General features: G+C 34.6%; 20 protein-coding genes, 3 long non-coding RNA genes and 1 pseudogene across 28 annotated transcripts; 12 read left to right on the top strand and 12 right to left on the bottom strand.

Annotated features, from left to right (window-relative positions):
* Positions 1-5,242: 5,242 nt before the first annotated feature.
* On the bottom strand, positions 5,243-8,264 carry LOC9322248 (homeobox-leucine zipper protein ATHB-21). Of its 2 annotated transcripts, none has more exons than XM_021030631.1 (3): positions 7,715-8,264; positions 7,142-7,476; positions 5,243-6,469 (listed from the first exon to the last, which is right to left on the bottom strand). In XM_021030631.1, the coding sequence occupies exons 1-3, from the start codon at positions 7,971-7,973 to the stop codon at positions 6,233-6,235; spliced, it is 831 nt and encodes a 276-aa protein (XP_020886290.1). In that variant the 5' UTR covers positions 7,974-8,264; the 3' UTR covers positions 5,243-6,232. The 2 variants fall into 2 exon arrangements, with proteins under 2 accessions (XP_020886290.1, XP_002886182.2); XM_002886136.2 differs by having other exon boundaries at positions 7,142-7,479.
* A 17,161-nt stretch (positions 8,265-25,425) lies between these two features.
* Positions 25,426-27,484, top strand: LOC9322249 (annotated as a pseudogene). Its single transcript, XR_002333473.1, has 2 exons — positions 25,426-25,680; positions 25,772-27,484. The product of XR_002333473.1 is annotated as a UDP-glycosyltransferase 72D1 (transcript).
* Positions 27,387-28,065, bottom strand: LOC9320208. Its single transcript, XR_002333474.1, has 2 exons — positions 27,944-28,065; positions 27,387-27,644 (listed from the first exon to the last, which is right to left on the bottom strand). It is a non-coding gene; the product is annotated as an uncharacterized LOC9320208 (long non-coding RNA).
* Positions 28,066-32,592: 4,527 nt separating this feature from the next.
* Positions 32,593-34,233, top strand: LOC9322250 (UDP-glycosyltransferase 72D1). The gene has a single exon (XM_021033072.1). The coding sequence runs from the start codon at positions 32,759-32,761 to the stop codon at positions 34,169-34,171; it is 1,413 nt and encodes a 470-aa protein (XP_020888731.1). The 5' UTR covers positions 32,593-32,758; the 3' UTR covers positions 34,172-34,233.
* Positions 34,234-38,066: 3,833 nt separating this feature from the next.
* On the top strand, positions 38,067-41,026 carry LOC9320209. Of its 3 annotated transcripts, XM_021030477.1 has the most exons (5): positions 38,068-38,192; positions 38,641-38,938; positions 39,393-39,715; positions 39,805-39,998; positions 40,316-41,026. In XM_021030477.1, exons 1-5 carry the CDS (start codon positions 38,182-38,184, stop codon positions 40,912-40,914), a joined length of 1,425 nt encoding a protein of 474 aa, XP_020886136.1. In that variant the 5' UTR covers positions 38,068-38,181; the 3' UTR covers positions 40,915-41,026. The 3 variants fall into 3 exon arrangements, with proteins under 3 accessions (XP_020886137.1, XP_020886136.1, XP_020886135.1); XM_021030478.1 differs by having other exon boundaries at positions 38,067-38,938; positions 39,393-39,684; positions 39,789-39,998; XM_021030476.1 differs by having other exon boundaries at positions 38,068-38,938.
* A 5,187-nt stretch (positions 41,027-46,213) lies between these two features.
* On the bottom strand, positions 46,214-47,677 carry LOC9320210. The gene is made up of 2 exons (XR_002333173.1): positions 47,521-47,677; positions 46,214-46,570 (listed from the first exon to the last, which is right to left on the bottom strand). It is a non-coding gene; the product is annotated as an uncharacterized LOC9320210 (long non-coding RNA).
* A 1,704-nt stretch (positions 47,678-49,381) lies between these two features.
* On the top strand, positions 49,382-53,198 carry LOC9322251. The gene is made up of 5 exons (XM_002884098.2): positions 49,382-49,812; positions 50,104-50,401; positions 51,403-51,734; positions 51,840-52,021; positions 52,352-53,198. Exons 1-5 carry the CDS (start codon positions 49,802-49,804, stop codon positions 52,948-52,950), a joined length of 1,422 nt encoding a protein of 473 aa, XP_002884144.2. The 5' UTR covers positions 49,382-49,801; the 3' UTR covers positions 52,951-53,198.
* Positions 53,199-53,274: 76 nt separating this feature from the next.
* Positions 53,275-55,244, bottom strand: LOC9320211 (probable NEDD8-conjugating enzyme Ubc12-like). Its single transcript, XM_002886139.2, has 6 exons — positions 55,130-55,244; positions 54,673-54,794; positions 54,026-54,134; positions 53,855-53,933; positions 53,655-53,771; positions 53,275-53,561 (listed from the first exon to the last, which is right to left on the bottom strand). Exons 2-6 carry the CDS (start codon positions 54,785-54,787, stop codon positions 53,424-53,426), a joined length of 558 nt encoding a protein of 185 aa, XP_002886185.1. The 5' UTR covers positions 54,788-54,794; positions 55,130-55,244; the 3' UTR covers positions 53,275-53,423.
* Positions 55,245-56,494: 1,250 nt separating this feature from the next.
* LOC9322252 (geranylgeranyl pyrophosphate synthase 7, chloroplastic) lies at positions 56,495-57,784 on the top strand. Its single transcript, XM_021033265.1, is given in 2 exon segments — positions 56,495-57,107; positions 57,109-57,784. Coding segments are annotated over 2 exon segments (891 nt in total). The 5' UTR covers positions 56,495-56,846; the 3' UTR covers positions 57,739-57,784.
* A 1,077-nt stretch (positions 57,785-58,861) lies between these two features.
* On the top strand, positions 58,862-61,108 carry LOC9320212 (UPF0496 protein At2g18630). Its single transcript, XM_002884100.2, has 3 exons — positions 58,862-59,240; positions 59,452-60,673; positions 60,856-61,108. Exons 2-3 carry the CDS (start codon positions 59,493-59,495, stop codon positions 60,869-60,871), a joined length of 1,197 nt encoding a protein of 398 aa, XP_002884146.1. The 5' UTR covers positions 58,862-59,240; positions 59,452-59,492; the 3' UTR covers positions 60,872-61,108.
* Positions 61,109-62,100: 992 nt separating this feature from the next.
* Positions 62,101-63,692, bottom strand: LOC9320214 (geranylgeranyl pyrophosphate synthase 4). The gene has a single exon (XM_002886140.2). The coding sequence runs from the start codon at positions 63,415-63,417 to the stop codon at positions 62,299-62,301; it is 1,119 nt and encodes a 372-aa protein (XP_002886186.1). The 5' UTR covers positions 63,418-63,692; the 3' UTR covers positions 62,101-62,298.
* A 38-nt stretch (positions 63,693-63,730) lies between these two features.
* LOC9322253 (geranylgeranyl pyrophosphate synthase 4) lies at positions 63,731-67,043 on the bottom strand. The gene has a single exon (XM_021030606.1). The coding sequence runs from the start codon at positions 66,348-66,350 to the stop codon at positions 65,484-65,486; it is 867 nt and encodes a 288-aa protein (XP_020886265.1). The 5' UTR covers positions 66,351-67,043; the 3' UTR covers positions 63,731-65,483.
* Positions 67,044-70,165: 3,122 nt separating this feature from the next.
* On the bottom strand, positions 70,166-73,000 carry LOC9320215 (putative RING-H2 finger protein ATL49). Its single transcript, XM_002886142.2, has one exon. The coding sequence runs from the start codon at positions 71,540-71,542 to the stop codon at positions 70,301-70,303; it is 1,242 nt and encodes a 413-aa protein (XP_002886188.1). The 5' UTR covers positions 71,543-73,000; the 3' UTR covers positions 70,166-70,300.
* An 11,592-nt stretch (positions 73,001-84,592) lies between these two features.
* Positions 84,593-87,358, bottom strand: LOC110230365. The gene is made up of 2 exons (XM_021033031.1): positions 85,528-87,358; positions 84,593-85,453 (listed from the first exon to the last, which is right to left on the bottom strand). Exons 1-2 carry the CDS (start codon positions 86,236-86,238, stop codon positions 84,701-84,703), a joined length of 1,464 nt encoding a protein of 487 aa, XP_020888690.1. The 5' UTR covers positions 86,239-87,358; the 3' UTR covers positions 84,593-84,700.
* A 1,014-nt stretch (positions 87,359-88,372) lies between these two features.
* Positions 88,373-88,996, bottom strand: LOC9322255 (EG45-like domain containing protein 2). Of its 2 annotated transcripts, XM_021033032.1 has the most exons (3): positions 88,842-88,994; positions 88,502-88,772; positions 88,373-88,419 (listed from the first exon to the last, which is right to left on the bottom strand). In XM_021033032.1, the coding sequence occupies exons 1-3, from the start codon at positions 88,954-88,956 to the stop codon at positions 88,413-88,415; spliced, it is 393 nt and encodes a 130-aa protein (XP_020888691.1). In that variant the 5' UTR covers positions 88,957-88,994; the 3' UTR covers positions 88,373-88,412. The 2 variants fall into 2 exon arrangements, with proteins under 2 accessions (XP_020888691.1, XP_002886189.1); XM_002886143.2 differs by lacking the exon at positions 88,373-88,419 and having other exon boundaries at positions 88,498-88,772; positions 88,842-88,996.
* Positions 88,997-92,065: 3,069 nt separating this feature from the next.
* On the top strand, positions 92,066-95,547 carry LOC110224132 (RING-H2 finger protein ATL56). The gene is made up of 2 exons (XM_021031797.1): positions 92,066-92,823; positions 95,172-95,547. Exons 1-2 carry the CDS (start codon positions 92,282-92,284, stop codon positions 95,173-95,175), a joined length of 546 nt encoding a protein of 181 aa, XP_020887456.1. The 5' UTR covers positions 92,066-92,281; the 3' UTR covers positions 95,176-95,547.
* On the top strand, positions 92,190-96,579 carry LOC9322256. The gene is made up of 2 exons (XM_002884105.2): positions 92,190-92,823; positions 95,172-96,579. The coding sequence occupies exon 2, from the start codon at positions 95,428-95,430 to the stop codon at positions 96,385-96,387; it is 960 nt and encodes a 319-aa protein (XP_002884151.2). The 5' UTR covers positions 92,190-92,823; positions 95,172-95,427; the 3' UTR covers positions 96,388-96,579.
* A 1,869-nt stretch (positions 96,580-98,448) lies between these two features.
* On the top strand, positions 98,449-99,790 carry LOC9320218. Its single transcript, XM_021033803.1, has one exon. It carries the CDS (start codon positions 98,648-98,650, stop codon positions 99,617-99,619), a length of 972 nt encoding a protein of 323 aa, XP_020889462.1. The 5' UTR covers positions 98,449-98,647; the 3' UTR covers positions 99,620-99,790.
* Positions 99,791-109,298: 9,508 nt separating this feature from the next.
* On the bottom strand, positions 109,299-111,204 carry LOC110230279. The gene is made up of 4 exons (XR_002333394.1): positions 110,804-111,204; positions 110,622-110,702; positions 109,599-110,516; positions 109,299-109,514 (listed from the first exon to the last, which is right to left on the bottom strand). It is a non-coding gene; the product is annotated as an uncharacterized LOC110230279 (long non-coding RNA).
* A 12,179-nt stretch (positions 111,205-123,383) lies between these two features.
* Positions 123,384-126,498, top strand: LOC9320219 (probable alpha,alpha-trehalose-phosphate synthase [UDP-forming] 11). The gene is made up of 3 exons (XM_002884107.2): positions 123,384-125,506; positions 125,593-125,866; positions 125,949-126,498. The coding sequence occupies exons 1-3, from the start codon at positions 123,525-123,527 to the stop codon at positions 126,306-126,308; spliced, it is 2,616 nt and encodes an 871-aa protein (XP_002884153.1). The 5' UTR covers positions 123,384-123,524; the 3' UTR covers positions 126,309-126,498.
* A 71-nt stretch (positions 126,499-126,569) lies between these two features.
* On the bottom strand, positions 126,570-128,962 carry LOC9320220 (preprotein translocase subunit SCY1, chloroplastic). Its single transcript, XM_002886144.2, has 6 exons — positions 128,729-128,962; positions 128,337-128,494; positions 127,570-128,255; positions 127,275-127,488; positions 127,029-127,192; positions 126,570-126,923 (listed from the first exon to the last, which is right to left on the bottom strand). The coding sequence occupies exons 1-6, from the start codon at positions 128,923-128,925 to the stop codon at positions 126,693-126,695; spliced, it is 1,650 nt and encodes a 549-aa protein (XP_002886190.1). The 5' UTR covers positions 128,926-128,962; the 3' UTR covers positions 126,570-126,692.
* Positions 128,963-129,101: 139 nt separating this feature from the next.
* LOC9322257 (eukaryotic translation initiation factor 2 subunit 3) lies at positions 129,102-131,518 on the bottom strand. The gene is made up of 7 exons (XM_002886145.2): positions 131,416-131,518; positions 131,071-131,203; positions 130,817-130,985; positions 130,633-130,735; positions 130,321-130,548; positions 130,014-130,232; positions 129,102-129,933 (listed from the first exon to the last, which is right to left on the bottom strand). The coding sequence occupies exons 2-7, from the start codon at positions 131,177-131,179 to the stop codon at positions 129,364-129,366; spliced, it is 1,398 nt and encodes a 465-aa protein (XP_002886191.1). The 5' UTR covers positions 131,180-131,203; positions 131,416-131,518; the 3' UTR covers positions 129,102-129,363.
* Positions 131,305-131,607, top strand: LOC110230164 (the record flags this gene model as incomplete). Its single annotated transcript, XM_021032174.1, has 1 exon — positions 131,305-131,607. A coding segment is annotated over exon 1 (303 nt), but the record flags the coding sequence as incomplete, so codon positions are not given.
* A 3,094-nt stretch (positions 131,608-134,701) lies between these two features.
* Positions 134,702-137,938, top strand: LOC9322258 (diacylglycerol kinase 3). The gene is made up of 12 exons (XM_002884108.2): positions 134,702-135,289; positions 135,680-135,802; positions 135,885-136,022; positions 136,115-136,200; positions 136,291-136,378; positions 136,485-136,560; positions 136,647-136,729; positions 136,849-136,919; positions 137,026-137,103; positions 137,192-137,279; positions 137,361-137,477; positions 137,556-137,938. The coding sequence occupies exons 1-12, from the start codon at positions 134,930-134,932 to the stop codon at positions 137,712-137,714; spliced, it is 1,467 nt and encodes a 488-aa protein (XP_002884154.1). The 5' UTR covers positions 134,702-134,929; the 3' UTR covers positions 137,715-137,938.
* The last annotated feature ends 3,422 nt before the right edge of the window (positions 137,939-141,360 follow it).

Raw genomic sequence — 141,360 nt, forward strand, 5'->3', positions numbered from 1 at the left:
AATTTTTTATAAATAAACTCATCGTATTAATTATTATTTACAAAATAGAATTTTGTGTTTTAAATTTCTAAAATTAGACGATTCATAGGAATTAGAGCAGTCAAAATAGGTCAAAAACCGCGGGTCGAGCCCAAATCATCTTACTATGGGGTAGATTTGGGAAAATATATTAAACACGCAAATAAGCGGGCCACATAGATTAATTCGCAGTGGGTCATAGGTTTAATCGGTTTTCATCCGCGGATTGGTGGATCAGCCCGCCTGTTAGTATTTATGGATAAAATTATAATTTATTCAACATGTGGTAATTTAAACAAACTATAATAGTATTTTTATTTATTTATTTATTTTAGTAGTATTTTAAATTTTGGTTACTTTAAAACTATTTAAACAAAATCCACGGACAATCCCGCAAATCCGCATACATTCGCAGGACGGGTTTGTATTTCATATATGCTACCCGCGGATCGTGCGGACCGACAACTACAAGTCAAAATATTTTTTGCCTATCGCAAACGGGTTTAACGGGACGAATCAACTCGCTTTGACAGCTCTAATGGGAATATTATTTAGTCATACAACAAAATGAAGTTGGACATAGGAATAATAGAATATGTATCTTATTTCTTAGGTGAGAGATTGAAAGATGAAATATAATGATTAAAAATTAGTTATTATTTTTCATGATTCACAAAATTTAATAAATACTTATCATCTTGTTGAATAATTCTAAAATTATATTCAATAAATCTTTATAAATTGAAAATTAAACTTCTTTGGTAAGCTATAGGTATGAAAATACCATAATTTCGATTTAATCTAATTAAATTAAAATTAGTTACATGGATTTTATATCTATTTAATGTACACGACCATAATAAAAATATCTATGTAATTTATAAAACAGATGGGGTATTACTTATGTGTGATAAATTTTCTAGAAATCTTTAGAAGCAAGTAAGATATCTTTCAATTAATGATAATTGGCTAAAATGAGCAAAATTAATGATAAAAACGTTGATTGTTATCGAATTAGTTCCAAAAACGTTGAATGAATATGCTTTTATGATTAGTTGCCATAAGTACAATAAGATTTTATTTGATTTCCATAAATATTTCATTTTTCATTCGATTTTTCATTATTAATTCGAATTTATATTCCAAAAAAAATTCAAAGATCCGATTTCAGAATTTCGGGTCAATTTTCTGATTTTAACCCGACCCATTTTCATTTGTACTTCTCTTTTAATAGTATAGAGATTTTTCCCGCCAAAAAAATTGTGGAATCACTTTTCCCGAAAAAAAAATTTTGGCGGGAAAATTGCGGGATCACATTTCCCGCCAAAAATTTGCGGGATCACTTTTCCCGCCGAAAAATATTTTGTATTTTGTGGACCTAATTTTGTTTCAAATAAGGGTAAAATGGTCATTAAAAATTAAAATAGGGCAAACTTAAAAATGGACTTTCAAAAGGGGCATTTTTGAAAAAGAGTATTGAAAAAGGGCATTTTTAACAATTTCTCTAGATTTTATAACACTAATAATTTAGCTAACGGGATAATATTGACGGGTTTATATGGGATGACGGGTTTGGATCGATATTAATAAAGAACGGTATATCACGGATGAATTCCTAAAATTAACAATCAAAATACAATTATATGACCTTAAACACAAAACAAAACATACAATATTAACAAAACAAATACAACTTAAAATTTAAAAATTTTAGTTATAAAAAAATCGACCCACGGTATACCGCGGAGTAAAATATTCAAAATTTTAAAATTGACCATACATCGTTATTTAAAAAAATATATGTTTTCGTATCTATATTTCAAAAATTAAAACCTAAACAATAGTAATCATACACTAAATAATACATAGATAGATATCTATATTTAAAAGTACAAACTAATATGATATATATTCAGTTAATTTTTTTAAAAATAACAATACATTTTAAAAAAAATATATAGCTCCGCGGTGTACCACGGGTTAAATTCTAGTTATATATGAAACTTTGACAAAAAAACAGAAGAAAGAGATTTTCGACATCTCAATTTCCTCTTCTTTTTTTTTTGATTTTCAGTCTCCTTTTACAAAAACCTATTACCTATATAAAACCATTTTGATACATCATATTTGTTAGATTCGGGGGCTTAAATTTTTTTTTTTTTAGGGAGCCTGAAACAAATGCTTTTTTAAAACACTTAGGCATGGCCCTGCACTTGACTGATCTCCATTTAAAAAGTCGCATCTCTATGTTTTTCTGCAGTCAAAAATTTCAATCGCAAGTTGCAGCGATTGATTGCGCGACTGAGAAACAAACAACTTTCAATCATAGTCGCAGTCGCATGCTGCAAAAGACTTGCAACTGCCAAACGAACAGCCCCATAATCGCAATAGTTTGTGCTTTGCATTTTTTTATAGATCCTAGTGGCACAATATCTCTTATGATATGTGGTGATTATGAGATTAATTTTAAAGTAATATAGGCCCAGCCCATTACCTTAAAACTGTGAACCATTTCACATATACTGTAAGAACATTCGAACCCTCATGTGAACAAATTGCACACTTGCTTAGTTGCAATTTGCATGAGGTTTGTTGATGGATTTAGAAAACTGCGTATAGTAAAACCTCTATAAATTAATAATGTTGGAACTAGCAAATTTTATTAATTTAGAGAGGTTATTAATTTATAGAGTATTAATTTATAGAGGTTTTACTGTATATTTCTTATCTATATATATATTTTTGGAGTACACTTAGCAAATAAATCCTAGAGTTGCTAAGTATTTACAAAGAATGCCATTATCATAAATGTTTATCAATTAATTAATATTACAAAATATTTTAGAAAACATCTTTTAGAAACTATGCCTTCCAAATATGGTAACAAATTGATTTTGTTTCTAAATTTTCCTAAAACATCTCTACCTAATTTAAACATTAATGTATGATTCTTCTTTCACTTTTATATGATCTTATAGTAATTTATTTTGAATTTATATAAAATACATACAATTAATAAAATAATAAATTTTTTCTGCATATAATGTGATTAAATTTTTTAAAAATGGACATATATTACTCAATCGATGAAGAAAAAATATGTGTACAATGTCCCACATTGCTTAAAAAATTGGGTAATGGTTTAGAGTCATACTATAAAAAGGACCAAAATAATTCTGAATACAAAACGGAGTATACCACGGGTGAAACCTAGAATTAAAAATAAAGATATAATTATATAATCTTAAATAGTAATCAAACCAAACAAATCTCTATATACATTTTGGAATATCTTTAGCAAATAAATCCTGGAGTTCCACCTTATTTACGAGTCCATGCCATTGGCATTTATTATTTAGTTTTAGAAAATTTAAATAAAATATATTAACCAAACAATATCTTGCCTAATTTGTTTCTAAAAATCTCTCCACAATCTTTCCATAATTTTTAAAAAAAGAATTCCGTGAATTTTACTCCACAAAATATGCATAAAACCGATTTATAGCAAATATTTATATTAACATTTTGCATAACAATAAAACTACTAATTTATAATAATCAAAATATTCACATAGAAAAATCATATAATTAATATGATAAATTTAAAATATATATTAGTAGTATAAATTTAAAATCATTCAAGGAACGGTATACGACATGTGAGATCCTAAAATTATTTGATTTTATAACAATAATAATTTATTTTCTTGGATTTTATAGCACTAATAACTTAGTTAACGGGATAATATAGACGGGTTTATATGGGATGATGAGTTTGGGTCGATATTAATAAAGAATGGTATATCACGGATGAAATCTTAAAATTAACAATCAAAATACAATTTTATAAAACCTTAAACACAAAATAAAACATACAATATTAATAAAACAAATACAACTTAAAATTTAAAAAAATTAGCTATAAAAAACCGACCCACGGTATACCGCGGAGTAAAATATTCAAAATTTTTAAATTGACCATACATCGTTACTTAAAAAATGTATGTTTTCGTATCTATACTTCAAAAATTGAAACCTAAACAATAGTAATGATACACTAAATAATACATAGATAGATATCTATATTTAAAAATACAAACTAATATGATATATCTTCAGTTATTTTAAAAAAAATAACATTATATTTTTTAAAAAAAATATAGCCCTGCGGTGTACCGCGGGTTAAATTCTAGTATATCATAAAAAGAATGAAAAAAAATTACATTTAATCCAATTTAGTGTAACACACTAAGTCACTAATTTTGAGAAAATAACATGTTCCTAACTAAAAGGACATGCTATTTTGTTCGTGCTACGAATTTAGAGAAATCGGTATGTTATATATATAGAAAAATATCATGCAATATTATTCAACATCTTGCTAAAAAATAAAATAGAATGATATACGAACTCCGAATGATTTTCCCAAAATGTGAAAACAAAATCCTGAAACTCTTTAATTACAGTTTCGCCTCTTTATCATTTACGTAATTAATAAATGGTCATGGCCATTTAAATAATTCACCATATTTTCTACAAAAAGTTTTCAAAATTCAACATATTACTGTGTTTATAGAATACTTTTATAGCAGCTGATCACTAGTTTAAAGGTATTTTTTTCAGTCTGTGTGTTGTTCACTATAACCTTCGGGAAACAAAACTTTAGTAGTGTTTCTGCAAATATCCACACAAATTTACCTTATTTATTGCAACAACTCATTTAAGCTCAATAAAACTGAAAGAGTTGTTCTATATATTTTTTTTAACTAGCCTTTTAGATGCATGGTGTTTTTAAACTAGCCTTTTAGATTGTTATACACAATTAGTTTTGTTTTAAATATTGCTGGAATTTAAAAAAAAACACACAAAAATCAGTGGTTTAACCATAAGAAACAGCAACTATGTAACCATGATTTGGTGATAGATAAGAGAGGCTCCACTAGCTTAATCCGAAAAAAAAACATGAATCTTTTCGAAATTAACCATAAGAAACAGCAACTATGTGAACACAAAAAACATCCTAACTATCGGAATCTTTTTCTCTTACAATCGGAATCTTTGTGATTTAAATAGTAAATCGATAATGGCAAGGCATGTATATCTAGATATTATCTTAAGTCAATATTGGACAATCCTATAGTCATATGCTCTCCAATTTTGTTGTCACATGAGATGAACCCACATTTATTTATTACCCGATTGAGCTACATTTTATCCAAATTTCTTTTTAAATTTTAGGCAAAATCTTATCCTTCAACATTTAAAGTTTTATCGTCGTTTTGTCTGTGTTTGTATACCATTAGCCGTTTATTTTCCACCATGCAATTAAATGTGCATGATAAAAAGTCCTTAAAGAAACCCCATGGTTTATATAGCTCATATCATATAACATGCTTTATTTTTATAAAAATGCATATGTCCATCGTCCATGTTGAAACACGTACTTAGCAATCTGACCAGAAGACATACTTTAGATTCTATCAGGCTATAGATTCCAATGGTCCGTATTCTAAACCGTACTACTCCTTATATACGTATCACAGTATCAATTACTATAACGTATGATACGTAAATTTGCCAATGAAGTTGTTCACTGCAAATAAAAACACATTCGTCCCCATAATTTAAAAATATGTGACAAAGAAACGCAATCCTTAATGCTTAGCTAAATTTCCATCAATAATCTATATTATTCACATGAGAAAAAAAAGGATTAATAAGAATATTTTTCATAGAAAATTTGTCAAAATTCATTCTCAAACTGGTTATACGGTTTGTTTATTGATTGTAGCATGTTTGCAACATATACAACTTTTAAATTCTATCTTGTTAGTTTAAATTTTTGGTTATACGGGTATTAAATTTCGTAGATATGTTTAACGGTGTGAATGTAGTTACAATTTAAGCTATGACATTCACATACATATATAGTTGAGTTTAAAAGCATATAATTAGATCAATAGAGAAAAAACACAATTTACTTATAATTGACAGATATATACATTCTCTTTTGTCCAAACTTGACCTCCATCGACCTAAATAATCGATGCTACGAGAAAGATATCCACAATATTACACTAGCGAATAGACCCATAATTTTATCTACATTCTGCTTCATTGTAGATACCGACCAATTATAAATTAAACTAATTATCACAATAACCCCTATATATTATACTATACTACGATTAATAATAAATTAGCTAGTAACTTCTTACATAAATTGGCTCATCCATTCTAATCCATCAATGTAATCTGGCGAGTAGAGCAAGTTCTCGTCACCCTCACCGTCAAATCCGATGTCGTAATCTCCAAAAAACGGTGTCGTATGATTGGCTTCAATGGTCACAAAGGATGAGATGGGACTGTTACTTAAAGTTCCTTCAACTCTTTGTGCAAGCCGTTGGATCTCTCTTTCAGCCTCGTAAAGTTGTTCCTTAAGGTGAAGAACCTGAAAATTAAAATTTGATTGATATTCACTTTTCCATTAATTAACAGCTAATCAGGTCTTTTATTAGAGTTTGATTTGATGAGTTTTATATTTTGTGGGGCTGGTGATAAGAGAGTCCCAATGAGTCAATGACTTAGACAAGCAAGTAACCACTAGAATACAAAGGGTGTTTGTACGGAAAGATAATTACATATAATGACACTTTTGTTTTTAGCTTTTCACTTTGCTGTATGATTTTTCTTTCATAGAACAAAGATAATTACATTACAATTAGTAATTTATATATCTTACTAATTTAGCTATTGAAGGTAAACAAACTTAGAATTCAATCAGCATTTTGATTTTCTTTCTCATTTGCTTATAATGTGTGTTGGTATCACTTGGTGTCCATTATCTTGTAAAAACAATATAATTTAGAAAATATATTTTTATAACTTTATCATATATACTGTATATAGAGAAAAAATTTCTCTGGTAAAACATTTTAATATTTGTGTTCACAATAAGAAAAAATCTTGAATTAAAAGAGAAAACCGGGTAAGTAATCGTTTATCTTTGATCAACTTAACCACTATTAAAATTCAAATCTATAACTTTATCATATTTATGAATGATTAACCAAATGTTTTACTTATATCTCTTTTAGAAAGAGAAGAGACTCTCAGAACATACCTCAGAATCAAGACGACACTTCTCAACGACGGTGGTTTCATATGCGTTTTTGATTTTAGTGTATTCATCCTCAACTCTCTTGTTCTTAAACCGTGCACGGCGGTTCTGGAACCAGACGGCGACTTGACGAGGGTCAAGCCCTAACTCCGAAGCAAGCCGATCTTTCCTCTCCGATTCAAGCTTTTGATCATCTTCAAAGCTAATCTCCAACATTCTTACTTGCTCATCACTCAATTTTCTCTTTCTAAACCACCCATTGCCTCCGGCTCCACCCTCCTCTGCCATCGCAACACTCTTGCTCTTCCTTTTCCTCCGCCGCGCTGGTTTTGCTTCTCCTGCTGGTCAAAGAGAACCACATCAAAACCAATGTTACAACAAACCAAAAAGTCTTTTGTGTTTAACTCTTTTAAATCCTCTCTAGTATCATGCACGTATGTGAAAAAGATTACATAAGACAAATATATTATCCGGAAAAAGAAAAAATAGACCCACTTGAAGATATTTCTATAACCAATTTTGAGTGTCTTTTTATATGAAAATAAAAAAATGATGGTAACTTTAGGATGAGCAAACCTTGTTGTGGTACTAATGGAGTATAGACATTAGGGTACAACTGAGAAATGAGTAGAAGATTATGATCATCTACATTCTGGTTATTCATGTTTCTTCTTCTCTCTCTTAGATTCAATAGATTGGTGTTGTTTTTTTGTCTCACTTTTTCTGCAATAAGAGAAGTTGTGTTGGGAGAAGCAGAGGACTTATCATTTATAAAGGAGGAGTAGGTGTCAAGGGATGGTTTGATTAGAGTTTGTTTTTTTTTTCTAATATACATATTTATTTTTTTCCGGATTGGGGCTTATGATTCTTTGAAATTACATTATTGCCACTTAGTATATCAATAGTTGTTGTAGTTCTCAAATTACATATACATCACTTTCGTTAATATTGTTTCATATTGCAAAGACATGACTTAGTTAACTTGAAAAATATCATTTTCTTTGTCGAATTCATGTGACAACAAGTAAAAAAAATAAAAAAAAAAAGAATAAACCACCTGCCTATATCAATTGGACAATAAAATCATTAGAAGTTTTTATAATTTCGTACCAATTAATAAGTGGATCCAGCCATATAATATAAATATTAATTAGATTTGAAAATTTATAATGTATATATATATATATATATATATATATCTACGTTGAAATTTTTTAAAAATATGCAGCTTAGTTCAGTACGTAACTTTTCAACTAATTAGTCTATCTTTTTTAGATCATATACATCGTTTGGCAATTTGGAACCAAAACTCTCTTAATTAATTACTAGAGCTCCTAAATAGTTTGTGTTCTGACATACAAACGCTTGATTACCTTAAGAATCATAAACAAGTCAATGAGTTCATGTTAATTCTTATAAAATATTTTCCATTTTTAATATATATTCTTCTTAAGGTATGGATATTTACACGTTCGTAGTCTTTAAACCCAAAGCAATAGTCTTTTTTTTTTTTTTTTCCCAAAGGTGTTTCTTTTATTGATATATACTTTCATACTACAGCATTCCAACAATGGAAAAACCATTTTGGAGAGTCATTAAGTAATACATAAGACCCAAAGCAATAGTCAATAGGTCCCTTTTGAAAAAACTAAAAGAGATACATGTATTTATCATTATATATATATATATATATATATGTGTGTGATGTGATAAAGCTTTTACGTGTGATGAGAGGATTAGAGGATGTCGTTATCACCATCATATGGATAAGTCTAAGCAACAAACTGAAAGAGAACACATAAGTGACTTGTCTTTCAAAAGGTAGTTAACTTTTACTCTCATCTCTCGTAGATTAATAATTTTTACTCACTCTTCAATTTCAAACGTTTTCTTTAATCGGTTTTCAAACTGAAAACATATACTATTTTACGTATCGTTAACGTTTAATTTGTGGTATAGCCAAAATCATATTTAGGTATTTCAGAGCTATAATCATAAATAAGAGGTAATCGTCTTTTTTAGCAATGACCAACATATATTTTGAACATACGTATGGGTATGTTTGTAGAATACATACATATAGTATAATAGCATCTCATCTAATGATATAAATAAATAACATCATTCTGTTTATAGAATCCATGTAAAACCTCTTTTTTGTATCCATGTAAAACCATGGTCATCATAGAAGGTTTGATGGTAATTTGACTCCGAGGAAAGTTACCTTCAAAGAAAAAAGTAACCTTCAAAATTTGGTTTTTAATGCGTACACCTTAACACACAAAAAAAAAAGAGTACGTAATCAATCGATATTTTTGACTTACTTTCATCGCTCCACGCCAATGAAAGAGCTTCTTCGCTTCGGGTGTTAAGATAAGGTAAGCACATGGGGTCTAATCACGTGTCAATATTCTACAAATTCGCAGGAAGGCCACCTCTCATATTCATACACGTCTTCTGATATTCAGTTTCCAGACTTTTTTACGACCAATCAGACAGTTCCTGTCCAATATATTTGGAAGTTTTAGGGAAATTTTTTTTTTGATAATTTATAAATTTTTTTATAGTAAAAATTATTATTTTAAAAGTTTTGGGCTTTTTTAAAATTTTTCTTATAAAGAATTAGTCCTTTTGAAATATAATTCTCATATTAATAATATTTTTAAAAAATATTTAAACCTTTTTTATATGTAAATTTTTCAAAAAAAAAAAAACCTCTGGCCGTCGCACCTCCGTCCTACTCCTTTGAACCGGGCCTGCAATCAGACTACAGTCAGCAATAGCCGCTAAAATTTTGATTTTTAATAAACTTTTTCCTACAATCTAATGGTAAAATGTGTTTTCTTCAAAATGTTTTTACTGGTTCTGCCACAGCCACGTACAATACACAAATTATTTTTTCACCAATTTTTTTTTTATTAAAAACTTTAAATTAAACTAAAAATTTTGAAGACGCGGTTCGGTGCGAACTTTTCGTACCAAATGATCCGCTTTACCATATGCAAATCGTTTGATATTTATTTAAGCATGATTCTTCTTAAAATTTAAGAGTTAATCTATATTCTGATTATTAAAACTGGCGCCGGAATGTAGAACATAAATTAAAGCTATAGCTGATTTTTGTGACAATTAGCTGTTTTAATATGTTAGAAGAAAAATGCTAAAAAGACATGAAGATTACATGACTTAAATATTTAAATGCAAGATGACGAGTTAGTTAGGGGGTGTTATTCAATGGTGGAGTTAAAGTCAATTCTTTAAGGTTTAGATTTGTTTTCTGATATTGGTTTTAAGAATCTGTTTGTGTGGATTTCAAAATCTCTGCAGTATATCTTGGATTTTGATTATAATAATTTACTCATGAAACTCCAAAGAGGTTTCATTTGAAATGACTTAATATACAAAGATTTTACAAGTCTTTTAGTTTTGAATAACACTGGATTTTACAAACCTTAAAGAATTGACTTTAACTCCACCATTGAATAACACCAAACTTTTAAAATCTAATGAAATATAAGATCTAATAACACCAGATTTTAACGTTAGATTTATAATCATTAGTTGAATAACACTGGATTAGTGTTGGATTTCAATTCTATTAAAATTGATCATTGAATAACACCACCTTAGTTAGTTATACATGAAACAAGAATGGCTAATTTTACCCATTACACCTAGAAAAATCAAATAATTTTGTTTATTAATTAGAGAAATAATCATCTTATCCCAAATAGGCAAATACTTATCCACAAATAACCGTTACTTTTAATTATTATTATTATTATTAAGATACATGTATATATAACTAGTATAACAAAAACATTGCGTCTGTGCTGAGAATCTTTACCAAATTAATTGAATTTGCTTTAACAAAAAAAAATAATTGAATTTGGTTGGCTTATGAATCGGGAAAATTTAAAAGAAATGGTTAACGTATGTCTTTAGAGATTCCCTAAATGAGAAAGGAGACGAACGATAAAAGCATATAAGTTTCAATTTTCAAGCTTTTCTCCTAATTGGGTTATTCCGATAAGAACACGTGTAAATGACCCAGTTGAGAGATATCCATAGCCCACATTTTTTCTGTCAGTAAGTGATGAAAGGGAGATAGACAAAAATTTATTTTGAAAAAGACAATAATAAGAAGATATTTGTTGTTTTAGGATACTTGAACCATACATAAATCTATATATATATATAATAGAAGAGTTTTTTTTTTATCTATCCTATCCACTTAAACATCTACTTAAGCAAGACTATTTGTTTTACATTAAAATAATTTTAAAACATTCATTTAATGTATATTTATGTTACTTATAATTAATAGAAATTTTAAATTTTAAATAAATAAAAAACGAATTATGTAAAATAATTGAAATGTTTATATAACTAAAATAACAATATAAATTTTTTATCAGTAATAATAACATAATTTAACTTTTAAATGATAAAAATTTAATGATAATACTTCAAATTTTTAAATGTGTTAATGAATTTTAGAATGGAGTAAATTTTAAATATATGGTAGAAGAAAACATATTTTTTATCATTAAATTTTTACTTAAAAACAATTTTTTTAACTAAACTCAACTTAAATTTATAATATAAAACGAAAATATTGTAAGACTCATACTTTATCTTGTGAAATTATTAAAAAAAAAAAAAATCTTAAGAATTTTAAAACCTTATCATCCATCTTTAAAAAATAAAATAATCAATGATAACATTATTCATGAGTTCTACAACAAAATATATAAAAATTATATGTGAACTGTTTAAAAAAAATGATATATAATTTGTGTAACATATTCTCAAGTGGAACTACAACTTTATAACATGATAAATTTTTTTTTTTGATTTTTCATTAATGGAATCAAATTCTTTTAACCCAAAAAATTGAGTATTGAAAGATAGTAATTAAGAAAAAAATAGTTATGATATGTCTTGAAATCAATTCACAGTCCAATCTATATATACACTTTCGAAGTACAAATATGAAATAAATCTTGGAGTTTACACTTATTTACAAGAGAATGCCATTGTAATAAATGTTTATCTATTAAATAATATTACAAAATATTTTCGAAAACTTTTTTAGAAACTGTGGCTTCCAAATAAGGTAACAAATTGATTTGTTTCTAAATTTTCCTAAAACATCTTTACCTAATTTAAACATTAATGTATGATTCATTTTTCACTTTTATATGAGCTTATAGTAATTTATTTTGAATTTATATAAATATATATAATTAATAAAATAATAATTTTTTTGATTCAATTTTCTTAAAACGGACATATATTACTCAATCGATGAAAAACAAATATGTGTACAATATCCCACATTGCTTAAAATTTGGGCAATGGTTTAGAGTCATACTATAAAAAGGCCCAAAATAATTCTGATACCACGGGTGAAACCTAGAAGTAAAAATAAAAATATAATTATATAATCTTAAATACTAAACAAACCAAACAATATTAACAAAACAAATATAATTTAAAATTTAAAAAAATTAGTTTAAAAAAATTGACCCGCAATATATCGCGGGGTAATTTTTTTTATACAAAATAATATTAAATTGTTATAATAGTCCATGATTATAAATATCTGCCAATATTAGCAATATATCATTTCTACACCTACAACTCTTCTAAGTACACATATTTCAACGATATTAATTATAAAATAAAATAATTAAATATTTTTTTTAATATAATATTAATTTATAAATCCAATAAATTATAAATTATTATATAAAATACATAAAATACAATTTTGCCCCACGGTGTACCGCAGGTTAAATTCTAGTATATATTATATGTGAGTTAATAGAAAGTGAAAAGAAAGTAGATGTCGAGAGGCAACAACTGCATCATAAAAATGACAAAAGAATTGGTAGGTAAAAGTGTGAAAATAAAATTTTAAAATTAGAAAGATGATATACATGACTAAGGTAAAATCTTTGAGATCTCATTCATTGTGTGAAACGAATGAGTTCTTAGAAAATACATGACATACATTATTAAACAAATTCTTAGATTCAAAGTTGGGCATATCGGTTTGGCCATATAATCATGGAAAGTAAAATAAGATGGCACATTGATGACTTAGTCGAGAATTCTCTTATGGTACGTTACACTAGCTTCGATGGGTAAAACAAGTTCGCTAAACCTGTTCTAGCAACATGGTATTAGAGATGTACCTTTACACTAAATAATGTTCATAAAACTCGGTATACTCGTATTTTTTATAAAGAATGATATTATGTTCGTATCAACATTTAATCATAAATAATATCTACAATTAGGTCAACAATCGATAATTAATTTCAAAACTTTTAAAGAAATTTATTCATGGGATATGAATAAGAAAGAAACTCTTTTAGATATAAAGAATCATTAGATTGTCGTCGATACCGTTTATTCTTCCCACGAATTTCTTAAGTGATCTTTGTTACCATGTGATATATATCAAGCTATTTATTTGTCAAAGAAACAATTATCGTCGACAATATATATGTTATATATCGCTTTGTGAAATAAGTTTAGTGTTTATATAGATTTATTATTAAAAATTTGAATTATTATATTTATACTCAAATATTGATATTTTAAATTCTTATGATTATATTTATGCTCAAAAATTTATATTAACAGTAGAGATTTTAAATTTAACTATGTAAACAAAATTCCTCAGAAATGACTTTTTTGAGTTTTAGTTAAAGCTGCTGACAAAAAAAAAACACGCAACGCGCGGATATAAAATCTAGTCTAGTGTAATAAATATATAATTTGAATACACTTTATTCAGTGAAAGTAAATGATATAAACCGACTAAAATTTTGAATAAATATCCGAAGTTTATTATTTCTTTTCTTCGACAGGATGCTGTTTATAAATAAATTTTGTAATGATTTTTCCCATGGAATGTGTAACTATATCGACGTTCATTTAAAAAAAAAACTATACTCCGTCCGTTATTTTATAAGTGATGTTTTAGGAGAATGCACATAGATTAAGAAATCATTTAATTTTTATTTATTTCTAAACTAAAAATATCATTTATTATCTAATCAACCAATAAAAAAAATCTACCGGATATAAATCGTCAAAACCAATAAAAAAGTAATTAATTTTGTGTTAAAAATTGAAAACATCATCTATTTAAAAACAAAATTAGAAACTTAAAATATTACTTATAAACGAACAGAGAAAGTATATATCTACGTTTAAGGTGATGGAGAAATGAAATCCCCTTTGATTAGGAAATTCAGTTTTTAGTACTTTGGTTTGTACTTTAATTTGTTAAAAGTCTACATCAGACTAATGCAACAAAATTATAATATAAAAGTTTACACGAGTTCAAATAATTAAAATACAGTGTTGACAAGTGTTCTTATATGAACGTAAATAAAAAAGAGCTAAATGCTAAACCAGAAAGTTTCTTAAAATAAATTAAAAGTAAATAAAGATGAAACCATGATTAGTTTCTTTTTCATTTTTTAAAAACACATTAAAAGCTTCTTCCTTTTTGCACGCTTTTTTGTTCTTTGGACACATTTGATTTCGCCTCTTCTATTTCGAGACATTTTCTTACTCGTTAAGCCATGATAAAACTATATATGTATATACATACATAGAACAATCGGCTACTGTTTACAACAAGTACACCAAAATTTAATTATCAAGCCATAAACATATCATAATAAGATATTAGTGTCACTATAAATTTACTACCGCTTCACTAGGGCTGGGAAAAATAACTGAACCGAAATTTCCGAATCGAACCGAACCGAGATTTTTGGTTTTTGGTTCGGCTTCGGTTAAGAGAAAATAACCGATCAGATGGAATTATAATATGCAATCGGTTATCAGTTCGATTTGGTTCGGTTCGTCCTAACCGAATGGTTACCCGAATTTAACCAAACTATCCATATTACCCTAAATTAACCGTACTACCCAATCCGATTTAACCAAATTAACGAACTATCCGTATTACCCGAAATTAACCGAACTAACCAATCCGATTAACCAAAATTAACCGGATTACCCTTATTTATCCAAATTAACCGAGATAATAGACCCGATTTATCTGAATTAACTAAACTTAACCAAATATCTAAATTATTCGGTTAATTTTGGTAACCAAAAAAAAAAATAGCCAAAAAACCCGATACCCAAACCGAAACCGTTTCTTAATTCGGTTATTTTTGGTACCATTACTCAAATTCCGAACTACCCAAATAATCGATTACCCGACCCAAATTAACCGAACTACCCGAAGTCGCAGGCCTACGCTTCACCATCATTTTTGGCTTGTAAATCAGTTCAGTTGGAATTATTTGAAAGGAAAAGAAAAAAAAAAACAATTCTTTGAATACAATTTAATTTATGTTTTAGTTCAATATGTAAACAATCTTTAGTTAAAATCTAACCATGTTTAATAAAACTTAAAACTAATAAGATTTTAATTTCTTTCTTGTAAATTTTTAGTTGATACATTTGTCTATTTTTTTGGTATCACAGTAAATAAGTGACTGGTTAGGATTGTTATTGTGGACTCTTGTGACTTGTGAGTGATTTAAATTTTGGGAAAATTGGAAATAAAGGATATCTACTTAAAAATTTGTCCATATACACCTTTTTTGTGAGATTGTCAGTTTGGACGATTTTACCCCTATACCCTAATTTAAATATTTTTTAAAAAATAATCATAAAAACAGGTAGATATACAAGAGTAGAGGTGATTTGAAGTCAACTTTTTGAGATTTGGTTAAAAAAAATTTGATATTTTGATAGATAAAGTTTCGTCTAATTTTGTTAGAACTCGTTTTCTAGAGTTCTGTGAAAGTTAGAGTGTGTATTCTACATTTTTGTACATGTTCTACATATTTTAGACTAGTTTTCTATTCTAAAAATTTTAGAAGTCAGAAAATCATATATCTAAAATATTTAGAACATGTATTATACGCTTTGCTCTATGTTCTAAATCTTTTTGAATAGCCGTTCTACTAATTACTACATCTTCTACCATTATCAGAAATTGTAATCTTCTTTTAGAATGTAAATTCTACGATACTATAGATTTTGTTTTCTGAAATTTTTAGAATTCTCTAAATATAGAAAGTAAATCTTCAGAAAAAGAAACTAAATATTTATTGTAGATTACGTTTTAAATGGATATTAATTGTTTAGATTACGATATACATAATTTAGAAATCGTTTTCTACGTTTTTAGAAAAACGTTAAAACCAAAAACGTTTCTAAACCCTAAGCTAAGCCACCACTTTCGATTTTTTGCTACTCCCTGCGTTTTCATTCGAATTCTCTCTTTTTTCTTCAACGTTTTGTGTCTTATCATCATCTAACTTTCAACTAAAAAAAAGGATAAACAAGTGTGTGCACATGGAAGGCACCACCACATTTTTTTTATATATTTTTGATAAGACAAATATTTCCAAAGCATCAATCAAATAAGAAGGCATCATCATAATCAAAAAAAAAAAAAAAAAAGTGAAAGGAGTTTTTCTATTTAGTAGAGACCACTTTAACAAGAAGAGGGACACTTGCTTAATCCTACTTACTAGTCTCCTTAGCTCTTTAGTAGCCCTTTGGTTTCACTGTGGCAACGTGTTGTTCACATAGAGTATGAGGAATACTATCATGTTCAAGTCAACCTATATGATTCAACACAAACCAATGTTCTTTAGAGATACTAGCAATCAAAACAATTGATTGTTTATTATGTCAAAACGAGAATGAGAAAGTTTACATTGTCGAAGAGATTAATCTTGCACCTGAGAGAGCTATTTGATTTGAACAACATAATCCCTTTTAGATTTCTATTTGATTTTTGTAAATAGATTATGAAGTTTTATTTTTTAAATTAATTTTGAGAGAATATGAGGGTAAAGTTGAGTTTTGATTTTTAAAAAACCTATTTGAACAATCTACAAGAAAATGAGATATATGGACAATTTTTTAAATAGATATCCTTTTTTCCCAATTTTCCCTTAAATTTTTGATGGAATTTGGAAATTAAAATATGATTTGGTAAATTATCGGTTTAAAAACAATAATCTATTTTGAATTTATACAAGTTAATTATTTTTTTCACGACTCATCCACTCATCCAAACATAATGTTAACATATGGAAGATATTCTTAAAAATACACTATGCTAATAAATTCATGTCAATATTTTTTTAAAATATCATTGGTTATAAATGGTATGATATCAATTAACCAGCCCTGTTAACAAAAAAAAATAAAAACATGATTTCAATTAACCTCGATAAAAGTTGCAAGTATAAAATCGATAAGTACCAAATGGTATTCAATGTATAATCACATCTTCTTTTTTTCGTTTGATTTTCTTTCGTCATTTTTGTTTTTTGTTTCTAAACATGAAATCATCCAAACATCGAAGCTTAAATATTTGGTTCTTTTTATAGAACAATTAAAGATTCCAAATTTACTTGATTAAAGACATTAATCACCACTAACAAATACAATCTTCTCGACTAAACATGTACGGTCAAACCTTACTCACGTGGCACTTAAGTCATATGCTTTCCAAAAATATACATTTACAAACATATTATTATATAGTCTCTCTCCTTTATCTTTGCCACTTTCGAGCTCCAACCTGTCTGAATTCCATATCACGATTATTCGCTTTAACCACATGGTTAGCAACTAAACAACTCTTGTCATTAACATGTTAATCTATATTATACATGATTTCTATAAATAGATTGAGAGCACGTGTCTCCATACATGTGTTTACAAGTAAAGTATCATGTTGTAGGTAATGATTCTAACAAGGACCAGCTAAAAGAAGGTGGATTTCTAGATAGGTCTTAAGTTATGGTCCTAGATCTGTTTAGCCAGTGAATTAATCTTAAATTTTTTAAAGTTTTAAATGTTAATACTGTTATTAAGATATTCTTTCTATTTTCGTTCATGCAGCTTTTAAGGCGATCTTGTATGACTTCGTGGTGGTCCAAGGTATACATGGCACAACATAAGCATTGTCTCAATAGATTAATAATCTCTAATAATTAGTTAGCTCATTAATTTGATTGGTTCACATATTTTATTGAATATAACCTTTTTAATTCCTTCAAGAAACAACCACTAAGATCTATATCAGCTATAAAATAAATACTCAAGAACCTATTAACTCGACTCGCCATTAATTACTAAATGCAGTAGTGTTAGGATCAATCACTCGAATTTGACTTCTGACAATATGAAATAGGAATATATATTTTTCATTTACAACGGCCGAAACTTTTTTTCTTGTACCAATTGATTTATCATTTTTCATGTATACCTACTTGTGTTGTGTATCGAGATTCGAGAGTCTACATGGCTATAGGACTGAGGACTTTAATAATGTTTTAGGCTTATTTGAATCCGCTATGTTTAAGAGTTCTAGGTCAAATAGTTAATCACGTTACGGAATAAGTCAATAAGAAGCAAATATCATACAACTAAATAAATGGGTAAAAAAACTTAATTTAACCGTAACATGAAAAAGAATAATGCAAAATAGATAAAAGAAAGAAAGATTGCAACATGGGAAATGTCATTTCTTGTGATTATTTACAACAACAAAAATTACGTTTACGGGCTCTTTTTTTTTTTTTTTGGTCGACCATTTACGTTACTGGCTATAGGCTCGATTAATTTTTATTTTTTTTGAAAAAAGGCTCAATTAATTTACTAAACTTAGGATGCTTATAATAAATGAATACATTAATGGGCCACAGTTATTATAGCCCGATAAATGGTTGAGTTGCATAGTCTTTAGTCTTCACATTAAACGAGTTTGACTTATTCAATTCAAAGTCAAAATATAGTAAACCGGTAATTGAACAAAAATTGACCTAACCGAACCTAATCAATGGTTGTTAACCGTTTTATAGAAAAGTCAATAGCTTGACCTGACCCATATTTTGATTTCAACTCGGTTAATCTTAACCGCGTTGAATTTTACAAATTGGTTTACTTCCTAAACAGATTTCCGAAAATTCAAACTGCAACTGAAACATTAGATCAAAATTTTTATAAATGCACCGAAATCTTTTTCAACGGCAAAGTTCACGATGTTGGTCGGCGGCGGTCCAATATTTTTGTTAACCCTCCGAACTTATCCTCAACAAAATTTAGGCATACAACATAATCTTTTTTTTTTTTTTCGAACAACATATTCTAACTATTTAAACATAGATTTAATGGTCAATTGACGAACGAATGTTACTTTTAGCTGTAAAGATTTTGGACGTTGGAATTTTGGATGTAAAAACTTTGATTTATAGATTTTGGCTGCAAAAACTTTTTCTTTCACATGCACGAAAATCAAGACATCTTTTCCGATCAAGTTTTCCGACGTTGCGTAGCTTTTGTTTGCTGGCGTCGGGATATATCTGTCTCCATTTCTCCTTTGCTTTAAATCCTCTCTCTTTGTTGCTCTTTTTTATGATTTTTTCTCATTTTTCTCTCCTTTTTTCAACTGTCTCGAACCTTCACGAAATCCTACCGATCTTGGCATTGGGGAATGTCTTTTTAAGTTATGTTTTAAACTTTGGGATCTTTGAATCCTTCTTCTCTTTGTACTTGGTTTTTATTTCAATGAATATTGAAACAAGTATTTGCACAAAAAAAAAAAATTGGCATAAAGATTTTGGTTGTTAAAATGTGATTAGTAACAAAAAGTTGTAGAAACCGTAATTATTATTTTTATAATTATTAGCTACTTTTTATAAATAGAAATATGTTAAAAATGAATTCATGTGGAAACATAGTGATAAAAACAAATTTTATTAATACAATGATAAAATACAAAAATTCATAAATAACTGGATTTTTGTACCAAATCATCAAATGGATCTCAAAAGAAAAGAAAAAAATATAGATAAAAATTATTTTATTAAAAAAATTATGTAATATAATATATGTAACTTGGTAGAGTATTCAATTATTATCGGGAAAAGAAAAAAGAACATTTTAAAGCTTATTTGTTCTAAATACTTGATTTGAGATTTTAGAAGAAAAAAAAGAAAAACAAAGAAGAAGAAAGTTTGATTTTAGAATGCTTTCAAAGTCTTCAAAGTCATGTGCCAATTATCCCTCTAATAGCCTAAAAGAAGTTGATTTAAGTTTTTCTCATCAATAATATGCAATGAACAGGTTTGAACTAGTGTAGTGACTAGTGACACAACAACACTATTAACAAAAATTACTAAGTTACAAATCTTGTCTATCTTGAGTTTAAAACTAGATTTGTTTTTTTTTTAAAGGTCAAATGAAGAAGTCATAAGAAAAAAGTCGAACTAGGGAAGTTAACCACAAGAATGTTGCATGATTATGGTCATGCCTACTTAACAATTTAATTTATGCTCGCACAAAAAAAAAAAAACTTTCGCAGTGGTTATTTAATCAAATTACTGCACATGTGCAACAAATCGCAATAGTAAAATAGAGGTCGAATCTTCATAGACTACTAATAAATCACATGAAGGATTTTATGGATTTGTTACTAGCTTAGCCCAATCTTTTTTTTTTGGGTTTTCCTAAGTTAAACAGAAATAGAAAGCAAACACCAAAGAGACTAACGATTTTAAAGCAAGAAACTGATATACAATTCAGAACTTCTTAGCAAAAAAAAACAAAAATAATTCAGAACATGGCGTTCATGGATTCATGATAGCAGAAAACAAAATCACTAAACATGGATATGATTCAGGACTGTCCAACTCAAAATTCAAATTAAAATTTTCAAAGTATCAACTTCTATGTGATACACCTTAAAACATTAATCTTCGTTGAATTTGAGAAATTAAGCAAGTATTATGTTGATTACATCAATTTATGTTGATAAATGAGTAATGACATGCACTTTCTTATCTAAATTATTTCAGCCAGTTTATCAAATACTTTGAGTGCATAAACTAACCTAAAATCATATTTTAGATGCCAATCAAGATTGAGATCAACAATAGATGACTAACCAATGAAATAGATCCCAAATCTAACAACATATTATCAAGAATTCATGAATTCCTCTTCAAAAGTTTAAATTTATTTGGTGACGTACCCAGCCATGGAAACAAAACTTAAGCAAATAAATGAAGAATAAAATAATAATTAAATAACCAAATCCTAAAAGCACAAGATTCAAAAATATTTTCTAAGACTGTATATTCGTTTCCCCAGCTTTACAATTTCCAAAAGCTTCAAAATAATGAAAAATAGGTCTATGTAAAGTAAGTTGAGCATGAGATTTTATAAAGGCTAGAAATCTAAACAAGTAGGTTCTAGAAAACGGGTCATCACAAAAAGGAAATACAGATCCGGTTAGGGACTGATCAGTCCTAGATGTGTTCCGATTGGTCCATATATCTTTCTTCTTTGCTCGTAGCTTTTGGACCGATCGATAAAATGGGTGGACGAAGCGATTTAGTATTCTTCGTCTTTTGCTTTTGAAAATTGACCGACCCTCCATCGGTGAGATAAAGGAGAGTGTCTAGCCAACATTTATTAATAAAAAAAATCATAAATGAAGAGAGAGATACAGTTTCTCTACCCAGAAACTATGAGACACAGTTTCTGCACACATGTCACAAATTTATTGGTTGAATTATTAAAAAATAATAAAAAAACAAATAATTTAATTAAATAGTTTTTTTTTTTTTTTTGAGAAACTTCTATCATGTCTACTGATGGAGATGCTCTAAGCGGCCCACACTTCCAGAAGCACCAAAAAAAAATATTTTCTTGCTTTAAACGTTCAAAACTTTGATCAAAAACTTATTTTTTCAAAATATACTTGAATCCTGAATAACTCAACAAGACACTAAAACATACCAAAAACACTTTTGACTCTTTAAACGAAGACATAAAAATAGAGATAGAAAACATTTTAGAAATCGATAAAAACAAGATACAAAATTTCCCGGCACAAATGAGAACAATATGGTTGTGAATGGAGACACAAAAAAGCGGTTTTCTATTTTTTTTTTGGTAAAACCATACCACTTTCACCAATCATAAATTTTTATCAAATTTGCGTTTTTCTGAAAAAAAAAAAAAAAACCAAATTGCGGAATTGTCCAGCAGATATTACCTTGGACCGCTTTCCAAAATAGGGAATATTACAGATATAGGGCTTTTTTGGCCCAAAACTTTTAAAAGAGGAACCATTTCCAGGTCTTATGAATTTAGGTATTTTTGGGATAGGAGAAAAGACTGTTTTACCCCTCTATATCTTCTCCTTCACTCTTCTTCCGACGACAACCATGGCTTTCTCTCCCAACCAAAAAAAACTTTGGATTCATCTCCCAACAACAACTCTCGCTTTCCAGGCCATAAACCTCACTTCTCACCATCTCCACCCCCAACACCATCTCCATCCGTTGTCAACAACATCTCTGATTCGAAACACAAAACCTCTCCGTCGCCCACACCATCTCAGATCCGATGATTTCAGTGGATTCAATTAATTTCGTTTTGAATAAAGGAAGCTAAACCCTATGGGGATACTATCTAGTAAACCCAAGGGCTCCAATCTAAAACATCTATGGAATCAAAACTTCCAATTCTATTTTTAAATCTAAACAAATAGGTATCGGATCTCATCATCTCATCATCGTGACCACCATCTTGTTCATCGTAACTCATCATTTTCAACAGATTCAACATCTTCACCACCATCTCCTTTACCGGATCTCATCACCACCACCATCGTCATTAAAGCGTTTTGTTGGTCGTCAACAGAGAAATTTTTTTCTTTTTTTTTCCAGCTGTTGTTGGTAAGGGTAATAACGTCATTTCACTAGGCTGAGAAATGCTTAAAAATGAAGGCTGGACAATCTGACCTAAAATGATAATTTTTGGTAGAATAAATGCCAATCCGGTAATTGATTCTTCCAAAATATACAGAAGACTTCACCCAGCGGTACATTCAAAAACGCAGTAGATAGTAGTATTATTTTTTGTTTTTTTTTTAAATTTTGATATTTTAATATTAAAACTATTATATGTATATCTGTTTACACAACCTTATGTGTAAACACCAAAGAAAAAAAAGGTAGTCTTCCACTATCTTTTCTCTTGGCTTCTTACCTCTCAGACTCTCACGTAACAATATTTTTTGTTTTCAATTTTTTTTTGGTTAAACACTTTCTGTAACAATTAATATAATATATTTATAAGTGATTTAATACAAATAATATACTTTTTAAATGATGTAATGGATTCCAAATTATTTCTTAAAGATACAAAAAATACCATTTCCTCCTTTTAATTTTATATATATAAATCTATGTTTTCTTAGTTTCTAATAATTCAAAACAGATTATCTGATTTAATATTTATAAATCTATGTTTTCTTAATTCAAAATTTATGTATTTTATTAATTTGAAACTAGATAATTATCGTTAATTATCATAGTGATCCTTAAAAAATTTATAAATAAAAATATTTCTTTATTACCAAAAAAAAAATACTAGTAATTTGTAATTATAAGTATATTTATTTTTTACATATTTATTTATAATCGGTAATGTGTACCGCTTGTTACTTTTTTACCATTCAAACATTTTATTGTGTACCACAAATACTTTTTTCACCAATCAAACTTTATTATGTACCGCTTATTTTGTATTAACCGCACTTGTCCCGCAAATACGTTTCTCACGCACATACCGCAGTTGAACCGCACCGCACTATAAAACCGCTTTTCCCGCACAACCAAATACGCTGTTACCATTCGGACCCTATATATGAAAGATGGGGAGCAGAAGTGGTATCACTTACGACTCATATATATATATCAAAGATTGGTAACAAGCTGTTAGCTGTTAGCTGGAGCGGTTAGCTGGAGCTGTTAGCTGTTAGGGAATAGTGCAAAGCTGTACAAAATAATAAAACACGAAAGCTGTACAAAAAAATAACGCAGAACAAATTTTAAAAATTTATTCTGATTGGAAACATCATAGCGGTACACATAATAAATAATATTAAGAATTTAGAAAGAAAGAAAAAATTATATAGAAATATACTTTAGTATATAATTACATATGAAAATTAAGATTATATAGAATGAACAATATTTTATTGTTAGAATAATAAGATGAATTTACTAGTCCTATAATAAATAAAATTTTCTTTATTTTGAGCAATATAACATTCCAAAATAATTGTTTGAGAAAAAAACCATTATTTCTAATGAGATTTTTTCATAGGCTGTATTATTTACTTTTTCAGAAATCTTTATCTGAACATTCGAGACTTTTTTTTTTGCATTATACATAGTTACAATTATATTTTATAAAGTTTAATTATGCGGTTAATAATACGGTTAACCGTGCGGCTAATCGTACTGTTAAATAACGGTTTTGATACGTTTCCGATATATTAACGGTTACGGTTAGTATATTTTTTTTAACCGTAAATAATTTAGTTTTACGGTGAATGGTTATGGTTTTTAACCGTTTTATACAGTTACGGTTGAAAAACGGTCCAGTTACGATCCAAAATACGGTTATGGTTATAACCGTAAAAAATAATTAGTTACAGTTAAAAAATATATTAACAGTAACCGTTAATTAACGGTAAACATATGAAAACCGTTATTTAACCATATGGTTAACCGCATAGTTAAAACTTTAAAAATATAATTGTAACTCCATATAATGCAAAAAAAATTATCGAATATTCAGATTAAGTTTTTCAAAAAAGTAAATGATACCGCATATGAAAAAATCTACGTTATAAAAAATGGTCTTTTTTTCAAACAAATATGTTATACTGTTATTTTGCTCGAAATGAAGAAAATTTGGTTTGTAACATATTTTTTGATTTTATGAAAAATATTATAATAAGTTAGGTAACTCGTAAGATTTCGCCTCCGATATTAACCGTATTGTAGTCATCAAATAACTATAACCATAATTATCCGTAACCGTTGTAACCGTAACTGTAACCGTATTTAACCGTAACCGTATTTAACCGTAACCGTTATAACCGTATTTAATCGTAACCGTATTTAACCGTAACCGTTTTAATTTATTTTGTTTTTGTCCAAAAAAACAATTTTTTTTTTTATAGTGTACCGCTTTTCATAAAGTTTTTGTGATTGGTAACTGTCAAAGCTGTACAAAGCTGTACAGCTTTAAAATTGGTTACCAATCATAGCCATATTCTTCTTTTCTTCTTTTTCTACAAAGTTAGGCGTTACAAAAGTAGGCATGGTAGTTTTGTTAGGTCTCGCCAACAAATAATTAATAACGTGTCACTTGTCAATGCCCCATACGAAATCCAATCCACGATTATTTTGTACCACTGAAAAGAACAACCTTTTATAAACTAATAATATATAAATTGGTCCTTTTTTTTTTTATAAAATATATCAACTATAACGCTTATTATTCATCTTTCTTATGGGCCAGTGTATGTATATGTAATCTCTGCTTTATCCCAAAGCATGCATTGCCATTGACAAGCAATAAAATATCTTGTGAGAGAAGAACGGGTAAGAGGTCGAATATCGTAAATAAAAAAAACCTTTTATAACAACATTCTTTCGATTCATAATCATCTTAACATAACCTCTAAATCATTAGATCATGGACCAGCCTCACGCTCTTGTAGTCGCTAGCCCTGGCTTGGGCCACCTTATCCCTGCCCTCGAACTCGGCAACCGTCTCTCCTCCGTCCTCAATATCAACGTCACCATTCTTGCAATCACCTCCGGCTCCTCTTCCCTGACAGAAACCGAGATGATACATGCAGCCGCGGCTAGAGGGACCTGTGAAATTATGGAATTACCTCGGTCGATATAGACGACCTCGTAGAGCCAGATGCGACAGTGGTCACTAAGATAGTGACGATGATGCGAGCCATGACGCCCGCGGTTCGAGATGCCGTGAAATCAATGAAGCAAAAACCGACGGTCATGATCGTTGACTTTTTTGGTACAGCGTTGTTGTCCATAACCGATGTAGGTGTGACGGCTAAGTATGTGAACATACCGTCGCACGCGTGGTTCTTGGCATTAATTGTCTACTTGCCGGTGTTGGATAAGGTAGTGGAAGGTGAGTATGTTGATATTAAGGAGCCTATGAAAATACCAGGTTGTAAACCGGTCGGACCAAAGGAGCTTTTGGACACAATGTTAGACCGGTCGGACCAACAGTACCGTGAGTGTGTACAGAGTGGGTTGGAGATACCTATGAGCGATGGCGTTTTGGTAAATACTTGGGAGGAGTTACAAGGGAAGACTCTAGCTGCGCTAAGAGAGGACATGGATTTGAACCGAGTTATGAAAGTACCGGTCTACCCTATTGGGCCTATTGTTAGGTCTAATGTGCTTATTGAAAAACGAAATAGTATTTTGGAGTGGCTAGACAAACAAGGGGAAAGATCAGTTGTGTATGTGTGTTTAGGGAGTGGTGGAACGTTGTCGTTGGAGCAAACGATGGAACTCGCTTGGGGTTTAGAGTTAAGTGGCCAAAGTTTCCTATGGGTTCTACGTAGGCCTGTTTCTTACCTTGGTGGGAGCTCAAAAGATGATGATCAAGTGAGTGCTTGTCTACCAGAAGGTTTCTTGGACCGTACACGTGGTGTAGGTCTTGTGGTCACGGAATGGGCACCACAAGTTGAGATCTTGAGCCATAGATCAATCGGTGGGTTTTTATCTCATTGTGGTTGGAGCTCAGTCTTGGAGAGTTTGACTAAAGGAGTTCCGATCGTTGCTTGGCCTCTTTATGCGGAGCAATGGATGAATGCCACGATGCTGACAGAGGAGATTGGTGTGGCCATTCGTACGTCAGAGTTACCGTCGAAGAAAGTGATCGGCCGGGAAGAAGTGGCATCTTTGGTGAAAAAGATTGTAGTGGAAGAGGATAAAGAAGGACGGAAGATAAAGGCTAAATCTGCGGAGGTGAGGGTTAGCTCCGAACGAGCTTGGACTCATGGTGGGTCGTCTCATAGTTCTCTCGTTGAATGGGCAAAACGGTGTCGTCTTGTGTCTTAATTTTAGAATCATATATCATATATGTGAAATGAGGTGAGCTACCTCGATCATGCAGCCACGTCAGCAATTGAGGAAAGGAGACTTGTCCATTGAAATTTAAAGCTAAGAGCATCTCCAATGGTGAGAGCCCTTCCAAGAGCTCTCTTCTATTGTTTAATATAATTTGTGGAAATTTGTAAGATGAGAGCTTGTGTTTTATTTTTAAAAAAATCCATTGTCCAATGGTAGTATCTCTCAAGTGGGGTTCTTACAATATGCTTGATCAAACAATATGATGAATCAAATCCAAAGCATGAAAACTCACTTCGACTTGGCTCTTCTTAGCTACACTACTCCAGCTTTTAGATTGAACACCAGTTCTCCTATCGAAATCAATACTCAATGCAACCTCAGGTTTATGATCAAGAGCAGTGAAACAAGCCATATAATCTCCAGCCTCCACCGCTGTAACTCGATGTCACCTGTGTAAATTCACGTTTAATCAACAAAAAACGAAAATTCAAAATTCAGAAATTCGGATTTGGAGAGTAATCTGATAGAGATCTTATGATATTGAGGTGAAGGATGAGCTTCGTTTGGGTTAAAGACTGTGTATTTTCCGATGGTGACTGATATCATATCTCTATACGAATACACTAAATTGCAGAGGTTCGGTCCTAAATCCAAAAGTGATGAGATGAATCATCTATATCCTCAAAACAGGTTCACTAAAGCTTGGTTCAAATGATACAAAGACAAGATGATAGAAGAAGAAACTCACTCTTGTGTAACCGATGCCTACAAGTTCAAGAACACCATGAACCAATGGAAGCCTATCGATTGAAAACATATGTTCCTCACCTTACTCCTCCATCAAGCAAAACTGGAATCCTACCTCTAACAACATGAACAACCTGCAGTTTCAAAAGAAGACCAGTTTGTTCATCAATCAAGGTTTCAATCAACTGAGAAAAAAAAAAAAAAACAGAGCAAAAGCAGTATGAGAAGATAGTAATTCCATGATCTAAATCTCTATCTTCAAAGCCATTGGAAGCTCACCAAAACTAAAATTCTTTCAAAACCTATAAAGTAGTAAAGTTTTACTCAAGTCCATAAAACCCATCAAGCAATACAAATGAAATTTGAAAAACACATAGGACCAAACACGTTTAGTCAGCATGAAGCAAATAACTCAATCTAACTCAGAACACAGACACAAACATTAACAACTAGGTTTATCAAAACCCTGAATTGTTCAGAAATCAAGAGATTTAGAAACAAGGAATCAAATCACAAACTTAACCTGCAAAAATCGAAATGAAAAGTCAGCTAATTGAAAGATTTGATGGAAAAAGGGCTGGAATTTTCACAAGCACTTGGCAGAGCTTCAGTGCACTAAAACCACCGCTCAAACCGAGATTCTAAGAGCAAGCGAAAGAGCTGCATCAATTCAATGGATCAAGAGCACGCTCATACACCATAATTTCTCCCTTAAATCAACCCTCAATCGCCGGAATCGTCAGACTAAATCTCGTCTTCTTGTTCGCCGATATCGCCAAAAAAGTGAAAGAGAGAGTCGAAAAAAATAATTAGAAGAAGACTTCGTGGTTCACGTGTTGTCTTTTTTTTTTTTTTCCTTTTGTTAAAAATCCTCCACCAGTCAAACAGTGACACGTGTGCGTCTCTCTTGGGTTTCCAAAACTCTCTTCAGAAAACCAACTCTCTCTTCAATTATGTTTTCTGATTTAATTTTAATCAGTTATAATCACTTTTGAGAAGAGAACTTTGGAAGAGAACTCCCATTGGAGATGCTCTAAAGACTTTTGTTATAAATTGGGTTTTCTCGATAACTCTTTATCTCCTATATCAATGACTTTTTTTTTTGGTCGTCTATATCAATGACTTTTAATTTACTCTTTACGTATTTTGTTTGCAACCCGTCGTACGTTGAATATGTTTAGACAATTAGCTTTCTATAAACAGGATTATTTTTCTGAATTTTCTGGGATATATAGTTTTGAAATTTCAAAACCATATAGATAAGTTCATGATTAGTGAACCATATAGTTTTTTTTTTGTTTTTTTTTTGGTCAAAAGTGAACCATTAAGTTATAATAGTAAATCAAATATATTTCAAGATATGCAAAACACCAAACAAAAATATTATTGCATCCCCCACTACATCTCCTTATTGGAAAGTCCACTCGCAGTGCCATTTATATGGGCCAGTGTATAACTTGTCCCAAATCATGCAGCACTATGATATGTGGCCCGCATACTCAAGTAGTGTGTAAATTCAAAATGTTAGAATGATGTTCGAAACAAATCGGACTAAAATCAATGGGTAATAATCTAATAAACACTAGTAGTGAATGTTTTCTCTGCGTCATATATTAAATTCCACGATTTATAGATTTCGATTCTCATGTTTTTTTCTTGTTGATCACTTTAATAACAACTTTTCATGGCAAGAAAATTAGGAAATCCACAAATTTGGATATTATTATATTTTTGTTGTTGTTGGAATGTGGACTTTATTATTCAACAGAAGAGATTATTTACAAAGACTGAAACCAATTTGAAGAGTAGAAATGTGGAGAAAACAAAGATTCAAACTTAATGAGAAGTGGCACCACCCACTTCGTGAATTTGGTCATTTTTGGATATTAATTTGGTTTTGGATATCTCCACATAAAAACATATATGAGAAATCCTTAAATATTTTTGCGTATATAACTAAAAAAAAAAATACTTCTTGTTTCGTGTGCCGCGGTGATCAACAGGAGAAGTGTGTCCGGTGTATGGAAAGACATGTGTACATGCACATGTCATCATCATTCATTGTCCTTGTGAACGAAAGTATATGCAATGGAGTTATCTGCGAACATCGCGCCGTGTAGATTCGTCTTTTGTTTTGTCTACAAATTTTGGCGTCAGTACAAAAGTATGCATGGTCTTTAATCTTAGGTCTCATTAGTCATTAACATAACGTTTGGTCAATACGGCATAATAATTATTAGAGTACATAGACCCGGTTTATTTATAGGATCTTGTTTGGTTTAGTTGGTTATTAGTTAATCTTTATTATCTTCACTTGTATAGTTGTATTTAAGCTTTCTCTTGTACACATTTATCGTTGAATGAAGTAAAATCATAATTGAAAAGTAAAGTTTGTTAGATCTGAAATGGTATCAGAGCAATTTTTTTCTTCTTCAAGCTTTGCTTCGTCAAACTTCATTCTGCTTCCGCAAGCTCAAATCATCTTTCATTCTTTGATCATACATCTAGAATCTATCATCAACTTCTTCTCCGATTCATTCTCGACATTTTCATCGGAAATTTTCTACTTTCTTCTTCGTTTTCTTGCTTTTCCGATCGCGTTACATTCCGATCGAGTTCTTTCTTCTTCTCCGGCTTGATTCGAGCTTCAATTTCATCGATCAAGCTTGGTTTTCATCAAATCATCTGTGTCGAGCACTGATCTCTTTGAATCGAACTCCAGTTTCTTTGAATCGAGCTTTGATCTCTTCGTTTGTTAGCTTGATTTCTCAGATTTGAGTTCTTATCCTTCGATTTTGCGATCAGATTTCCTCGATTGTTCTTATTCGTTTGTTTGAAGCGATTCATCATCTCGGATCGTCTTCTCTCTTTTGATTTTTCTCTTATGGTTTTTCCGTAAGATTTATACTCCAATTTGTCTGGATTTGTGCTCGATTTGCCACTTTCTAGTTTCTTCTCCGATTAAAATCGGATTTTATTCCTTCATTGATCGATAATTCCGTCAATTCCTCGGTTAAACAACCGATCTTTTGGATATATAGGTTGTTGATGCTGCATATCACGTTTGTTCCGCCGCTCGTTGATGCTCCAGATCTCAGTTGCGATTCTTTGTCTGCGATTTCAATTGATCTACGTGTTGCTTTGCTTTTTCACGATGTGTTGATATCGTTTGCTTCTGTTATGGATTCAATGTATGGTTCACGTGAGTTTCAAAGAGCAATGTTGTTGTTGAGAAGGTTATGGCAGCAATTCCATGGCTGCGTTTGATGATATTGTTGGTGTTCCTCTTTGGTTCACTTCCACGTCCACCAGAAACGTCATCTAAGTCAATATGTATGATTCCCCTGCCTTGATCTTTAGTTCATTAGGCTGTGAATTTTTTGGCAATGGAGTTAGGTATTGTTGTTTGGATAGTTATCAAGAATTTGTTTCATCCGAATCTGTTCTAAGACAGGGGAGACATAGACAAATAGGACCAACGTTTGTTTATTTTGATTCATGGCTATGGTGATTATGACCTTGAATGTTGTGGTTTCACCGTGTTTGTGAAGTTGGTGCCATCATGTTGCTGTTATTGAGCTTCCTTGTGAAAACAGATGATGGATGTTCTTTTCATGAGCTATCGACATGGACTTCAAGGGTTTGATGATATTTTGATTCACAAAGATGGAGTTAACATCAGAAAATGGTTGTCTCTTGTTGGATTGGTTTTACCCTGCCATGTTTAATTCTCACATTCCAGCACATTTACGACCAATGGGAAGAAGATTTCAATTGGTTGCTGTTTTGGATCATGTTCCGTTTTGGCTCCAAATGATGCTGTTTCTGGAACTTTGTTGGTTGATTCTCATCACTTCCAAGATGTTCAGAGACTCATTTGTTATTCAACCACAGGAGATCCCAGTCGTGGACTCTACCTCTCAGAAAATGAGTTTAGTTTGCAGTTTTTCTCTACTTCAGCTCTGCATCTTATAGGATGTGTTATGTTTGTGTTCTGTTGCTGCTTAGAGATGTGTTCCCGTTCCATGTTAATTGAGTTCCTTCAAGCTGTGTTCCGAGACAGGGGGAGCTCATCGTGATCATTGTGGACTGGTTATTCAAGAGACATCTAACCTTGTTGCTTCATGGTGATAGTAGCTTTATTGGACAGGAGCGTATCAAGACCAAGACCACCAAAAGCTCATTGTGTTTTCAGTTTCAGGTCTCTCAAGTTCACTTGAATGCTTCTCTCATTGAGAAAGTTATTGAGGACACACATTCATGGAGTTTTCAAGTCCAAGATACTTTCATCTTGAGGGGGAGTATTAGAGTACATAGACCCGGTTTAATGTCGGTTTATAGGATCTTGTTTGGTTTAGTTGGTTATTAGTTAATCTTTATTATCTTCACTTGTATAGTTGTATTTAAGCTTTCTATTGTACACACTTATCATTGAATGAAGTAAAATCATAATTGAAAAGTAAAGTTTGTTAGATCTGAAAATAATAAATATCACTTGTTAATGGCCTATACCGAAATCCAATCCACGATTATTTTGCTACACAGAAACCAACAACTAAAAAGAAATGTGTTTATCAAATCTAGCAATTTTTGTGATCATTGATCCTAAAACCAATAATAAATATATATATATATATATTATGGCCAGTGTATAACTGTATATATATTATCTCAATTCATGAAGTGTCATTGATAACTAATAGACATCTTCTGATACAAGTACAGGTAAGTGGTCGAACATCTCACGTAAACAAAAGCCTTTTGTTAGAACATTTCTTTGATTCATATATCATTTTTAACACCAAATAACAAGATCATGGACCAACCTCACGCGCTTCTAGTCGCTAGCCCTGGCTTGGGTCACCTCATCCCTATCCTCGAACTCGGAAACCGTCTCTCCTCCGTCCTAAACATCCACGTCACCATACTCGCCGTCACCTCCGGCTCCTCGTCACCGACAGAAACCGAAGCCATACGTGCAGCCGCTGCTAGAACTGCCTGTGAAATAACGGAACTTCCCTCGGTGGATATAGACAACCTCGTGGAGCCAGATGCAACGGTGGCCACTAAGATCGTGGTAAAGATGCGAGCCATGAAGTCCAAAGTTCGTGACGCCGTGGAATCAATGAAGCGAAAACCAACGGTCATGATCGTTGACTTTTTTGGTACGGGGTTGATGTGCGCAGCCGATGACGTAGGCTTGACGGCTAAGTACGTGTACATCCCCTCGCATGCGTGGTTCTTAGCAGTCATGGTGTACTTGCCGGTGTTAGATACGGTAGTGGAAGGTGAGTATGTTGATATTAAGGAGCCTTTAAAAATACCGGGTTGTAAACCGGTCGGACGAAAGGAGCTGATGGAAACGATGTTAGACCGGTCGGACCAGCAATATAAAGAGTGTGTACGAGTTGGCTTAGAGGTACCTATGAGCGATGGTGTTTTAGTAAATACTTGGGAGGAGTTACAAGGAAACACTCTCGCTGCGTTTAGAGAGGACGGAGAGTTAAACCGGGTCATGAAAGTACTGGTTTATCCTATTGGGCCTATTGTTAGGACTAGCGGGCATGTGGAAAAACTCAATAGTATATTCGAGTGGCTAGACAAACAAGGGGAACGGTCAGTGTTGTATGTGTGTTTAGGGAGCGGTGGAACGTTGACGTTTGAGCAAACAGTGGAACTCGCTTGGGGTTTAGAGTTAAGTGGTCAAAGGTTCGTTTGGGTTCTACGTAGGCCCGCTTCTTACCTCGGGGCGAGCTCAAGCGATGATGATCAGGTGATTACCAGCCTACCTGACGGTTTCTTGGATCGCACGTGTGGTGTGGGGCTTGTGGTTACGCAATGGGCACCGCAAGTTGAGATCTTGAGCCATAGATCGATCGGTGGGTTCTTGTCTCATTGCGGTTGGAGTTCGGTGTTGGAAAGTTTGACTAAAGGAGTTCCGATCGTGGCTTGGCCTCTTTATGCGGAGCAGTGGATGAATGCCACGTTACTGACTGAGGAGATCGGTGTGGCCGTTCGTACGTTGGAGTTACCATCAGAGAAAGTCATCGGACGGGAAGAAGTGGCATCTCTGGTGAGGAAGATTGTGGCGGAAGAGGATGAAGAAGGACAGGAAATTAGGGCTAAAGCTGAAGAGGTGAGGGTTAGCTCCGAAAGAGCTTGGAGTCAAGGTGGATCATCTTATAATTCTCTATTTGAATGGGCAAAACGATGTTATCTTGTATCGTGATTTGAAAAATAACATCATATCAACCTTTTTATATGAATCTAAAAGTGTGTTAAATTTTGCTATGCATACAAGATATGTACTTCAATCAGGTATCTTTATATATTAATAAAAATTAATAATAGAACGTTTGTTTTGTAAAAATTTGCATATCATGTCGTCTATAAATGATGGACGTACGCGTACCGCTTTATATGTATGATCCTTGTTTAGCATTCTGAATGAAATAATCAAATAAGTACGTATGGAATTTCGGTCCAAGAGCTGGCTTTAGGCACATGGGCCTGTCATTTTTCTAGCATTCTAAGTGTTATTTTTTTTTTTTTAGCATTCTGAGTTATTTATATGTATGTCGTTCTCTCAGTCACCAGAATAGAACAATCTTGAAAATAGAAGATTTTAGTACGAGACCTAGCTAACCGAGACAAGTGGTCAGCTTTAAAGTTTGAAACATATCAAACTTTAAAGCTGACCAAGCATCATCAAGCAGCCGAAAGGTCACCTCTAACTTATAGATATAAGACCATGTACATAGGTGATTTTATTTGAGTATTAGTAGCCCAAAAATCATTTTTTAATGGACCAAAGCATGTATTTGGGCCTGATCCGTATCAGTCCACTGATACATTTGATACTAAGTATCGGGTGACGTGGCAGCATACGGTTGGTCAGCAAAATCAGAACCTGGGATGGCCTTTTTTGCCCATTTACTTGTCTTTGTCACATTGTGGACTTTCTAGCTTTTAACGTCATAATATTTTTTCGAACATGGTAGTGTTTTAATTTTGAGAAATTGCACCTTATAACCTAAAAAAACAACAAAATTAAATATCTAACCTCTAACCCCCCTATTCACTCTTTTTCTCTTCCTATCTCTCTCTACCTTCTTTCTAAAAAACTAATTTTTCTTTTTTTTTTGGTTATTCACCTAAATCACCCTTTAATTTTTTATTGTTAGAAAAAAACAAATCTATTTGTGTATCAAACTATTACACATAGGATCCCTACCCAAAAAAAAAAACTGTTACACATAGGAAATAACATTATTATAACCTTTTGTTTTTGGCATCAATAATATCATTACAATTGTTCTGTTTGATATTATTATTAAGCAAATTAAAAAACTATATATCAAAAACAAACAACTTAATATTGTTAGGCCAAATACATCTTAGATGTGAGAAACCTTAAGAAATTATTTCATGACTTTTTTTTAATATATATTATAAGGAAAAAAAATCATTATTGCATCCAATGTTAAAAAGTCGATTCAATTTGGTCCAACTAATTAGATTGAAAGTAATGTGCAGTAAGAACTTAAATCCAAAAAAAAAAAAAATCGCTCATTTTTTCCCTCTCATAAATTTGACAAATGTGAACAATATGATGGCCAAAAGAGCTCAAATTCGTCAAGAACAAATGCATCGACAATTGAAAAAAGATTTGATTGAACATATTTGGCAAAAATGGGGCCAAGGTAATTGACTCGTGGGGACTAAGTTATCTTTATCATCATGTTTTTTTGAATTTAATGTTTTTTTTTTGCTTAAGTATATTCTACGTTTTTTTTTATGTAATATTACATTTTGTAATCCTATGTTTTTATATATTTATTTTCGATTTTGCAAATCATTTTTTTTATGATACTTAAACCGGTCTCACCAATGGAAACATATTTAGTACCAGTATCATAAAAAATCTCAAATAATAAACAAACATTAAAATTAATACTAAAAAATTGTTAATGATACTCTATGAGTATCAACTATGTGCATGCTCTAAAGCATTTTTAGTATACTCCAAAGTTGATATCCCCTCCGTTTGAAATTAGTTATCGTTTTAGAAGTTAAATTTTGTTTTAAATTAGTTATCGTTTTATGTTTTCAATGAAATTTTTGACAGATTTTCCAATTTTATATTTGTTGTTTAAACTAATTAATTGATGATATCAAATAAAACAACACATTAATTAAGGATAAAATAGAAAAATTAAATGTTTTATTAATTTGTGTGAAAAAATTTAAATGACAACTAATTTAAAATAGAAGAGTATAATTTAATAAATAATATGACTTATATAAAGGTTCGCCTACTATACTTTAATTTTATATATATATCTAATTGCTTAAAATGCAAAAAGTAATTTTATAAATCATTAAAAAATTACTATGATGTTATTGTTGGGTACAAACCAACGTCCTACATTAGATGTTTAGAAAAAAGTTTCTAATATATAAGTCAAGTCTAACTCCAACTAGTATGAGACATTTTGGGAAGGAGGCCAATAACAAATCCGTGCGGGCTTGAACATATAGGTCCAAAGTGAACAATGTCATACTAATGGAAGTTGGATTGAGCTTATAGCCCAATAAATCGTATCAGAGCCTAGGTCGGAAAAAAGTGAACCTAGGGGTGTGGGCTAAATTTTGGTGTGGGAGAAGCCTTTAAATGTGACACGATAAGAAGATGCCTCAAGAACTTCGCGAACAAAAATGTGCCGAGTTAGGGTGCCAACGTTTCGCTGAAGAGGAGGCCCAATGTTCGTGGTTATTGGTTTGAAGGGGAGATTGTTGGGTAAAAACCATCCTCCCACATCAGAAGTTTAGAAAAGAAGTTGCTAATATATAAGTAAAATCTATCTCCAATTAGTACGAGGCCTTTTGGGAAATACCCCAATAACAAATCTGTGCGGGCTTGAGCATAAAGGCTCAAAGCGGACAACATCATACTAATGGGAGTGAGATTAGGCTTAAAAAAACCAATAGTTATCACCTAATTATTGGTTATAAATGTGGTACTTTATGGAAAGCAGTAATAGAAAATAGATGGTTTTTGTAATTCAATATTTATATATGAGTTTATTTTATATTCATGGTGGGAGTCAAAATTTTGAAATTAATTTAAGCTATATTTACTTATTAATGAAATATTAATCTTTGGAAAAGTAATTTAAAATTGTTAATTTATTTATCAACTTAATTGCCTAATTAACAATGTATAATTAATTTGGAAAAATGGTAATACATAATTAATGATTCTGATATTGTAATAAATTTTGTAATAACTATATTGCTAGTTTATTTTACAATTTAAGAGTCTTGTTTTTTTTTTACCAAGATTAATAAGAAAGTAAACTTATACATATATTTGATGAATAAATCCTCCACTATATCTCCTCCTTTATTAAAATGTAAACACACATAGATTAAAGCTGTGATCGCTGCGATAACCGTGATTACGATCCTTGACGGTGAGAATAACGCCGTGTGGTTGTGATCGGAGGTTTGTCCTAGCCATTTTATGGTTGAGGAAGAGAATCGAGCTTCATTTAGGTTTTTCTGCGGTTTACAAAACCGGTTTAGATATTTTATTCGGTTAGATTCGGTTTACATATTTGATTTAGAATGTTTAATTTCTACTGGTTTGGTTATGAGTAATCCACTAATCCACAATAATTCAAACCATTTCAATCCAATTCATTAAACTCATTAATCCATTTAATCCATTAATCTATTAAGATTCAAATTTCTCATTCATTAGATCCATAGATTGGATTGGTTTGGATTGATCCATTTTTTTTAATCCATTTTAACACCTCTAGATACGACCAATCGTTTTTGTCAAAGATTAAACACTTAATATCACAATCAAAATAAAAGTGAATAAATATAGTGATAGAGAATAGATATAGTGATAAACAATACAAACAAAATTCTAGAAACATGAAAATTGCCTAGATACACAAACGTGGGCCACCACAAAAGATAAGATTTCAAATAAGACAACTAAGGGAAATTATAACGTTTCAGAAAATTTAATGTTATTACTTATTAGTTAGCTAATTGACATCTTATATACTAGTTAAAAAGACCAGTAATTGTCCATTAATAGTTGTGAAAGAGAGGGGTTATAAAATTTGGCATTGGTAGTTGTGAAGTATCCGAAATTGTCAAGCGTCGACCGCTCGGGAATTGTCACCAGTCGTCTTCTTCAATCTCCATACTTCAACCACCATGAACATCAAGTTAGTAACTTTCACTTTTTTTCTTAATGAAATCTTCTTCCTATTTGTATCCGTCCTCGTCTTCTGCGATTCATCCGAATCAAGTTTTACTCACTTTCGTAGTGTTAAGGCCAATATTTGTATGTTGACAAAAAAAAAAAAAAAAGGCCAATATTTGTATATTTTCCTTTCTGTTGATAATTTCAACTCTACATTTGCATTTAAATCGTATACAATCATTTCGGTTTAAACTCAAAATGTGAATATTTGTACAGAATCTAAAGACTATTGGCTATAAGGTCTTGCAGTACATCTTTAGTTTTTCTATTCTCACAGTTTGACATAAAATCAAATTAAGAATTAGTAAGCCACATGTTTCTCTGTTTTGAAGATGCATTTCTTATGATTTTCTTTAAAATTTGTACTAGTAATTTTGTGTGCATGTGTTTCACTGAATGTTCATATATAGAATGGGTAAGCTTTATGGAATCTCCATTTCTCTCATCCTCGTCAACTTAGCCACGATGATGCAACGAGCAGACGAAAAACTCATTCCTTCGGTTGCCAAAGAAGTGAAAGAAACATTCAATGCAACCCTCTCTGATATTGGATACCTCACATTTATAAGAAATATTGTTCAAGGACTTGCCTCTCCTTTAGCCGGTTTATTTGTCATCAGTTATGACCGCCCAACAGTTTTCGCAATCGGTAGTTTCTGTTGGGTCTTATCAACTTTTGCAGCTGGAGCTAGCCACTACTTCATTCAGGTTTTGAGATTATATATTGCTTTTAAGTTTTTTCTATTACAACTTGAGCTCTTTGGAACATACAAGATTATTTCTTCAACTAAAGTAAAATCAAAGGGTAGAATCGAACTTTTTTTTTTAATGAGAATTTCAAGTTTTAATTCAAAGCTTTTTTTTTAATTTTTATTACAACTTGTTCCTTACAAAATATAAACTATAAAATATGTCCTTATTTGTATTGCAACTATAAAAATTAGGATTAAAAGAATAATAAAAAGCTCTAATATAGTGACTTCTTACCATTTATTTTAAAAAATTAACATGATTGTTATGATTAAACCCCATCTCTTATCATATCACCACTTTTACTGCTATCGTTTACTCCTAATTTTCCCTTTTTTTTTTACCATCTTGTATAAGTCATCAAACCCCTATATATAATATATTGGGATTTGATCTTGTTTTCTTGGACCAGGTTACCCTTGGTGTGGCACTCAATGGGTTTGGACATGCGATTGTTTACCCAGTGCTTCAGTCGATAATTGCGGATAGCTTTAGTGATAGTTCGAGAGGTTTTGGTTTTGGTCTATGGGGTCTCATTGGTACGGTTGGAGGTATAGGGGGAACCGTCGTGCCAACAATCATGGCTGGTCATGATTTCTTGGGGACCCCAGGATGGCGATGCGCCTTTATATTGATGGCAACGATGAGTGCGATCATCGGGGTTCTTGTTTTTTTCTTTGTCACTGACCCGCGGACAAAGAAAAGTAGCAGCTTCATTTCTCATGCTCATGAACGGTAATATAAAGCTCTATATTCTTGATAGCATCAAAGTGACAAAAGTTTTTTATTGTCTTTGGTTTTGAATTAGTCATGCGGTTTTGTAGAGATGAACTAATGGTTCATAAAGCAAAGAACTATGATGCTTCAACAATTATGAGCTCGGTTTGGATGGAATCGTGGGTGGCCATAAAAGATGTAACCAAATTACGAACATTTCAGGTCATCGTAGTGCAAGGGATCGTGGGTTCGGTGCCATGGACTGCAATGATTTTCTTCACAATGTGGTTCGAACTTATTGGTATGCGCATTCATTCTCATATTTTTCCCTAAAGAGAACCGACCCAAAACCCAACCTAACATATTATTCTATCCAAAGATAACGTCTAACCAAACCAAATCTTTGTTACTACTAATTAAGGCATAGGAGAGATAATCTTTTATCAAATTTATCTAATAAAAAAACAATGTCATATTTGGAAAAGGAAATTTCAATAATTTTAGCTAAAAGAGATGAGAACACCAAAAACTATTATATGTAAAACCATGCTTTTAGTAATTTAAAACAACAAAAACATGCTCTTAGTTCTCAAAACGTAATAATATCTTATTTTTCAGGTTTTGATCACAATAAGACGGCAGCTCTAAACGGCGTATTCACCACTGGACATGCAATAGGATATTTAGTCGGAGGAATAGTCGCAGACAAAATGTCTCGTATATTCCCAAACTCAGGCAGAATAATGTGTGCACAATTCAGCGTTTTCATGGGCGCTATATTCTCCATTATTCTTTTAAGAATGATCCCACAGTCCATTGACAGTTACTACATCTTCTTGGTCACTCTTTTTCTAATGGGTCTAACCATAACTTGGTGTGGACCAGCCATTAACTTTCCTATCTTAGCTGAGATTGTTCCTCCTAAGCATCGAACCATGATCTATGCCTTTGATCGTGCACTCGAAGGATCTTTGTCGTCATTTGGTGCTCCTTTGGTTGGGATTTTGTCGGAGAAAATGTTCGGATTTGACTCAAATGGAACTGACTTTATTAAAGATTCTGGTCGTGCAGCCGAGGCGTTGTCCAAGGGGATCTTCTCAATGATGGCTGTCCCGTTTGGATTGTGTTGTCTTTGTTACACACCATTATATTTTCTTTTTCAGAAAGATCGAAAAATAGCTAGAACTCCGAGTTCAAGGGAAATAGAGATGATATGAGAATTATCTTGTTCACAATAATTAAAGCTGTCTCGGCCAGTAATTTTTTTTAACTATGTACCGGTGAAACAATCAGGTTTTCATGTTTATTTTATAAGAAAATATTACATTATCAAATGTTTATGTTGTTTACCTATCTATATTTTCATTTAAAAAATTTTACATAGCAATAAATCATCAACCAAAAGGATGTTTCAAATTTACCAAATAAAATCGTGCTCTTTAACTAAAAAATAAAATATAATTGTGATCACAAGGTAAAATAACCATTAACCAAGTTCGAGTTTGGTTGATCAGATTTTAAGTTTTACTATTTTCTAGAAACAAAATTCTATATTTCAAATTATTTACCATTCAAATCGCAATCAAAACACTGTCACATACTCACATACATGTGCAGTATGTATAATATTAGGTGTGCTCTCTTTAGAATCTCACTATATATAAAAAGATGCATGTAATGGGAGACAGATACCAAACTCTATGTAAGCAGAACTAATGTAATTAAAATAATTTAATGTAGGGGTGTAACACCCCGGTTTCACGAATATGGTAGTGAATGCGGACAGGTTTAAAAGAATTGATTTGGAGTAGTTTCTTTTCGGTCAACTGTCCTGAGAGAACTCTACAGTTAAGCGTGCTTGAGCTGGAGTAGTTTCAGGATGGGTGACCATCCGGGAAGTGATTGTCGGAACTGTGTGAGTGAGGACAAAACACAGGGAAAGATCATGTGGTGATTTGTAAGGTCGGTAAACAAGTCTTTAAAGCCTCCCGGAAGTAGCGAACCGACCGTCGGACATGGGTGGGCCCATGGGTCCGAGAGAAGATGTGGGGCCCATTAAGAGAGGTGTGGCGGTCGGGGCGTTACAAGTGGTATCAGAGCTGAACCCAGGCGAATGTGGAGTCAAGAGGGCTCACACCGCTGGGGGTGACGGTCTTGGTGCGCAACGAGGATGTTGTGATCTATTCGTGGGGGTGAATTGTAACACCCCGGTTTCAGGAATATGGTGGTGCATGCAGAGAGGTTTAAAAGAATTGATTTGACTACCTATGTCACCAAAATGCTTTTATCTTTTCGGTCAACTGTCCTGAGAGAATTCCACAGTTAAGCGTGCTTGAGCTGGAGTAGTTTCAGGATGGGTGACCTTCCGGGAAATAATTGTCGGAACTGTGTGAGTGAGGACGAAACACACTAAAATATCATGTGGTGATTTGTAGGGTCGGTAAACAAGTCTTTAAAGCCTCGTGGACGTTGCAAACCGACCGTCGGACACGGATGGGCCCATGGGTCCGAGAGAGTACGTGGAGCCCACTGGTAGGGACGGTCGGGGAGTTACACATTCTCTCTCTAATATTAGTTACAAAAACTAACTTAGCTTTACCATCACTAAGATCTAATTCTCTCGAATCATCATCGATCAAACAACCAACGTAGTATAAGTTCGATTGGTAACACTCTCTAATCAAGATTAGCTTAATCAAATAAGAAACTTTGTTAATGCTCAACATATGAAAAAAAAATTTGGCGGGAAAATTTTGTAGGAAATATTTTTTGGCGGAAATTTTTGTCATTTTGTTGTCTTAATTATTTTTCAAATAGGAGTAAAATGGTCACTAAAAATTGAAGGGAAAATTGGAAATAAAGGATATCTACTTAAAATTTGTCCATATACACCTTTTTTGTGAGATTGTCAATTTGGACGATTTTACCCCTACACCCTAATTTAATTGTTTTTTTTAAAAAATAATCATAAAAACAGGTAGATATACAAGAGTAGAGGTGATTTGAAGTATAATTTTTTAGATTTGGTTTAAAAAAAGTTGATTTTTTGATAGATAAAGTTTCATCTAATTTTGGTAGAACACGTTTTCTAGAGTTCTGCGAAACTCAGAATGTGTATTCTGCATTTTTGTACATGTTCTACATATTTTAGATTAGATTTATGTTCTGAGAATTTTAGAAATCCGAAAATCAATAATCTAAAATATTTAGAACATGCATTCTACATTTTTCTCTATGTTCTAAATGTTTTAGAATAGACGTTCTAATAATTTCTACATCTTCTGCCATCATTAGAAATTGTAATCTACGTTTAGAATGTAAATTCTACGGTATTGCAGATTTCGATTTCTGTAATTTTTAGAATGCTCTAAATATAGAAAGTAAATATTCAGAAAAGGAAATAAAATATTTTTTTAGATTACGATTTAAATGATTATTTATTGTTTAGATTACGATCTACAAGATGTAGAAGTTGTTGTCTACGGTTTTTAGACTAAGATTAAAACCTAAAACGTTTTTTAAACCCTAAAAAGCTACACGTCTTAATCCTACACGTCTTAGTCCACCACTTTCGTTTCTAAAAAGCTAAGAACACGTTTTCCTTCAAATTTTCCCTTTTTTGATCAACGATTTCTCGATGCACATCTATGTAAGGAGTGGTGTGTGGAGATTGTATAACAAGAAAGAGTGGAGATTTATCATTGATGAAAAAAATCGTGGGAGATTGTTGAGTTTGGAAACGACTACAACTTTTGAAGAGTTACAAGCGATTGTTGCAGAAGACTATGGAATAGAACAAAGTACAGTTGATGTGGAGTTAAGTTACTTACCCACGGATCTTAGCTTGGATTGTCCTCCTGTTGTAATGATGAATAACAGACAGGTTAGTAATTTCCTTTCTTACTGTAAAAGGAAAAATACGATCAAGTTATGTGTGACGTTTAATGGTGGAGATAAAGATACAAGGAATAAAGAAAAATTTGATCTGAATAAGGAACCCGACGCTGCAAGTAATGGAGATGATGATGTTAATGTCGACGATGGAGATGATGATGTTAATGTCGACGATGGAGATGATGATGTTAATGTCGACAATATTTTGTCATCATGGGGTGTGAAAGAAACTAGAAAGAATGCCGATAGTTTCAAAACTCCAAAAAATGCTATTGTTGGTCACGGACTCGGATCGTCGTCACAGTATTCTTGTGTGAGCCAGGGTCAGTATTTCAGAAGCAAAGAATTGTTACAGTCAACCATGGAATTGTATGCGATGAAGTATAACTGTGACTACAGGATTACAAAGTCTGATACAAAACTGTGGTGTATACGATGCTTAGATGTTGGCTGCAAGTGGCGACTTCGAGCTGAGCGTTTAGAGCGGTCTTCTTATTTAAAAATCAACAAGTATATGGGTAACCATACATGTGCTCCTACCAAGAAAAGTAAATTCGGTCGAACACCTTCAGCAAAAACGATTGGACATATCATTATGCATAATTATGAAGGTGTGTTGGAAGGACCTAAACCGAATGATATCATCAATCTTATTCGGTCACAGTATGGACGCGAGCTTAATTATTCGCAGGCGTGGGAGTCTCGTGAGTATGCAGTTAATGAAGTCAGAGGAATTCCTGAGAAAAGTTATGGTAAGATACCAAAATACTTGTACATGCTACAAGCAGCTAATCCCGGTACGTATACAAATTATGAAGTTGATTGTGATGGTAGATTCCAATATCTATTCATATCTTTTGGTCAGTCAATTAGAGAGTTTTACAAGTCAATTCGGAAAGTGATTGTTGTTGACGGTACGTTTTTGAAGAGTAAATACAAAGGAGTTCTTCTGGTTGCTACATCCGTAGATGGTAACTCTAATTTGTATCCAATCGCATTTGGCGTTGCTCGTTATGAGAATGATGCATCATGGGAGTGGTTTTTCTTGCAACTTAAGACACTCATAGCGGATGATCAAGGTTTAGCTTTTGTGTCAGATAGGCATTTGTCGATCAGTAAATCGCTTGAAAAAATCTATCAGTTAGCTTCCCATGGTATTTGCATCCACCACTTGATCGTTAATGTTATTACATATCACAGTGGAAGGGGTGTGGCTGGTATGGTTGCAAAAGCGTCTAAATCCTATAGAGTTACTCAGTTTGAGAAGTTGTTCGAGGATATTTGCAACATCAGTCCAGGGATTGGTGCATACTTAGACGATGCTAATGTTGAAAATGGGCTCGCTGCCACTTTCCGGGATTTAGATACGACATTAACACCAACAACCCTGCAGAATCAATCAATTCTTCTTTGAGATCACCTAGAGAGTATCCGATAATTCCTTTGTTAGACAGCATTAGGGAGATGTTGACACGTTGGTTTTATGAGCGAAGAGTATTAAGTCAAAGCAAAAATATCCGTTGACTATTGAGGTGGAGAAAAGATTTCTAGAAGAATAGAGAAAGGTAAAATTTTTAAACTTTATCCGATTACTAGTAACAGATTACAGGTTAAAGCAAACGGGATCGACTTCGTCGTTGACTTGGAAAGAAGAACATGTTCATGTGGGAAGTTTGAGATAGGGAAACTTCCTTGTAGACACGCTATAAAAGGAGCTTATGGGATAGGCAAGTGTATATACCCATATGCTGATGATGTGTATACCACTGCCACTTGGAGATCGTTATATGAGGAAACTATTAATCCAATTGGTGTTCCCGAAGAATAATGGCGTGTCCCAGAGGAGGTTGCAGCTGCAATTGTGTTACCACCTGAAACAAGAAGACAACTTGGTCGGCGAAGAAAACGAAGATATGAAACGGCTGAAGACAAGATAAAAGCGTCACAACAATCACAATTGTCAAAGAAACATAGGTGTAGTCGTTGTGGAAAAGAAGGCCATAATCGAACAACATGTGACATAGCTATATGATTAAGGTTTGTCTAACTACTGGTTGTAATCTTAAATAGAGACTTTAAAAATTGTCTTTTGCTAACGGTTTTGTTTTTAGTTTATAGGATTAGAAAGCAGCTTCAAATTATGAGCAGCGTCTTCAAGTCCTTTTTTGCGTTTGTGATCGACTTGACAAGATAGTCAAACGAATGTAAATCCCAAGGATACGCCCTTAACTTCTCAAGATCCATCACCAATTTGATGTAATGTACTGGAATAGCTTTCTTCTCATCTTTCGCAATTACCAAACCAGCAATCACATACAAATAGACAAATCTAATCCTATCTACTTTACCCCACTTGTGAACTGCTCCTAGATGCGTAGACATCATCGTCTTAATGCATATCTTCTCCTCTCTTTTCAGCAACTTGCTCCAAAACCCCTTATCATCTTTCCAAGTATCTAAATCATACTTGAAATCATCATTGTATTTCAGCCCAGTCACTGCGTAGAACTCTTGCAAAGAAAATCGGAGAGGCTTGTTTCCAAACACAAACCAGAGCTCATGCTGTTTTCTTGTTACCAACTGCCTACATATTGGGCTATGCACCAGACGACCCGAATAATGTAAACCATTTTCGTATATGGCGAAGACTTGTGCAAACAGAGGATCAGACTTCACTTTCTTATACTCTAGTGGCAAAGCATCTTTGATTTTCCTAAGTATCGATAATCTGCAGCTGTTGTTAATTTTCTCAACTTCAAGCTCTTTACCATGTCCGAAAAGGAGCTTGGGAAACTCCTTAGTAGTGGGTGCACATAAAAAACAAACATATGTAAATAAAACCATTCACAGTGATGACTAATTATAGTGCATAGTTGCAGTTAGCAAACAAAAATTAGTATGTTAAAGTACCTGATGTCTTACTCGTGCTTCCTAGATTGTTTTCCATTGATAACCTTTGATGTAATGTAGATCCAAAACCTGAAAATAGAGAACAAACTAGCTTTATCAAATATTTTAAGTTATTAAGAGACAAAACACTTGATATAAAAATAAGACCCTGTCTACCAAAAAAAGACCTTTAACAACGTGAAACTTTCCTCAATCTAAATTTTTACATATCCCATTATCACAGTTTGAGGCATGTATATCTCACTAAATGGAGACATCTACAAGATTATACACAAAGATGATTCAAAGAGCTAGAGGACTTAATAAATCAATTAGCAATTAAAATTTGGAGTTTTACAATACAAAAATTGAAATCTCTAAACGAGTAACACAAATTCAAAGAACATAACCAAAAATATAGAGCAACTAATACACTCCTACGTTTGAGGAGATTATTTTAAGATCAAAGAATGATTCAAGCTAAGCCTTATTCAAACTCAAGCAACGCATCTCCTAACCTTCTTATCTATTTGGTCATTGATGACTCCTATATATTCAAACAGACAAAGAAAACAAACTCTATATACATCATATTGAAACCTCTAATTGAGTTACACGAATTCAAAGATATCAACAAATCTACATTTAAATGTTGTTAGTGTACAGAGAAGAAACAGAATTGCAGAACAACATGTGAAGCCCGAAACAACAATTCTCTGAAATAATCTTCATAAACTCTTTTTAAATCAATGAATTCGAACACAAACACATATACATTAACATGAATCAAAGAGATAGAAGACTTAATCAATCTACATGCAATTGAAATTTGGAATTTTAAAACACACAAAATTGAAACTTCAAATCTGAACTACACGAATTCAAAGAAATTAACAAATCTACATACAAACTGAAATAAACTCTTGCAAATTACACTAAATCGAGAGAACAAGAAGATTCATTTCGAATTTAATAAGAAGAAGACATGATTTCAGTCAAACAAAGGGGAAACTAGAAGACAACAGAGGAGAGAGACGAACCAATAGGAAGCTTCAAGCTGAAATCAAGAGGAAGCAAGACGGCGCCAGACACAGAGACGGCTTTCGAATCGCCGGCGACGACGATTGAAAGAAGACAGAGGAATCGCCGGCGGCAACTAACGTGTTTTTTTTTTCCCGACAGATGGTTTGACGAAAAGAAGAAAAAAAAAAGTCTTTTATTAGGTCTTCGTGAAACACTCTCTTTCATTTGGAGTTTTTGTGATTTTATTATTTCTATTTTAATTTTGTAAAACCAATTAGGAAGTTTTATTTTTAAAATGAAATTTGTGAGAAAATGAGGGTAAAATTGGGTTTTGATTTTTAAAAAACTTATTTGACCAATCTACAAAAAAAGAGGATATATGGACAAATTTTTAAGTAGATATCCTTTGTTTCCAATTTTCTCAAAAATTGAAATACACATAAATAAAAATGGCTAGAAAAGGGAATATTTTTGAAAAAGGATATCGAAGAAAAAATATTTCTAACAATTTCTCTTTAATGTATCAGAAAAGATTGGTATAATGGATAAATATCACAATTGAGTAAGAGTATATTATTTGGTTTAATTTTACCTATGCCATAGTAGTAACTATATTACAAAAAAAATAAAACAGTCTTAAAATAATTCAATTTATCAAAAAAAAAAAATTATAGGGAGACTCACAAAAATGCCCTTTTTTCAATACCTCTTTTCAAAAATGCCCCCTTTGGATGTCCATTTTTAAAAATACCACTTTTATGTACAAAATGACTAAATTACCCTTCTTTTAATAAAAGATATCATAAATATATAAGGAAATATAACAAATTAGGTCCACAAAATACAAAATATTTTTTGGCGGGAAAAGTGATCCCCCAATTTTTCCCGCCAAAACACTTGTAAAAATTTGTAAAACCTTTAAAATACCTTGTAAAATTTTCCCGTAAAATTTTTTTCCGCCAAAAAATTTTCCCGCCAAAAAATTTTTTTTGCGGGAAAAGTGATTCCGCAAATTTTTTGGCGTTAAATTTTTGGCGGGAAAAATTTACAAGGTATTTTAAAGGGTTTTTACAGGGTATTTATAAGGTTTTACAATGTATTTTAAAAGGTTTTACAACGTATTTATAAAGTATTTATAAGATATTATAAGATTTTACAAGCTATTTTATAAGGTTTTACAAGTTATAAGGTTTTACAAGTTTTTTATAAGGTTTTACACAGGTATTATAACTTGTAAAACCTTATAAGTACCTGTAAAAAATTTTTGGCGGGAAAATTTTTTGGCGGGAAAAATTTTTACGGGAAAATTTTACAAGGTATTTTAAAGGTTTTTACAAGTGTTTTGGCGGGAAAATTGCGGGATCACTTTTCCCGCCAAAAAATATTTTGTATTTTGTGGACCTAATTTTGTTTCAAATAAGGGTAAAATGGTCATTAAAAATTAAAAGAGGGCAAACTTAAAAATGGACTCTCAAAAGGGGCATTTTTGAAAAGGTGTATTGAAAAAGGGGCATTTTTAACAATTTCTCAAAATTATAATGCATTTATATTTACAAAGCGCCGGAAAAAAAACAGTCTTAAAATCACTTTGTAAAAGGACTGTTCTATATGAGGTATAAAGTCAAAAGGTTAGATATATATACACTAATCTTTTCACACACTTTATAACAACACCATAAGTGATTTACCCTTTAATCAATTGAATAATTTCAAATTAATCATCAAAAGTTTATAATCTTCTTCTATATTTATACAGATTTACCACTATATTAATTGAAAATTACTAAAAATAAATTTAGATACACATTTTAACTAATTAAACATTTGAACTTTTTGGTAGTAAAAGTCTTACTAAATCACGGAATATTTTCACAATTTGTGATCTTCCAATGAAAATACAACATCAGTAATTTTACTGTTTTCGTACGTGTATTATGCGAATTATAATATAATATAGAAATAGTACAATTTAATAAAATCTAGAAACATGACTTTTTTAAGAAAACAAAAACAAAACCATTAATAAATTAAGATTTCAGGTGCCAGCTGTCTCAAAATTCAAATCTTACTAGATCTTCCTCTATTTTTTAAATATTTTTATCTAATTGTGATTATTATTCAGAACCTAAATATAAGTAGTAAACAAAATAAATAAATAATCCTATTTCTTTTTTCCAATGTATATTTTGTTAAATAGACTATAAATCATATAAACTCTCCCTTCTATGTTGTTTAATAGTTACTTTAAAAATATTGTTTTCTTCATTTCTCTTCACCAGTCGTCTTCATACTAACACCATGAAAATAAAGTAAGCAACTTTCACTTTTTCTTAGTGAAAAATCCTCTTAATTCTCGTCTTCGTCTTCGAATTTTTGCGATCAGTTTTTTTTTTTTTAACTCACTATGATAGTTTTAAGGCCACTATTTGTATCTCTACCTTTCTATTGATTTTTTTTTGTCAATTTAGACTCTGTATTTCAATTTTAATCCTCCCATGAAATAAATTCATTTAAAAACTAAATAGATAAACAATATATTTCTCATTTCTTCACATCTTTCTTACAAATTCTAACAATGTCGTTGTTTTGTGTCTTCATAGATCAGGGACCCTTTATGGAATATCTATTTCTCTCATTATCATCAACCTAGCAACGATGATGCAACGGGCAGATGAAAAACTCATTCCTTCAACTGCGAAAGAATTGAAAGAAGCGTTCCATGCAAAGCTCTCTGATATTGGACTCCTCTCGTTTATAAGAAACATTGTTCAAGGGCTTGCCTCGCCTTTAGCCGGTTTATTTGCCGTCAGTTATGATCGTCCCACAGTTTTCGCATTCGGAAGTTTCTTTTGGGTCTCATCAACTGTTGCAACTGGAGTCAGCCGCTACTTCATCCAGGTTTTATTCTATTTACGTGTAGTATGGAGATTGTATATTAACTTCAACTAATTACCCCAAAAAAATAACTTAAAGCTTTCTTCTATTATAATCTAAACTCTTGCACACCAAAGTTCATACTAATCTTCGAAACATTTGAAGTCGTGTCTAGATTCATAAAATCCCCCAAAAAAGAAAACAAATATATATGTATGGTAATTTTCTTTTACAAATATCACAAAAAATAACGAAAATATCAATTTGTCAAATAAAAATTAAATGAAAGTTCAGACAAAAGTATCTGTCTTTAACTATAATAAAATCACAGAAACGAGAATTGAATTATTGTTTTCTGAGACCTTTTATGTTCTATTAAAAGTGTCTTTTTTTTTTTTAATATAAATAACTAGTGTATAACTTAGTCATTATTTGTAACGAAACATTAATTGAAGAGAAACACTTTTAAAATATAAACCCTATAATAAATGACATTTCTGTGTTCACATATTTTTTTATCAGATATTAAATGGCTTTTCTGTTATAATAAAAAAAAAAAAAAAAGTGACTTTTATAACTATGATACAAATAATTTGGATTTTTTTTTAAAAAGGGTAATTTCTAGGTCATATCTAAAATATAAAATTTCATATTTTATAGTTAAAAAGAAAATACAAAGGTCCCTTTGACTGAATATATATATATATATATATATATATATATATATATAATTTTTATATATATTTTATTTTTCGTCTGGTTTAACATTTTATATTTTTATGAAAATCTGTCAAAGTAAATTCAAATTACTGTATATTGGTCCACTTTTATTGTTGGGCTCAAACCGATCGCACCATAAGTGCCGACCCTGGTTACTTGTACTCTCAAACACAACCCTGAAAACATGTAGAATGGCTAAATGGTTATATAATATATGTATGTGTGTTTGATTGGGATTTGATCCTGGAAACATGTATAATGTATATATATTTGATTGAGATTTGATCTTTCATTTTTTGGACTAGGTAACACTTGGTGTAGCATTCAATGGGGTTGGACATGCAATTGTTTATCCAGTGCTTCAGTCGATAATTGCAGATAGCTTCAAGGAGAGTTCGAGAGGTTTTGGTTTTGGTTTATGGAATCTCATTGGTACGGTTGGAGGTATAGGGGGAACCGTTGTGCCAACAGTCATGGCTGGTCATAATTTCTTTGGAATATCAGGATGGCGATGCGCCTTTATATTGAGTGCCACGCTGAGTGCGATGGTCGGGATTCTCGTTTTCTTCTTTGTCACTGACCCGAGGGAAAAGAAGACTAGCAGCGTCATTGTTCATCACGATGATCAACATGAGCGGTAATATAAATCTCTACATTCTTGATTATATATATAGCACCAACATGACAATAAAGCGTTTTTGCTTATTGTCTTTAGTTTTGAGATAGTTATGTGGTTTTGTAGAGATGAAAACAACGGTGCTACAACGATGGAGAGTCCGAGCTCTTCGGTTTGGAAGGAATCGTGGGTGGCCATAAAAGATGTAACCAAATTAAGAACATTTCAGATCATCGTATTGCAAGGAATCGTCGGTTCGGTGCCATGGAATGCAATGGTTTTCTGGACAATGTGGTTCGAACTCATTGGTATGCATCCTTTCTCTAATTTTCACTTGAGAGAACCCATCCAAAACCCAAACCATATATTATATCTTACATGAATGGTTCATAGATCCTTAACCCCTAAAAGTCAAACAAAACCAAATAATTGTATACTACTTAAGGGATACATTCTAATAACAAAATAATATAAATATATGAATACAACTTTAAGTTTATAACTACATTTCAAAATACATTTGGTATACAACCAAATGTTCATTCCTATTTTACACCATTTTATAAAAAACATATGCTCTTAAACTTCAACAAATAAGCCAAAAAAATCTCTAAATTCACAAAGTTTTTTTTTTCCAGGTTTTGATCATAATCAGGCCGCGCTCCTAAACGGAATATTTGCCACCGGACAAGCAATAGGATCTTTGGTCGGAGGAATAATTGCGGACAAAATGTCTCATATGTTTCCAAACTCAGGCAGATTGATTTGTGCACAATTCAGCGTTTTCATGGGCGCTATATTCTCCATTGTTCTTCTAAGAATGATCCCACAGTCCATAAACAGTTACTACATCTTCTTGGTAACTCTCTTTCTAATGGGACTAACCATAACTTGGTGTGGACCAGCCATTAACTCTCCAATCTTAGCTGAGATTGTTCCTGCTAAGCATAGAACCATGGTCTATGCATTTGATCGCGCACTCGAAGTTTCTTTTTCGTCATTTGGTGCGCCTTTGGTTGGGATCATGTCGGAAAAACTTTTCGGGTTTGACGCAAAAGGAATTGATCATGTTAAAGACTCTGGTCGTGAGGCCGAGGCATTGGGGAAAGGGATCATGTGGATGATGGCCCTCCCGTTTGGATTGTGTTGTCTTTGTTACACACCGTTACATTTCCTTTTCCGCAAAGATCGAAAAAACGATAGAACTACGAGTTCAACGGAAGTAGAGATGGTGTGAGAGCTAATGGTATACTCATCATATTTGTTATTGTTTTAGTAGTTTTGATGTTTGTTATATATTATTTGAGATAAAATTTTATCTATATGATCAAATCCTTTATCCTAATAAAAAGTAAAAACGCAGACTTATGACACAAGAAAATTATATACAAAAATACTAAAACATTTTCATGAATTTTTGTTTGTTTTTGAGAAATACACAAAATCACCAACGTGCTTCCACATGTGACATACGACTCGTTGTTAAGCTACCCAATTGTATAAATCTATGTTGATGATTGTTAGTAAGTATTATTATTTGGTTATATAATCTGGTAGTGAATTGACAAAGAATTGTGCGGTAGATGAGTTGAATGAATATTTATAACAATTCAGAAAATTCCTAAAATCTCTTGGTCCCAATGTACAAGAGTAAACAAGAGAAGTTTCTTTAGAAGGAGAAAATGGCTAAGAAACCGAACCAGAGTCAAACTACATGCAGCGAGGAAATGAGGTTTCGCCAACATGGCCACCCATCATTGCCCTTTTGACATTATTCTCGAACAGCTTCGGGTTATCCCTTAACACCGCTGCTGCGTCATGGTTCAGAGGATCCTCGTAATTGGGTTCCTATGTGAGAAACAAACAAACAAAAAACTTCAGACTAGAAGGCCCAAGAAAATAACATCAATGGAGTATCATCAGTCAGGGAGAATTTGTTACCGTGAAGAGATGGAAAAGACCGTAGATAACTGTGTTTATGTTGAGAACCGGTTTCCAGTCTTCACGCAAGATGTTCAGACAGACGTTTCCTTCTAGATCGATATTCGGATGATACACCTACAACATTGACATTCTTTAGCATTCTGTATAAACATATCAGAAAGATAAACGTTTCGGAAACTGGGGAAAGAAAGCCTAACCTTGGTCTTGCATTTCACTTTGGGAGCTTCGTGGGGATACACATTAGAGACTTGGAATGTGAACACAAATTTACCATTCCTGTTTTTGGTAAAACAAGAACGAATGAGTGTGTTTTGAGCAAATTCAGTGACCCATAGACAAAAGAAAAGATGGAAATTTAGTACACTTACATGTAATATCCTTCATCAGGTTTAATGGTTACTTCAAAGTTCATCAAGTCATTCTTTCCGTTCGGAAAGGATATCTTACAAGACTTTGGCAGGTTTAGCTCCGATATATCTATGCACAAATAAACAGAGATGATTATCAGTTACACCTACTAAAAGACAACATAAAACCCTAAAAATACTTATAGTGCCAACTCTCAAAGTCTAAAGAGATTTTACAGTTTCTTCAACATCAGAAACTGAATAAGATCAGCAACAAAAACAAAACTACGAGAAGAAAGATCGAAACACACCGGAGAGCAACATCAGAAACTGAATAAGATCAGCAACAAAAACAAAACTGCGAGAAGAAAGATCGAAACACACCGGAGAGATTATCAATTACACCAACTAGAAGACAACATAAAACCTCTAAAATGCTTATAATTCTAACACATAAAGAACCAAATTCAACAGAAATCTTTTACATACTGAACAATATCAAAAGCAAAGAGATGATTATCATTTACACCAACTAGAAGACAACATAAAACCCTAAAATGTCTAAGTTCTAACACTTAAAGAACCGAAAATCTACAGAGATTTTACTGTTTGTTCAACATCAGACACTGAATAAGATAACAAAACTGAGAGAAGAAGAGAAAGAGAACCTTTGTGAAGACGAAGTTCACCAGCAGATTGCTTCTTGACAGTAGAAGCTCCTCTTCTGTTAGTATTTTGAGACTCTTCTCTTTGCTTCTCTTTCACTTTGAATAACCCGATCATGATTCTTCTACCTCACACAAAACCAACAACGAACAATTATTCACACATTGAGATATCAATTTCACGGTTCAACAGAACAAATCCGAAGCAGAACAATTACTCTATTTCTCGGAAATTTCATGAATTACACAAGTTTTATTCATCAGAACAGATTCGAAGCAAGAACAATCACTCAAAAACCCTAACGAAATCGAAACTATTAATAAATCCCTAAAAACAATCACGAATCTTCCGATAACAAGAGACGATCGGAGATTCTACATAACCAGATCATCAAAATCGGAAGGAGCAAACGAAAACCCTAAGATACCAAAATCAAAAGAAGAGATCTCAAAAGCTTACGAGTTTCAAATTGTTGAATAAACGAAGATCGAAACAACAACGACGAGCGAATCTCTCTCTATGAATTCGACGAAGAGAGAACGTAGCTTTCTTTCTCTGTACGCTGATTCTGAAAACTCAGAAACCTTTCTGTTGGGAAACTATATAGGAATCATTCTATTGGGCCTAACGAAAACTACATGGGCCCTAATGACCTACGCCGCGTCCTCTATGTATTACATTTTCGTATTATATTAAATGAATAATTGATTATTAAATACACATATATTTAATTTTGTATGTATATATAATAAATATTATATAAATTTTTCATATTTAATATATGATAGATAAATATATACCATATACAGTATAAGAATATGTGAAAACGTGTCATCTATATGTGAAAATTATAATATCCTATGTAATAGTATACTCACATAAATACTTGAAGGTTTTTTTTCCTAACTCTTCTTATTATTATGACATTTGGCACTCTTTTTATTTTTTTTCTCTTCTAGTTTATTTTATACCATAAGCTTTTAAAATATATGTCAATCTTAATCTCAAAAAATCATATTATGGATAGTTTCACTAAAATCCTATTAAACTATGAATTACAAAGTAATATCATGCTCCACTACATTCTTATTCATTTACGCTTTTTTGGATAAATAGTAGTTTCTTTTATTATAATACATATTTTTACTCCAAATTGTTTTTTTCCATACACATATACTTCTAAATAAATTTTTATATTCATTCATAAAAAATAATATTTTCATCAAGATATTTTAGACTCTTTAGCAAAGGTTATAAACGAAGCCATCGAGCTTAATGAAGAGACCCGAGGTAGCATCAAACGATGTAGTTGAACTGCCCTGTAAATGTTACGCTAAGAAACTCGAACAGAGACTAGACATGAATCATATTGTGTTGTCTCTGTGCTTGCCTTACTCACTGAACGGAGGAAACCTAGTGACCTTGAAGAGGACAAAGATAGGGTCGACATACATGACTCATGTTGTCACATTGATTATATATAGATAAACCATTATTCAAAATTAAACCATGTTAATATATTGTTCTTAAAACCGGATCAAAAGGCAAACTCGAATGTTTTCCAAGCAATTTGGTCACCGAGTGGATATGACACGGTGATAAGCTAAATAAGTAAAATATAGTACACATAAAAGGCATACTGGTTTAGTCGAAATTCACAATCAATGCACTTTATGCAAACCCATTTGTAGTGTTATTAACTTATTATGACCAGAAATAATTTGATTCGTGATTGTATACTATACTACGAGGTAGTAAATCTTTGAAAATAGTATTATACAAATATTAATGAATTTTCAATATATGAGTGGTGTCGTCATTTCTTGTATAAGATAATAAAAATAATTACAAATGAAGCAAATTATTAAACATCATCATCGTCCTTAACCCACCATAATTACAAATGAAGCAAATTACAAATAATTACCTATCCGTTACTCCAGATTCAAAGTAAAAAAAAAAAAAAAAAACACTTGAGTTTCGAGAACCATGACTACTCTAACTAAATCTATCAACCTGTCCATCTGTCAAAACCCGGATCCGTACCCGGATTCATCAAAATCCAACCTTTCCTTCTCCGTCGGAAATCCAACCTTTCCTTCTCCGTCGGAAGCTCTCTACCGTTTCATCAGTCGTCACCGGAGAAGAAAGTATCATCCACGACAAATTCGATTTCATGTCTTACATGATCGGAAAAGCAAATTCCGTTAATAAAGCTCTTGACTCCGCCGTCTCCCTCCGAGAACCGATCAAGATCCATGAAGCGATGCGTTACTCGCTTCTCGCCGGTGGTAAACGAGTGAGACCCGTGCTCTGCATCGCCGCGTGCGAATTAGTCGGCGGCGAAGAATTCCTCGCGTTACCGGCGGCGTGCGCCGTGGAAATGATCCACACGATGTCGTTGATCCACGACGATCTTCCATGTATGGATAATGGATAACGACGATCTCCGCCGCGGAAAACCAACGAACCACAAAGTTTTCGGCGAAGACGTCGCGGTTTTAGCCGGAGACGCGCTTTTATCTTTTGCGTTTGAGCATTTAGCGACGGAGACGCCGGAAATTATTTCTCCGGCGAGAGTGGTTCGAGCAATTGGAGAATTAGCGAAAGCCATTGGATCAGAAGGGCTTGTGGCGGGTCAAGTCGTGGATCTAACCAGTGAAGGAATGGACCAAAACGACGTCGGATTAGAGCTTCTTGAGTTTATCCACCTTCATAAAACCGCCGTGTTGTTAGAGGCGGCGACGGTGTTAGGTGCCATCTTCGGCGGTGGAACTAATGAAGAGATTGAGAGGTTAAGGAAGTTTGCGAGATGCATTGGATTGTTGTTTCAGGTGGTGGACGATATTTTGGATGTGACGAAGTCGTCGGAGGAATTGGGGAAAACCGCCGGGAAAGATTTGATCGCCGATAAGCTGACGTATCCGAAACTAATGGGTCTTGAGAAATCTAAAGATTTTGCAGAGAAGTTGTTGAGTGATGCTCAAGAACAACTTCATGGATTTGATTCGAATAAAGTTAAACCTTTATTAGCTTTGGCTAATTACATTGGCAAAAGACAGAATTAATTCAATTTTTGACGTTTTAATTATTACTCCCTCCGTATTCATATAATTGTCGTTCTACACATTTTTTCTTGTTAATAATTAGATGTCGTTTTCACATCCCAATTCAACTTTTACCTAAAACTTCCTAAATTAACCTTAATTAATTGAGTCATAATTAAAAGGAGTAGTTGTTTAGGTGAGGTTAAATAAATCTTTTTCAACATTTTCTTAATTTACGTAATTATAGTTAAAACGACAACAAAACGAATATAGAGGGAGTAGATCATATTTTCCGACAATGGTTTAAGAAACTATAGATTCTGTAATAGAGCCTTTTGGCTTTTGCTGGTTATAAAGATTGAAGTTACTTGTTATATTTTGTGTTCTTTTTTTTTTGTGCAAAACATTTTGTGTTCTTGGATGATAGTTTGTGTTGTGACTTGTGAGATTTCTTCTACATTGGATATTTTTGGATCTTGATTGATTAATTAAGAATATCTCTTTTTTTGGTGGTCCAAACTCCAAAGTCACATAATGGTATCTGAATCGTTGTGTGTCGTATTGGTAGTTGTTGGTATTTAGTATTCAAATAGACTAATAGATTTTAGATAGTGATGTTTTTATATATGTTATTTTCTTATTTATAAGAGAGGAAAACGTGAGGAGGGAATATTTGACATGATACAAAATCATTGAGAGAATTGAATAATTTCCTCTAGTTCTAACAAATCATTGACCATTTTGAAAATTTCAATACAAGATTTCCTATAAATTATTTAAAAAGTTGGAATATTTCTTTCTGTTTTTCGAAAAAGGTACTTTTAAAACAAACTCTAATCAGTAAATTGTTTATCTTTATGTCATTAAAGCCAATATAATTCATATAATTGAACTCTAATCTGAGTTATGTGTTATTAAGGATATTTAGAAGTTTTTAATTTTTTTTTTCTAACTTCTTTCTTCTTACTAGTTAAGTTACTCTAATTCTAGATGAAACTCCAATGGGCCCGGTGGCTTCAATTTTTCAAGCCTCGACGACTGATTATTTTGTCTTTGTTCAGACAACAAAAAAAACATAATAATAATAAAGAAAGTGAAAAAGATAAAAACTTTTTATTTTCTCTTCTTCAGTTTTTCTTCTTTAATTCTTCTTCTTTCTTTTTGTGTTTCCCTTCCTCGTTCTTTCATGTCTTCCTTGTGCCATTGATGAGTCCGTCAACACCAAATCGAGAGTAGTGCAAGACTTTTTCTCACACTGTCTCTAAAAACCGCGTGAGAAATCGTCTTCCTCCTCAGATCTCTCCCTTTTCCCTTCAATTTTCCCGCATTTTCTCTCTCTCTTTCTCTTCCAAGCTTCTCCAAGCGTACAAGCTACTTCTTCTTCCATAAACCAAATTAAAACCCTAAACCAAAACTCTCTTCACCTCTATAAAAACTCCACCTTTTTTTAGCTCCTGTCTATTTCACAGACTTCAATCTTCCCCATTTTCATTACCAGCCAAAAACTCATCTTGAATTTCCAGGTAAATCTTGAATTCTCTGCAATTTTTTTAGTAACTTACTCTTGCGCTTTAAGTTTTCTCTTTTCAATGTCGGTTACAAAATTTAGATTGCTCCGTAAGATTCGGCATAAAGTTTGTTGCTTTAAGCTATAAATCAATTACCCATTTCGATTTTTTCTCATTACAAGCTCAAGTTAGGTTTGGTTTTCTAAATTGTTGTTCTTTTGATTAGGTTTACGAATTTAAGCAATTTCATAGAGATAGAAAAGAGAAATGATGGGAGGAAAATCTAGCAAGAACAAAAAAAATGTTGAATTTGGTTCACCGTCGACGCCTGTTCAAATCAAGATTAACTCAGAGTACTCAGAGCATTTGAGTTCTTACGAGAGAGCTTGTAGTGAAGATCCAAAGCTTGAATCTTTTGACGCTGCGCTTCATGAAAGAACTAACCGAGTCATCAACAAGCTTGCTTCAGGAGTAGAGATTAAGTCTTTGTCGTTTGATTCTCTTAGGGAAGTGACGCAATGTCTTTTAGATATGAATCAAGATGTGGTTAAAGTTATATTGCAGGATAAAGAAGATATATGGAACAATCAAGATTTGTTTTCTCTTGTGAATTTGTATTTTGAAAGTACTGCAAAGACTATGGATTTCTGTTCTGAGCTTGAGAATTGTCTTAACCGCGCGAGGAGGAGTCAAGTGATTATTCAGTTTGCTGTTAAGCAGTTTGAGGAAGAGGCGGAGATACCAGTGAATGGGGATAAGGAGAATAGAAAGTATGAGAAGACGCTTAAGGAGCTTAAGAGGTTTAAAGTAGCGGGTGAGCCGTTTACGAAAGAGTTCTTTGCTCTTTTCGATTTGGTTTACAAGCAACAGGTCATGATGCTTGAGGAGCTTCATAAGTTAAAGAAAAAACTCGATAAGAAGCTTAAGAATATCAAAACATGGCGAAGGGTATCGAATATGGTGTTTGTGACTGCGTTTGTCTCTGTGCTTATCTTCTCGGTGGTTGCAGCCGCTGTGGCTGCACCGCCTGTTGTGGCAGCTATAGCTGGTGCATTGGCTGTTCCAGTGGGTTCTGTTGGGAAATGGTGCAACACGCTGTGGACGAAATATGAGAAAGTGGTTAGAGGGCAGAAGGAGATTATTACATCGATTAGGATCGGGACTTATATTTCGGTTAAGGAGATGGATAATATAAGTATTCTTGTGCGTAAAGTGGAAGTTGAGATTGAATCTTTGCTGAAGAAAGCTGAGTTTGCTATTACGGAAGAGAAAGAAGTGAGGCTTGCGATTGATGAGATCAAGAAGAAGCTTGATGTGTTTACTGAAACCATTGAAGAACTTGGGGAACATGCGGGTAAGTATTGTAGCGATGTGACAAAGGCGAGAACTGTGATTCTGCAGAGGATAATCCGATACCCGGCTAGCTCACCGAAGGATGAAGCTCCTTGGTAAGAAACCCTTTTCTCCTAAAGCTAGCTTGATTACTGAGAAACTCAAATAGTAAACTTATACTTCATGTTTTTGCTTTAGAACTCTAGAGAACAAACTTGTGAACATTCTTATGATTCATCACTATGATTTATGAATGGTTTGGATTGAGTTTTTTTTTGTGTTTTCCATTGTTGATCAGGACGGAGATGGTGTAGTGAGAAGGCAGATTCGGATTCGTGTTTGGCTTTAAAAAATTGTTGGTTTGTTATCTTTAGCCCAAGTATTATGAACAGCTAAAGGATATATCTTACCTAATGTTATTAGTTGCCCTGAGGTAACATTTGCTTAATACATTCATTAAAGAGACATTTGTAAGGTTTTTATGTAATTTATTTGGGCTTTATTTAATCAGACTTGTATGTTTATAAATGAATGTCTTTGTGCTTAGTCAAGGCTTAGAGAATTACTAAGCTGAATACTTAAAGAACTAATGAATTTAAAAATAGGACGTGAAGAGTTAGTTGATGAGACGAGGGAGGGATGTTTTAACGTAAATCTTGGACATGAAACATGTTTTAAAAGTACAAATTGACTTGTGGCTCGATGTGACAGACTTGGTCTATGAAACGGTTGACTGATTAATCAATAGACCAGTCAGAAAGATGGAAGGGACCCTTCACACTCAGGTTTGAAATGGTCTACTAAAGGCAAAGTCGAAAACTTGGCCTGGGATTCTCACAGTGAACACTCCTTTGTGGTGCATTTCGCTTTCTTTGCTCTTCTAATATAGACATGTGAATGAATATATGAGATAACTGATGTGACTCGTTATCTTTTCTTCCATGTTAGGCGAGTCTTAAAGATGGAACTGTGAAGAGCTTTGATATACGTGCTGCTGATTTATCACCAAGTTTTACTTTCCATGCTAATGATGGTGAAGTCTCCTCCATTTCATACAACATACATGCCCCCAATGTAAGTACATACATGAAAAGCGAAACGAGTATATACGCATATTCATAGCATTTTAAGTCATTCTCGGAGATGTGCAGCTTTTGGCTATGGGATCTGCGGATGAAAGTGTGAAACTTTGGGATCTTTCAAACAATCAACCATCATGGATTGCTACGCACTTGCCAAATGCTGTAAGAGCAATGAATAAGTATTGTTTTCTCCCATCTGTTTCTCTTTGTTTACCATTCCAAACTTCGATATCCAACAGGGAATAGTTTTCTCGGTCTCATTCTCCGCGGACTGCCCTTTCTTACTCGATGTTGGTGGCTCAGAGGGGAAGCTAAAAGTGAGTAGAGATTTTGATGATACAATAAACAAGAAATTATTCTTTAGGAAACTTATGTAAGTATTTATGTGTAGGTGTGGGATACACTGTCGGACAACGGTGTGTCCCGAAGATATGGAAGCAACCGACCGTGACCCGAAATCATTCAAGAAAAATAAAGGACAAATCAAACCCGAAATCAGAATACAGTACATTACAACACAAACGTAATTATAAACTTCAAACTACAAGCACCCAATTAAGAAACTTATATATTTTGTTAGTCACATTACTATATATTTTGATTACATTATATAACATCTTCTTCACGTAAGTTGTTTAGCGATATAGCAAACAAAAATTTCAGTTGTTTCTGTTGGCAATGAAGTTAGTAAGAGCTATCAAAGGTTTCACTTTGTCAGAATCAAACCCTTGAATGTGTTCTTTAGCTTCTCTCTTCAACTTCTTCACGAACTCCTTAGATTTCTCAAGACCCATCACTTTCGGATACGTCAGCTTTCCGGCGACCTGATCTTTTCCGGCGGTTTTTCCCAATTCCTCCGAGGACTTGGTCTCATCCAAGATATCATCAACAACCTGAAACAACAAGCCAATACACCTCGCAAAGTATCTCACCTTCTCTATCTCTTCCTCTGATCCACCGCCAATAACCGCTCCGATAACCGCTGATGCTTCGAGCAACGCACCGGTTTTATGAACGTGAATATATTCAAGATCCTCCAATCCGACGTCGTTTGGATCCAGCCCTTCACTGCTTAAATCCATCGCTTGTCCCGCCACAAGTCCTTTCGTTCCAATAGACTTAGCCAATTCTTTAACGACTCGAACCATTTTCTTGGAAGACACGTCAGCTTCCGTCAAATGCTCGAAAGCTAGAGCTAAAAGTGCGCCGCCGGAGAGAATAGCTACACTTTCTCCGAATACTTTGTGTGTTGTTGGTTTGCCTCGCCGGAGATCGTCGTTATCCATACAAGGAAGATCGTCTTTGATGAGTGACATTGTGTGGATCATTTCAACCGCACAAGCCGCTTGAATCGCCAAACGCTCTTCCCCGCCGACTAGCTCACACGCAGCGAGGCAGAGTATTGGCCTGACACGTTTGCCTCCGGCGAGAATCGCGTAACGCATTGCCTTGTGGATGTTGAGAGGCTCAATGAGTGGAATGGCTTCGTCTAATGCTCTGTTTATTGTCTCTGCTTTGTTGATCATGTATGGTTTGAAATCGAAGTTGAAGCCGAAATCATCTTCTTCGTTTACTAATTTGATTGATGAATCAAGAAACTCACGGATGTCTTTTCTGGCGAAAATAGCAGCGGCGGCTGGTGATTTGATCGGGAGATGGAGAAGGCGGATAAGCCGCCGTGTATTAGCCGGACTCAGCCGTCCTTTCAGAGTTGCAAACACAAAATGTAGAGATAGAAAGACGATTAAAAGATAGAGAAAGATATTTTGAGCTTCCATTTTGATCAACAATAGATGATTGATTGATTGATCTTGGATTCTTCTGCTTTACAATAACTTTTTGTTCTCTGTTTTTTTTTCCGGAGTTTAAGGAAAAGGTCAACGGCAAGGCACGTTGTGGGATTATATCATTCTTCGTAAGATCGGTTAAAATTGAAATTAATTGAAGCATGGTTTGGATCCAAGCCGTTTTGCATGAGGCTGATGTTGGAGTAAGCTTGAAGGTTAAGTAACTTGAGCAATAAGTTACTTAATAAAAGGAAGATTAGCTTAAATATTCTAGGAGTTATCTAGAATATTCAAGAAGTTGTAAGTCCTAATTGAGTTAGGATTAGGTCTTGAGAGTTTTATATAAATAGAGGTACCAAGGTGTGGTAACCCCATGAGTTGTGAGAGATTTGAGATTGAGAGATATTGTGTGCTTTAGTTTTTGAGTTAGTTTTCTAAAGCTTAATAAGAGAGTAATTCTTAAACTTTGTCTTCTTAATCTTTCTCTTTCGATTCTAGAGCTGATGGTATCTTCATTGCAAATGAAGCGGATAAACAAGACAACCTCCCTAGTTTTCATCAATTTTTCACATTTTGGTTTTGTTTTCATGTGGTTTATTTTTATATAATCGTTTTCTCAAGTTTCAGTGGAGGATTTAAAGATTTATGATATTGGATATCAACGTGATCGACGCATGGTGTCGTAACGTTGAACCTGTTTTTTAAATATTAGAACATATTTAGGATGTTTTCTATTATGAAGCAAAGTCAACGAATGCAAGTCTCTTCGCGGACTCTTGTCATATTTATTCGGTTTATGTTAGTAGGATAGATTTCAATCTCCACTAAGAAAAACAATCTATTACCATACTTAACATTTTACCAACAAAAAAAAAAAACAATCTATCATCAGCTAACCATACATGCGTTGATTAATGCTTATTTCTAGATTCGAATATGTTTTAAACTACATGCGTTGATTAATCATATGGTTCTAGGTGTGAGATTATTAACCAAACCGTTTTTCCGAACCAATTCGAACCGAGATCTGGGGTTCGGTTAACCGGTTGATTAGTAGGAGTGAACTAATCGGCATCTTTTTAAAATAAGTTCGGTTGTTTCTGATTAACGAAACAATCAATCAAATACTAATTAATAATACTAATTAAACCGAATTAAACCAAATTTCTAGATTACATTAGGCATAAGACGAATACTAATCTCTTCTTCCATATGTAAGGCGAGTCTTAAAGATGGAACTGTGAAGGGCATTGATATACGTGCTGCTGATTTATCACCAAGTTTTACTCTCCATGCTAATAATGGTGAAGTCTCCTCCATCTCATACAACATATATGCCCCCAATGTAAGTACATACATGGAAAGCGAAACGAGTATATGTGCATATTCCTAGCATTTTAAGTCATTCTCCGAGATGTGCAGCTTTTGGCTACAGGATCTGCGGATGTATAAGTGTGAAACTTTGGGATCTTTCAAACAATCAACCTTCATGGATTGCTGCACACATGTGTACATTCCAAATGCTGTAAGAGCCATGAATAAAAAGTGTACGTATTTAATTTTGCTCCCACATGTTTCTCTTTGGTTTCTTTGTTCACCATTTTACAAACTTTGATATCAAACAGGGAATGGTTTTCTCGGTTTCATTCTCCGCGGACTGCCCTTTCTTACTCGCTAAAAGTGAGTAGAGATTCTAATGATACAAGAAATAACAAATTATGTTTTTAGGAAACTAACGTCTATATTTGTGTAGGTGTGGGATATATACATTATCGGACACTGGTGTGTCCCGAAGATATGGGAGCTACCAACCATGACCCATCCAGTATTTCTCTATTCGAAGAAGTAGAAGTAGATATATCATTCAATAAAATAAAAGGACAAATCAAACCTGAAATTATTTTGGCTACTAAGCACAATGGAAATCAGAACACAGTACAAAACAACACATAGCATTCAAACTACAAGCAAGAAAATTAAAAAAACATACATATTTTGTGTTGGTCACATTCATATTCCACTGTTACTATATATTTTGATTACATTATATAACATCTTCAGTTGTTTCTGTTGGCAATGAAGTTAGTAAGAGCAATCAAAGGTTTCACTTTGTCCTCATCAAACCCTTGAAGATGTTCTCTCGCATCTCTATTCAACTTTTTCACAAACTCCTTAGATTTCTCAAGACCAATCACTCTCGGATACGTTAGCTTTCCGGCGACCTTATCTTTTCCGGCGGTTTTTCCCAATTCCTCCGAGGACTTGGTCTCATCCAAGATATCATCAACCACCTGAAACAACAATCCAATACACCTCGCAAAGCTTCTCACCTTCTCTATCTCTTCCTCTGATCCACCGCCAATAACCGCTCCGATAACCGCTGATGCTTCAAGCAACGCACCTGTTTTATGAACGTGAATATATTCAAGATCCTCTAATCTGAAGTCGTTTGGATCCAGCCCTTCACTGCTTAAATCCATCGCTTGTCCCGCCACAAGTCCTTTTGTTCCAATAGACTTAGCCAATTCTTTAACGACTCGAACCATTTTCTTGGAAGACACGTCAGCTTCCGTCAAATGCTCGAAAGCTAGAGCTAAAAGTGCGCCGCCGGAGAGAATAGCTACACTTTCTCCGAATACTTTGTGTGTTGTTGGTTTACCTCGTCGGAGATCGTCGTTGTCCATACAAGGAAGATCGTCTTTGATTAGTGACATTGTATGAATCATTTCAACCGAACAAGCCGCTGGAATCGCTGAACGCTCTCCCCCGCCCACTAGCTCGCAAGCGGCGAGGCAGAGTATTGGCCTAACGCGTTTTCCGCCTGCGAAAATCGTGTAACGCATTGCCTTGTAGATGTTGAGAGGCTCAATGAGTGGAATGGCTTTGTCTAGTGCTCTGTTTATTGTCTCTGCTTTCCTGATCATGTACGGTTTGAAACCGAAATCGTCTTCTTTGTTTTCTATTTGGGTTGATGAATCAAGAAACTCACGGGCGTCTTTTCGGAGGAAAACAGAGGCGGCTGCCGGAAATTTGTTACGGCGGTGGAGGAGACGGATAAGCCGCCGCGTAATCGCGGGACTTAGTCGTTGTTTAAGAGTTGCAAACACGAAGTGTAGAGATAGAAAAACGATTACAAGATACAGAAAAATGGTTTGAGCTTACATTTTGATTAATGGATGATCTATGATTCTTGTTATTTATAAACTTGTTTTTACTTGGAGTCTTGAAAACGAAATCAACGGCTACGCACGTCGTGGGATCATTATCATATTGGTTCGGTCTGAGTTCGAAAAATCGGTTTGTAATTCGAAATTGATTGGAATATATATGGTTTATATCCAGACCGTTTAAATTGAGGTTTGGTTTGGAATGAAGTGAGCCAGACTATGTGAAAGTGTGAAACTTATCACAATATTCACAACCATACGTAAACCGATAAACGGGTTAATAGAAAAACAATTTGAACCGGGAATAGAAAGACCAAACCGGATGAAGAGGAGAAATATGACAACCTCCCTGGTTATCATCAACATTTCACATCTTCCCTAACCAAAAACAAGCATTTCACGTTTTGGTTTTACCGTTTTCTTAAGTTTTCAGTGAAGGATTCAAAATTTGTAAATTATAAATTATAACTTGTTGGATACTTGATCGAGATCAACGCGATCAATGCATGGTTGTTCGTAACGTTAATAATTCTTATTTTTAATTTATATATTATAATTTTTTTGGATTTTCTTTTTATTAAAAAGCTTAACAACGGCAAGTCCCTTCGTGGGACATGGTCATAGACGCATAGTGACATGTTTCGGTTGAGGTTAGTAGAATTGGTTTTAGTCTCGACTTTTTTTCGATTTGGATGTGATTATAAGCAAAACAAATCAATAACCAACAAATTTTGCAATTTACCGAAATTAAGGAGTGCAATTCAGAGATTAATATGTCAATATTGTGGGTAAAAAAAAGCCCTAGAAAATACATGTTTTTGCTTGATACACAAGCCATACTTAATGAGGAACATGGCCAGCCGGAACATAATGGAGACCTAAATCCAGCCGGAACAGCCGGAACAACATTGTTTTCCTTTCTACTTGATTCCATTATTCTTACATTAGTAAAAATTTAACATTAATGTTATTAATTATATGAATTAGGGTTATGTACTTCCTCCCCTTTTTTTAGTTGATGTATAAGGAGCAAATTTTTGTTCTAAATTAGATGATGTTTTCAGTTTTCAATGTAATATTAATTAGTTTTTTTATTGATTTTGACGATTTATATTTCTCAGATTATTTTCTATTGGTTAATTAGATAATAAATGATGTTTTAGTTTAGATTTAAACAAAAGAAAATGATTCCTTAATTAGTGTGCAAAAACCTTAAGCATCAAGTAAAAAAAAACAGAGGGAGTATATAAATTGATTTTGATATATTTATATGATATTTCCGTGCAACTACTAGTATATCGTTTAATGTATAGAGATTAATGATATATTAACAGCAATTAAATTTTATTATTTGAAAGAATTAAGTTAACTTTTATTTCAATTTTGATAGATTTTTTTTTGGTCAAAAACTATTGTATTAATTACTCAAATCATTACAAAACAATTTTCAATTTTGATAGAATATTTAGAAATATTTGTATATAATTCAATTGTTGAGAGAGAATCCTATAAACGAGTTCGTCTACTAGAAAACAAAAGGAAATGAGAAAGAGATACGTGGTAGTCTTGAAACACAATAACACCTTGAATGAGTCTCTGACACCTTGTAGTGTTTTTCGAGAAGTCTCTGACGCTTGAATGAGTATTCGAATCAAAAGACCTTGCCAAATTATATACTTAAGATTAACCTTTGTATGTTATGTAAATATGGTCTTGGTCAAAAAAAGCAAGATTATTTATTTATTTTTGGTCAAGAAAATAGAATTGTACCAAACGTTGAATTGATGGAGAAGTTTTCGGCCATGTGAATTCGTAAATTTGGGTGTACGTGAGTACAATGCACCAAGTGAATCTCTTTGAGATTATATCTTTTATAAAAGTTCTTGGTTGGTCGTCTTTCTTGTTTTAGTTTGGTTATTTTAAAGATTCCACATGATGAGCTGTGGCTAGCAATAACTTTTAGCGAAATTAATGTGATGGTTAACTTCTACTCCTATATTATTGAAGGAAAAAAAAAACGAAAATTATTGTCATTTTTAGGTATGGGCAAGTACATGATTTGCTTGACCATATTCAAATTGCGTGAGATAATTCAGTGTACACATTACTAAAGAAGTAGACCATATAAATAGATAAGAAGTGGATCGGATATATACTTACCTGTGACATAGTGGGCGGTGGAAAAAAAATGGACAGTGGACAAACACCTATGGCTATGCATGCCTCCCAAGCAGCAGACTCCCCAAAAGACACCCAACGGACTTAGCGGACACTCATGAATCTGTTACGAGAGATCCTTTAACAAAAAAAATGAATCTGTTACCAGAGCATAATGCAACCAGTGAAAATACAATAAAACACTTTTAGATTTCAAACAACATTACTTATAGGAGACAACTATAGTTTAAGATTAGAAAACTCATGTTACAAATATTATGTATCTATAAGTATCATTAAATTATTATCTTACTGTACATGGTGTCACATTATGCACCCAAGTCCCAACTGTTTCCCGTGATATATATTAATTTCACCGATTAATTTAATGCATGAGCTTTTTGCTTATTACTAACATTTCTCATTTCCTTGCGGCATATGATTTTTTTTTTTTTTTTTGATATCTTTGGATCGACAAAACTCGATCCATAGCCAACCCCTACTACGCGGGATAACACGACTTAGTGGAGTCGAACTTCGGTGGGAATGCGGAGTCAAATGAACTTAACCACACTAAAGGCACATCCCCCGGCATATGATTATCAAATGTTTATAAACATGCTTGCGACACATTAGCATACCTACAATAATCAATTAGAATGCAACTGTCTACCACCCCACACACTTCTTATTTATTCTCTAGAATCCAAAAAAAAAAAATTATATGTTTATTTCTTGCCTCTAATAAATAAACTTAATGTAGATTAATACTAAAAAAAAAATCTTTAGATGAAACAAGTAGTCTTGAAATTTGATACAAATCTAATAGCAAATTACTATAAGGTAGAATTTGGTTCAAGGAAGCGATTCCGAGTTGTGGCTGACGTTGCTAAGGCGGCTCCCAACTATAGACAGATTGATTCGGTGAGGAATGTCAATTCCTCCCATCTGTGTGCTTTGTTCTCCAGGCAGCGACATATATGCCCACCTCTTTTTCGAATGCGAGTTTCCCTTCGATGTGTGTCTCGCCTTTGGAACAATGGTCAATATTGATCCTCCCATCTCACCCTCCGAGGTCTCTCACAGTCCACAACTCCTCTAGCCATGGACGCTATAATCTTGAAACTGCTCTTCCAAGTGATAGTTTATGCGATTTGGTAGGAACGGAATTCTTGAATTGTTACCACAACATCTCTGCCTCTGGCCGTGATAAAAGCATCGGTGGAATGCATTATGCGAAATCACCTCATCAGCTCCTTCTTCACTCAATGTCTCTTCTTGGATCTCATTTGGTAAGTCCACTATGAAACATTGTCTATCTTGCTTGGGTTCCACTTCCATTTCTTTTGGGTAACATTAGTATAATTCTTATGGGTAAAATGTTTGCAGACCCACCAAATTTTCAATGTGCCTAATAAGAAGTAAGAACCCTACATATCTTAATTGATCTCCCACTATTCATCTACTTTCTCTCTAATGAAAACACACAAAATTTACAAACACAATTGTAGATAAAGAATAAAAATTTAATTAGCAAAAGAAATAAAAACCTAAACATTGGATGTAGAAGGCTGAACAACCTTGTTTTGTCTCCCTGCAAGCCAAAGCATGGTCCTCCTAGCAAAAGATGGCGTTTTCGTCTCCAAAGACTCCGAATTTTCGCTCTTTTGACTCTCTTCATTGATCTCGCGAGATATCCGATGGTTTGGAAATCGGAGTGAGGAGGAAGACACCGAAGAACAATCCTGATCTCTAGCACTAGAACCCTTTTGCTTCTCCTTTTTACCCCTTAGCCAAGTTTTCGACAAAGAAAAGCTCTCTCTTTCCACAACACTCTTCTCGATTCCCTTAACTGTTGGATCCAAACCGCATTCGGACACAACGGCCCTGTTGCCTGGTAGTTTCTTGGTCGAAATGTGAACCTTAAGTGTAGCTTCTTGGTCCATAATATACTCATATGATCCCATTGACAAACACCTCCTTCCATCTACATTAATGCTATTACCACTTATGCTATTTTTGTTGTCGTTGTCACTTCCTTCATTGACATGATCTATGTTCCTAAATTTCCCTAACTTAACTTCTAAAGGAAAAACCTTTCCATCTAAACCATCCAATTCACCATCCGGGTCACATGATTTACGACCCGACCTAATCCGGGTCGACTCAAAATCATTGTTCCCATCATCAATACACAGTTGGGAATTAGACTCAAGAACAGGAACCATATCTCTCGAGCTTTGTTCACTCTCAAGAACAAGTAGATACGAGGAGCTTAGATTGTGGTGAGACGAGAAACCAGAGAGGAGGTTAGATCTACACAAGGGACAAGTAGAGTGAGAGAGAAGCCACGTATCGATACACTCAACGTGAAAGGCATGGCTGCATTTAGGCAAGAGTCTAAGTTTGTCCTCTGTTTCGAACTCACAGAGACAAACAGGACAATCAAAAGGAGAGATTTTGAGACCAATGATAGATTTGTAATGAAATACAGGTAACGTGTCGATTAAGGATTGGTCGACGCCAGAATCATGGAGGTTAAAGAGTTGTTGAAGCTGGCCTTGAAGAGCTGTAACATTGTCGAAGTAATCTTCTCTGTTTTGTGTTGATGGTGTGAGGAGGAATTTGACAAGGATATGGAGAAGACCAGAGATGAAGAAGATGATCGAGAGGATTATGATTATTAGAAGAATATTTGGTGTGATTTTGTTGTTTAAATCGAAGCTTGTGTTTGATTTGAGAGGTATCAATGGTGGTGGTGGTGGTGAAGAAGAGATCAAATTCTTGTTCATGTTTTTTGAGAAAAAAAAAATCAAGATTATAAATGCATGCTCTGTTTTCTGAGAGTTTTGGTTTATCTTGAAATTGAAAGAAGAGAAATAAAGATTTGAGATTAAAGTTTTTTGAAATTTAAGAGACCAGAGTGATGATTAAGAGAATTACAGGTTGGACCATTGATGGTGACAGATGAGCAAATTTATTTCAGTTTTTCTTTCACCAAAGAGGATAGTCTTTGGAATGATTTTTTAAAATTCTGAAATTAATGGGATTTGGATCTTTGTATTTAATTACCTAAAAATGAGAAGTCAACGAAACATTTATTTAAATAAAAAAGAACGGATACAATCACTTTCTTTCATGAATAATAATATCTTATGATTTTGTAACCAAACCATGGCCTCCCATGTTAAAGCCAACCGGACAAACGATATAATTGTACAATCCATTTTAAAATCTGACAATTTAACTTGTAATATATAACATTCCGAGTTTGAATTCAAAATATCATTAAGATTGCAAACCACTAGACTAAACATGTTATTTTACTAAATATTTTTAACATAACAATAAACAAACTAGTGTTGTTGCCATGAGTGATGAATTTGTTTGGGGCATGAATTATTTTCTCTTGAATGGGTTGTTGTTTTTGCTAGAGTTGGTGTCCAAATCATTATGAGCCAAGAAGCTTTTGAGGCATCTTCGACTTTTGGATTTGTTTGGGAGGGGATAGTTAAAACTAGGGTCACACCATTCTTCGTTGTTGGAATGCGCGCTATGTATAGGGTAAACGAGATCGACTATGGATTATTGATATCATTTTTCGCACGTTGTATTGCCTTGTCAATACTCATCGTGAAGTTGACAGTGTTGACATTTCGTCGTTCTATGCATTTTGGTTTGAGATGTTCATGCAAGCTCAATAAACGATCAAAACATTTACTGATTTTACATGATGCTCAAATTCAAACATAAACCACACGACTACAGAAAGTTAAGGATTTGGACGACATAATGAATGATAGTTATGAGTTAGTCTTTTTAGGAAAATCTGCGATCCGGTCTAACGGGGTTTGGATTCTCTTATTAATCCGGTGAGTCCGTGGCTATGGCTTAAAAAAAAGAAACTTTGGCCTACGGCCTTAAAAAAAAAAGAATAGCAAAATGTAGTAAATTTGTTTAAGCTTAACCAGACTTGCATAAATGTTAACGAAACTTTCTAAAATTATTTAATAATGGAATTAAAAAATTATTGAACTAATATACACAGCCGCTTCTTTCACTTTAACTAAATCACTTTTTAGATTTGAAGTGAAATTAGTTGAATTGTAGTTTTGTAAACAAAAAGGTATACTATGCTTTGTTTCTTTGTTGATGAATGTATTGCTTTTGTGTATACTAGAGAGAACTCACGCGATGCGTGGGATACTGATTAAAAATATAATTTCAAAATAAATAATACAATAATAAGTTTTGATGTCCTTCCAAATAATTATACATGAATTTGTTTAACACTTTAGTTATTCCTTTTGTTATCAGTTTAAGAATTTTGTTATAAAGAAAGGTAAAGTACGTACGTATAGAGTGGCTAAAAATAGAAAGTATTGGCATATATATTATGAAATTTATTTTGAATGTAAAAATTAGTATGTAATACACATTTTTTGAAGGAAAAAGGTCAACAAAGAATAAAAAGTAGACGTTTTTTTGGAAAAGAAAAAAAACCCACTTTCCAACGAAAAATTCACTGATCAAAATCTCAAATATTAGATTTTATCTTTCAACTCTATCATCATCTTCTCCTTCTTCTTTTTTATAACAAAAGTGTAGATAAGGGTTTAACCATTAATTCTAATTTAAAAATGAGCTCGTCATGAAGTTTTTAACTTTTTTTTCACGACATGTGGTCCTTTTTCTTTGTCTTTAAATGCTCAAAAAAAATCCTATATTTTTTCATTGTTTTTTTTTTCATCATCCAAATTATAAGAAAAATTAAAATAGTTTAGAAATAGATAAGATGCTATATTATTTATTTTATATTATAAGACCTTATTTTTATATTTTAGTATTGAAAATGCACTTTTTGGTGTGCCATTTTTAAAAAATGTCCCTTCTTTTGTGTATTTTCAAAAATACGTCTCATTAAACCTGAAAAGGTTTATGAGGCAATTCTGTATGGTAAGTATTACTCAAGCCTCGATCTAAGTATTTGTATGCTTTTATAATGTTACATACGTACTTAGGTAAATCTTAGATTTTTAAGGAAATTTTAAAAAGATTTTACGTAGGTTGTATTTTTGAAAAAATGTATTGGAAAAAAGCATTTCTAACAATCCTTCAATTTACAATGTCATTTTAATAATTTTATTACATTTTGCTTTTCGAATAGTATTAATTTATGTAATGATTTATAGTTAAAATAAATATGAAATAATATTTTAAAATAAACTATTATAAGATAATTTGTTGTTAATTGTTTAATATCAATTTGTGGGAAATAAGGTAAAATGTAGAAAAAGAAAACAATAAAAGAATACTTGATTTAGTGTAATATGCGTTATAGAACATTGATGAATTTTGAGAATGAATTTTAAGAGTAAAATCTTTTTAAGAAAATAGAATAGGAAATAGAAATGGGAAATGATCTTATAAAAGTGTATACGTACATCTTTCATTGTTCCGTTTCAATTTGAATCTATATATACATTTTCGAAGTACACATATAAAATAAATCTTTGAGTTGGCACTTATTTACAAGAGAATGTCATTGTTATAAATGTTTATCTATTAATTAATACTAAAAATTATTTTTGAAACAATTTTTTAGAAATTGTGGCTTCTAAATATGATAACAAATTGATTTTGTTTCTAAATTTGATTAATTGCTAATTTCCTTAAACCTCTCTACCTAATTTAAACATTAATATATGATTATTCTTACACTTTTATATGATCATATATTTAATTTATTTTGAATTTATGTAAAATACATATAATTAATAAAATAATATATTTTTCTGCATATAATATGATTTAAAATTTTAAAAACGGACATATATTATTCAATTGATGAAGAAAAAATATATATACAATGTCCCACATTGCTTAAAATTTTGGGCAATGGTTCAGAGTCATACTATAAAAGGACCAAAATGATTCTGAATACAAATGAGAAGGAAGCTTGATTTATCTGGCGCCCAAAATTAAAATTGTTATCTGGTTTACTCCGGTTCCTTATTTTATTGAAACTTTTCAAAAGTTTCAAAATATTATAAATGTTTAATTTTTATTAAAAATTAAATATTATAGTCATTTAAACGTTTGTAAAATTAAACTTTATAAAAAAATTAAATATTTATATAACTAAAACTTTTATGAAGTTTTAAATATGAATATTTGAACTTTATAAGAATTTATAAGAAACTTTTAAAAAAGTTTAGAGTATTTATAATATTTAAGTTCTATAAAAAGAACAACACACTAAGTGTCTCGATTTTATGAAATTGATTAAATAAGAGATTTGTAACATGAAAACGCAATGTGAAGAAGAAACGTAACTTAAAGAAATATAATGCTACGGTTTTCATTTATTAGATAGAGTAACGTAAGGGAAAAATGGATACTTAACTATAATGTCTAGAAAGATATGCTTAGAGAAGAGAAGAAACGAATGTTCAGTTGTTTTTTTGAAATTTATTTTGAGTAAATTTGGATAAATGCCCTATTTTTGACCTTTTTTTTGAAAAATATACTATTTTTTTCTTTACTATATTTTACTATTAATTAAAAAGGAATTTATACGTAAAACAGAAAATCTATTAATTTAGTTTTGAAATTAATATTTGAAATAACTAACAATTTTAATAATTTTTATCTTAAATATTTCTTTTAAACAATCTAAAATAATTGTGAATTCACCTATCAAGTGAATCATGTTTCTTCATTTGATTTAAATTTAATAGGTCATCATTACTTTGTAAAATCTCTTGACTAAAATTACTTTTGATTGGATTTCTATTAGTTTTTGGTACTCCATCTCTAATCGATAACACATGTAAATAAAACAAAGAATATTATGTTATAGAGTTATAAGCCATACGTTGATTTAATCAATGATACATGTATATTACATCATTATACCAATGTTAAGTCGTAATCTACGTTAACCTTGAAATTGGAGAAGACTTTGGAGTTGAAAATTTTGATTATTACGTTGAGATTTTTTTTGTTTATACAATATTAAGGGATAGACTTTTTAATATTTTTAGATATTATCTTATTAAATTTAATATATAAAATAAATAAACTATCTTTATCTCAAAAAATAATTATAAGGATAACTAATATTATTTTGAATTTTTCTCTCAATTTTCGAATTTAGTTATAATTTTACTAAAAATACAGCTTTCAATTTAAATATAGACGAAATTATCATTTTATATATAAAAATTTCTAATTTTCATTAGAAATAGAAAAAGGGTATTTTTCAAACGAAAACTAAAAAATATGATAGTTTTCAAAATCACCCTTTTATTTTCTAAATATAATTACAAATTAATCATCACTAATTACCATTAATTGGAGAGGGACACATGTCAGATGCATAGGATGACAAATGGCATGATAATAGAGTTTTTTCAAAAAAAACTTGTCATATTATATAAGATATTATATAAGATATAAGATACTTAGACCAAAGAAACACTTAATATGAATGGTTTATTAGTATACAGTTATTTAAATGAAGTAAAATGTTTTTAATGTGATTGTTGTAATTAAGAGATTGAGCAATTTGGCTTGAAAATTTTATTAATAATTTTATATGAAAGAAGAAGAAAATTATGCTTATGTTTTGAGTTTATGTTAATTATTTATTTAAGATCATGATTTTTCTTTTTTTGACATCGGAATCATGATTTTTAATTTTTTGATTATATAAATTAATTTATTTTTTTAATCTCCGCCTCCAGCCTTCGTACTACTAGGAACGGCTTTGCGGTGAGATGGGATCTCTGATTAGATGGCTCATGTCGTTGACTGTCACACTAACCTTGGTTGATGATCACATGTTTTTTTAGTGTAGACACACCTATATTTGACGTCTTTTGGTATCTTATTAAGGGTTGACATTTTAGTATGTGTTTTTAGTGCGAGCAAAATAGTCAGTTTTCAAATTAAATGTACGAGATAAAAAAAAATGAGACACTAGAAAAGGTAACACATAACTATTGTTATTTAAAAGAAGAAATAACTGTATTTCATTTCATAATTTTAGGCAGTAAACAAACATCCTATATATGTCGAGAAAGGAGAAACACGACAAAGAGGGAAACATGAAGGCGACATGGAAGAAGGTTCTATGGATTTCTCTGTTTTATGTTTTAACTCGAGGCAAATATGGTCTCGTGCATTTACAATTTCTTATATGCTTAGTAGAACAATGTAGCTAAAAGGCTAAAAGATAAACCTTTTCCATTTAGTCTTCTTGTTATCATTTTTTGGTTTATGATTTTGTGTTTTAATTTCCTATGGTACATAAACAATTATATATAATTGAAAAACCAGGATATGTTGTTAGGTCAACTTACATAGCCTTTTGAAAGGCTCACGAATTGAAGAACAATTATTAGAAAATAGTTATTTGAAAAGTGAAATAGATTTTAGGAGATGGTAAGGTGAGAAAGCCCCCTCACTCTTAAAACTACAAAAAAAAAAGCCCGCTCAGTTTTGAGTTTTTTGACATACATATTTTCAAATTTCAACCTATAAATTTCACATAAAATTTTTATCTGGTCATATGGTTTAAACTTTTGGTTCAGCTATTCATAAGTTATAAGATTAATTATATATATCATAAACATTTAATATATTCTTTATGTTTTAAAATTATAAACAAATATTATAATGATATAGATAAATATATGTATTGGCTTTCTATATATTTTGGGGCAATGTTAGAGGACTTACCTAAACACCTATACTACAGTCAAACTTGCAAATAAAGGGATTGTTTATATAAGTCTAGTTTAGATCGTACCGATCCGGTTTGGTTTGGTTCGGTAAACGTTCGAGTTGTTTGGTTCAAAAGAAAGAAAACCGATAAGCTTACTTTCGTTGGATTTGGGCCGGTTCGATTGTAGACAAAACTGATTTGAGTTCCTCAATTCATTTTGGTTTGGTTTGATTGAACTACGGATATTGTTAATGTCGGACGCATCAAAGTTATTGCAACACTACAAAAAAATGTCACATCTATTTAATTATGTGTAGTCAAACAAGAGTTATTGAAATACAGCTATCTTCAATTCATGAAATAAGTTTAATTAAGATTCATTATATGAAACTCCGTTAAATAATTTAAAAGAGGGTTTGATATATTGAAAATCGTTATAAAAAAAAACATAATGGTTGGAAATTTTTTTTGTTAAATTTATAGGTTTCTAATATTAAATTTAAACCCTACAAACGAGATATCACATATATAACCGTGGATTAATTAATATAAGGGAAATTGTAAACTAAAATAGGAAATAGTAGAATGTTGATGGTGGGTTTTGGGCCCGAGCCCAAAACCCTTAACGGGCCAAAACTCAGCAAAAAAGGCCCATGTATCCCAGCAAAAGCCCAGTTCGATTTTCCACCAACCAAAGGGGTAAAAAGGACATTTCATACGCACAGTATACCCTACTTCTGCACCCTATAAATAGCAAAAAAGAATGTTTGTAAAGAGATCCCGAAAAAACCGCTTTTACAGAGAATTTCGTACAACCGTCAGAGTACTTTGCGGCTCGGCTCGTACACTCAGTTTTTAGCTCGTCCATTTTTGTAATCGTCGGCTCGTCATTAAATAAGAGATTCTTCTTTCACCCTTAAAACTACGAAAACGTACTTGTGTGATTTTGAGGATCAACAGTTGGCGCGCCAGGTAGGGGAGAAGCTCGAAGATTTCTCTCATAACTACGAACCGACGAAACAGCAAAGATGACAGACGCATTCCACAACGCACTCGGCGCAAGTGCCTCCAGCTCGGGAGGAGAAGCATGTACGCCTGCAGCCGCACCGCCTTCGCTACCTCCGACGCCAGAAGGACCTACCGCGGCAGCTATCGGACCGCACCCTGCACCCCGTCCTGATGCTCAGATAACTCCCTCGAACGGACGTAACACGACGAACCCACAGGCTAACACTAGAGCCGGGACGAGCCAAAGAAGTCAGGACCGCAGCGAATCGGACGACCTGCTCCAAAACATCCTCACGCACCTGAGCCAGCAAGAAGCCAGGACGAACGTGCGACTTGAATCTCTGGCAGCAGCTCAGGCATGCGCTCAGGACGAAATCAATCGCCTAAGCGCAAGTCAGATGCAAGGTGTGCGACCCGCTCAAGGAAACCAAGTGCCGACCCGGCAAATCCATCCTGTCACTTCGTCAAGCGAAACTACCCGAGACCTAGAGCTCGCCGAACTGCGACGTATTGTCCAGGAAATGAACGCAAAGGTTCATAAGGCCACAAGTGCCGCACCGGAACTCGACCGCGTCCTTGAAGAAACGCAGCAAACTCCTTTCACTCGAAGAATAACCAGCGTCTCACTCCGGGGGCGCCAAAAGATAAAGCTCGATCCCTATAACGGAAAGGGCGATCCAAAAGAATTCCTGACATCATTCGCCATCGCGATCAACCGAGCCGAACTAACCGACAAGAACTTCGAAGCAGGACAATGCCAGATTTTCACCGAGCATCTAGCCGGTGCCGCCCTCAACTGGTTCTCAAGACTTAAGCCGAACTCAATCAGCAGTTATCGTGAACTGTCCGTAACATTTCTCAAGCATTACTCGCCGCTCATACAGAATCAGACGACCAATGCCGACCTGTGGTCCCTTGCGCAAGGACCCACGGAGTCGCTCCGGTTGTTTATCAACCGTTTCAAGGACGTCATTACCCGGATCGTCGTCCCAGATGAAGCCGCAATCGTTGCTCTGCGCAACGCAGTGTGGTACGATTCTAGGTTTAGGGATGATATCACGCTCCATGTCCCGAACACGCTCGAGGACGCACTTCATAGAGCAACGAGGTACATCGAATTAGAAGAGGAACGGCTCATTCTGTCACGAAAGCACGGAGTAACAAAGGCATCAGCGCCGAAAGAAACTCCTGCGGTAAAACCTGCGGAGCCAAGACAGCACCTCGACCGCAATACGAGCCAAGGTAGAAAGCCGGCCACGTTCGTCATAAACAGTGAAGACACGGCGCCCAAACAATGGAACAAATGGGCAAGAGATACCGATGCCATTACTACCGGGCCGGTGTATTGCGAGTATCATAAAAGCAAGGCTCACGCGACGGAAGACTGTCGCTATCTGCAAGGACTCCTCATGGCTAAGTACAAGAGCGGCGGCATCACCATCGAATGTGACCGAGCCCAAGGGGGCAATAAAAACCAAAAACGAAACGAGGCCACTGCTCGGCAATTCCTCCAGGACCGAGCCGACGGAGCAGCTGGAGGCGACGATCAAGCAAACGATTCGGCCAAAAGACAACGCCATGGCAAAGCTGTCGCCGACGCCCCCGCTGTCGTTCGACAAATCCATATGATCATGGGCGGTCTTCAAAACTGCAACGATTCGGTCCGTTCAATCAAGCAGTGTCGAAAGAAAGCCGAAATGATGGAAACATGGCCAGTAGCGCCGAGCCAACCTTCCGTGGAGATCGAACCCATTTCTTTCACGAAAGACGACCTCGTCGGAGTTGATCTCCCCCACAACGATCCGTTGGTTGTCGAGCTAATCGTCAGCGACAGTCGAGTTACGCGCGTCATGATCGATACAGGCAGCTCGGTCGACCTAATTTTTAAAGACACCCTCACCGCGATGAACGTAGCTGACCGATGTATAAAGCCGCGTTCTCGACCATTGGCTGGGTTCGATGGCGATTTCATCATGTCTCTCGGCACCATCAAACTACCCACATTTGTTGGCGGAACGATCGCCTGGGTTAAGTTCGTTGTCATCGATAAACCGACGATATACAATGTAATCTTGGGGACGCCATGGCTTCATCAAATGCAGGCCGTCGCGTCCACCTATCATCAGTGCGTCAAGTTCCCTACTCACCAAGGAATCTTTACTCTCAAAGGAAATCAGCAAGTAGCGCGGACGTGTTTCCTGATCGAACACAAGAACCGCGCCGAAAAGAAATTATAGCAACCAAAGAAAGAGGAGCCCATGCCCCGCTCCGCAATAGCAAAGGCACCGGGCAAATCCTACGAGGAATCGGAACTAAGTCGGACGGAACTTGTGAATATCGACGCATCGGATCCACTACGATGCGTCGGCATCGGAGCTGAAATTAGTCCAGAAATCAAAGCGGCCCTTGTGGCCCTCCTCAGAGAGAATTCGTCAACCTTCGCTTGGAGCGTTGAGGACATGCCTGGAATCGACCCATCGATAACGTCCCACGAGCTAGGCGTGGATCCGACATTCAAACCTGTGAAGCAGAAAAGACGCAAATTGGGTCCGGAACGAGCCAAAGCAGTAAATGACGAGGTTGAAAAGCTACTAGGCGCCGGCTCCATCATCGAAGTCCGATATCCAGAGTGGTTGGCAAATCCCGTCGTAGTCAAAAAGAAAAACGGTAAGTGGCGAGTGTGCGTCGACTTCACTGATCTGAACAAGGCCTGTCCAAAAGATAGCTACCCCTTACCGCATATCGACCGGCTCGTCGAAGCCACAGCAGGGAACGAGCTCCTATCGTTCATGGACGCTTTCTCTGGATACAACCAAATTCTCATGCATAAGGACGATCAGGAAAAGACGTCCTTCATCACCGATCGCGGAACGTACTGCTACAAGGTGATGCCATTCGGCCTGAAAAACGCCGGAGCAACGTATCAGCGCCTCGTCAACAAAATGTTCGCCGAACAGCTCGGCCGAACTGTCGAGGTCTACATCGACGACATGCTCGTTAAGTCATTGAAAGCTGACGACCACGTTCAGAACCTCCGACAATGCTTCGACGTGCTAAACAAATACCAAATGAAGCTGAACCCGGCCAAGTGTACGTTCGCGGTAACTTCCGGTGAGTTCCTAGGCTACGTCGTCACCAAGAGAGGGATAGAAGCCAACCCAAAACAAATTCGCGCTATACTGGAGTTGCCCTCTCCCAGAAACGCCAAGGAAGTACAACGGTTGACCGGCCGGATCGCGGCCCTCAATCGATTCATCTCAAGATCGACGGATAAATGTTTGCCGTTCTACAACCTCCTAAAGCGGAGAGACAAGTTTACCTGGGACGACGCAAGCGAGAAAGCGTTCGCCGAACTCAAGACGTATCTGACAACGCCACCAGTACTCGCAAAACCTGAGAACGGCGAAACTTTATTCTTATACATAGCCGTATCCAGTTGGGCCGTCAGCGGGGTATTAGTACGAGATGACCGCGGCGAACAGAGACCAATCTTCTATATAAGTAAGTCGCTAATCGAGGCCGAGGTCCGATACCCTACAATGGAAAAGGCTGCGTTAGCAGTCGTTACGTCGGCAAGAAAGTTGCGTCCCTACTTCCAGTCTCATACCGTGGCCGTGCTTACGAACCAACCTATCAAAGCCGCATTACACAGTCCGAGCCTGTCTGGAAGGATGACCAAGTGGGCCGTCGAACTCAGTGAATACGATATCGACTTCCGGGCTCGACCAGCCATGAAGTCTCAAGTCCTCGCCGACTTCATCGTCGAATTACCAGTAATAGACACGGACGACACCGCACTAAGCACCGATCAGACGAATGGTACTTGGACCCTCTATTCAGACGGCTCGTCCTCTTCGCATGGATCGGGCGTCGGCATCAGGCTCGTGTCCCCAACCGGCGAAATGTTGGAGCAGTCCTTCCGGCTACGTTTCGCGGCGACAAACAACGTCGCCGAATACGAAGCACTTATCGCTGGACTCCGACTCGCAATTGGGATGAACGTCCGACGACTCCGCGCATTGATCGATTCACAGCTCGTAGCAAGTCAATATAGCGGCGACTACGAAGCAAGAAATGATAGAATGGACGCATACCTCAAGGTCGTCCAGCGTCTGTCCAAACAATTCACAGAGTTCGAGCTAACCAAAATACCGCGGGGAGATAACGCTTCCGCAGACGCCCTAGCAGCGCTAGCCTCAACGTCCGACCCAGACCTTCGTCGCGTCATACCAGTCGAAAGCATCGACCACCCCAGCATTGAGGGGGTCGAATCCATCAACCTTGTGTGCAGCCGCGCCGCACCAGATCCGATAAGCGACCCCGAAGATTGGCGCCTCGAAATACGCGACTTCCTGTCAGATGGGACGGTTCCGGTGGACAAATGGGAAGCACGGCGTCTACGCGCCAAATCGTCCAAATATGCTCTATACCGCGAATGCTTACTTCGGTACAACGCATCTGGGGCAGTGCTCAGCTGCCTCCATAAGGCGGACGCGGCAGAAGTCATGAAAGAAACGCACGAGGGAGCAGGTGGAAACCACTCAGGAGGACGATCTCTCGCACTCAAAATCAGAAAGCTCGGTTACTACTGGCCGACGATGATCTCGGATTGTAAAAACTACGTGCTCAAATGCGAGCAATGCCAACGACACGCCCCCGTCATCCACCAGCCGACCGAACTGATGAAAGCTGGCGCCGCGCCATATCCTTTCATGCGTTGGGCCATGGACATCGTTGGTCCACTTCCAGCTTCGCGGCAAAAACGCTTCATCCTCGTCATGACTGATTACTTCACCAAATGGGTCGAAGCCGAATCCTATGCAACGATCAAAGCCAAAGACGTACAAAACTTCGTTTGGAAATACATCATTTGTCGGCATGGCCTACCGTACGAAATAATCACGGACAACGGCTCGCAGTTTATTTCGCAACAGTTCGAAGATTTCTGCGCTAGCTGGAGAATTCGTCTGAACAAGTCAACACCGCGTTACCCCCAAGGCAACGGCCAGGCTGAGGCAACAAACAAAACAATCCTCGCCGGACTCAAGAAACGGCTAGAAGCCAAAAAAGGAGTCTGGGCAGACGAACTCGACGGCGTCCTATGGTCATATAGAACGACCCCGCGCAGCGCCACCGAACAAACCCCGTTTTCATTAGCCTACGGAATGGAAGCGATGGCCCCGGCCGAAGTAGGGTGTACGAGCCTCCGACGTTCCATGATGATACAGAATAATGACCTCAACGATGAAATGATGAGGCACAGTCTCGACGACCTGGAAGAAAACCGCAACACCGCGCTATGTCGAATCCAGAATTATCAACTCGCCGCAGCGAAATACTACAGCAAGAAAGTCCATAATCGGCATTTTAGCGAAGGAGACCTCGTCCTCAGAAAAGTGTTCGAAAACACGGCCGAACTCAACGCCGGGAAGCTAGGCGCGAATTGGGAAGGTCCCTATCAGATATCGAAGATCGTCCGACCCGGAGACTACGAACTCCTCACAATGTCCGGCGTCGAAGTCCCCCGCACATGGAATTCGATGCATCTGAAGCGATACTATTATTAAAAAAAAAAAAAAAAAAAAAAAAAAAAAAAAAAAGAAGGGAGCTCGGCCTTACCGACGCCTCACTATGTAATGTGAACTACGAGCGGCTTGATCCCTCCGATCAGAGGGTACGTAGGCAGCCTCGTTTACGAGGCACAGCTGCAAATATTAATAAAATCTATCTTTTTAAAAGACAAACGAAACGAAATACATTAGCACCCTGGCCCGGTGTCTAATCGAACGAAAGCCGAGTTCCATACTCGCACGATTAAAACGACTGATCACGTAAGCCGAGGCCGAACTCGCAATCACGCTCGTTTTAATCAGTCGAACAGGATAAGCCGACCCCGGAGGTCGCACCTAAAACTGTTCTGGGTCCAACCCAAACACGATTATCGACCAAGTTATTGAGGTCGTCCCCAATAACTTGCGCGGTACGACCTCGCAGGTCGTACCACCGAGTGTCTTGGGTCCAACCCAAACACGATTATCGACCAAGTTATTGAGGTCGTCCTCAATAACCTGCGCGGAACGATATCGACGGCATACGAAAAAGATAGCAAACGAAATAGATATTCAATAAAGGAAAAGCCAACAGAAGTGGCAAGAGTCTTACAAAAGCCGACTACGCGGCAAATAACTTAAAAAAATAATGACATAAAAACTCAAGACGCGGCCTCATCTTGAGGAGGATCTCCGATCTGGGCGTCGCCATCACCAACGACTTGGTCGACAGCCTCGACGTCGCCAGCAACTTCACCATCAACGACTTCGGTTTCTTCAGCAGCGAGAGAGCCCGTGAAGAGATTTCCGACGCCATTCCAGCCTTCCTCCAGCTCGGCAATGTCGAACGCATTGACCTCGTTCTTAAGCTCTTCCGCATCAGCTTCAAGCCTCTCAATTACGTCCTTAGAGTTCAAGACGACCTCCCCAGTTTCAGCCAGCGCCTTCAGCAGGTCAACGCTCCCAACCGCCTGATTATAATCGAGGAACTTGGGATATGCCGCGTCCCTGGTAGTAAAGTGTCTCTGAATCCCGTCAAGACGTTGCTGAAATTGGTCTGCAGCCTCCTTGAGAGCCTTACGAGCGTATTCGGTGCGCCGCTTCCGAAGCCTTGCCTCCTCGGCTTGTGACTGCTCGGCCAAGTTCTTAAAGTCAACACGGGACTTCGACAACTCCTCAAGACAACGCTCCCGTTCTGAAAGAGCGTTATCCCGTTCCTCCTTCAGTTTGGCGACCTCCTCACGAAGAAGCTGCACCTCGGAGTTGGCACTCTCCAAGCCCTTCGACGCCTGATCAGCCCTCCTCGTCTCGGCTGCCAAGGCCCTCTGGTGGTCCTTCGAGGCCGTGTTCTGCTCAGAAACAACGCGGAGACGACGCTCGTACATATACGCCATCCTGTCAATCGCGCCGATGGCCTACAAGAAAGAAGTAGAAACTGGGTTAGAGAACAAAACACTTAAAAATATTACAAAAGTTCTTAGGGCATTACCGCAACGGTCTTCTTCGCAGCGTCAGTGAACGCCGTTCTCTCCCACATATCTTGAAGCTCGAAGAAGGGAGATGGACCGACGTGAAGCTTGCGGAACAGCTCCGCACAAGATGTGGAATCAGTCGAGATATGGACGTCGCGCCCGTTATAATCATATCGCCACCTATAATCAGGGGCCCAGGCCGTCCTTTGTCTCTTGGTCGGGTCCGAACGCACCGGTTCGGACTCATCAGCAGCCCGCTTCTTGGTCGGCTCGACCTGAGAGTCGTCATACAAAATAACCTCCCTGCCGCCTAGGGGCACATCGTGAGAAGTCTCGGCAACAAGTAGCTTAGCTGACCGCGCTTCAGCCACCTCCTTCTCCCTCCTCTCCCTCTCTACGTCGGATCTTGCTTCCGAACGATCGGCACCGACAACATCGTGACTGCGTCGATCACGACGGTCACCCTCATCTCTCCTATCCCGACGACCTGAAGATCGTCGTTCACTCTCCTTAGCCTCGTGTTCGGCTAAGGAAAGACGTTTCCCTAAGGCCATGGCCTCGTCTTCTTCCCGGCTTATCCTCTTCGACGGCGTCACCGACGACTTCTTCTTGTATCTCGATGAGTAATCGCCCACCGCGTCAACATTCATTTTTCCCATAGTCTTTGAAGGAGCTGGTATGTAAAAGAAAGGGGAGAGAAGAATGTAAGAAAAATCGTACGCACTCATCGAACGAATAAAGAAAGAAGGGAAAGATCAAGGCCGACCTGGAATCTTGTTTGCCTTCCTTGCTTTCGAAGGACCTCCTCTTCGACTCGCTTTCTTGGACTTTGAGGAAGGGCGACGAACAGGGTCTTCTTCGTTGGGCCAGGTATACGGGCACAAAGCTAGAATCTTCTTGACGTCGTCGCGAAGTTTCTCAGGATACGGGTCCAAGATCTTGGGACAACGAACTACAAAAGAAACGAGAAAATTATGTCAGATAGACAATCAATTAACAAGGGATCGACCTCGGAGGGATAAGCAAACTACCGGGTGAAACAGTCCACCCATGGTAATTCGTGACGACCACGTCCCCCGCGGAATCGTTGTCGATCTTAACAAAGAAGTACCAACGAAGCCAATCGTTGGTCTTACTCTTCGCACCAACGACCAACTTTGGGGTCAGCGAAGACTGAGTATACACCAAGCCCGGCTTGGATTTCCCGAAATTCTTCTTCGTCGTCAGTTCCTCATACAGAGAACAACGAGGTTCGACGCCGCACTGCTTGGCCAAACGAATCAGGCCGTAAGCATTCCGGATAGCAGCCGGAGAAAGTTACGCAAACGCCATTTTTCGCCGCGAAGCGTACTGAAGCAAGAACGCCGGAATTGGAAAAGTCAGCCCGCAGTCAGTGATGAGCTTTTCGTATACGCAAAGATATCCTTCCGGAGCAGTCCAGGGACGATCCCACGGGTTCGGGATGAGCGTATTCAGGGAAGCTGGAGCATCGCAAAAATGGAGAGAAAGCTCAATCGTCTCGCTCGTCGACGACGTCGGTTGAAGGTAATCCGGAATTCCCGGTGCTGGTCCACCGAGCTGAACAAACCCAACCGGGGCGGGCGCCCGCCTCGTCAATGGAATGATGTCCAAACGATCGGCGACATCAGACGATGGGCCAACAGAACGAGCCGCTCTAATGATAGAAGATTTGCGTCTAATAAGCGGTACGTCATCCTCATCCATAGACGCCGCGTCACTGTCATCATCACGGAGGCGCATGGTTGCAACGGACTTAGGATTTGCACTCGGTCCGGCTGCTCCCACGCGACTTTCGAGCTCGCGACGTCGTAGTTCTGCAACAGCAGGAGAGTCTCTGGCAACGGACGAGGCCGACGATCCGGAAGATGTTCTAGATCTACGACCCCGGGAGTTGCTGACGGATTTGTTGAGGAAACGATCAACAGACCGGATATTCGACTCGTCGGAAGTACGAGATCGGCGATGGTCGGAGATGGAGTCGAAAGAACCGATACTTGAAGACATAATCGGAAAATAAGAAAAGACGCGCTGAGAAAAGGAGAGAGAACAGAGAGAATACCTTCGAAATCGATGCGGAGAAAGAATGAGAGAAATGAGGAGGAAGCGAAGTATTTATAGAGGGAGTCGGTCGAAGAAAAAAACCGCGTCATCATCACGCCTCGAAGAATGGCGTAATCATCACGACCTCGCCGCCTTCGACACGCAAACGACCCGTTTTCTAACGTCTCGGGAGCGGCAGTGGACGAATCAGAAGAGAACGTCCATCACACGCGCCTCGAAAACACGCGAAGGAAGTCGAAGCGAGAACGGCGAAATGATTGCAACCCTAGCCGCGTCATCACTACGCACTAGGGTTGGGGGGCTACTGTTGATGGTGGGTTTTGGGCCCGAGCCCAAAACCCTTAACGGGCCAAAACTCAGCAAAAAAGGCCCATGTATCCCAGCAAAAGCCCAGCAAAAGCCCAGTTCGATTTTCCACCAACCAAAGGGGTAAAAAGGACATTTCATACGCACAGTGTACCCTACTTCTGCACCCTATAAATAGCAAAAAAGAATGTTTGTAAAGAGATCCCGAAAAAACCGCTTTTACAGAGAATTTCGTACAACCGTCAGAGTACTTTGCGGCTCGGCTCGTACACTCAGTTTTTAGCTCGTCCATTTTTGTAATCGTCGGCTCGTCATTAAATAAGAGATTCTTCTTTCACCCTTAAAACTACGAAAACGTACTTGTGTGATTTTGAGGATCAACATAGAATTTTTATTTCAAACACAAAGGATCATCCACATTTATATATCAGTTCCATTCAATTTATTGGAATAGTACCACGAAATCATCTCTCGTTTTTTGTTTTTGCTTTATAGTGTGTATCAAGCATCAACTTCATATCCTGCAGAAAAGAAGAATTGTCAAATTTATTAGGAAAATGTTAAACTTTGGATACGATGAAAAGATGTTAGAATGAAACTTACGGTGTGTACACGACGCGGATGTTACCGGCATCAATATTAGCGATAACCCGGAAAGCGTCACGAGAGAGATTAAGGTCACCGTTGCAAGGCTCCCGGCAGAAATCAACTACCTTCACGTCTACGGTACGACCAGTGCATGCTCCAGGAAAGTTGTACGTAGCACCAATGCATCGAACCCTGTACCTCCGACCACAAGCTCGACCATTTTGCCACAAATTGTTCTTGACTCCGACCACCATCGTCTCACGTTGTGTTCCGTAACACGCAGACCCTAATTACATCATTAATTTATAATTAGTGATATATTTATAATTTATGAAACAAAAATATGTATACGTACTAGTGTAGGGAGGGTCGTAATAGACAGCTTTTCCTAGAGCAGCTTCAGCAATTGGAGCTAAGATTTGTGCAAACACTATCATCATTACCACAAATTTTACTACCACTTTTATCATTTTCTTTATGATGTTTTTAACTTGTTTGTGAGATAATGAAGCAAAGGGAAGCGAGTATTTATATATAATTGGACCCAAAGACTATAAGTAAAAAGGAAAAGTCTTTGGTCTACGTCAAGTCTTCCATTACTTATTGTATTGATTTCATACTGGACAATCTGTTTCTTTCCTTTTTTTCTTTTGGTAAAGGTGGACAATTTGTTTCTTACTCCACCTAAATTTTCTTGGTGAATTGAATGAATATGAATATATGATGATGATGTGTGAAGGAAAATTCCACGAGGGTTTGAAATTTAAAGTTCACTTTTTTGAAATTTTGTTTTTTTTTTTTTTTTTTTTGGCAGAAAGAAATGATGTGGCATGTATTTGACAAAGGTACGAAGGAAATTTCCAAGAAACTAGAGATGGATGGTTTAGAAAAATGGTTTAAAGCTATTTTTAGAAAAATGGTTTAAAGCAGAACCAAGCAAACCAATTCACATAATATGGTGAGCTCACTCATTCTACAAGTCCAAAACTATGAAACATTAATGCTCAAATTTCATAGAGGATGGATTAACTCCCTCGTTTGGCTTGGCTCACGCCCTTAACTTACCTCATTGCGCTGCTTTTCTTCATAGTATGTTTTCCTCCTGTCTTAAATTCAACAAAGTTAAAATATAAAAATGCATTTGATGTAAACAAACAAATTTTGGTGAACAAAATTTACATTTATACAAAACAAAAAACCATATAATCCGTCTAGATTTCTTGTATTTTATTTTAGACTCTTTTTATAACACCAAATGTGGGATTTCTAAGATTTTCTTTATTGAAATTTTTTTAACATGGTTCTCTCATCTTAAAGAGAAATAATATTAATAATAAAATATGTGAGTTCTTAAATAGTGAAGTCAAGAAACTCTCTCCAAACTTTGAAATATTTTGGAGAGAGTTTCTTCGCTGTTAAAAAAATTCATATATTGAAATAATAAAAATTTTGTTGTCCCATGTTAAGAGACTCATCTTAGAGAACACTTCCAGTAAAAATGTGTTGTTAGTTAGATGAGTTTAGTTTGTCATATAACACCAATAAAATTAGTCAAATGATGAAGTATGAAAAACAAATTTGTTTGCGTTCTTTACAAGAGAGACAAATCTCTCTTTGTCATCATTGTTTATGAATTCCAAAATTCTGGAGGATAATTGGGCTTAGTGGGCTGAAGGCCAAAATCTCTAACAAATACTATAAACTTTCTAGCTAAGAAAGAGATTTGATCAAATGTGGTTGAGTTGAGATAACGATTTGCCCTTATCGAGGAAGTTGCCTTTGTCGGCTTGTCACTATTATTCATCAATCAAAGATTGAGAATTACAAAATGAGATTTTAACTTTCAAGTATTGCCATTTGTGTGTTTCTTGTATAGAACACGAACAAAACGAGATGATAACCCAAAATATGTAAGTATGTAACCTATTAAATTTTTAGTTAGGGTTGTTGTTATATCATCGTCCAAGTTTAAAGTTACATATCGTATATTGTTAAAAAAAAAAAAAAAGAACAAACCAAAGAATGTATAAAATGTAAAAGGTATCAAAAAAGAAAATGTATTAAAACTCTTTTCAAAACGTCCGTAACAATTAAACGACAAATCTATGTTCAGAATGAGTATTTTTTTTTTTTTTTTTTTTTTGCTCAACATCAACTTTTCATTCACCACAAATTCAATTACATTTGTCTAAATCCACAAGAGATTTTACCCAATTTGGCACAATAGAATATAACTTAGGGTCATAATTCGAAAACGAAAGAGATTCCTTCGCTATTCTATCGGCTACTTCATTTCCTCCTCTTCTCGAATACACAAACTTGGTTTCTTCAAAATGGTGGAGGAGTTGCTTGATATCCTGCAAAATCGGGTCTATGAAAGGCCTATCCTCTTCACCAGTCATTGAAGAGATGAGCTCTTGTGAGTCTGATTCAAAGATCACTTTACGATAGTTAAGTTTGTGCATATTGACCACCGCCCATCTTAAAGCTTCTGCCTCGACTTCGAGAACTGTCTGTGTCCGCCGAAAAGCTCTAGCTCCCAGCCACAGCACCTCACCATTGACATTTCTTAGCACCCATCCTATACCACAACGATCCCCTGCTCTTGGCCAGGCTCCGTCTATATTGCATTTAACCCATCCCTGTGGTGGACTCTTCCACTTTACTTGTGGCTGCGGGTCCATTGCTGGAAGCTTTCTCGCCTCTCTATCCTCATTTCTTCTTTCCCATTCATCCGCATCCTCTCCAGCCTTGCTTACCAATGTTAAAGCATCTTGTTCTTTCCCTTTAAAGGTGAGATCATTTCTGTTCTTCCAAAGCCTCCATAAAAGCCAAGGAATCAATTTGGGTTCAAAGGCTAGGTTAGGATGGTACTGTTGCAGATTGAAGACCCTCCAAAGATTTGTGTATATTGAGTCGTCCCAACTTCCCCCAGGAGGGGCAGGAATGGGAGACATCGCCCAAACTAGTCTAGCGAGAGAACATTGAAACAGCAAGTGGTTAACTGTTTCCTCTTTGGTTGGGCATCTAGAGCACGCAGCCTCCCTTGTTAAATGGCGATAAGAAAGATTCCCAGCTACTGATAAACTGTTGCTAATACATTTCCACAGAAAGTGGTGTACCTTGGGAGGTGCTTCCAGCTTCCAAATCTTTTGGTAAAGAGGATCTAAGCTTGGTTGAACCACTTCTTGGGATGAAGATCTCTTGTTCAGGATCTGAGTCAATACCCAATATCCGGATTTGACGCTATACTGTTCAGAATGAGTATTTAGATTTAGTAGCGGTTTCATAGGTCTCCAAGTTCACGAATATTACTTTGAAACTAAATTAGAAGTTCGAATATTCCATCTTCTTCCATACTAAGGTCTTAAGAAAACAGTGGGATGTTATTTGCTTTTCCTTCATGATAATGTTTAAAATTATGTTTTGGATGAGATCATGAGAAGATATTTCTTATTATTTTATAGATTCTTTTAGACATATGGAGCCAAAAAAAAAAACCATAAATTAAAATCTTTTATCACATGATCCAAAGGCCAAAAAGTAAAAATAAAAAGTATCTCATCACATAACCAAACGTTACTGAATAAGATCAATTTATTTTTCTCTGACAATATTTTTGATTGCGTCATTTTCTACTTTGGAAATGTGTCTGATTTAGCATTTTAGTTCGCTAAAAACATCAAAATCTTACCTTCTTTAGCTTTCACATTAGATTCTGGTAAACATAAACACAGAAAGAGAAGCCAGACAACGAAATAACAAAAAAAGAAAGAGAAGATTTTATTTTGCCCGATGCCTCCGACCAATAATTACCGAATCTCCGGCGAGCCACCGTCTACTTCGCCGTCTCCTCCACCGCCAAAGCCGAAAACAAGGATTCTCTCTGTATTCCTCGTCGGTTTAATCATGTTTTCAATCTTCTTTCTCTTCCTTGTTCTTATCGGCATCGCCTCTGTTCTTATCCTCCCTCTCCTCCTCTCTTCTCTCCATCGTCACCACCGACGTCGCCGTCGTAATCGTCGACAAGAATCCTCTGATGGGTTATCTTCAAGATTCGTGAAAAAGCTTCCCCAATTCAAATTCTCCGAACCCACCACATACACACGGTACGAGAGCGATTGCGTGGTTTGTTTTGATGGATTCAGACAAGGACAATGGTGTCGGAATCTTCCTGGCTGTGGACACGTGTTTCATCGGAAGTGTGTTGACACTTGGTTGCTCAAATCCTCGACTTGCCCGATTTGCAGAGCTAGGGTTAGATTGAGGGAAGAAGATGCACATGAAGGAGAATTATGGAGATGTTTTGGTCATAGAAGACGTAGTTTGCTAGATTTGTAAGTGCTCTGTTTATTGTTTTGGTTTTGTTTTAGTCATCATTATTGAATTAGAAGTTATAATCATTTAACAATGTTTGAAGGATTCAACATTAAGTTATAGTTTATGACTCATTCTTGATGATTTGTTTGTTTGAGGAGACTAATTACTTCATTGGTTTATAGTGATTAAAATCATTAAGACCATCTTTAACGGTGGTGCCTTAGCATAAATCTTAGGAAATAAAGAATTAAAATTAAATGAAAAATGGTTTTAATCTTAAGAACGTTGCTTAGTTAAGCAACATTTATTTATCTAAGCGGCGGACAGGTGTCACTCAGAGACAAGAGAAAGAAAAAATTGCTCCGATTTCATTCTGTCGTTTACGCGTTTCTCTCTCTCTCTCCACGACGAACATCACAGGCAAGGAGGAGGAGACTAGGAAGATCGATTTTATCAATCTCGATTGAAAAAAATGGTACGTTTTATTATTTCTCAGTTCATCGTTTTATTCAGTTAATTGTTCTATTTGTCAATCGCTTGATTTAACTTCTATTTCTTGAGGTGGAAAATTGGGGATAAACCATGTTTGTTTATTGTAATGGATCTCCAAAGCCCTAAAAGTATTTTTGATTGATTGTGATTGTGATTGCGATTAGTATGAATCTCTTTGGAGATTTATGGTTTTCGATGCTAGGATTTGGTTCTTGGGTTTGATTTTTTTGGAATAATTTGATCTTTCGTGATTATCTCACTCGATTATCATATTGTTTGTTGGTAATTTGAGAATTTTTGTTAATAACTTGATTCGTTTTGACAATTTGATAATTGCCAGGTTTTAGCTTGTTATCGAAATTGTCTCTATGATTTGGCTAATCTAATTAATTGCTTGCGTTCTGTTTTTTTTTTTACCTTTTTGATTATTGAGGATCATATCTGGTTTTGTGTTTTCATTTACTGAAAGTTCGTGATATGAATTCTATTGTTATGATTGTTATTACAATATAGTTTCGGAGAATTTCCGGTTGTTGGAGGAGCTTGAACGTGGGGAGAAAGGTATTGGGGATAGAACTGTGAGCTATGGAATGGATAATGGAGATGATATCTATATGCGTTCTTGGACTGGCACCACCATTGGTCCTCACAACGTAGTTATATCTTTTTCTTTATCTACTTTTGTCCTCATATCTGCAACTTAACTATGTTAGCAATTGTTTTAAGAAGCATTGATTAAAGTTCTAAGTTATCTTCATTACTAGTTCGATTTTCCCTTCCTTCATTGCTAGACTACAAAAAGTCAAAACCACATTGTGTTTTAGGCATCAATCTTATCGATACATGATCTCTTACGCTGCATTTTTTTCTTTTGCTTTTGTTTAGTCTTCCTGTTGTTTCCAGTTTCATCTTTGTTTACGGTTTGGTTTGGACAAGTTTGGTTGGACCAGTTTCATTTGTTTCATCTTTGCTTTTCAAGTTTGGTTGGGTCATCTTACATGTGGATCATCTTTGTTCTCTAATTAGCAACATGTCTCTGTGAATGATTGCACACCACAAAACATTATTTTTATATCATGTAGTTGTGTTCTTTTCCTAGTTTGTGTTCTTGTACCTAACTCTTTATTTTTTTCCATATATACAACACTTTTGTTTTACAAAAAACACAAACACTTCTCTCCATCTCATCAAACCACTCTTTCATTGCTATATATGTGTTGTAACCAAATTTTTACTAACACTTTTAAGAACCAAAAAATTTAACCAAAACACTTCAAATTTAACCAAAACACTTACAATTTTTAAGAACCAAAACATTTAAACTTCAAAAATTAAGTTTTCGTTTGCAACAGTTATTAAGTTTTTTAAAATTAAAATTGTTAAATTAATTTCTTTTTAAAATTAATATTTTTTTTCTAAGAACCACATGTTAAGAGCCTACCATTAAAGACACATAAATCTTAACCCAAAAATGAAAACTCTTAACTATCTTTTTTACAAAATTAATACTTAAATACTCCTAAGAACCAACATTAAGAGACCCTTGATAATCATGCTCTAAGCTCTCTAATAAGATATAAAGAGATAGATATGTAGTCGTTTTCAGTTTTTAAACGGTGATACAGTGTTTCTTGACCGATTCAACACGAATTGATGAAGCTATTGTTGATCACGTTTGTTACGTTTAATGAGGAAGGCAACTTGCGTTGTTGAACATGTTACCGAACTCTTGTTTTCTCTCTTTAACATCTCTAGTTATGTCGCGGTCTGGAAGTCATTGTTTAGACTTTTCATCGATGTGTTATGCTTCGGTTTCTTGTTCTTGAATTTGTCTAAGTCTTGGTTTTTTTTCGTTTGATTTTGGATTGAATAGGTAATATTGTGTGGTTCTGTAGACGTGGACGCAGTCAAATGGATGATAAAAATCTCCATAACCAAAGCTACTCAGAGGTACAATACAAGCCAAAGACTCTTTCCACCGTAGAAAAGTAGCGGGTCAACCAATCAATCTTATGGTAGTATATATGAGCACTAAGCAGATGGGTTTGATCTTATAAACCCCTCACTACCATTACCAAAAAACCAGTAGCCAAGAGGTTTTTTTTTTTTCATTTTTCTTTTCAAAACCCATGGATCGGTTTTCGTTCTTGAATGTTGTAATGGAGGTTGCGGGTATTCTAAATGAATCCCGCAAACTCTTTATCAAGAACAAAAAGTTGATGTTCTCAGTCTTGGCATTCCCTCTCTTACTCAATTGTTTAGTTTACTTGTTCAACGCCATTGCCATCAAACCCGAGATAACAAACTTGATCCTTGAATCAAGTTTGTTACCTATGACAGATCCAAACACCCCGGAATATGCTGCCCATCTTATGAGAGTCTTTGCAGATTTTCGTCAGTTTGTTAGTTCTTTATACATCTTCTTCGCCGTCTCCTCCATCATCAACCTCTTATCCACTCTTGTCATCGTTCACGCATCGGCTCTTACTCATAAAGATGATAGCTTCGAGATCAAAGATTTTCCGATTCTGACCCTTAAATATTGGAAGGGACTTCTTGTGACTAATTTCTACATTGCTCTCTTCAGTCTTGGCTATTGGTTCCTATTCGTTATAATCCTTTTTTCTATCGTTTTCTTCTCTACAAAACTCGATTCCTTGGTAGCCAAATCTCACGCTTTATGGATTCTATTCGCAGTCTTTGAGTCTTACTTAGCTATAGTTTGGAACTTATCTATGGTCATATCGATACTCGAGGATACTTATGGGATCCAAGCTTTGGGGAAAGCTGCAAAGATTGTTAAAGGGATGAAGCCAAAACTATTCCTCTTGAATCTTTTCTTTGGTTTATTGTCATTTGGATTAGTTCAAATCTTGCGACTGATAGATTGGAGTAGTTCATTCTCGGTTACCTTAACCACCAGTTTGGTCCTTGTGAGTTCGGTCTTTGTGGTGAGGATGTTTCAGCTTGTGACTTACACCGTTGCCTATTTCCAATGTAAGAGCCTGCAAGGCAAAGACGTTGACTCGCTGAGGGATGTGGAATATACGAAATTGTCCTCCACTACTCTCATGGGAGGATTGCCTTGATTATATCTATAGAAGTGGTATATAGTTTGTTTGTCTTAAGAATGTTGAAGTTCACCATGGATTCGGTAAATGAGTTCTAATAATCAAAGTTTGTTTTCTTACAAAGTAATAATCAAAGGTTTGGTTGTATATGTATGTATATAGCAAGGTATTTTTGCTTTTCTATACAATGCCGCATATGATTTGATTATCCATTTCGATCAAAGTGAGAAAACCACTATACTACAACAATTATTATCTTTTTGATATAAAGTTTTATAGAAAGCAACCAAAATAATAATTAGAAAAAGGTATTCACCTGTTTTTTATGTGTCGCTATTCCAGAGAAGTCTGGTCTGCGCTAGTCTCCAAGCTTCTCTCCACGCGATACACAACTAGATGGCACCATATTATCAACCTCTTAAAGGAGAACTCCTTAGGACATGATCAACTGTTTCTTCTAAGGTATTGTTTTCAGCTCTCAATACATGCTCTGTGGGGAGAAAGAAACAAAAGATGACATGGCGAGACTCCAATTCCAGCAAGCCAACTAGTCAAAAGACTGGATAAGCAAGTTCGGAATAGAATTTCGTCGATTCGCGAGCAAGGGGATGGCAAATACAGAGGTTGTATGGTGACTTGGTTCAAATCAAGATAACCACAAGGCTTTATCAATTGTTTCTCAGATTTTTTGGTTAAAACGAATATATAAACTCTCGCTGTCTTAAAAAAAATACTATGTAACAATGTTTTCCTTAAAAATTTACTATGTTCTTTGAAATATCATGTCTTTTAGTTAAATATAACACGTGAAATTTAAATGTTACATGCTATTTTGAAAAATTTCACGAAACTGTTTCGCATATCGTTGATCTCGCAACAAGCAAATGATAATTTTGGTATTTCACTTCTTATGACAACGTGGGTCCATGACTATTTTGCAACAAAAAACTTTCTCTCTGCTATTTTCTTAATTTCAGTGTTTTATTTGGCTATTATTAATATTACCCATAAAATAAAGACTAAAAATGTCCGGGTGTGAAAACCTGATGTAACTATCATGAAATATTCAAATACACACCAAAAATCCAAAAGCAAACTTCAATGTGGATTTTGGTTTGGGCTGAGATATTCAAACTTCAATCTAAAATTTATTGGCAACTATACTATTTTAAAACCAAAATAAACCTACATTGTTATACGAGATATAATAATGGGGAAACTTATACTCTCTTTTTTAATGGGGAAACTTATACATTAAGCGATATAAAATGTTATATACTGTACATAAGTAATGAAAAAAGTATAAGTAAATGACCATGAGTTGGTAATTTATTTACAAAAACGATGGATGATACGTAAATTTTTTAACCGTAAATTTATTTAACAATTTATATCAAACAATTTATTTAACCGTAAAAACAAAAAGATTAGATTTAAATAAAAGAGATGTTATTGAGGAAGGAAGATCCACAAGAAGGGGAATTATGAAGATGTTTTGGTCATAGAAGGAATAGCTTGCTAGATTTTTAAGTGCTCTGGTTCTTGTTTTTGATTTGTTTCAATCATATTTTGATTAGAAGTTATAATCATTTTAGCAATTTTCACCATCCTCTAAGAGTGTTTGAAGCTCTGATATTCTTCTATGTTTTGTAAATACAATGATGGTTTGACATCTCATATAGTTGAATTTAATGACCATATAGTTTATGACTCATTCTTGATGACTTGTTCGTTTGAGGAAACCAAATGCTTCATTGGTGTATAGAATCTCTTAACTCTCCAATAACATATATATGTAAATAGATGTAGATTATGTTTCATTTTTACACGGTTCTCGACCGTTTCAACACGAATAGATGAAGTGAATGTTGTTGATCACGTAGATTTGATGACGAAGCCAACTTGCAATGATGTCGCGGTCAGGAAGTCATCATTTAATTTAGACGACGTTTCATCGATGCATTATGCTTCGGTTTCTTTGTTCTTGAATTTGTCTAAGTCTTGGTTTCTTCGTTTGATTTTGGATTTAATATGAAATAATAATACGTTGTGGGTTATGTGGACTTGGACTCAGTCAAATGGATGATAAGAATCTCCATAAACGAAGCTACCCCGAGATACAAGCCAAAGACTCTTTACGTAGAAAAGCGCGTGGTTCATAATCTAATGGTTAGTAGTATATAAGCACTAGGCAGATGGGTTTGATCTTATAAACCCTCACTACCATTACCAAAAACCAATAAGCCAAGAGCTTTTGTCATTTTTCTTTTTGAAAGCCATGGCTCGATTTTCGTTCTTGAATGTTTTAAAGGATGTTGTGGCTATTCTAAATGAATCCCGCAAACTATTTCTCAAGAACAAAAAGTTGATGTTCTCAGTCTTGGTATTCCCTCTCTTACTCAATTGTTTAGTTTACTTCTTTAACCTCTTTGTCATTGTACCGGAGATCACAAACTTGATCCTTGAATCAAGTTTGTTGCCTACGACAGATCCAACCTCCCCGGAATACGCAGCCCGTCTTATGAGAGTCTTTGCAGATTTTCGTCAATTTGTGGGTCATTCATACATTTTCACGGCCGTCTCCTCCATCATCAACCTCTTTTCTGTTCTAGTCATCGTCCATGCATCGGCTCTTACTTTTAAAGATGAAAAATTCAAGATCAAAGATTTTCCTGCTCTGAGCCTCAAATCTTGGAAGGGACCTCTTGTGACGTATTTCTACATTGCTCTTTTCAGTCTTGGCTTTGGGTTCCTCTTCTTTATAATCCTCTGTCCTCTCCTTTTGTTCTCTACACAATTTGGTTCCGTGGCAAATATCGGTTTCTTGGCAGTCGAGGCTGGTGCTTTATTGATTATATTCGCTGTGTCTCAGTCCTATTTCGCTATCTATTGGAACTTATCTATGGTCATATCGATACTAGAGGAAACTTATGGGTTCCAAGCTTTGGGGAAAGCTGCAAAGATTGTTAAAGGGATGAAGACAAAACTGTTTCTCTTGAATCTTTTCTTTGGTTTATTGGCATTCGGATTAGCTCAAATCTTGCAGCTGATCAATTTGGGAAGATCGTTCTCGGTTACCTTAACTACCGGTTTGGTCCTTGTGTGTTTGGTCTTTGCGGTGAGGATGTTTCAGCTTGTGACTTACACCGTTGCTTATTTCCAATGTAAGAGCCTCCAAGGCAAAGACGTTGAGTCGCTCAGGGATGTGGAATATATGGCATTGTCTTCCACTACTACTCTCATGGGATGATTGCCTTGATATTTCAAGAGAAAATATTTAATCGGTGGATTGTTGTTTGTATATGTTGAAGTTCACCATGGATTTTGGTAAAGGGTTTTGAATAATCAAAAGTTTGGTTAAATATATGTTTTGTTTTTTCAAGGTTTGGTTGAATATATATTTTGTTTTAAGGTTTGGCTATATATATAGACAAGATATTTTTGCCTTTTTTTTTGTATTGTAAAATGGCGCATAAGACTTGAGTATCCATTTCGATCAAAATGAGAAAACCACTACACTACACATAAGTTATTTTTATTTAAATTAAAGTGCTATAGAATGCAAAATAATATGATTTTCAGACCACGGCTCATGCCATTGGCGTGAGAGAAACTGTAAAAGGCATTGTTGGTGTGGGTCTCGAACTAAAGAGGAGACGGATCGCTGCGGAAGAAAGCATGAACGCGAGGCTTCTTCGTGGACTGAACTAAACAAGAAAAGCCACCAGTGGGCTTGGATGATCATCTTCATAGTATCAGCCCATCCCAGCCCAAGGGGGATTGAAAGAAAAAATAAAAACCGACAAATTAATGTGTAATTGCCCTTGTTTGAAAAATCGCTAGACCCTAGTCGGACGCTCGGTACGAGCCTAGCTAGCGCTTAGCGATTAATCGGAAAATCGGATTAAAATCGGAAAATAGTTTTAGGATTATTTTAATAATTTTAAAACATATTAATCTAATATTATTTTCAAAATTGCAGTAAATATATAAAAATATATTTTTAAAACAAATTTTTATGATTTTTATTAAAATTTGAACATAAAATTATAAATGCGTAGACCAGACATCTCCCCACCTATATGGAAGATGTATTCAATATTAAAAAAAAAAAAAAAAAAAAGTCATTACAATTTCAATTACCAGATTGTATGAACCCATGTCGACTCATGCATGATTCGACTGACTGGTTATGTTGCAAACAAGTTACAGCTATCACGTGACTTTGCAATATATAGCCAAGTACTAATTTTTTTATTTTTTTTTTGGTTTAAAATTCCGTCGAAAAATTATGTACTGGTGATATATTGGAAAACAATATTTGTATCATACAATCTTAACTAAATACTAGATTTGTTTTTTCGGGTTTAAAAATCCATAACGACTCTATCAAATTGCGTACTAGTAAATACTAAATAGTAATAGAATATCAATTACTCAAGTCTTGTCATAAGATTTTCTAAATGAATCTATATAGTTGCTGATATGAGAAAGTAAATACGCGCGTTGTAGATTAATTATATTGTGTGCATCAATCATCTGTATATATCTCTACTTTTCCAAAAGTATTTAGAAAATTAATTATATAAGTTTTATACATCAAATATCAAACCGTGAGTCCTTTCTTTAATTTTTGGCACCAAACCGTGAGTCTCTTAAGAAAATATGATTACTCAATCGTAAAATCTTGGAGGCAAAACCTTTTGAATAAATTATCTAAACAATGTAAAAACATTTCACATGGGATTGTCCATAGATAATACGGCAAATTTAAGATGCCACTTTGAATTTCAGCCGACATGAAATGATGAAATAGTCACACATTGATTTTAGTATATAATCAATTACAATTAAGTAAACCCTAGAAAACCGACATCTTTGGTCAAGCCAACAAAAAACACAGAAAAGCTAAACTGTTGTTGTTTTTATCTTTGGTTTCAAAAAATAACGTGTATGAACCCAATCAAATCCAGCCCACTAAATATATAAATATCTTTTGCAGTTCGTTTTCACATTGATTTTCCTAGCTAAGAACTTTGTAGGACCATCATACAAAAGTTATTGATGCAAACTGCTCAACCCTGTCAACAATGAAAAACAAGTAAATTCACATTATCTTCTCAATTATCTTGTAGAGAATTCATATTAAATAGCCATGGATTCAAAAAGAATTAAGAAAATAGCCATGAGCTACAGTACTTTATCTGTTGGATATCGAAAAGCACGTGAAATTACACACATGCCCTTTATAACATGTTTTTTTCTCGAATTACATGTGATAGAATAATATATCTCTTTTTATCATATTATTTTCCTATTTTACACGTTATTTATAAAGAGCACATGATATTTTTTTAAAAAACACTCTATTCAGTTTAATATCTTTCTCTATCATGTTATTTTATAGTAATACACGTTTTTTATTATGATCACATGTGATTTTCTTTAAAAAAAGATTCCTATTTTCTAGTAATTCACGGTTTTTATTAAGATCACATGTTATTTCTTTGAAAAAAACACTCTATTCAGTTTAATATCTTTCGCTATCATGTTATTTTGTAGTAATACACGTTTTTTTTATTATGATCACATGTAATTTCTTTAAAAGACGATTCTTATTTTCTAGTAATTCACGGTTTTTATTAAGATAATGTTATTTCTTTATAAAAAGATTCTATTCAAGTTTAATTTTTCCGTAACAATGTTTTTTAAAAAATGGGATTTATATCTTGTGACAAATATTTTCTTTTGGGTATTTCTTTTGTATTTGGAAACATTATGAGTGCTATAAATTTTGTGCTGAATGTTTGGAATGATTATCAAAAGAGAAATAACATGAGAAATTAAGAGATATAACCGAGGGTAAGATATATATAAATGTTCTTTTTTGTCAACAAATATAAATGTTTGGGTGACGAAAAAAGAGATATAAATGTTTTGGTTCAATGAATATATTCAATGTTTAGAATCACGTGAAATTTTCTCTTCGACAGAATGTTCTTCACAAAATCAAAATAAAATTCTTTTGGTCGAGTAAAAAATAAAATAAATCTTGACGTAACAAAATTTTATCTTATTATAAAGACAAACTTTTGGTTTTGGAGTAACATATAAGAATGAGTCATTCTTCCAATTTTGTGGTTGAGAATGAGTCGTTCCTTCGTTCATTGGTTTTCTTTTTATTCCTTTTTTGTATGTTTTTGTTAAATAATTCATATGTTTCGTGACAATATATATATATATATGTATGTATGCGTATACTATATCTATGATTGTTTGTTTCTCGTTAAAGGATCTTTAATAAAATCTAAATTATACCATGTTTTTTTTTGTGGAACGATGCTGCTTTTGTGTCCATATGTAGCTGGCACTTTGTGAACATTTCTTGATCATTTTTGTCCCTTCCCTATAAAGTTAGAGTTATCTTGTTGGTTTTTTTTTTCGAATGAATAATACAAAATATCAGAAGGACATACTTCGCCAAGGTATAATAATATTCTCGAGCACATAAGCATTAATCAATAGAGAAGGAAAAAAAAAGGTGATAAAAGCATTATAGTATTTCAGACGCAAATCCATTCTAGATATTCTTCTAGAAACACATACGTCTCTTTATATTTTTAAATTGGTGTATCTAAGATCTTATCCTCTATATATCTCATTGCATTGTAAAGTTACTTAAGTATATAGCTAATGTAATTGAAATTGTAATTTCATGATATGAACAAATATTATAATCGACGATTTAATTAATGCATGCTATAAAACTAGTTGGATCGCCTATCTGGTCAGATCACGTGAATGTGTTTTCATAGTCTTAACTGAACATATTTATCTTCATATCTATATTATATAGTTTAAAGTTTGAATGTTACGATAAGGATACATTCCTTATTAGATATATGTTAATATTCTTGTGTATATTAGTTTAGATCTCTATACCTAACATCTTGTACTATATATATTTAGATCATTGATCAATAATAAATCAAGGAATTCTATTGACTTTGGCATGGTATCAGAGCCAAAACCCTAAAAAAAAAACCCGTAAAAATCTTCTTCTTCTTCTTCGTTCCTTCACTTGTTTTCGACATCTCTGAAAGTCACCATCATGACTAAACCAGTTGATACCTCTTCTTCTTCTACCTCTGAAAAAGATGCAATCTCTGCATCACCCTACTACCTTCACTCTATGCTAGTTGGTTGGTTGTACGCGAGCCTTGATCCACATATGCAGAAATCAATCTCTGTTGTTGATAATGCACGCGTCATGTGGGAAAGTCTTCGCACTAGATACTCTGTTGGAAACGCCTCTCGGGTTCATCAGCTCAAATCGGACATTGTTGCTTGTCCCCAAGATGGGCAAACAGCTGCTGACTATTTTGGTAAACTCAAAGTCATGTGGGATGACTTAGATGATTATGAGCCTCTCTTAACATGTTGCTGTGACAAATCCTCCTGTCCTCACATGCGTCGTCAGATTAAACGACGTGATCATGAACGTATTCACCAGTTTCTTATGGGACTTGACGCAGAAAACTTTGGCACCACTAGAACCAATATTTTGGGACGTTTAAGTCGTGATGATTCTATCAACCTTGACAGCATCTACTCTGACATTATAGCAGAAGAAAGACACCTAACAGTTGCAAGAAGCAAAGAAGAACGTGTTGATGCTGTCGGGTTCGCTGTTCAAACCGGAGTTAATGCAATTGCTTCTGTGACTCGGGTTAACAATCTTGGTCCATGTACTCACTGCGGGAGATCTAACCATAATGCTGATACATGTTTAAAATTACATGGTGTTCCGGAATGGTACACAGAGAAATACGGTGACTCTCCATCAGGTCGTGGTCGTGGTCGTGGTCGCAACGGTGCTCCTCGTGGTTGAGGCAGAGGACGCAGATTTTCTTACAGAGCCAACAATGCTCAAACTTCTACTTCCGCATCCACTGTTTCTAACTTTCCTGACATTCCTGGTGTAAGCAAAGAGGCATGGACAGCCATCAAATCTCTTTTGAAAACTGATTCTGCTTCATCTGAGAAACTTTTTGGTAAGACAAATTGTGTTGATTTTTTAATTGATTCAGGCGCTTCACATCACATGACTGGTTTTCTGGATTTACTTACTGAGATTTATGAGATTCCTCATAGCATTGTTGTTCTTCCTAATGCTAAACACACGATTGCTACTAAAAAAGGCACGCTAGTTCTCGGTCCAAAGATGAAACTTACACAAGTGTTATTTGTGCCCGATCTCTCGTGCACACTCATCTCCGTTGCTCGCCTTCTACATGAGCTGCATTGTTTTGCAATATTCACTGATCAAGTTTACGTGATACAGGACCGTACTTCCAAGATGCTGATTGGAATTGGTGAAGAGAAAAATGGAGTTTATCACTTACAAGGAGCTGGAGCTGTTGTAGCGAGTGCTAACACGGTTAAGAAGAAAACCGACAAGGTCTTATGGCATATGCGGCTAGGACATCCATCTACTAAAGTGTTATCTTCTGTTTTAACTTCTTTAGAGGATTTTGATAGTTGTAGTTCCGATTTAAAGACGATTTGTGACGTTTGCGTTCGAGCCAAACAAACTCGAGCTGTTTTTTCTTAAAGTTCAAATAAAGCAGAGGAATGTTTTTCTTTGATTCACTGCGATGTCTGGGGACCTTACAATCTTGCTTCCTCTTACGGAGCTCACTATTTTCTAACTATTGTAGATGATCACTCTCGCGCCGTTTGGACTCATCTTATGCTAGCTAAAAGTGAGGTCGCCTCTTTACTTCAAAAGTTCATTGCTATGGCATCTCGCCAATTCAACAAACAAGTTAAAATAGTAAGAAGCGACAATGGTACTGAATTCATGTGTTTAAAGTCATACTTTGCTGAAAGAGGAATTGTTCATCAAACGTCATGCGTCTATACACCTCAGCAAAACGGGCGTGTCGAGCGTAAGCATCGCCACATCTTGAACGTTGCAAGATCACTCTTATTTCAAGCTGAACTGCCCACAAGTTTCTGGGGCGAGAGTGTTCTTACGGCTGCCTATCTAATCAATCGAACTCCAACTCCAATTCTTGATGGAAAAACTCCATATGAAGTTCTCTACTCCAAACCACCAACTTATGCTGAACTACGGGTATTTGGAAGTCTCTGTTTTGCAAAGAAACATTCGGCTCGTTCAGACAAATTCCAAGAGCGAGGACGAAAAGGTATTTTTGTTGGATATCCTCATAGACAAAAAGGTTGGAGAATTTATGATCTTGAATTGAATGAATTTTTTGTCTCTCGTGATGTTATCTTCCAAGAAGATTGCTTTCCCTTTGCTGCGAACAAGAATGTCGTTACAAAATCTTCATCTCCTAATAGCATTCCATCTCCATTTTTGGCTTATGATGATGACACGGAACAGAGTAATGTTGTTCCTTCTGCAACTCCTCTTCCGCCTCCTATTCCAGTCAATGATTCACCTCCAAGCTCTCCTATTAATACGGTCACTCCAGTTGTTGCGCCTCCTGTTCCTCTTCGTCGTGGGCTGCGTAATAGACAAGAGTCTGTTCGTCTTAAAGACTATAAAACTTATGCGGTGCAATGTGATCCTATCTCTGTTTCACTAATACCCGATCCTCTCTCCGACAATATTGGTACGTGTGTATATCCTATGGCTAACTTTGTGTCTTGTGAACGGTTCTCTGAGAGTCATAAACACTTCTTAGCTGAAATAAGCATGTTTGATCCACTGCTCACATATAATCAAGCTGTTCAAGAAAAAGAATGGCGCAATGCTGTCTCCTTTGAAGTTGATGCTCTTGAAGATCAAGGTACTTGGGATATTACAAAGCTTCCTCGTGGAGTTAAAGCTATTGGTTCTAAGTGGGTATTTCGCATTAAATACAACTCTGACGGCACTATAGAACGCTACAAAGCCCGACTTGTAGCTTTGGGAAATCATCAAAAAGAAGGTGTTGATTTTACTGAAACCTTTGCTCCGGTTGTTAAGATGCAAACTGTGAGACTTCTCTTGGACATAGCGGCAGCAAAAAACTGGGAACTTCATCAAATGGATGTTCATAACGCCTTTCTTCACGGCGATTTGAAAGAAGACATCTATATGAAACCACCTCCGGGATTCAAGACAACAGATCCTTCTCTCGTTTGCAAATTAAAAAAATTTATCTACGGTTTGAAGCAAGCGCCTCACTGTTGGTTCGAAAAGCTATCCACATCTCTCATCAAGTTTGGCTTCGTTGAGTCCAAAAAGGATTGCTCTCTCTTTACGTCAATCTGAGGATCAAAAGTTCTACATGTCATCGTATATGTCGACGATCTTGTCATTTGCGGCAATGATGCTTCTGTTATAGCCAAATTCAAAGTCTATCTCAGCCAATATTTCAAAATGAAAGATCTTGGTCATTTGAAATACTTCTTAGGTATTGAAGTAGCAAGAAGTCCAGAAGGTATATTTTTATCTCAAAGGAAATATTGTCTTGATGTTATAGAAGAATGTGGACTTTCTGGTTCACGGCCTACGGAGACACCATTGGAACAAAATCATAAACTAGCTTCCTCCACAAGTTCGCTATTCCCAGAACCAGACAAGTATCGTAGACTTGTGGGAAGACTCGTCTATCTCACCCATACTAAGCCGGAGATATCCTATGCTGTTAATATGCTGGCACAATTTATGCAGAAACCACTATCCGACCATTGGGATGCAGCTCTCAGACTTGTTCGATACTTAAAAGGCTGTCCCGGACAAGGTATTCTCCTCTCCTCCGCCTCTAACTTACAACTTACGGGCTATAGTGATTTTGATCATGCAGGCTGTCCGCTTACACGCCGATCTTTGACGGGTTATTTGGTGAAACTTGGTAACCCTCCGGTCTCTTGGAAAACTAAGAAACAAGACAAAGTCTCCCGCTCTTCAGCTGAAGCAGAATATCGTGCCATGGCCATGACATGTCAAGAACTTATGTGGGTTAAAGAAGTTCTCCTCTCGCTTGGTGTTTTGCATGATCAGCCTATGCATCTTGTTTGTGACAGTCAATCTGCTCTTCATATTGCTTCGAATCCTGTGTTCCACGAAAGAACGAAACATATAGAAACCGATTGTCACTTTATACGAGACGAGTATACTGCTGGCAACTTAGCATTCTCTCACGTCTCTACCACTGTTCAGCCAGCTGACATTTTCACGAAAGCTCTCGGAAGCCAACAGTTTCGATTTCTACGGGACAAGTTGGGCGTTTGCAATCTTCACGCTCCAACTTGAGGGGGAGTAATACGATAATGATACATTCCTTATTAGATATATGTTAATATTCTTGTGTATATTAGTTTAGATCCCTATACCTAACATCTTGTACTATATATACTTAGATCATTGATCAATAATAATCAAAGAATTCTATTGACTTTGGCATTGAATTCCAAGTCTTATACTCTAAATAAATGGGATAATGCTATCATATTTCTCATATATATCTTTGAAAATGTATGGTATCTCATGAAACCTTGTCTCTACTTTAGGCTTGGGATCACACAGTCGTATTTAGTTGTAAAAGAGGCATGATTCGTCTTTTGATTTGATTTGGTGGTCTGTCAAAGTTAGAAAATTTTGAGTTGGTGGATCCTTCTTTCGATTTGTTAACTATATATAATGGTAACCAAATAAAATCTTTGTCAAAATCTCATGTCATTCTTTATTTAAAATATTTTAATGCAACATTGACCACTTTCTTTTATAATCAAAAGATCTAAACTGTTTATACTTCAATTTTCGTTTAGGTACCAACCGTTTGTAATAGACTAATTATAGACACAAAAACATAAAATAATTAAACAATGTATCTTCAATCCAACATATGTAGTTCTAATGGTGTACTGATGAACCTTCTAAAGAGAGTGCACTTCAAGATAACGAATTCGAGTTGATGTTAGAAAAATATTAATGTACCTGCTCTAGATCTTGGTCCAAAAATACTATTCCTTCTGTCGTTAATTATTATCTTTTATTAGTTATCTGGGAAAAAAAAAAATCCATCTTCATGGGATAACTAAATAAACAAAGACTCAGTTTTGTTACCATATATATGAGCTAAACGGTGGACTAATATATACAAACATCGTTAAACTTACGTTCAAGACTTCAAGTATATCATTGAATATTTGAATATAGTTGTTGGGTTATCTTGAAGACATGCAGGTAAATTTGTTTCGATTCTTTAACAAAAAAAAAAATTTGTTTCGATTCTCATACAATATTATTAAATGGGAACGTACGTACAACTAATCCCATTATACAAAAGATTAATCGTATAAACAACGGGAAAAGATACAAAACTAAAATCTCCTCAAGTCAACACTTAAAATCTCTGCTTGTTTGTTTCACTTTGTGTTTCTTAACATTGTGGTTCGGAATCGGTGTTTCTTCTTCGGGCCTCTGCTTGTTGTTTCACTTTGTGTTCTTGTCGTGTTTTTCTCTTGTATTCGTAGATCTTTCAGTCATAGTTTTTGGTCTTTCTGATTTCTTTGTTTTCTCTATATTGGCTGCGCACACTACAAGAAATTTGGTCATTGGTAGTACACTGAAAACGCTACTATATCGATTTGGTAGCGTTTTCATGAACGCTATGACAGGAGGAGCTATAATAGCCTCACCCCATATGATAGCATTTTTCGGAATGCTACGGAAAATGAACGTATCATAGCGATAGTTTTATGCTATAGGATAGTTTTTTCTAGCACTTGTTTCGTGCTATTATGTACTCTTTCATGGCTTTGTATTAGTGCCATGAAATATTTCATTATGACACAATTAAAATGTTGTTGAATATTGTTTCGTTACAGTTATGGCTGCCAAAATTGTGCACCTATTCGATCACGATAATCAATTCTGGGATTTATAAAATCTATTGTGAAATAAAAAATCATAAAGACCAATGCTTTTCCATTTAAGATCCAAAGCATACAAAGTGTACATATTTAAATCATGAACAATAAGAGAGAACATGTAAACATACATCACTAAGTCATAAACAAAACAGAAAGTCATGTCTTAGACTGATCAAGTTCTCAAACATAGCCGGCTAAACTTAAAAACAGTAAACATGCTTCAGTCTCAAAATAAGCAATTGAGTTCACTCCTGAAAAACAAAAATATCTTAGATTAGTATGACATATTTTCCCATTTATATGTAAACCCTTAAGTATATATTGTTTTCACATACCTTTTCAGATGAACCCATGACTTTTCACATTAACAAGATTAAACAGTCTGATTAACTCTCTCTGATCTCTATTTCTCATTCGTTTTCTCTTAAACAGTCCAAGAACTTTGTCACATCATAAACCTATATAAAACCATCAACATGAAACACACGAAAAAATGTAAACTTTGTGACTATCTTCCCTAATTCCACACAATCAGAGACATAAATCAAGTGGGTTTTCAAATTTTCACTCATCAAACATACAAGAACCTCATTAGCTCACTAGCTTTAACCACATATACAAGATCAAACAGAGACATAAAATGGCTTCTTAAGCAGCGCCAACTATCACATTCAATTACAAAAACTAAGTTTTTAGCAACTCTCTGTGATTTAGACATAGCAAACAAACACAAATCTCATGTATCAGAGACACAAATCAAGTGGGTTTTCAAATTTTCACTCATCAAAACATACATGAACCTCACCACTAGTAGCTTTAACCACAGACACAATATCAAAAAGAGAAACGGGAGTGGCTTCTTAAACAGTAACACCTATCACATTCAAATAAGAATCTAGCAAAGAGTAAATTTTTTTAGCAATTCATTAAGATTTATAAATATAGCAAACTAACATATATCTCGCAAATTAGATAAGATCTATCCACAAAATTGTTACCACATAACTCTAAGATTTATAAATCTAAGTTAACACAACTTCACAATTTCGGATCTCACGAAGATTAAATGCAAAATCGGATCATAAAATCTAAGAGAAAACGAATGAGAAATAGAGATCGGAGAGAGTTAATCTTGTATTAAACCAATCAAGAATTTCAAAGTCAAAAACAATGGAACTTGCAAACAAGACAAACTCCTTTAAGCTTTGGTTTTGTGGGTTTTAGTCGTCTTCACCCCAGCAAAAAGATCCAACCTGAAACAAGACAAACTGCTTTAAGCTTCTCAATGTATGTCTCAATTTCTATTGTAGAAAACAAAAAAACAAAACCAGATTTCAAACGAATATAAGAGCCATAACCTGAAGATTGTAAAGGAGATTGATTCTCTTGCTTTTATTCATGTTAGGTCCTCAAAGATTTCTCTAGGGCTTCGATTCTTGCTACAATGAGAGTTCGAATTAAGAAAATGAGAATGACGATTAGATCTAGAGTTTATTACTCTAGATCTAGAGTTTATTACTCTAGATCTAGAGTTGATTACTTGTCGTGGGTTTCTTATTCGATATTGGAGGTGGAATAGAGCTACGGAGACGACACCAACTCAGCGACGGAGACGACACCAGCTAAAGGGTTGATTTCCTTTTCGAAACCAGAGGGAAATCGAGGCATCGAAGGTTGAGAAATGACTGGAAATCGAGGGAATCGAGGCGATGGAGGTTGAGGAATGACTGGAATTGGGTTTTCTAGTGACCAGAAACCGGATTCGTGGTGTCGGCAAAGGTTCAGATTTTTTAGAGAAAAATGACCTAAGTGTTTGCTTTTGTTAGTGTTTGGCTAAAAGTGTGAGAGTCGTGGAAAAAACAAAGTTTTGGCTAAGTGTTTTGCCTCTAAAATAATTTTTCCTGCTATAGAAGTGATTTTTGGGTTCCCGCTTAATGAAATATTTTCCCAGCACTAACTTAATGCTACAATATAGTTGTCATCCGATTTTGTCACTTTTAATAGCAATTAGTGAATTAGTGCTACAATGATATGCTACCAATGACCAAATTTCTTATAGTGACAACTTGAAAATGGTATAAATACTTAACATTGTTACAAAAAAAAAAAATCTCTTTTAAAAAGGTTAAAATCTTAATAATTTGTAAATGGGGTTGGCGAAAGTATATCATTAATTGGCTGACCAAAACCGATGGACTCACCTGTTAGTGGATAAATGAAACTTAATAAATGAAATCGATAACTTCGACCCTATCCATTGGTGGAATCACTTGCCACGTTTTTTAATAATTTTAATCTTTAAAATCCTCTTTTTATTTACGTGTTTGATCTTCTTCCTCCCATTATTAATATCTTGCATTCTTGCTGAAAAAAAAATTATAAACATAGAGGAAAACGAATTCCATTCATAAACGCTATTAAAATCTTAAATATGTTTGAGACGAGAAGAAAGTCGAAAACATGTTATGTACTAGGAGTATAGTAATAACACTAATTACTGTGATCTTTTGTTTTTTGCCACTTACTTTTTTTGGTTAGTTATTTTCAATATCTTTGTAACGTTTCTATATTTTAAGAACGTAATAAAATTTAAGTATGCATATATTGTAAATTTTGCCTAAGTTCAAATGGGACTCGAACTATAGGGATCTAAGCTTTGCCTAAGTGATCACTTATCGATATTGCTTACATGATTTATCGAAACGATTGTAATACTAGCTAGTTAGTTTCATATTTTTCATCTAATACAAGTAAGAATTATTAACCAATTCATTGCTGATAATTTATCCTAATTGAGCTGATAATATTTGCTAGGTTTTTACTTTTTAATTTTTACTGTATTGGTTAGTAGGGGTTTTTTTTTTATAGTATATAATTACGATATCTTTTTATTGCATCATTTGTATACGATAATGAGAATGCCACGCAAGCATTTTACGGGACCTATTTTCTTCGCATGCAAAGTTTCGAAGACTAAAAAATCCGGCGGCTACGTTCTCATTTTACACGATAATGAGATTGCTTAGTTACTTACTTAATATTTGACCCAAAAAAAAAAAAGTTACTTACTTAATATTGTTTCGACGAATTTAACAAAAACAGAAAATTGCCATATTTAAATGAAAAATGAGAGTCAAAAAATGGAAAAAGGAGTATTCAAAATAGAAAAGTAAAAAAGAGAATATTAAAAAAAAAAACTATCTCAAGAGGCTATAGATAAAGTGGGACCCAAGAAAATCTTTTCGACAACGTGGCTGATCAGATCGGGCCCCACATGGTTTTGTGGAATTTGGATAAGTCTCTCTTTTTTTTTCTTTCCCACGGTCTCTTATCTTGTCATGGAAATTTGAAACAAATCCTCCAAAAATATACTAAAATAAATTAAGAAAAACAACACCATTAACCACTCATTTCATATTCAAATTTTACAAGATTGTGTTGTCTTTTCAAAAAAGGTTTTCGATATTATGATAAATTGTTGAAGCTACCATGAAAAATACTGATCACTCAAATTAGTAATTTTATTGTCTATTTATTCCGTTTCTTCTATTTGTTGTTAATATCTCTCTATTTTTGGTCGACTTCTATTACTTGTTAACACTTTTTTACTTTGCATTAAATTGAAGAAATATATCAAATTAATACTTTCTTATCTAAGAATATTATTTATTTTGTAACTTTTATTTTAAATTCAACATTCAATATTGCGTAATTTCATTATAAACATATATTTTCTATTTTTATATCATAATTTAAAATTTATCAGTCTTACAAATTCTCTTACTTTACTTATTTTTAACACAATTATTCAGCTATGAATTTTTTCTCATGTAAGTATGTTACATAAAAATTGGAAATAGTTACTACAACCCATATGTAAAATTTAAATGAGAGATACTCTCATCTTAAGCAGTAATTGTTAAAACTCAAATATCAATGGTTTATATCGTTAATAAAATAACCAAAACTAGAAAAAATTCAATTTGTTTTTTGAAACTAAATATTTTTAATAAGCAAATTTTAAAATCTTTGAACAACAGTTTTTGTTTTCTATAATATATTTTTATAACTTCAATCAATTAAATTATGATGATCTAAAAAGTAACCGTTTTTATTATTTATAACTCACACATGCATATTTTCCAGTTTAAACATGAACGACATGATGGTAACGTTAGTTACATAGTAGTATCCGTCAATATTCAAAAAAATTGACCGTTTTTATCATTTATAATTATAACTCATATATGCATATTGTCTAGTTTAAACGTGAATTATAATATGATTATGGCATTAGTTACATAGTAGTGTTCGTCAAATATTAACATATTAATATATACTTAGTATTAAGTCTCCTTTAGCTTGATACTATAAATACTCTGTTGTATCATTACTTTTTCCTTAATGAGAAATTTCACAATTAGTTCTGAATGTTAACATGGTATCAGAGCAAAAATAATTTTCTCATTCCTATTTTCCCGGAAAAGTGATTAACGGAAAACAGATTTTCGATCTTCTTCTTCTTCTTCCATAGAAAATTTCTATATCAATCTTCAATTCATCATCATCTCCATCATCCTCCATCTTTTTCTACATCGATTCATCGATTCATCGCCTCAACGAGCTCATCGAACATCGACTCGTTATTCATCAATTTTCTTCATATTTCTTGCTTACATCGCAATCACTTTTCTTGGAATTCATTCTTCCGCTAATCGAATCAGCTTCGTTTTTCTCTCGATCGATCTAATCTTGAACAAATCTTGATCTGTTTTTCAAAGTTTTTGTGATGACTTCTGGTGAATCTTCCCGTCAGACAATGGATCACTACAATAATCCATACTATCTTCATAACTCCGATCATGCTGGTTTAGCATTGGTGTCAGATCGTCTTGAAACAGGCGCAGATTTCCATTCTTGGCGAAGATCAGTACGCATGGCGCTTAATGTGCGCAACAAACTTGGATTCATAGACGGTACAATTCTTAAACCATCTGAGAATGATAGAGATTTTGGATCATGGTCTCGTTGCAATGACATGGTAGCGACTTGGCTTATGAATTCTGTTTCGAAAAAGATTGGTCAAAGCTTGTTATTCATATCTACGGCTGAAGGAATTTGGAAAAGTTTGATGTCACGATTCAAACAAGATGATGCTCCTAGAGTATATGAGATTGAGCAACGTTTGAGTGTTATTCAACAGGGATCTTTAGATGTCAGTGCTTATTATACTGAATTGGTTACCTTATGGGAAGAGTATAGAAATTATGTGGAGCTTCCTTTATGCACTTGTGGAAAGTGTGAATGCAGTGCTGCTACTCTTTGGGATAAATTGCAACAGAGAAGCAGAGTAACAAAGTTCTTAATGGGTCTAAATGAGTCCTATGAAGCTACTCGCAGGCATATCCTCATGTTGAAGCCTATTCCATCTATTGAAGAAGTATTCAATATGGTCACTCAGGATGAACGTCAGAAGAATATCAAACCTATGTCTAAGAATGACAATGTGGTGTTTAATACTCAGGATAACTCTCAGTCTGCAGTTGGTAGTACAATGAATAAGCATCCTTATTCTGGTTATTATGATGGAAGTGTACAAACTGGTCAACATGTATATCAAGGTCCTCTAGATAACAATATCTATGCTGCAATGCAGTCTCAGTACAGACCTAGAGCACCAAGACCAGTGTGCACTCATTGTGGCCAAACTGGTCATGTTATTCAAAAATGCTTTAAACTCCATGGTTATCCTCCAGGATATATACCAGGATTTAAAAGCTCTGGAGGTTATCAGACTCATAATGGAGGATATCAAGTTCAGTCTGCATCAAGACCTCCTAATCCATCATTCAACAACAATTTTCAACCTAGGGCGCAGTACTCTAGTCCCAGACCATCGACACATGCAATTGCTAATGTCATGACTGGTGCATCTGGTTCAAATTCTCCGGCTATATCAACAACCAATTTGGATGTGAGTCAGATGAATAAAGAACAGGTGCAATCCCTAATACAACAACTGAATACTCATGTTCAAGTTTCAGAGAATCAAGCACCTTTCCCATTAGTTGCTTCTGTTACACAGAATGGTATTATGGATCCGCAATCTTCTTCTGGTACTGTCTCTTTTCCATCTACCTCTCTTCGTTTTGAAAATAACAAACTCACATTTCAACATCAATGTCTATCTTCTCTCTATAATCATCTTCCTCAGGGTAGTTGGATAATTGACAGTGGAGCTACAAGTCACGTTTGCTCTGACTTGGCTTTATTCAATGAAACTGTGACTGTTACTGGTGTTACAGTTTCTTTACCTAATGCAACTAGAGTGGATATAGCACACACTGGCACAATACATTTATCTACATCTCTAGTTTTGCATGATGTTTTACATGTACCTTCTTTCAAATTTAATCTCATATCAGTTAGCAGCTTATTAAAACATAGTCAAGCATCAGCTCATTTTTTCCCTGATTTTTGTTATATTCAGGAGTCTATTCAGGGCTTGATGATTGGTAGAGGCTTTCTGCTTCATAATCTTTACATACTGCAGCTTGATGCATCTTCATCTCACACTCTCTCATCTCCTGCTCATCAACATTTCTCTGGATCCTTGGCGGTAGATGGACATCTCTGGCATCAACGCCTTGGACACCCATCTTCTGACAAGTTAAAATTGTTGTCTGGTACTCTTTCTATGTCTAAAAGTAGTTCTTTAATTGAGTCTCATTGTTCAGTCTGTCCTTTAGCTAAACAAAAAAGGTTAAGTTTTGAGTCACACAATCACATGTCTTCATCCCCGTTTGATCTTATCCATTTAGATGTTTGGGGTCCTTTTAAAGTTGAATCTGTAGAAGGCTATAGGTACTTTCTCACTATAGTTGATGATCATACCCGTGTAACTTGGATCTATATGCTAAGGAATAAAAGTGATGTTTCTAAATAATTTCCTCTTTTCCTTAAATATGTTAAAACCCAATATAATGCTGTTGTTAAAACAATAAGGACTGACAATGCACCAGAGTTAGCTTTTACTGATATAGTTGAACAAACTGGCATGATTCATCAATATTCTTGTCCTTATACACCACAACAGAATTCTGTTGTGGAACGCAAACATCAGCATTTGCTTAATGTGGCTAGATCATTATTCTTTCAATCAAATATACCTTTAGCTTACTGGAGTGATTGCATATTTACCTCTGTTTTCCTTATCAATCGTATGCCATCTACTTTGTTAAAGAATAAGACACCTTATGAGATGTTAACAAAGAAATTGCCTCAATACTCTTTTCTTAGATCATTCGGGTGTCTTTGCTATGTTTCAACTTTGCAAAAAGATCGCAATAAGTTCAGTCCTAGAGCTGATAGGTGTGTTTTCTTAGGATATTCTTCAGGATACAAAGGATATAAAGTGTTGCATCTGGATACAAATCTTGTTTCTGTTTCTAGAAATGTAGTTTTTCATGAAAAAGATTTTCCATTCAAAACAGACATTCATTCTATTCCTAAATCTGATATTTTTAGCAAATGTGTTCTTCCTCTGTCTACTCCTGCTGTTATAGATTCTGCATCATCATCAGAAAATCATGTCATTGATTCGCATATATCACATTCATTGCATCCTACACATCACTCTAGTGGTAACAATCTTTCACAAGAAACTGTAATACAGGAAACCACTACAGTTTCATTGCCTATAGCCCGGCCAAAGCGATCTTCTAAGGCTCCCAGTTACTTATCCGACTACCACTGTGCTCTCATTCAAACATCAACATCACCACCAAAGGTTTCTACCACTCCTTATCCTATTTCAAACTTTCTCTCATATTCACAATTCTCTCCTTCCTATCAATCTTTTATTCTCTCAATATCACAAGAGACAGAACCAAAGAATTTTAAGGAAGCTATAGCCTCTGTAAAATGGACTGCAGCTATGGATGTGGAACTTGGTTCTATGGAGCTTAATAAAACATGGAGTGTGGTCTCTTTGCCTCCTGGTAAGAACATAGTAGGCTGCAAATGGGTATATACAATAAAGTATAATGCAGATGGCACTATAGAGAGATATAAAGCCAGATTGGTTGCTAAGGGTTTCACACAACAAGAAGGAGTCGACTACTTTGACACTTTTTCCCCTGTAGCAAAACTGGCAAGTGTCAAACTGCTACTTGGTTTAGCTGCTAAGAAAGGCTGGAGCACTTCACAAATGGATGTTACTAGTGCATTTCTACACAGTGAATTGGAAGAAGAAATCTATATGAGCCTACCGGAAGGTTATACACCACAAAATGGTGCTTCTCTTCCACCTAACCCAGTTTGCAGGTTGCATAAATCGATATATGGACTTAAGCAGGCTTCACGCCAATGGTACAAATGTTTATCAAAAGTTCTTACTGATGCTGGCTTTCTGCAATCCTACGCTGACAACACTCTGTTTGTCCAAGTCACTGGTACGTCCATTGTTGCTATACTTGTTTATGTGGATGATATCCTCATAGTCAGTAATGATGATGAAGCAGTTAGGTCTATTAAGACTATACTTGGGAATCAGTTTAAGACTAAAGATTTAGGAGAGGCGAAATTCTTCTTAGGTCTTGAAATAGCTAGAAATTCAGAAGGAATTTCAATAAGCCAGAGAAAGTATTGCTTGGATATGTTAGCAGATTCTGGCTTGTTGGGGTGTAAACCAAAGTCAGTGCCTATGGATCCTAAAGTCCCTTTGACAAAAGATACAGGCACACTTTTGGAAAATGCAAGACCCTACAGAGAGATTATTGGAAGACTTCTATACTTGTGTATTACAAGACCTGATATCACTTTTGCAGTGAATCGTCTTAGTCAGTTCTTGTCCTGCCCCACTGATGTACATTTTCAAGCAGCTCAACAAATTCTCAAGTATCTGAAGAATAATCCAGGACAAGGTTTATTTTATCCTGCTTCCACAGAGGTATGCTTGAATGGTTTTGCTGATGCTGATTGGGGTACTTGTCTAGATTCAAGACGTTCTACTTCAGGGATGTGTGTTTTTCTTGGTAACTCTTTGATTACATGGAAGTCAAGAAAACAAGATATTGTCAGCAGCAGTAGCACAGAAGCAGAGTATAGGAGTATGGCCATGACTACGAAGGAACTTCTTTGGCTCAATCAAATGCTCAGAGATCTTCACATCAAGATTGACTCATCAGCAAAACTCTTTTGTGACAACAAATCTGCAACACACATAGCCAACAATCCGGTTTTCCATGAGAGAACGAAGCATGTGGAAATCGATTGTCATATCACCCGAGACCAAGTGAAGAATGGCTTCTTGAAGGTTTTACATGTTGATACAGGGAACCAACTGGCGGATATATTGACGAAGCCACTTCATCCTGGTCCTTTCTACTCACTCCTCAGTCGACTATCAGTGTCAAGCCTCTTCAATCCTTCGGATGATTCGGCTTGAGGGGGGTGTATTAACATATTAATATATACTTAGTATTAAGTCTCCTTTAGCTTGATACTATAAATACTCTGTTGTATCATTACTTTTTCCTTAATGAGAAATTTCACAATTAGTTCTGAATGTTAACATCAAATACAAAAAAAAAAGTTAAAAAGCTTTTTGTTATTTATAACTCACAAACGCATATTGTGCAGTCTAAACATCAATTATAAAATGGCAGTGACATTAGTTACATAATAGTACTTTTCGTCAAATACAAAATTTTTTTTGACCGATTTATCATTTATAATTTTCACACTCATATTATTCAAGTAAAACGTGAATTAAACATGGTAGTGATATTAGTTACTTAGAAATCTTCATTAAAAAAAAAAACTGACGCGCGTATGATCCAATTTAATGTGAACTATAACATGATGTTTACATTAGTTTTTTTTTTTTTTTTGATGGTTACATTAGTTACATAGTAGTCTTCGTCAAATTTGGAATTTAGCTGTTGATATTGTGTAAATATAACTTTTTGTTGTAAGTGACAACTGTTTATTACCAATATCCTGAGAAAAACATGAAGGTAAGTGTTTTTAATTTGTAGTATAACTAAAATTATTTTAACAGATAAGATATAAATAAAATATTTCTATCTACAGCAAACTATTTTGATATCCCTTATATATTAATTGAGAAGCATTATTAATAAAAAACCTTCTCCTTCCGTGTGATTTACAAGATTGCCACGCTGACGTGTCGTGTTTACAGAGATTTATGGTTTATACAACTAATTACCCAAATATTACTAGATTAATTACAAATGTGTCATGATATTCTAATTATTTCGTTAATTAACATTAAACATCAGTAATACAAACATCATATCTCTATCTATACATAAAGGATTCGTGTATATATATATATATATATTAAATTGATCTAAGGTCTATATTTTTAAATCCAGACTAACATATATATATATATAGATATATTTAACAACTCAAACATGTAAGCGTATAATTCATGTAAATTAATATATTAGAATATATTTTTTTAACTTTTGTAAGTACAAACTAGATTTGAACCCGCGGTACACCGCGGGGCTATAACTGTTTTTTAAAAAATCTAAATATAATTAGTTTTGTTTATTAATAGAGAATATAATATAATATTTCGACCTATTTTATAAATGTACCATCCATATATCTATATTAATAATTTTGAGTATATTAATTGTGTTTTAGGTTTAAATGGTATATATATATATACACTTAAACGATATTTGACTTTCTTCTTCTTCTTGCCTCAGTTTAGGAGAAAGATTTTTCTTGCGGTACACCGCGGAACTATTATTTTTTTTAAAAAAATTTCTCCTTAAACTTCCAAATCTAGATTTTACCCCGCGGGTCAATTTTTTTATAACTAAAAAATTATTTTGCAAAATTTTAAGTTGTATTTGTTTTGTTAATATTGTTTATTTTGTTTAGTGTTTCTGATTTTATAATTAAATTTTGATTTTTAATTCTAGGATTTCATCCATAGTATATTGTTTAATATTAATATTGATCTAAACCCGTTGCACCATATAACCCCGTCCCGTAAAATTAAACATCATTTGTTATTTTTTTTGAATAATATTTTTATCCACTACGGGTTGCAGGTTCATGCGGATAAGCCCGTAGAGAGTTGCGGGTTTGCGGATCGACCCGCCAAAAGAGAAGCAATCTTTTGAAACCCTTTGTTTTGTTTAGAGGTTTTAAGAAAAAATCCCTAAAAAATAATTTTCATTATATGAAAAAAAAAGTAGAAGAAATTGTAGTATCAACATTTCCGATTTTTACATCACTCGTTACACTTAATTTTTTTTTTTGCAGATAAAAATCAGAAGTTAACTAAGTCGAGATTTTTAAAAAGATTGTGTAGAGATTTTTGGTAAATTGTTGAGAACATATTTGATTTCAGAATCTTTACTTAAATAGATAAGGAAAGATTTTGTAGAGACTTTTGCTAAATATATGAGAAATGAATTTCAATTAAAAATCTTTACTTAAATAAAACAAATCAAATCTTTGTCCAAAAAATAAAAATAAAACAAATCTAAATAATTAATGCTAGTGGCATGTCATTGTAAATACTTCTCAACTTCAGGATTTATTTGCTAATTGTGATCCAAAAATGTATATATAGATTTTCCTAGGTTCATAAATCCAAACTACATTTATAAAATTAATTCTCAAAACTAAATCTATCATAAAATCAACAATAAAATATTTTTCAAATTTTGAAGGCAATCCAAATTTCAAAAATTAAACGGAACCCTACAAAAATATTTCTCTATAAATATATTCCCTGATATCATCTTCATCCTCTCAAATTTACCAAACATACATCTTCTTAGTTTTCGAGCAATCTAAATTTTTTAAATCTTCATCAACTCTTTTACAAAAATGTATATGTGTTTGTTATTTAAGTTACGTTAGAAAAGAAATTGTCGTCTTTAATTATTTTATGGGTAAAACGAATTCCGATACAAAAAATCGATGATTGGAATATAAAACGTTTTTTTTTTTACATGTTTTATAATACACTAACCGATTTTTGATTCCGGATAATAATACAATAATTTTTGTAACTAAAACTACAATGCACTTATTTAATTGTCATTTCATCCCGCGCATAGTGCGGATAATTTATCTAGTATAAAGATATAAGGCTTGCTTAATAACATTGCAAAATAATAAAATGGAAATCAAAATAATCTTTTAATAAATTCTAAATAAGTACTCCCTCCGTTTCGTTTTAGTTGTCGTTTAAGGTTTTTGCACACAAATTAAGAAAAACATTAAATTTTCTGTTTTACCCTTTATTAATATATTTTATAAAAAATTTCATTGGTCAAAATATTAAAACAGTAGATATAAAACTGGAATTTTCACCAAACATTTGCATTAAAAACCTAAAACGACAACTATTATGAAACAAAATTTAAATCCTAAAACGACAACTAAATTGAAATGGAGGGAGTATATATCACGAGTTTAGTTTAGATGTTAGTTAAAAGTTAGGAGAAATGTTGAAATTTAGATGAAGCACTATACAATTTGAAGAAAAAAGGTATGACCAGCAAATGTGTTTGTGTGGGTGTAAGTATTTTTTAGTATTATAATTTAAAGCAAAAGAGAAAAGAGAAAGAGAAAGAAAAAGAGAGATAGAGAGAAAAAATGTTACACCCGAGTGTAAACTTACACCTGGGTATAAAAAGAGAGACAATTTTTTCGTTTTTTTAATATCTACACCCCAAGACTCACACCCACCTGCTTGCCCCACTGTCCATGCTCTAATTTGATGTGAAGCATTAAAAATGTTCCCTTTGAGATAACGCCACGTGTCATAATCTATGGTCGGCCGTCGATGTTATACCGTTGAAATGAGGAAGAAACGGAAAAAAAGTTTGAAACGTTCCTGCGAGGGAATGGATGACGTGTCAGAAGATGATTGGAGAACATAGCTGCCGTTGATGGCGAAAGTAATGCCAAGTCATCAGTCGCACATGCCTCGTGACTTTTCCTATCTTTCTCTCCCCACCCTAACACGCCACGTTTCTTCTACATGTTTGCCACGTGGCTTTTCACTATCCACCCACCAATATTCCTAAATTTTGGATTTTATTTACTATGGGATATGAAATTATGAATTGTGAAGTTATGTGATTATGGTTGGGCAGATGCTACATAATTTGTTAATCTTAATTATTTTTTAATTTAGTTTTTCGAAATTATTTTTACACTTTATTAGCAGTACAAATGTACTTTACAAAAAAATTTGTCTATAATAGCCTCAGATTTTGTGTGTTTCAAGCATATCATACGATTCTTTTTTTTAAAGTATATATCTTCTTTTTACAATAAAATATCGTTGCAAAATTTTATTTTATTTATAAAATGCTATTTTGCTATTGATATTTGAGTACCATGAATGTGACCATTGTGATAGTTTTAAAATATGCTGAAAGAATACTTTTGGTAATGTAATTTTAACTATAGTAAGACAGCTTGAAAAATTAAATTTTATAGATTTCCCTTAATCCTCTTCATTTTTTAATATTTACTACTTACAATTATTAATTAATAAAAATATAGATTTTTCCCTTCAATTTTAAGGTTTTTGATGGACATGAGCAGCTTTCAATCAAATCTAGTGAGTATTAAAAATAATATCTATTTCAAAATAAAAAGACCTGTGCCGCAAATTATCCACGTCAGCAATAAGGTTTTTGAAAATAACTTATATATGGAAATGAATAGCTGTAAATATTTATTTCCCATTTAGGTTAAAAAAAAAGTGAAAATATAATTGGAGAAGAGAGAAAAAACAGCTCACAGCAACTAATCAGTAATTAGGGTTATAGCTTTTAAAGATTTGTTTCCTTTTCTATTTTATATTCAAAGACAAAGTCGGTTCGAGTAAACCACACGCGCTCATCTAACGGTTCATATTAACCAATCATATCCATCTCGAGAAAATCAAGACCGTCCAAATATTTCCACACATACTGATTTTTAATTTTTTAATTTTTATATTTTCCTCTTTCGTTTCGTTCTTATCCTCACCGAAAAAATTTCCGTTTTTTCTTCCTTCTTAAATTCCACAATATGGACGCTCTCTTCTTCTTCTTCTTCTTCTTCTTCTTCTTCTTCGTAACTACGCGTTTTCTTCTCTCCATGTTATGAAATCTGAAAAACCCAGAAACAAATTTGTGTTCTTCTTTGGTTTCTTGATTTACCCAATTTAAAGTTTGAATTTTTATATTTTTTTTCTCTTCGTTATGTCGCCGGAATCTTGGAAAGACCAGCTTAGTCTGGTTTCGGCTGATGATTATCGGATCATGGGTCGAAATCGGATCCCCAATGCCGTCACGAAGCTTTCTGGTCTCGAAACCGACGACGGAGACGGAAGCAACGATCCTAACGGCGGCGCGTGGGTTACAAAACCTAAACGAATCGTGGTTTCGAATCAGCTTCCTCTTCGTGCTCATAGAGACATTTCGTCGAACAAGTGGTGCTTTGAATTCGACAATGACAGTCTTTACTTACAACTCAAAGATGGGTTTCCTCCGGAGACGGAAGTCGTCTACGTCGGATCTTTAAACGCCGACGTTTTACCCTCAGAGCAAGAAGATGTCTCTCAGTTCTTGCTTGAGAAGTTTCAATGTGTTCCTACTTTCTTACCTAGTGACTTGCTCAGCAAGTATTATCATGGTTTCTGTAAACACTATCTCTGGCCGATTTTTCACTATCTTCTTCCTATGACGCAAGCTCAAGGCTCTCTCTTTGATCGATCGAATTGGAGAGCGTACACGACGGTTAACAAGATCTTCGCTGATAAGATCTTCGAAGTGCTAAACCCAGATGATGATTACGTCTGGATTCATGATTATCATCTCATGATTTTGCCCACTTTTTTGAGGAACAGGTTTCATCGGATAAAGCTTGGTATTTTCCTTCATAGTCCCTTTCCTTCATCGGAGATTTACCGTACTCTTCCTGTGAGAGACGAGATTCTCAAAGGGTTTCTGAATTGTGATTTGGTTGGATTCCACACATTCGATTACGCTAGGCATTTCTTGTCTTGTTGTAGTAGGATGCTTGGTCTTGATTATGAATCGAAAAGAGGCTACATTGGTCTTGAATACTTTGGAAGAACTGTGAGCATCAAGATTTTGCCGGTTGGGATCCATATGGGGCAGATTGAATCGATAAAGGCTTCGGAAGAAACCGCAGAGAAAGTGAAGGGATTGAGAGAAAGGTTCAAGGGGAACATTGTGATGTTGGGTGTGGATGATTTGGATATGTTCAAAGGTATTAGCTTGAAGTTTTGGGCGATGGGTCAGCTTCTTGAACAGAACGAAGAGCTTCGTGGGAAAGTGGTTCTCGTGCAGATTACTAATCCTGCTCGGAGTTCAGGTAAGGATGTTCAAGATGTAGAGAAACAGATAAATTTGATTGCTGATGAGATCAATTCTAAATTTGGGAGACCTGGTGGTTATAAGCCTATTGTGTTTGTCAATGGACCTGTTAGTACTTTGGATAAAGTTGCTTATTATGCGATCTCGGAGTGTGTTGTGGTGAATGCTGTGAGAGATGGGATGAATTTGGTGCCTTACAAGTACACAGTGACTAGGCAAGGGAGCCCTGCTTTGGATGAGGCTTTAGGTTTTGGGGAGGATGATGTTAGGAAGAGTGTGATTATTGTTTCTGAGTTCATCGGTTGTTCTCCGTCTCTGAGTGGCGCGATCCGTGTTAATCCGTGGAACATCGATGCAGTCACTGACGCGATGAGCTCTGCAATGACGATGTCTGACAAAGAGAAAAATCTGCGCCACCAGAAGCATCACAAGTACATAAGCTCTCACAATGTGGCCTATTGGGCACGGAGTTATGACCAAGATCTTCAAAGGGCGTGCAAAGATCATTTCAACAAGAGATTCTGGGGAGTTGGATTCGGTCTTTTTTTCAAGGTTGTTGCGTTAGATCCGAATTTCAGAAGGCTCTGTGCTGAAACCATAGTCCCTGCGTATAGGAGAACAAGCAGTAGGTTGATCCTATTGGACTATGATGGGACAATGATGGATCAGGATACTCTGGATAAAAGGCCTAGTGATGATCTCATCTCGCTTCTCAACCGCTTGTGTGACGACCCCAACAATCTAGTCTTTATTGTTAGTGGTCGAGGTAAGGACCCTCTCAGCAAATGGTTTGACTCTTGTCCAAATCTCGGTATCTCAGCTGAACATGGTTATTTCACTAGGTACTGCTAAAACCCTTCGCTTTCATCATCTTCTCTCTCATTTGTGTAAAGCTAATACTGTTCTCCTTTTGATTCTGTAATCACAGATGGAACTCTAATTCCCCATGGGAGACAAGTGAATTGCCTGCGGATTTAAGCTGGAAGAAGATAGCTAAACCAGTGATGAATCACTATATGGAAGCGACTGATGGATCATTCATCGAGGAGAAAGAGAGTGCTATGGTGTGGCACTACCAAGAAGCTGACCATTCATTCGGTTCTTGGCAAGCTAAGGAGCTTCTTGATCATCTAGAGAGCGTGCTCACCAATGAGCCCGTTGTTGTCAAGAGAGGCCAGCACATAGTAGAAGTTAAACCTCAGGTATATATTACAAGCTACTATAAGATTTACTTGCTCGAAATTGCCATTATTATCATCATTGTAATGTGAATTTGGTTTTCAGGGAGTAAGCAAAGGAAAGGTGGTGGAGTATTTGATAGCAACGATGAGGAACACCAAAGGGAAGAGACCGGACTTTTTGTTGTGCATTGGTGATGACCGGTCTGATGAGGACATGTTTGATAGCATAGTGAAGCACCAAGATGTCTCCTCTATTGGTCTCGCAGAGGTGTTTGCGTGCACAGTGGGTCAGAAACCGAGCAAGGCCAAGTACTATCTCGATGATACCCCAAGTGTTATCAAGATGCTTGAATGGTTGGCCTCAGCTTCAGATGGATCAAAGCATGAACAACAGCAGAAACAGAGCAAGTTCACTTTTCAACAGCCTATGGGACAATGTCGAAACGAAAGCATAGATCTTTAAAAGGGTTTGCTCTAGATTTTATGTTGTTGTGATATTAAAAGATTGTAGGATTTGAAGGTTTAGGTTACATGAAAGGGTTCTAGGGTTTGCGATATGCCTTTTGTACAGAGTATCTTGAACTGGTCAATTCGGTTACTTTGTCCCCGTGTGAGATGCTTATACATAGAAAAGGAAATAGATATTATATGAATTCATTTCAATTTTGTTTTCTTATCGAAGAGAGCAGTGCTCTTAAGGTTTCACTTTCCTTTGGCAAGCTCATGACAAAAGTGCATTATATACTAATCAAAGTTAAAATATTTGTTACATAGTTTGAATCTATGACAAGAGAACACAGTAACTTGATTCGATGGTATCATATGTAAAACAGAAGGTGGTACCAGTTCATGGATCATACTTGTCAAGCTCGTAAAATTCAATGTTCTTGTACTTTTGCGAGATTATCTCTGCTTGAACCTTTCTTGCAGTATCTGTCGCACACCCGACAAGGATCAGAACAGAAGTGCCTGCAAATCCTCTGAATGCTGTCAAGTGAGTGATCTGTTCGACTACAGCGGGACCAGCAGCTAGAACAGCCAGAAATGCAGAACCAAGAACCGATATCCGACCAAGGACCTGATATTGCAATCAGAGCAAGGGAATTTCAGGCAATGGATTAATAATAATAAACCTAAATATGGGTAGTTTGAAGAAGTTGAGGAAAGAGAGAGAGGATCTTACGGTTTTGATGAAGAGAGCAGTGCTTTTACCAGGTCGGACTAGAGGGATCGATGCACCTTGGCGTTTTAATTGTTCACTCACATCGTCCGGGTCAAGTTGCAAGAAAGTGTAGTAGTAGTTGAAGAAAGCTATGAGAAGTATATTGGTTGGAAGATAGAAAGAACCTGCAATAGTTTGTGTGTTAAGTCTTTAGATCTCTATATCATTGGCAAAAACAGTTTCAAAGGACGTATTAGGAGATCTTACCTCCAGGGTTTAAAGCAAAAGCAACATTTTTCAGAGCAGATATGCCGGTAAATCGTGCTAGAGTAGCGGGAAGAGCAAGAGAAGATGTGGAGAATATGATAGGCATTACTCCAGCACTATTGACCTTGAATGGAAGATAAGCAGATTTCTGAAGCCCGCCGGCTTTGCTGGTGTATCTCGAGGCATAATTGAGCGGAATTTTCCTCTCTGCTTCCTGAAAAACTTTGCATGTTAGACTATACAAGCATACAAAACTTCTTAGATCCATTAAAAGGAACAAAATTTGGTATAGTACCTGAACATACACAATCCCAAGTACCAAGAGGAGAAATGAGACAACGATGGTGGCAAGACCAGTATAGTTTCCTTCCTGTAAGGCCTCTGCTGCTGTTCTACCGAATGATGCAGGCAAGTAAGAGATGATACTTGTGAAGATTAAAAGGGAAGTGCCATTTCCAAGTTTAAGATCAGAGATTCTCTCTCCAATATATGTAGTGAGAACAGAACCAAGCGACAATAACGTAACAGAAGAAATAGCCCATTCCGTGCTAAAGTCATTAACGTAAGGACGAAGGTAAAACACTTGTCCGATTGCTTGTACTATTGCAAAACCGACTGAAGCATATCTAGTGTACTGAAGAATCTTTTTTCTACCGGCTTCACCTTCTTTTTTCTGAAGATCTTGCAACTTTGGATAGACTTGAGCAAGAAGCTGAAACACAATCTGTGCGTTGATGAAAGGAACAATCCCGAGAGAACATATACCAAGTCTACCAATACCTCCACCAGAAAATGTATCTAAAGTGCTCAAAATGCTATTCTGATCCAAATTTCCAACAAAAGCTTCTCGATTAACCCCACCGAGTGGTATATATATTCCAAGCCGAGAGAGCGCTAAAAATCCAAGAAGCTTCAGAAACTTCCCCGGTAATGGCCCTTTGAAGAAATCTCCAAAATCAATGGAACTGTCCTCAATAGCAGCTGATGATTCAAAGAGTAAACTAAGCATCATCAATCATGCTAAAACACACAATAAGCAAATGTATATAAGCAAAAACGAACCTGCCACGCCCCGACCAGAAGACGGCTTATCTCGTTTGCTACCGGATGAGCTTTCATATGATGGAGACAAAAGACTAACAAAGCTTTCCCAAATGCTACTTAAACCAGAAGTTTCATCTGGATTGATCCCCAACGGATCAAAAACCGAAGCTTCAGAGCTGAAACATCAACTCCAATCAACAAACAATGCAGCAGTAAGCGACAAAACATCCGCATTTGTTGATAAATTTCTATGAACAAGTGATGAAAAACCCCTCAAATCTCCACAATTCTAGAGAAATTCACATGAAAAGTTTCGAACTTTAAGTCGCATTATCTAAAACAAGACCAGAATCTTCGATTTCAAATAGAATCCATCAGAGATAAAGATTGAAATCTGAAAGAAGAAGTACCTTCTAGAGTTGATAACAAGACCAAGATTCCATGATTTGGCTTTACAAGTGTTCCTGGTCTTTGTCGAAACAGAGAAGCTTGCTCTATAAAGAGAAGAGCTTCGGAATCTCGAAGATGATTTGTAGTTGAGACGAGACAGAGACGCGAAGTTTGAAGAAGAAGAAGAGAAAGAGGAAACTTCGCTTACCGTTATCATCCTTATCCTTCTTCTTCTCCTTCTCCACAACAACGACGATTTCTTCTTTTCTTTTTCATTTTCTTTTTTTCTTATTATGGAATCCAGATAATGGGCCAGGCCTTATAGGCCCAATGCATCTTTTGCACATAATCTTTCTGGTTTAGCACATAAACTAGTCACAAATTATTACCAAGTTTTCTCTCAAACCAAGATTCCATATATATAAACTAGGATGACTAGTTTAATTAAGCTTTAAAATCCATACCATAGACTATAAACTTTTTCTAACAAATCAATATAACAAAACAAGATGATGCAATTGATCAAACTCTAGTTAGACTTCACACAAAAAGCATTGGAACCTAGAAATTTAGTCATCTCCTTTGGTGACAGATTAAGAATACTATGAAGATATAATGAGACAAGAAGTTTGGTTTGTGAACGCAGCAAATATAATCATGGCAAAGAAGGAGGATCAGGTATGGGAATGGTGGTTCCAGCCTCAATCTGACCGCGACCGATCAAACGCCAATGCCTATCAACACGGCGACTTATAGCCACTTTCTCTCCTATGTTGGTGCATACAGGGAGCGTCAGTTTCACTTTCATCATATCTTTCTTTACTCCAATAACCGTAGCTCCCGTCGACATTGATCCGATATTCAACATCAGTACCTCTCCCTTGATTAGCTTTGACACTCTCATTTGCCTCTCTGTTTCCTTTGTCTTTACTCCAATGAGACGTGTCAGAAGCTGGAAACTTACTTCAAGCTCAACATAGACATCAGGGAGAGTACCTATTTCACCAAGGACTTGACCAACTAACCTATCACCACGCGTAAGCGTAGGATCCATGCTTGTCCCAATCCCAATTAAACCTCCCGGGACAGCAAACTGAAGCTCGTTCTGTTCCGCGTACAATGAAGTTATACGTGTGTAAATGGGAGTGCATTTAGTGTCTCCATGCTCATCTTTGCCAGTAATTCCAGGTCTAATCTCTATTATATGCCCCACTTTCAAAACACCCTACAAACAAAGCAAAGAGACATATTAATTACATTGTCTCAACCGCGATTTTATCCTAGTTTTCGGTGTATTGAGCATACCTGGAGGATACTTCCACCTGCGACTCCACCTTTCATATCATTATAGTCAGAACCAGGTTTATTGACATCAAAAGAACGAATCACAATCATCCTTGGAGGTGACACAAAATCCCTCTCAGGGATTGGAATCTTCTTGACAATGTACTCACACAAAACATCGATGTTGTATTTCAGTTGCGCTGAGACAGGAACTATAGGAGCACCTTCCGCATTTGTGTTCTGCAACAAGTTTAAAACTTAACCAACTGATCAAGAAGTGAAAAATGCAAAAACAGATTCTTAAGAGATGGGGAAAAATCAATCAAACCGTTATAAATCTCTGAATGTCCTCGTGCTGTCTCCTAGCCTCGTTTTCTTGGATGAGATCAATCTTGTTCTGAATGATTATGATATCTTTAAGGTGCATCATATCAACAGAAGCAAGATGTTCTGCAGTTTGTGGTTGCGGACATGTCTCATTTGCAGCAATGATTAGTAGAGCACCATCCATAATCGCTGCTCCATTCAACATTGTCGCCATCAGAATATCGTGTCCCTATCAACACACAAAACACCTCATTGACATAGGCAATGATTACATAAGACTTTCAAAACAGAGAAGTGTTAAAACTCATTATACCGGACAATCGACAAATGAGACATGTCTCAGTAGTTTCATCTTGCACATCTCATGTCCAGAGACATCACAAGTTGGATTGTCTTCTTTGCCACTCCCGAAAGACCTATTATTAACACAGATCATAAGCTGCTACATAACCATATTACATCGAAAGAAGAACATTAAAAGAAAAGCAAGAACTCACTTGTAGGCTACTGGTCTAGGGCATTTTTCACATTTGTAAATCTTTGCGTTTGCATAACCAAGTTTAATGGTAATGTTACGCTCCAATTCACTCTTAAATTTAACAGTATGCACACCGGAAATAGCTTTCACGATTGTCGATTTCCCGTGAGCAACATGGCCAATAGTCCCTGAGATAGTTATATCTTTAGCTTTCAATGCACGGCTCAGGTTCTTTAACATCAAAACTCAATGAAACAAAAACTTGTGTCTTACCTATATTAATTGTGGCTTGTCGAGAGATGACCTCAGGAGAGAGAGGATGTAGCTGAGCTACATCAAGTTTACTTAGATCTTGTTCAGCTAAGCCCTTGTTCTTCGACATCACGACAGATTTTATCTTAAAACACTAATGGAATCAATCAAAGTTCACAACTTTAGTACTGGTTGATCAGAGTCAATACAATAACACAAGGGTGTTCAGAAACTAGGGTTTCTATGCAACGATGTATGGGTTCCATACTTCACAATAGTTTTGGATTCTCAATCAAGAAACGATTAAATTCAATTAGGGTTATCAATCTCTTTCACTTAACTTCTCTTAAAACGATTAACACAAACCTGAAGTATGGTAGATTGAACAAGTTTTGTCGGAGAGATTTCAGAGGAGAAAGCGTGCCGTTGAAGGTTGTTTTTTTTGGTTTTGATAAAGTCAGGTGGCGTTTTAAGGTATATAAATATAAGGTAAGAGGTAGGGTTTTATTCGTAACGCTTACTGTTTGTCTTTTTTCCCAACTTTATTTTCCATTTGTCAATAAAAAACTATTTTACAACATTTTTTTTTTTTTTGTTGAATATTTATTTTACAACTTTTTCTTATAATTGTCGGTTTCCTACTCGAATTTTATTTATTTTATTCAATTTAATTCAAATTTGAGTTAGATAACTTTGCAATTTAATTCGGGAAAAATGTCATTAAAATCCCCAACTTATTCAAAACGTTGATTTAAATCCTCAACTCACGACGAAACGAAATAAATATCAAACTTATGTTGACTTTCCAAATAAATATTAAACTTATGTTGACTTTCCAAATAAACACCAAACTTTCATTGACTTGGCCATATTAGGCATGAGGTTAAGTGAGTTAACAGACAATGTTAACAGGATTAATTTTCTGTTAACAGACCCGCTAATTAAAAATGACAGTATTGTTGAACTATAATCAAATCTCATCTAAGTCATATAACCTAAAGCCGTATTCATATAAGTTAGTTATTTACGTAAGAGTCACAAATGTACGTACGTATAGTTGTGTCTGTTCGTAAAGTTGTGTCTTTTCGATTAACACATGTACGTATACGTTGTTTCGTGTTGTATAAGTAGATCGAGTCAAACTCAATAATATCATTGTGTGTAATACATTTTATCTTATCAATAAGATCAAGTTTCTTCATACTCTGTTAAAACAGAGTTCGTTTGTTGATCAAAACACTAACAAGTATTCCTTCTAAACATAAAACGACGTTGTTTTGTCGTAACTGTTCAATAAAATCCCGAGTTTCAAATCATACTCTATTTAGGGTTAGGGATAATGCTCGATTTGGGGATCTAAGATTGACTTTAGGGATTTAATTCAATCGTTACGACATAACGACGTCGTTTTGTTGTTATATGAAACAATGTCGTTATCAATTAACATATATGTTAACAGAAAATTACCTCCGTTAACGAGATCTATTAACCCACTCAACGTCGTACCTAATATGGCCAGGTCAACGGAAGTTTGATATTTATTTGGAAAGTCAACATAAGTTTGATATTTATTTGGAAAGTCAACATAAGTTTGATATTTATTTCGTTTTGTCATGAGTTGAGGATTTAAATTAACGTTTTGAATAAGTTGGGGATTTTAACGACATTTTTCCCAATTTAATTCACAAAATAGCACGCTAAATTTAATATTTATTTGGAAAGTCAACATAAGTTTGATATTTATTTCGTTTCGTCATGAGTTGAGGATTTAAATTAACGTTTTGAATAAGTTGGGGATTTTAACGACATTTTTCCCAATTTAATTCACAAAATAGCACGCTATTCGTTCTTCTCTTTTGGGCTAGGCTAAAGCTTTCCAAATTTTGGGCTTACACGCCGCCTAGCATTGGCCCACACCCAGTTTACTGTCCATCTACCAAAACAAGAATTACCAGACCATAAACACTTCTATAACAAAATAAAACTTTGAAATGATTTTTCTTAACAAAAAAGAAAGTAAATATACCTCAAAGTAACAATGAGAAGTCACGCTCATTGTCTTCCATTTCATAAAGATCATAAAGCGACACTTTTTATCAGCCACCAGAATTTTATTCTTCCTCTCTGCCACATAAAAATGCTTACATGGACCAAAAAGCTTTGACAATTCTTGGTTATAAAACATTATATATATTTTTTGTTTTCCTAAAACATCTGATATCATGAAATAAAGAAGGTGGTACATGTGTTTTTTTTTTTTGTGTGTGAAATTTATATACTTTGAACCAATTCTAGAAGTTAAGAAAAGGCATAGAGGGAAACTTAGGTGAGAAAAGTACACACAAAGATCCCAACAAGGAGAAGTAGCTATCACTTTCAGTGACCCTAATTTCTTAGTGGGCAATATTCTGTGGAAGATCCACTACCGTTAATTGTGGGGATTATTACAGATTTTGCCCTTTTTTATAATGGCATTTATAGATTTTGCCATTTTTTGAATAATTTATGGATTTTACCCTTTTTTAACACTTAAAATGTACGTATTTATGATTTTTTTTGGCAAAAATACGTACATTATACCAAATACTAAACCCTAAGAACAACTGGAACCGACTAAACCCAAACATAACGAATGAAACGCATGTTAAATCATATTTTTGGAGCCTAAAAAAGGGCAAAATCCATAAATTATTCAAAAAATGGCAAAATCCATAAATGCCATTATAAAAAAGGGCAAAATCCGTAATTAATTCGTTAATTGTGTGCTCTCTCATTTTTATTGCCTCCCTTCGCTGTTTTTTTTTTTTTAAAACAATTTACGTTAACACCAAAACTATTCATTTGTTTAATGACGAAAACGCCACTCTTTCTAAGCATAATAATGTGAGTGAATTTTGTTTTCTATTGGAAAAGTTGAAAATAATTTTTTACATAGAAAAAGAAACCAATAATGAAGTCAAATAATAGGAAGCAAATAATGCAAGTATCTCTATATTAAATTGTATTCAATCATATTCACCACATATTATAACCTCTAATGGTACCATTTTTGATATTAAAATAGAATTAGATCTTATTCTAACAATGTATCAATCAATTACTATTGTTTAATTTGCTTTGGTTTTCTTGATATACCATGATTTCTAGTAATTTTAGAGACATACAATAAAGTAAAAAAAAAATCTCATTTAAAAAAATATATCTTTATGTCATCATTAAAATTAACTTTAGATCTTTAAAATTAAAATCATAGAAAAGATTTTGTACACCTTAAAATTAACTTTAGATCTTTAAAAGAAAAAAAAAACTTTAGATCTTACTGAAAAAAAAAATCCTCAAATCTTAATTACAGACAATAATGGTATTAAACTATACAAATCTTAGAAGTTTAATATTAATATATTATTATTAATGAAAATTATCATAAAATAGAACTTTTACAAAACATTTATCAGTCGCTTTCTAAATGTCAAACAATAAAAAGAATCAAAGATCTAGAGAGGGGCACTTTCGTGAATAAGCAACGTGTAGATGGGCATTTTTATGACGTCACATTGAAATCCAACCGTGTAATTCCTTTTTTTTTGAAAATTATATTTATTTTATAATTAATTCACACGTTTTGTGCGCTGTCTTCGGAAATTATCATTTATAAAAAAAAAAAAACAAACAGACAAGAAAATACAAACTGTCAAACGAAGATTTTATATTGGTTGATTTGAAATCTCTCAGCGAAGAAGAAGAAGAAAAAAAAACCAATCCTTTAATTTTATTTTCAACTCTAATTTTGATTATCTGGGTTACGAATATTCCTCTTTCTCTCCAATCACAGAACGAAAAGTAATCATCTTTTTTTTTTTGTCTTCTCCGGCGAGACTAAATGGACTCTCCGGTATCAAAAACCGATGCGTCAAAAGAGAAATTCGTGGCTTCACGACCATCAACGGCTGATTCAAAGACGATGAGAGGTTGTGGACTCGCTAATCTGACATGGGTTGGTGTAGATAAAGTAGAGCTTCGTCAGAGGTTGATGATGCCTGAGTATCTTCGTCTCGCTATGCGTGACTGTATCAAACGGAAAGATTCCACGGCTATTCCTGATCATTTGCTTCTTCCTGGTGGTGCTGTTGCTGATATGGCTCCTCATGCTCCAATGGTTGTTTTCATTAACCCCAATTCTGGTGGTCGTCATGGACCTGTGCTTAAAGAGAGGCTTCAACAGTTGATGAGCGAAGAACAGGTTTTGTTTTTACTTTGACTTCAATTTCAAATCTACTTTGTGTTTTGGTTTGAGTTAGTTTAGTAATTTTTCTTGATCAGATCTTATGTTGTTTTTGTATTAAAGTCTCTGGCTTTTAAGTTTTAAGTGCTTGATTTATGTGTTTATGCTTAGCTGATGTTAGATCTTGTGTTTTGTTGGAACTTGGAAGGATGAATTAAGTTCAAAGATTGAGTCTTTTGGAATGCTGAATTGTTGTAAAGTAAAATCTATGAGTTTTGTTGTTGAGCTTTGATATTGCAACTTAATGGTGATTCTGTAAATTGGTTGGAACTTAATGAGTTTTGTTGTCAAGTTATTGGTTTGAGCTTTTGATAATGAAACTTCATGGTGATTTTTGTGTGAATACAGGTGTTTGACCTCACGGAAGTGAAGCCTCATGAGTTTGTTCGATACGGGTTGGGGTGTTTGGAGAAAGTGGCAGCGGAAGGAGATGAATGTGCAAAAGAATGCAGAGCAAGATTGAGGATTATGGTGAGTACTCTCAATGTTTCTCTAATCTCATGATCTTTACGTTTTTTAGCAATCAGAATTGTGAATGGAATTGGTTGGATAGGTTGCAGGTGGTGATGGTACTGTTGGTTGGGTTCTTGGATGTCTTGGAGAGCTTAATAAAGAAGGAAAGTCACATATTCCTCCTGTTGGAGTTATTCCTCTCGGTACAGGGAATGATCTCTCAAGGAGTTTTGGTTGGGTGAGTTTGTCTTTGTTCTTCTTTCTTATGTTGTCGTGACAAAACTCTTGAGTTGTGATTGAATATGTTTTTTTTGGCTATCTCTTCTTCAGGGTGGTTCGTTCCCTTTTGCATGGAGATCCGCTGTTAAAAGAACACTCCATCGCGCAAGTATGGGTCCAGTTGCTAGACTTGACAGGTAAAAGTCTTATTTTGCTCAAAGCATTTAACTTTTATTCTATTTGTCTTGTTGTAATAACATGTGTGCTTTGGTTATATGGTGTTTCAGCTGGAAGATTTTAGTGTCAATGCCATCTGGAGAAGTCGTGGATCCTCCTTATTCTTTAAAACCCGCCGAGGAAAACGAACTTGATCAGGTTTGGCTCTATTTCATTAGGCTTGCTTCTTCTCATTGAATCATTAGCATTTGATTTTGTATATTGCCATGATCTAGTAATTAACCAGGCTTTCTTGTGGTTTCAGGGTTTGGACGCGGGAATAGACGCGCCTCCACTGGCGATGGCTTATGAAGGTGTTTTCTACAATTACTTAAGCATAGGTTTGTTGAACTTCTCTTTTTAATATCCTTAAAGGTTTGCAAATTATTTTTCTGACCAGATTCTAGTGTTTGTCGCGTTTGTTTAGGTATGGATGCTCAAGTTGCATATGGCTTCCACCATCTTCGCAACACTAAACCATATCTTGCTCAAGGCCCTATTTCAAATAAGGTTTGTTTATATATCTTCATCCAAACTTGAGCCTCATTATTTGTCTTTGTTAAAAGCTAAAAGTAGTTATGTTGGTTTGAGAAACGAGATTATCAACCACGCAATGTTTGCTTCTGCAGATTATATATTCAGGTTTTGGTTGCACTCAGGGTTGGTTTTGCACACCTTGTGTCAACGATCCAGGTTTAAGGTTCGCCATTTTCGACTCTGATTGTGTACTTGAACTTGTGTGTAAGTCGCTGCTGAAGCCCTTTGTTGTGTTGTTGACCTCTTGTTTTTGCTATTTGAATTTGCAGGGGACTTAGAAACATAATGAAAATCCACATCAAAAAGGTTAATTGCTCTCAGTGGGAGGAGATCGCAGTCCCAAAAAAGTAAAAAAACAGCTTTCGATATATGATTTACCTATTACAATCTATGATCTCAATGCTTAAAACCTGACGATATGGATTTCTCTTGTAGTGTGAGATCAATTGTCGCATTGAATCTTCACAGCTATGGAAGCGGAAGCCATCCGTGGGGTAATCTGAAACCGGACTATCTAGAGAAGGTATTGTTTCTGTTCCATTTCATTATAAATGAACTCAATTCTCTGATGTTAACCCGAATATTTATTTTTGTTGTTTTCCAGAGAGGCTTTGTAGAAGCACATTGTGATGATGGTTTGATAGAGATTTTTGGTTTCAAGCAAGGATGGCACGCGTCATTTGTCATGGCTGAGCTCATTTCTGCCAAACACATAGCTCAGGTAACTTAAAAAAACACCGGTCAATGTATAATCTTTTAGCCATGATTCTGACTGTTCCATTTTTGGTGATCATTTCAGGCTGCTGCGGTAAGATTTGAGCTAAGAGGAGGTGACTGGAGAGACGCGTTCTTGCAAATGGATGGCGAGCCATGGAAGCAACCAATGAGCACCGAGTACTCAACATTTGTGGAGATCAAGAAGGTTCCTTTTCAGTCTCTGATGATAAATAATGAATGATTGAGATTCAAAGCTGGATTCTTTGTACAAAGCTAATTGTTTTGTATTTGGATTTGATTCAGTTAGTCATAGATATAACCTAAGCTTTTTAGTCTTCTTTTATTTTAAATATAAGATTGTGACTTCTTATAATTTCTGCTTATTGTTGGTTTTGTACATTTTCATGTTGTGAGGAATGAAGTTTGTTTATTATTTACAAGAATGTGAGATAATATTTGGTCAAATTTCAATCTCTCTTCAATCTTTGTACTTATAGCAAACTTTTATGTTAAAAAGCAGATTAGAAACTTTTATTTTTTTATGACAATTGTACTAAAAAAAAATTGGTAAATAATTATTATGTTTGTAGTTTTATGTTTTAGTGATAGCATATAAGAGTTTATAAACTTTAATAGCACTAGTTTCATTGAGAACCAACATTTATCATGACATAAATAAAGAAGACAATGAAAATAGTTAGATTAATAAGATATGATATCACAGACCAAATTAATATCATCTGATGGTATACTCTTGAGTTTAAGTTCATTATGATCAATTTTAGGTACTTTTAAATGTACAATTACCCATTGATCAGATAAATGTAACAATTTTGAATTGAATTTTCATAATCATGTTCAAACTTCAAAATATGCAGTTATATGGTATTTATGTATTTAAAAACCAAATTCTTAATGTTTAGTGCATTTTACTTGAAAGTATATATTTACATTTGAGCTTATATTTATTTATTCTTAATTATCTATTTCTATCTTTGCTTAGAGACTTTTAACATATAGAAATTATACAACACAACAACCATCAAGTATTATATATGAGTCTATGACTAATATAAATATTTATTTTGAATCAGTTATCTAACTACATATTAGTATATTACAAAAGAAAAAAAATAAAACAATAAATACTATTTCATATTATTAAATAATCAATAAAGTCACTAAATTATAAATTTTCATTATATTCTTTTATTAGATAATTTACAGTTTATATTTATGTTACAATTTGTTTATTATGTATTCTAAATAAAATTTATGCCTCAATAGTTTAAAATTTAGAAAGATGAAAACCGCTACAAATATTTTGTTATAAAATAGTATATTGTAGAAGATGAAAACCATGTAAGATATTGAAGTATTGGACTACCATGTGCACCTCAAACCATGAGAGAGCGTGCCTTGCAGCTTCAATAAGTAGGGTGTATCCACAGTCATTTTTAATTAAGACAAATAGACCACGACAGCGTGTTACAATCCAATTAGAAATCTGATCGTAGATTTTTAGTTTGGCAGCCTGGTCAACACCAATTAGTAAAAACATGAATCAAAATTAAAATCAAGTCAGATTAGAAAAATGATAAATAAAAAAAATCAAAGTAATTGCAGAAATAGAACCACAAACGAATGGTTCATACGTGCTTATAGAGAAGATAAAAACACATAAGGCAAAAGATCAATGAAATATGAAACGAAATTCAGTTCATAAACTCGAATGCTTTCAAGCAGATATTATCATTATGCAGTAAACGTACTAACTTAACACAAAAAGTTCTATCTATAAACTCGATAGAGACAAAGAGCCATAGAAAACCAATTCAAGCATTCGACAAACATAATTCCAAAAGAAATTTAGATAAAATTTTACATGGCAAGAGTCGTTGAACCACAGTCACAGAACTTGTGTGTTTTTGTCATTTATATATGAGCTTATATTTCTATATTCTTAATTTTCTATTTTTATCTTTGCTTAGAGCCTTTTAACGTAAAGAAACTATAAAGCACAACAACCATCAAATATTACATACGAGTCAATGAAAAATATAAATATTTATTTTAAAATCAATTATCTACCTATATATTACAAAAAAAATTTATTATTTCATATTATAAAAATGGTCAGTAAAGTCACTAAAACAAAAATATATTATAAAATTTAATTATTTTCTTTTATTAGATAATTTATAAACTAGGGGAGGTCCCCGCGCCCGGCACGGGGTTGTATGTTGATTAAAACCAGATTTAATCATTTAGGGTTATAAGTTTTAGACAATTATTGATTTAATTTTGTCAAGAGTATAATTTTTATAACGACATTAATATAGAATTATGGTAAAACGCCATAACGTTTGATATATTATTGCGAGAAAATAGTGATTATTATCCTCTGAATATAGTAAAATGCAAAACGGAAAACTAAAATCATTAGAACCAGAAAGTATAAATTTAGTAGTCTTGGTTTGCTCATCAACAACCAAATATAATCAAAAGATCAAAATTGGATGTGTGACATTTGTCCTTTCTTCTTGTTAGAAAAGATATCTCGCATCCTCGTTACATCATGACAAGAATGATTGAATAGAATCTGCGAACACTTGTATGAAGCAGTACCTCTTCGTGTACCTTAATTATCAAAGGAATATAGTTTCAATGTCTCAAACCCCAACAATACATGTTAAATAACAAAACCAAAACAAAATACTTTCACTCATTTCAGTTCTTGCTAATCTGAATATACATATGGTAATGTCATCAATACATTGCCTCCACTCAGCGAAAAATTTATTGACATAAAACCACGGTAGTCGATACCGGAGACGCTCACAACTACAAACAACAGAAATTTCGAAGGTACCAATAGTTCTTGACTTTGAATTTAATAATGTGACATCGACAATATTATGTTAACTTACAAAATCCTTCAATTTTTACAAGACATTGAAGTTTAAAGATTATGCTCATTTGGAAACTCCTTCCATTATCCTAAAGATATTGATGTCAAAACTCTTACGTTAATTTTGATATCATGCTCTTCCTCTCCAGACTATTTTAAATAATTGCCCACTCGTCAATGACTGGCTTCTTGGGAGCAAATTCAATCTGATGAGTGTTGTTTTTGTACTTTTGTAACAGAGTATGGGATCACCTCCTGCTCCTCTGTGAGATCTTTCGAGGTATGGAATTTGGTTTTCTCTAGGATTTATCCTCGACAAAGATTGTTTTGATTTTGGACTGAGATACTTCTTGGACCGACACTCTTCTACCCATGAGATACTTAAATAATTGTCAACTCGTCAAAGATTGGGTTCTTGGGAGCAAATTCAATCAAATGAGTGTTGTCTATGCACTTTTTCAGCGGAGTCTCGGGATCACCTCATGCTCCTCTGTGAGCTCTTCCTAGGTGTGGAATTTAGTTTTCGCTAGGCTTTATCCTCGACAAAGGTTGTTGTGCTCCTGGACTAAGCTACTTTCTTGGATCCGGCACTCTTTCTCTCTAGAGTCACTTAAATAATTGCCGACTCGTAAAAGACTGGCTTCTTGGGGACAAATTTAATCCGATGAGTGTTGTCTTTGTACTTTTGTAACGGAGTCCCGAGATCACCTCTTGCTCCTCTGTGAGCTCTTCCCAGGTGTAAAATTTAGTTTTCTATAGGTTTTTTCCTCGACAAAGGTTGTTTTGCTCTTGGCCTGAGCTACTTTCATGGACCGTCGAGAGTCACTTAAATAATTGCCCACTCATCAAAGACTGGCTTCTTGGGGCCAAGTGCTGTATTTTCACTTTTGCAACAGAGTCTCGGGATCACCTCGTGTTCTTCTGTGAGATTTTTCAAGGTGTGGAATTTGGTTTTCTCTAGGATTTATCCTCCACA

Source organism: Arabidopsis lyrata (assembly GCF_000004255.2).
Source record: "Arabidopsis lyrata subsp. lyrata unplaced genomic scaffold ARALYscaffold_3, whole genome shotgun sequence".
NCBI classification, from domain to species: Eukaryota; Viridiplantae; Streptophyta; class Magnoliopsida; order Brassicales; family Brassicaceae; genus Arabidopsis; species Arabidopsis lyrata.

Excerpts from the sequence above, each read along its gene's own strand:
- LOC9320209 (XM_021030476.1), top strand. The coding sequence starts at position 38,627 with ATGTTCATATATAGAATGGGTAAGCTTTATGGAATCTCCATTTCTCTC. Across the intron at positions 38,939-39,392 it reads CTAGCCACTACTTCATTCAG|GTTACCCTTGGTGTGGCACT; the intron begins GTTTTGAGATTA and ends TTCTTGGACCAG. Across the intron at positions 39,999-40,315 it reads AATGTGGTTCGAACTTATTG|GTTTTGATCACAATAAGACG; the intron begins GTATGCGCATTC and ends CTTATTTTTCAG.
- LOC9322257 (XM_002886145.2), bottom strand. The coding sequence starts at position 131,179 with ATGTCGAAGAACAAGGGCTTAGCTGAACAAGATCTAAGTAAACTTGAT. Across the intron at positions 130,986-131,070 it reads ACAAGCCACAATTAATATAG|GGACTATTGGCCATGTTGCT; the intron begins GTAAGACACAAG and ends TAACTATCTCAG. Across the intron at positions 129,934-130,013 it reads CAGGTGGAAGTATCCTCCAG|GGTGTTTTGAAAGTGGGGCA; the intron begins GTATGCTCAATA and ends CTTTGTTTGTAG.
- LOC9322251 (XM_002884098.2), top strand. Across the intron at positions 50,402-51,402 it reads TCAGCCGCTACTTCATCCAG|GTAACACTTGGTGTAGCATT; the intron begins GTTTTATTCTAT and ends TTTTTGGACTAG. Across the intron at positions 52,022-52,351 it reads AATGTGGTTCGAACTCATTG|GTTTTGATCATAATCAGGCC; the intron begins GTATGCATCCTT and ends TTTTTTTTCCAG.
- LOC9320211 (XM_002886139.2), bottom strand. The coding sequence starts at position 54,787 with ATGATCGGGTTATTCAAAGTGAAAGAGAAGCAAAGAGAAGAGTCTCAA. Across the intron at positions 54,135-54,672 it reads TGAACTTCGTCTTCACAAAG|ATATATCGGAGCTAAACCTG; the intron begins GTTCTCTTTCTC and ends ATTTGTGCATAG. Across the intron at positions 53,934-54,025 it reads CCTGATGAAGGATATTACAT|GAATGGTAAATTTGTGTTCA; the intron begins GTAAGTGTACTA and ends TACCAAAAACAG.
- LOC9320215 (XM_002886142.2), bottom strand. The coding sequence starts at position 71,542 with ATGAACAAGAATTTGATCTCTTCTTCACCACCACCACCACCATTGATA.
- LOC9320219 (XM_002884107.2), top strand. The coding sequence starts at position 123,525 with ATGTCGCCGGAATCTTGGAAAGACCAGCTTAGTCTGGTTTCGGCTGAT. Across the intron at positions 125,507-125,592 it reads GAACATGGTTATTTCACTAG|ATGGAACTCTAATTCCCCAT; the intron begins GTACTGCTAAAA and ends CTGTAATCACAG. Across the intron at positions 125,867-125,948 it reads TAGTAGAAGTTAAACCTCAG|GGAGTAAGCAAAGGAAAGGT; the intron begins GTATATATTACA and ends TTTGGTTTTCAG.
- LOC9320220 (XM_002886144.2), bottom strand. The coding sequence starts at position 128,925 with ATGATAACGGTAAGCGAAGTTTCCTCTTTCTCTTCTTCTTCTTCAAAC. Across the intron at positions 128,495-128,728 it reads CTTGTTATCAACTCTAGAAG|CTCTGAAGCTTCGGTTTTTG; the intron begins GTACTTCTTCTT and ends TTGATGTTTCAG. Across the intron at positions 127,489-127,569 it reads TTGGGATTGTGTATGTTCAG|GAAGCAGAGAGGAAAATTCC; the intron begins GTACTATACCAA and ends AAAGTTTTTCAG.
- LOC9320218 (XM_021033803.1), top strand. The coding sequence starts at position 98,648 with ATGGCTCGATTTTCGTTCTTGAATGTTTTAAAGGATGTTGTGGCTATT.
- LOC9322253 (XM_021030606.1), bottom strand. The coding sequence starts at position 66,350 with ATGATCAGGAAAGCAGAGACAATAAACAGAGCACTAGACAAAGCCATT.
- LOC9322255 (XM_021033032.1), bottom strand. The coding sequence starts at position 88,956 with ATGATAAAAGTGGTAGTAAAATTTGTGGTAATGATGATAGTGTTTGCA. Across the intron at positions 88,773-88,841 it reads TTACGACCCTCCCTACACTA|GGTCTGCGTGTTACGGAACA; the intron begins GTACGTATACAT and ends TGATGTAATTAG.
- LOC9322250 (XM_021033072.1), top strand. The coding sequence starts at position 32,759 with ATGGACCAACCTCACGCGCTTCTAGTCGCTAGCCCTGGCTTGGGTCAC.
- LOC9322248 (XM_002886136.2), bottom strand. The coding sequence starts at position 7,973 with ATGTATATTAGAAAAAAAAAACAAACTCTAATCAAACCATCCCTTGAC. Across the intron at positions 7,480-7,714 it reads TCCATTAGTACCACAACAAG|CAGGAGAAGCAAAACCAGCG; the intron begins GTTTGCTCATCC and ends CTCTTTGACCAG. Across the intron at positions 6,470-7,141 it reads AGTGTCGTCTTGATTCTGAG|GTTCTTCACCTTAAGGAACA; the intron begins GTATGTTCTGAG and ends TTTAATTTTCAG.
- LOC110230365 (XM_021033031.1), bottom strand. The coding sequence starts at position 86,238 with ATGAGTGCGTACGATTTTTCTTACATTCTTCTCTCCCCTTTCTTTTAC. Across the intron at positions 85,454-85,527 it reads CTGCGAAGAAGACCGTTGCG|GCCATCGGCGCGATTGACAG; the intron begins GTAATGCCCTAA and ends TCTTTCTTGTAG.
- LOC9320212 (XM_002884100.2), top strand. The coding sequence starts at position 59,493 with ATGATGGGAGGAAAATCTAGCAAGAACAAAAAAAATGTTGAATTTGGT.
- LOC110224132 (XM_021031797.1), top strand. The coding sequence starts at position 92,282 with ATGCCTCCGACCAATAATTACCGAATCTCCGGCGAGCCACCGTCTACT.
- LOC9322256 (XM_002884105.2), top strand. The coding sequence starts at position 95,428 with ATGGATCGGTTTTCGTTCTTGAATGTTGTAATGGAGGTTGCGGGTATT.
- LOC9320214 (XM_002886140.2), bottom strand. The coding sequence starts at position 63,417 with ATGGAAGCTCAAAATATCTTTCTCTATCTTTTAATCGTCTTTCTATCT.
- LOC9322258 (XM_002884108.2), top strand. The coding sequence starts at position 134,930 with ATGGACTCTCCGGTATCAAAAACCGATGCGTCAAAAGAGAAATTCGTG. Across the intron at positions 136,023-136,114 it reads TCTCAAGGAGTTTTGGTTGG|GGTGGTTCGTTCCCTTTTGC; the intron begins GTGAGTTTGTCT and ends TCTCTTCTTCAG. Across the intron at positions 136,201-136,290 it reads CCAGTTGCTAGACTTGACAG|CTGGAAGATTTTAGTGTCAA; the intron begins GTAAAAGTCTTA and ends ATGGTGTTTCAG.